The sequence below is a fragment of the Acomys russatus genome, chromosome 6 (assembly GCF_903995435.1).
Source record: "Acomys russatus chromosome 6, mAcoRus1.1, whole genome shotgun sequence".
In the NCBI taxonomy this organism is placed as follows: domain Eukaryota; kingdom Metazoa; phylum Chordata; class Mammalia; order Rodentia; family Muridae; genus Acomys; species Acomys russatus.
In genome coordinates this window covers 52,991,468-53,114,097 of record NC_067142.1, presented here as the reverse complement: position 1 = coordinate 53,114,097, position 122,630 = coordinate 52,991,468, and the positions used below count along the sequence as shown (strand labels likewise).

The 122,630-nt window shown below is 44.6% G+C and overlaps 3 protein-coding genes across 8 annotated transcripts; 1 reads left to right on the top strand and 2 right to left on the bottom strand.

The window, feature by feature from the left end:
• Positions 1-6,850: 6,850 nt before the first annotated feature.
• Tor3a (torsin family 3 member A) lies at positions 6,851-23,819 on the top strand. The gene is made up of 6 exons (XM_051147635.1): positions 6,851-7,380; positions 7,827-7,940; positions 8,860-9,125; positions 11,091-11,269; positions 22,374-22,498; positions 22,970-23,819. Exons 1-6 carry the CDS (start codon positions 7,122-7,124, stop codon positions 23,218-23,220), a joined length of 1,194 nt encoding a protein of 397 aa, XP_051003592.1. The 5' UTR covers positions 6,851-7,121; the 3' UTR covers positions 23,221-23,819.
• A 10,777-nt stretch (positions 23,820-34,596) lies between these two features.
• On the bottom strand, positions 34,597-120,557 carry Abl2 (ABL proto-oncogene 2, non-receptor tyrosine kinase). 6 transcript variants are annotated; one of them, XM_051147631.1, is made up of 13 exons: positions 120,165-120,321; positions 58,866-58,928; positions 57,316-57,486; positions 51,378-51,673; positions 46,962-47,234; positions 45,599-45,683; positions 44,869-45,046; positions 44,261-44,445; positions 43,088-43,240; positions 40,981-41,070; positions 37,480-37,653; positions 36,929-37,162; positions 34,597-36,619 (listed from the first exon to the last, which is right to left on the bottom strand). In XM_051147631.1, the coding sequence occupies exons 1-13, from the start codon at positions 120,319-120,321 to the stop codon at positions 35,445-35,447; spliced, it is 3,234 nt and encodes a 1,077-aa protein (XP_051003588.1). In that variant the 3' UTR covers positions 34,597-35,444. The 6 variants fall into 6 exon arrangements, with proteins under 6 accessions (XP_051003588.1, XP_051003589.1, XP_051003590.1 ...); XM_051147632.1 differs by lacking the exon at positions 120,165-120,321 and adding an exon at positions 63,703-64,051; XM_051147633.1 differs by lacking the exon at positions 120,165-120,321 and adding an exon at positions 120,366-120,557 and having other exon boundaries at positions 34,597-37,162.
• Positions 70,311-70,760, bottom strand: LOC127190562 (40S ribosomal protein S15a). The gene has a single exon (XM_051147634.1). The coding sequence runs from the start codon at positions 70,733-70,735 to the stop codon at positions 70,343-70,345; it is 393 nt and encodes a 130-aa protein (XP_051003591.1). The 5' UTR covers positions 70,736-70,760; the 3' UTR covers positions 70,311-70,342.
• Positions 120,558-122,630: the final 2,073 nt, after the last annotated feature.

Here is a 122,630-nt window from a genome sequence, read left to right as displayed (position 1 = left end):
TAGAAGAGTGAAAGATTTTAACCATCTAAGCCTTGAAACAGAGGAGATTATCACAAAGAGCCTTAATATTTTGGTTCTTATCAAATCCAGATTCTATCATGTCTGGTTTGGAGTTCTGAGCCCATAGCGTAGTAGAATTCTTCCATTTCCATGTCTGTATTCTGGCAGGGTAACTTACATGGAAAGAGCTGCGTTAAACTACAGGGCTAGGGAACGTGTCTAGGACAGTGTCGGCACTCAGAGCTGTGTGTCCCCTCTGCATCTTGTCCAGTTCAAGACTAGCCTTTCAGCATTGTGCTCGACATTTAATGCCAGCCATGGAGCCTGGCTGGAGGCAACTACCTTCTGAGTTTATACCCCAGGTTCCTCACATTGAAACCTAGTAGCCTATAACCACTTTTAAGTGGCTTGAAATTAGGAAGGTTTGCACATGACGTGTACATTTTGAGGTAGATTAAGAATAGGCTGTGTTTTTGGGTTTTTGTTTTAATTTGGGGTATTGAACTTAAGAAAACAAATATTAGCACAAAAGGAGGTATTGAGTATACGGCCAAGGAAAGTCACAGTTGGACGCGAGGCTAGTGTGGTTGGCACTTGTGAAAGTGGGAGCCAGTGGAGCAGACTGCAGTGGCCATCCCCTCGGTGCTGACTAAGCTGTGGACAGGCATTCTGTCAGACACCTCGATACCTTGGTGACGTGAATAGAAGCTGTTTCCAGACAAGCAGCCTCATTTGCAATGTTGAAGACACAAGATTCTTCTAGGGAAAAGAACAGACAGAAAGCTGCTTTTTAAAAATGTGTCATCTTCAGAGCAGTTACAGAAGAGTCATTTCACGCTTCATTTTCACACTCATGGCATTAGGAGGTACTCGGGTCCACAGTGGACAAAGTTAGAGTTGAGCCAATAGAGTCAGCTGTGACATGGCAACTAGAATATAGTTGTGTTCTAAGTTGGGATTGGATTAAGCTAGGAAAGGTGTATTTGGGTGGATCCTGGCGTGGTGCAGGGGTGAGGGCAGCTGTAAGCTCAAGCCCCAAATTTATAGACACGAAGTTCTGTTGAGGAAACAAAAATAGATAATATTTGGAAAGTATTGTAACTCTGGCATCTTTGGGGTCATTTATGCACTGGGGGCATTTGACCAGCTCTAAGTTACCTTTGTCAGCTGGACATCCACACAGATGGATGCATTTACTACAAACCCAAGAAGCTAGAACCCACTGCTGTGCCCTCATTTCCTCCCACTTCCTAAATACATGTATTCTGAAGTCGAAATGGGGAGATCTTGGTATAGGATTTTATTCTCAAACTGTTCCTTAATCTAAGGCTGCATTGTGCTTTGGGGAGGGCTATAGGTAATCCCCTTTTAAAATAGTAGGCTTTGATTTGCTGAAGATGTTGGTTTTTTTTTTTTAAGATATGCTCCCTGTTTGCACTCAGGGTAAAAGTGTCAGACTAAATTTTAAGAAGAAAATAGAGGAATTCAGGTATACTCATCACAGGTTATTTAGCCAAGTGAATCCTGACAGTTTCAGTTTTTCCCAGTGCTGGAGACAGCATTGCCATCCAAAGAAGTTCATGTTTCCCTGAAGACATTCACACTGGCTTTCGGACCCCTTCCTTCAGCCTCCCTTCTTCCTCCCTGCGTCGCTTTGGTTATCTTGTGATCATAAACAGCTGCTGTTGGCAAGCTCTCTCAGCAGTCATGTGATCTGGGTTTCAGGGTAGGCTGGTGGAGGTGTTTGGGTTAGTGTGCCATGTCTGTATGCCGAGGATAATGGTCCTAATTTGACACAGGAAATACACTGAGAAAGGACTAGTAAAGGTTAGGATGTTCACCAAGCATTTGCTAAGCCAGGTGACTTGACTGAAGTGCACTCCATGGGGGAGGCTGGCCTTTCTCCCCTCATTTCTCTAGTCTGGGTGTTGAATGGAGGCTGGGTATTGTCTGAAACAAGTTTTTAGGACCTAAGGTGATCCTTACAAACTCTTGGGGGAAGCTGGGAATAACTTACTGGGAAGCTAATTTATTTGTCTAAAGGGTAGTGTAGGCATCACTACCCTCTTGTTTGGTCTGTCTAGGATTTCCTCTTGGCGCTCTTGTGTCGACAGAGGTTGTCCTCGGTAAGACATCAAACACATTTCTAATGTGTTCTATGGGTTTCAATGCTGAAAAATAAAGATTTTAATATATATTATTGTATTATGTTTTCCTAATAATCTTTTTTTCTCTCCCTGGTGCTTCCTACTCCTTTTTCCTACCTGCTGATTTAAAGGGACAGACATTAATTACATCCTTTGCCTCTACTCCTTAGGGATTGCTTCTAGTAGGCGACAAGTCTTTGAAAGGCCCACATCATTGTAGCTGTACCAGAATTATATATATGCATTGTCATAGGACTAGTCTTCAGAGCCTCCTTAACAACTGAACTTTATTATGAACTTATTAAACAAAGGTATCTTTCTTACAACCCGACTATCCTATCAGGAGGGAAAAAAGATTAAGGAGAACACAAATGAAGCCTTCTGGGTATCAGTTTCACGAGGCAAATCCTTTGGCATAATTCTCCGGGTTTCTCCTCTACCTGACAGGAAAAGTCTGCACACTCCTCGCCCGAACTCCAGCCTCTTCTCTGCTGCTCCCTGCACTGTGGTCAGCAAGCTCTGATCTCTCTTACTCCGATCCCCCAAAGTCCTCTTCCTCAAGAGGACGTGGCAGCACAGTACACTGTAGGCAGGAAGAAAGGGCTGTTTTCCCTGATTAGAATTCTTATGGTACCCAGAATGTTCATTTTGCAAATGGAAGCCCAGTATCTAAATCCTCAGCCAGACAGGCACAGTTGAGATTGCCTCTTGGTTTGCACATAGCTGTGCCAGCTCTTGACCAGAGCACACGGAGGCCAAGTTCTGGCATTTGTTTCTCCCCAGCTCACCACATACAGATTGTTCTAGTTTTCTGTTGCTGTGATAAAACACCATAACCACGGCAAGTTATAGAAGAAAAAGGTTATTTGGGTTTACAGTTCAAGTGGATAAAGGTCCGTGATGGTGGCTGGACCAGAAGCCGTGGTCTTCCACCTTCAGCCACAAGCATGAAGCGGGGCAAACTTGAAATGTCAAGTTTTGGGGTGTTGTTTGTTTGTTTGTTTTGGGGGGGGCCAGGTTCCAGACAGGGTTTCTCTGTGTAGCTGGTCAGGACTCACTTTGTAGACCAGGCTGGCCTTGAAGTCAAAGCATCTGCCTGCTTCTGCCTTCCTGAGTGCTGGGATTACAGGTATGTGCCACTGCACCGGGCTTAGTCTTGAAACTCTTTAATACCTTCCTCCAGTCAGTTCCTCCCACAAGGCCCTACCTCCTAAACCTCTCAGACTTCTGGGGGCCAAGCTTCAGATGCCTGAGACTGAGGGACATTTCTCAGTCAAATGATTATTGGGGTTTGAGAATCCAAAACAAGTCAAGCAGGCACAAGAATCCAGCAAAGCAAGATCTCTACTTGAATTGGGCAGCAAAAACTGACCAGCAGAGCAGGGCGTGGTGCCACACACCTGTAATCCCAGAACTCGGGAGGCAAAGGCAGGTGGATCTCTGAATTCGAGGCCAGCCTGGTCTACATAGTGAGGGCATCCTGTTACCTGACTGTGTTCTCTCTTGAAAGAACAGTCGCAGACCATGGGGATTCCACAGGTGCTGTTGGCCACTGAAGTTGAACCTTTTTAACAGGTGGGGTAGGAAACTTTCATCCTCATGTTTTCAGAGTTTATGAAGTTTGTTTATGGAGATAAGACACTTGAGTTGTTCCCGAGAGATTGCTTTCAAGGAAAATGGTTCTGGCTAACTTTGGTGGGATTAGGAAGATGTCTTTTGAAAAGTGAGGTCTCATCCAGATAAATTCAGTAAGGTACTGAGTACCCATTTTCTCTTACGTTGTTTTTAACAAAATCTCAATTTTACCAATAAAGACTTGGAAGCCAGACGCTGGGGTGAAAGCCTGCTAGTTGAGTGAGGCAGGGAAAACACCCAGCTGACCTTCCTCCTCAGCCGTCACAGAAGAAACGCCCTTTCTCCCATACCACCTCAAACACCCTTCAAATAGTGTCCCTTCCACTTCCTGGGCATCTCTGCCCATCCTCCTCCCTTCTTACTCTCTGTGGTTTTTTTCTTAATAATCCTATGTTCACTTCCTGTCAGCTGGTTCCTCGCTCCACCTTTTGACCTATGGTTGACTTTATTTAATCCTGTTTACAATTTTCAAGCAGAAAACCCTTGGATTAAAGACATGAGCTAGGGCTGAGCCACATCACAACTAGAAACAGGGGTTTCTAGTAAATAACGCAATCTTGGAGTTCACAGTGTGATCAGATACTCTGCAACACTCTTAACATGTACCTGTCACATACATGTGCTGACTCACATGGGATCCCACACTTCACTTTCTGCATTTATGACACACCCTCAGGCAAGGCCAAAGCCTCGGATCTCCTCTAATATGGCTGAGCACTCACAGCTCCCTGAAGTTCCCACAGTAGCCTCTAGATGTCCCCATCACCCATGAGCCCTTCTGGCCTTTACTAGCTAGTGGCCACTTGTCCCAACCCCTGGTCTAAACACTGATGTGTGATTTCTTGTTTCAATGTGGGACTGACTTCTTGGTGAACCGCCTACCTCCAAGTTTTGTTTTGAAAATGCCTTGGAATCAGTCTAAGGATTTCCCAGCTATTTTTATCTGCAGTGAAATGCTAATTCAAACTCAAGCACCTCAGAGATTGCTAGCGCTGCCCAAAACTTGCACAGGTGAACCTTAAAATTTGGGTTGTTTGACAAAATTGCTTTTAATTTTTTGTTTTGTTTTGTTTTTCATTTTGGTTGAAGTTAGCACTTAAGCAGGCACTCTGTCAGAACACTAGCCCTCATTTACAACATGCTTATGAGTAAACACTAGTAACTAAAGCCACCCTAGCTCCTTCCAGAACGCTATTTTACACATTCCATATACGTCCACATATGTGGAAGAAATGTGACGGCCCCAGGTGAAAGTAATTTTGGGGCCTTTGCTCTGTTGAGACACTACTGACGTGTGGGCCCAGGGATTGAGGACAGGACCCGGGACTCGAGCTGGGCTATTGTATAGCAAATTGACATCAATGGAAGGAGGGAACCAGAGGAGAGATCAGGGGTTCTAGCCGGAAGAGGAGGAGGAGGCAGGCGGAGAGAGGGAGAAGGCTGCAGGGTCGGACAGTGAGCGGTGCGGATTGCTTCTATGTGGTAGAGGATCCACGGGCATGCCTAGAGACGTCAAGGGATTTGTCCCACAGAACTGACACCTGGAAGGATTATTCTCATTCTCCTTAACCTCCATACCCTCCTGTTCAGGATAGTCGGGTTGTAAGGAAGATACCTTTGTTTAATATATTCATAATAAAATCTAATTTTGGTTTTGGTTTTTTGAGACAGGGTTTCCTCTGTGTAGCCTTGGCTGTCCTGGACTCACTTTGTAGACCAGGCTGGCCTCGAACACACAGAGATCTATCTGCCTCTGCCTCCTGAGTGCTGGGATTAAAGGTGTGTGTGTGACCACACCCGGCCCATAAAGCCTAATTATTAAGGAACCAGAGTCAATATGCATACTTGCTACATGAGGGAATAACACTAACCATATACTGAGCATGAAACATGCAATTGACTCTTCTCCACAGGTTCCCTAGGACATGGGTTGGGGGGGCCGTCAAAGTGTAGAACAGTCAGGTGTCACCCAGTCTGATAATCTCTATGGCCAGTTGGTGGTGGCACATACCCTTGAATCCTAGCACTCAGGAAGCAGAGGCAGATCTCTGCATTCGAGGCCAGCCTGGTCTACAGAGCAAGTTTCAGGATATCCAGGGCAACACAGAGGAACTCTGTCTCCAAAAACAAAACAAAACAAAAACCTGAGACATAATCAGTATGTTGGATTGTTGTGCGTGCTCAGATACTTATTGAATGAGTTAGTGGTTTCAAATAAGCATAAAGGTGTGCATCAGTCTCCTGACAGATACTGTAGCAAATACCAGAGAGAATTACCAAGGAAATGGTTTGTTTGGTTTATAAGCTTAAAGGTTTCACTTTACTACTTCCAGGTCTCTGGAGAAGGGAGAGCAGAGCACACCGTGTCAGGAGCAATTAGAACAAAACTGCTTTCCTGCAATTCTCTTTCAGGAACATGTCCTCTCCTCTGCAATACCCCCACACACACATGCACACACACTAGGGCTCACCTCTGACTAATTACATCATCTTTTCCATGATGCCAAGCTGGGACCAAGCCTGGGTTCTTTGGTGCTTTCTAAACATAGACAGGGTCTCACTATGTAGATGTAGCTGGCTAGAACTCAGTATATTAACCAGGCTGGCCTTGATCTCGTAGAGCCTCTGCCTCCTGGGTGCTGGCATTAAAAGCCTACATCGACATGCGCGTCTGATCAGCTTGGTAAACCTAGTTATGAGTGAGTGGGCAATTACTTAGCCTAACTTATATAATTCTCTCATGATACAATTTCCCCTTAACTCGGGGGTTTCCGGAACTCAAATACCTCCCCAACCCGACTTCTCCTTGTTTCTGGCGGACTGGCACCCGTGAAAGCCTACTTGTTGCTGTTTGATGCTGTTTCGTTTCCCTCTCCAGAGGACTAGGGGCGCCCCTGGCTGCCCAGCTCTCCACTACTCTTATTCTTTGGGCTGCTTCTCCACCCAGGTGACTCTCCTGCCAGCAAAAAGCTCCCTGCTTGACTGGCTGATTTCATCACCTTCCTCATTGGCAGAAAGCTGACCTACGAGGGCAGGACACCAAAGGGAGTGTACAGCTGTATGGTCGGCAGTGGCCATTTTAGAGCCCGCTGACACCTTCCTTGAGGCCACAGGCATGCCCCAGAATAGGCTGCGTCCCGAGGGGTGGGCAGGGACTCAAATCGATTTCCCGCAGTCTGGGACACCAGCTTGAGTTTCGGTTCTGAGAACAGCCGCTGGCCCGGCCTCCTTAAGGGCGGGCTGGTCACCACAGTGACGCCAATCCTGGGCCGCGCCGGCTCCCGGGTGCAGTGGGTCCTGGGTCCGGGACTCTTAGACGCGGAAGCGCTCAAGCTGGTCATGCTTCGTGGTGCGCTCTGGCTGCTGCTGCTGCTGCCCTTACGCACCCCGGGCGTGCAGGGTCACCGCGATGCCACAAGCCGGGGGCAGGAGGCTGATGAGCAGGAGGCAGATGAGCAGGCCACTTGGCCTGGCATCCAACGCCTGAAGGAGCAGCTGAGGACAGCCGGGGTCCTCTCTAAACGGTACTGGGCGCTCTTGAGCTGCGCCGTGTGGCCCGATCACTGTGAGGACCAGGAGAGCCCCGTGCCACCCCTGGGTAAGAGCGGCCCCGCTGCCGACCCCTTGCTCACCCTTCAGCTTCACTTTTCCCGTTCACGTGTCGCATACCTCGGCTCAGGGGGCTCGGCCACTGCACCCCCACCTCGAGCATCTCCGGGTGCTGCCCCTGGTGCAATAAGAGATCTGGCTCCTCTGCTCCCCCGCCCCACCCCCACCTGCCCGATTCCTCTAGACATTCACGGCTCCCCATTCTTGCCTGCCTCATTGGTGGCTTAGGGAAAGTCCTTTGTAGACGCACTTGGCGACTGTCCCCAGCCCCAGATACATTCACTTTCTGTGGCTCAAGGAGGCAGCGCATGAGCAGCCACCGGAGTCTGGCTGGGAGTTGGGACCTGAATTCTGGTTTGGGCGCTGTCACTGAGAAACCTCAGGGTTGTCTCCTCTCGCATCACTATCTTGTCATCTTATAGCATCTCTTTGCAGGCTGGAGCCTTCCTTTGTGGGGCCGGCGGTCGCTGGATATGTTCACTGCGTGGCTCTGCCGCTTTCAGGACTGCTGCCCTGGCGGGGATTGCAGGATCTCCAACAACTTGACAGGTCGGAACTTGCATAGTTTCCAGGATCCAGGTGTCTGGGGGAAGAGCTTGGCGGTTGTGGAGAAACTTACCCCTCCTCCAATAAGAGGGAAGTCGGGTCTGCAATTATTTGAGGATCTTTCTGACAAACCTGAACTCTATGCTTTCCAGAAAGGGCACGCCAACAATAGGAACGACAAGACGCCAACATTGATGGTGTCCTTAGCGGGTATTACAGTCTATCTGTCATGTAGGAACACGTACTCAGGTACTTGCTAGGTGGGTGACGTGCTAGGCGAGTACGCCGTCCCCAGGCCTCCGGGTTTTTTGTTTTCTTTTGTCTTGAAGATAAACCTTTAGTCCCAGCACTTTAGTCCCAGGCAGAGGCAGGAGGATCCATGTGAGGTGGCGAACTCCTGAACCAGGGATGGGAGCACCTTGAAATGTGGCATGGTCCCTCCACACTAGCCTGCCCACCCAGTATCCAGAAAGGGTCATTCTCCTAGAATTCAATCTTGATTTCTTTTTTTAAAGATGATACTACTACTACTACTACTACTACTACTACTACTACTACTATTATTATTATTATTATTATTATTATTATTATTATTATTATTCTGTGCTTTCCCTGCATGTACACTTGCAGGCCAGAAGAGGGCATCAGATCACATTATAGGTGGTTATGAGCCACCATATGGTTGCTGGGAATTGAACTCAGGACCTCTGAAAGAGCAGCCAGTGCTCTTAACCTCTGAGCCATCTCTCCAGCCTCCTTGATTTCTTAAATTCTTCAGAATGACTGTTGCCTATCATCTGCTGTAAGGTCTGCATTCTTTGCTTCTTGTTCTGAGGTCAGATCAAATGATAGAAATCCTAAGGTGGGGGGGGGCACACACGCGCCCCGATGCCTCTCACTGTGACCTCTTTCCTTTTTCTAGGCTTAGAATCGGACCTGCATGTGCGGCTGCACGGCCAGCATCTCGCTAGCAAGCTGGTCTTAAGAGCAGTTAGGGACTACTTAGAGATTCCCCAAGTAGGCAAGGCCCTGGCTCTGTCATTCCACGGCTGGTCTGGCACAGGCAAGAACTTTGTGGCACGGATGCTGGCGGACAACCTCTATCGGGACGGAATGAGGAGTGACTGTGTCAGGGTGTTTATCTCCACGTTCCATTTCCCACACCCCAAGTATGTGGATGCATACAAGGTGAGGCTGCAGCGCTGGGGGAGTCCTGCTGGTTTGGCAGGGGGTAGGCCCCGCTGAAGGAGGTACTGACACCACAGCGGGGAGGCTGCAGAGCAGCCTAGCACAGGATGGGGGCAGGCAGCTGCAGGGACAGAAGCTGTGACAGACAGCCATCCTCTGCTATTGTGGGGCCTGTGGTTCAATAATAAAGATGTGCACGGAGATAGCTATATGGTTTTTATTTTTCGAGACATGGTTTTTCTGTGCTGCAGCCTTGGCTGTCCTGGACTCCCTTTGTAGATCAGGCTGGCCTCGAACTCACAGAGCTCCACCTGCCTCTGCTTCCCGTTGTGCTGGGATTAAAGGTGTGTGCCACCACCACGCCCAGTTTTCTATCTTGGTTTTCAAGACAGTGTTTCTCTGTGTAGCCCTGGCTGTCCTAGAACTCACTCTATAGACCAGGCTGGCCTCGAACTCACAGAGATCTGCTTGCCTTTGCCTCCTGAGTGTTGAGATTAAAGGCGTGCGCCGCCACCTCCTGGCTCTGAGGGTTTCTTAAATAATGGTTTGATCCTTCTGCACCAGCCTCCGGAGTCACAGGCATGCACTATGCTCAGTTTTTAAATATGCGGTGCTAGAAATTGCACTGAAGGCCTCCAACGTGCTAGGCAAGCAGTCTGCTGCTTAGCTGTACTGGCAGCCATTTTAAAAATGCATAGCTCCGCATATATCACATGTGACTCCCCGGTTCTTCCCACTGTGCTTGTTACAAGCAAGCAAGCCTACAGATAGAACACTTCTGCTGTTCAGAGGGTCTTCTCATGTACACATGTAGTAAAATTAGCCTGAAAATGAGAAGCACACAGCCGTGACCACACCCATGTGGAAAGTGTGTAAACTGGGAAGATTACTTCAGCCTTCAGGGCAGAGCTTGTCTGAGTCACCTGGTGGTTTCACTATGGCTGTGCAGTAAGGGCTGGGTGTCCTGAGCCTCTGCTGTGCTGTGCTTGTGTCAGGCAGTCAACAGCTCAGCTTTCCCAGGCCTTGACTGCAGCGACACCACTTGAAGATGCCAGCTTCCCCACTAGAATACCAACATGTACACACTCTCTCACACACACACATGCCTTGGGTGTGGAAGGGATGAAGACACCAAGGAGGCCGAGATGGACAGGTAGTGTAGGCTTGCAGAGCTGCCTCTGAGAAGCAGCCGTGCCCAGCTCTGAGGCCCGTGGTGGCGCACATCTTTAATCCCAGCACTCAGGAGGCAGAGGCAGGTGGGTCACTGTGAGTTCGAGGCCAGCTTGGTTTACAAAGAGAGTCCAGGACAGCCAAGGCTACATAGAGAAACTCTGTCTCTAAAAACCAGAGGGAGGGGGAGGAAAGTGGGGATGGGGGAGAGAGAGAGAGAAAGAGAAAGGGCACAAAGCTTATGTTCGGTGGAGGGTTCACTGACTTCTTGTGGCAGGGCACCCCACATGGCATCCCATAAGTTACATATAGCCTGGACACCAAGATAGAGCAGGCTGGCTCTCTTGAGATCGTGGCCCAGTCTGGGTGGCCAGTGGGCTCTCTGCTTCAGAAAGGCCAAGGGAGGGTGGCTGGCAGCCTCTGGGCCCTGGAGCCTATCTGCTATCTCCTGGGTTCCTGAGCCCAACTCCTCTGCCCCCTGGGGAGGGGGAGGGGGCCCTTAGTTCCAGGATGGGACTTATTAAGTCCTGGAGAAGGCACCTGGCTGGTGCTTGTTTGCTGGGCAGAGGGGCTTCTCTCATTCACCCAGCGGGTCTTTCTCCCAGGTGGGGATGCTGAGCGCAGGTACAGGAGAATCACCTGGGCAGCTTGGCAGTGTGGTAGGGCGCAAGCCCGAGGCTTGGATTCGGTGGTTGTGGTGGGTGGAGCGCGGCCTTAGGCGCTCCACTGCACCTGGGCTGAGGAAACAGGAGGCTGCTCTCCTTCGAGGTCTGCAGCTCCCTTTGCCCTGTGCAGGAGGAGTTGCTGAGGCAGATGCAGGAGACGCAGTGGCGCTGCCACCAGAGCATGTTCATCTTCGACGAAGCCGAGAAGCTGCACCCGGGGCTGCTGGAGCTGCTTGGACCGCACCTGGAACCGAGGGCCCCCCAGACACAAGGCGCTGAGCCGCCCAGAACCATCTTCCTCTTTCTCAGGTGAGGCGTGAGCAGGAGGCCTGGGAGGACAGTACTGACTGGCAGCCGAGGCCTCCCGAAGGCAAAGCCCTCAGCTTGGCAGGGGATGCTGAGCCCCCCTCTCCGATTCTCCCTCATCACTTCCCACAGACTCTGGCAGGAACTAGAAAGGAGGAGCTGCCTAGGAGGCCTTTGCAAAGACCATCTGAAGCTTCTTGGCGCGGGGGGGGGGGGGGGGGAGGGCTTTGTTTGTTTTTGGAGACAGGGTTTCTCTGTGTAGCCCTGGCTGTCCTTGACTCGCTTTGTAGACCAGGCTGGCCTCGAACTTAAAGAGACGCACAGGCCTTTCCCTGCCTCCCAAGGACTGGGATTACAAGCATGCACCATGGCCCCCGGCAAGAGGGTTGCCTCTTTTTAGGTTTGCCTATAGTGTGTTTTGATCGTATTCACACACATCCCAACCTAGTTACTGGATCCATTCCTCGCCTTCCAACTCATCCGACTTTGTTTCCTTTTTTAAAAAAACCTATCATGTCCAGTTTGTAATGCCCAAGTGTTCTTGGGCACGTGGTCTCCCATTGCGGTTGACTTACCCAGGGCTACACGAAGGAAAATGGGACTTCCCCCCTCTCCCAGTAGCTAATAACTGCCGATAGCTCCTTAGCTAGGGTGGGACTTGGTGCCCAGCTCCCTCCCCCTTACCCCCTCCCCTGTTGAGATTTAGTTTATTTGGGGGCGCGCACAGATCTTGAGCATGCTGTCACAACTGCTGTGACTTCATATGCGCAGCTGCCCTGCTATGTGCAGAAGACACTGTTTTCCTCGTCGTCATCCGTGCTCTTCCACTCTTCTGTCTTCCTCTTCCCAAATGGTTCCTGAGCCCTGGGAGGAGACAGTGAGATATTTCTGTTCCTTCTGAGGCTGGGCGTTCTCCTCCGGCCACCTTGGCTAGTGTGGATCTCTGTGTTAATTAACCATCTACTGAAAATAGAAGCTCCTCTGATGACGGTTGGGAGACACAGTCACTGTGGGTGTCGTGATAAGTCATTAGGAGTCCGGTTAATACTGTGGCCCATTAGCAGAATAATAAGTGGCAATTCTCTTGTAGACCCTAGTCGTAGGTGCTTGGCCCAGTAATGGTACAGGTTGTTGTTTGTTGTTTGTTTGTTTGTCTTCGAGACCTGGTTTCTCTTGTATTCCTGGCTGTCCTGGACTCGCTTTGTAGACCAGGCTGGCCTCCAACTCACAGAGATCTGCCTGCCTCTGCCTCCTGAGTGCTGGGGTTAAAGGCGTGCGCCACCACTGCCTGGCTTGTTTTTAAATTTTTATTTACTATATATACAATGTTCTGCCTGTATGTGCGCCTGCCCACCGGAAGAGGGCACCAGATCTCATTATAGATGGTTGTGAGCCACTCTGTTATTGCTGGGTATTGAACTCGGGACCTCCGAAAGAGCAACCAGTGCCCCAAGTTTTTGTGTTTTCGTATGACATTTAAGATTCATTTTCTAATTTTTGTGAAGAACTGCGTTGAAATTTAAATGGGGGTTGTGTTAAATCGGTAGATTGCTTTTGGTAGGGTGGTCATTGTCACAGTAATAATCCTACTAATCTATAAACATGGGAGGTTTTTTCATCTTCTGTCTTTTTTTTAAGCCTCTCAATTTTGTTTTGTTTTGTTTTTTTTTGGTTGTTGTTGTTTTTTGTTGTTGTTTTTTGTTTTTGTTTTTGTTTTTTGAGACAGGGTTTCTCTTGTAGTCATGGCTGTCCTAGACTCACTTTGTAGACTAGGCTGGCATTGATCTCATAGAGATCCACCGGCCTCTGCCTCCCAAGTGCTGGGATTAAAGGTGTGCGCCACCACGCCCGGCCCTCTCAGAGTTTTTGCTGTACAGGTCTTTCACTTTCTCAGATTTATTGCAGGGTATTTTTTGAGGCCTTTGTGAATGCGGTTATTTCCTTGATCTCTATCTTGGTGTGTTTGGCACTTGTATATAGGAAGGCTACTCTGTTTGTTTCTTTGTTTTTTATCTTACTACTTTGCAGACCATATCGGCTGCTGTATTCCTTCCAGTGGCGTCTTAGAGTCTTTTAGGTGTAGAATCACATCATTGCCAGTAAAGATGCTCTGCTTTCTCCTGGTCCCCTTCATTTGTCTTACCCCCTCACTAAGGCTTCAAGCATCATGTGGAACAGGAGGGCGCAGAGTGGGCATTCTTGTCCTGTTCCTGATTTTTGTGTAAAATTCAGTGGGTTTTTTTTTTCTTTCTTTCTTTCTTTGGTGTCTATGTGCACGCACAAAACAATTTTATCAATTTCTCTTTTACTGCTTTCAAACTTTAAAAAAATATATTTATTTATTTATTTATTATATATACAGTGCCCTGTCTGCTTGTATACCTGAAGGCCAGAAGAGGGCATCAGATCACACAATAGATGGTTGTGAGCCACCATGTGGTTTCTGGGAATTGAACTTAGGGCCTCTGGAAGAGCAGTCAGTGCTCTTAACCTCTGAGGCATCTCTCCAGCCCTTAAGCTTTTAATGTTATTTCTGTACTTAACTTTCTTTAAACTCTGTCGCCTGGGAACTGGCTGCTTCAGCATAGGCGATGGGTCTTGGAGTCTCGGTCATTCTGTGGCTCTGGGAAGATGCAGTGGCCCAAGCAGCCGCAGCAGGGCCTCTTCAGGCCAGCGCTTTGGGATGGCGGTCTGCTTCGGGCCACAGAATGGATACTTCTCTTGGTCCACCTTCTGCCCAGCCACCTCCTCCACTTCTTTTCCACCTGGCTTCCGCTCTCATTGGTGGAGGCGGAGGGAGGTGGGGGCTGGACAGTTACTATAAGCTCTGAGTCTCTGCTTCTGCAGTTCCAGCGGCAGAGTGCTCATCAGCCTGCCCAAGTCTCATGTCTTGGAGCTTCTCTAGGGCCCTAACCTTGGATCTCATGCCTCATGCTGGTATGCCAATTGTTGAAACAAATGGTTTTTTTTTTTTCTATGCCCGCTCTAGCTCCCAAATAATGAAGCAGAAACCTATTATGTTTATTAAGAAGCTTTAGAGCCTATGAATGGGAAGCCGATGTGCAGTTGGGACTTCTGTTCCCAGTCTGGGGGGGGGGGGGCGGGTCCCAGGTAGAGAGAGAAGGAGAAGGTCAAGGGCTGTGAGGTGTTGTCATGGGGACAAAGATGGAGCAGGTACAGGCCGGGGAGAGACTACATGACAAGTAGCATGGTGCACGTGGCTGGGAAGCAGCCAGGCGAGGATAGATGAGTTAGGGTAGGTCACTATCTGCCGCTGCAGTGCTCGAGAGCCTATTAATAACTGCAATAGGTCTTCGTCTCACTTGGGAGCTAGAGTGGGCCTAGAAAAAGCCTTTTCAGTTCAACAGTATGCCCTTAGACCCAATAGCCATCTCTTTCCTTAGATAAGGGAGGTTTTTTTTCCTCAATATTTATTGTTTTTTAAATTGTGAATATGTGCTTTCCTGTGGATATGTGCGTGTGAGTTTAGTGCCTGCCACAGCCAGAGGTGTCAGATCCCCTGGAGCTGGAATCAGAGGAAGCTGTGAGGCCCCTGATGTGGGTCCTGGGAACTGAACTCAGCTACTCTCTAAGGGTAGCAAGCACTTTTAACCACAGGGCGTCTTCCTAGCCCCGGGGAAGTTTTTCCCCTCCTCTAAATTTTTGTTGAAAATATTTTCTATGCCTTAACCTAGGCCTCCCTCCTTCTCCTCCTGTGCCTGTTACTTGCAGATTTGATCTTTTTTAAAATATTTATTTATTATGTATACAGTGCTCTGCCTGCATGTACACCTGCAGGCCAGACGAGGTGGCCTGCATCAGATCACATTATAGATGATTGTGAGCACCATGTGGTTGCTGGGAATTGAACTCAGGACCTCTGGAGGAACAGTCAGTGCCCTTAACCTCCGAGCCATCTTTCCAGCCCAGATTTGATCTTTCTTTAGAGTCCCCAAGTTCCTGCACCTTCTTTTCTTTGGGTTGTCTTGGATTTGACATTTTCTTTGAGTGGATGATTGATTCTTTAAATAGGCACCTTGTCCTGATTTTTTTTGTTTGTTTTTGAGATGTGCCTTCGTCACATCATTGTTGGTGGTGGCTCTGGGTGTGGGACACTTATCTGCTTTGTTGAGGGGGTGTTTGAAGCTCTGTTTTCTGTAACCCAGCTTGTCAGGTATTTAACCAGCTGAGGCTTAGGTTGGAGTCTTGGGGCAATGCAGTGTGGAGGTTCCAATGGGGTGTCAGAAGTAGCCCCAGCTCAGCCTGAGCCAAGTGAGGTTTATAAGGCCAGAAGCAGGCCTCTTGTTGAGTTAGAAGATCCTCACAGCCAGTCTTCCTGACTTTTCCTTAAGCAACAGGTACTGGCGGAGTTGGTGATGCAAATGTAGAATCTATACTGAAGGTGAGGTGGGATGCGGTGGAAGACAGTCACAAGATGTGTGGTCCCTGGGCAGATCGTAGAGGTGGGTAGAGCTCTCACTGTGGGTCTAGTGCCCTTGCCTGGAGAGGGGCAGTCCCTGGGTCATCAGGATGAGTGGGGTTGGCAGGGCTGGATAGAGTTAGCATCAGGTCACAGTCCCCGCATAGAGATGGGGTGGAGTGGGGGTTACTAACAAGAGCCCGAGAGCACCAGGCATGGTGTGCATGCCTGTAATCCCAGCACTCAGGAGGCAGAGGCAGATGGATCTTTGTGAGTTCGAGGCCAGCCTGGTCTACATAGTGAGTCCAGGACAGCCAGTGCCACACAGAAAAACCCTGTCTCGAAAAGCCAAAAAAGAGTCTGAGAGCACTGGTTTTCAAGTCAGCTATTTGTTCCAAAATCAAGTAGAAAAACAGTAAGTTGCTCAGGATTTCTGCTCTGGAAGGACAGCCTCTTCTCTGAAGGCCAGCTCTCTCACAGTGGAGTGTGTGAGTCTGCTGAGTGGGAGCAGCCCTTTCCAGCATCTATGTGTTTTTGTTCCAGGTACCCAGATCCCCAAAATGGCTTTGTGGAGAAGAAATTTGTCCAGTACGAATGCTTCTCCAAAGCCTCTGGCAGACTTGGAAACCTGTTGCTTACTCCCTGGCCACAAAGCCAGTCTCCCTCCACAGGCTAGTACTGCTCACAGGTGGGGGTGAGCTTTTCTAGGCTTCAGGGTACCCTGGGGAGGTAGGAGCAACTGTTCTCCAGCTGAACTGTGGAAGGCAGGTTTGAACTTAGGGTGGTTCCCTATGACAAAATGGGGCAGATTTGAGCCTCTTGGGTTTCTGCCATCGGAAGGCAAGGACGGAGTAGACTTAGGATCTCAGGGGGCGCTTAAGAGAAAAGAGACGTTTGTTAACATATCTAGAATGCCAGGGTGAGGGCCGATCCCAGCTCCCACTGTGTTTACCCCTTCTGAGGCAGCAGGGCCTCAGCTGTCCATGGCATCCTCACATGCAGAGGCGGCTGAGCGGTCCTCTAAGGCATGGACTCTCCTACCCAGCTGCTTCACAACTTGGCAAAGTCTCAGGTGTTGCAATTGCCCAGTGTGACCCAGTGACCCTCTTATCTCAAGGCAAGCATTTTGGTCACTGACCAGCTGGCAGTAGTCCTGCCCTTTCCCCTAGAGACCTGACCTCAGTGGACTGACTGAGGCCACGTCACTGCACACTAGTTCACACAGGTGAAGGAGGCACCGCCTGAGGGCAGTCAAGCTTGCCTTCCATGGAGTTCTCTTACCCAGAGGCTCTTACATAGACAGGGCAGTGGTCTTTCACCAAGGAGAGGCTGTGAGCCAGTCTGCCACAGCCTTTCTCCAGTCATGTAGGACCATAGCCACTTGTCCTGAGGTGCACAGAAAGTAGCCACCTCCAACCCCTCCCCAAGCTTCCCTGGTGTTGGAGACTCAAGTCTCTGGAATTGATTTCTATAATGAACATCAGCTTCCCTTTGTGGTAAGGATTCATGCATGTGGGGGTGTGATGTGTGGTGTGTGTTTGTGCATGTACACGCACGCTACCCTGTGTGGAGGTCAACATTAGGTGTCCTGTATCAATATCTTTCTTGTTCATTTTTTTCTTCTTTTTTAAGATAGAGTCTCTCTGTAGAGCCCCAGCTGGCCTAGAACTTGCTATGGGGCAGGCCTGTAATTCAAAGAGATCCATGTACCTCTCTCACCTGAGGTAATTAAAGGTGTGTGCTACCACACTTGGTTCCACTTTGTTTTTTGAGACAGGGTATTTCACCAAATATCTCTCTCTCTCTCTGTCTCTCTGTCTCTCTCTCTCTCTCTCTCTCTCTCTCTCTCTCTCTCTCTCTCTAAGATCCATTTATTTATTCCTTATAAGTATTCTGCCCACATGGCAGAAGAGGGCACCAGATCTCATTGTAAATGGCTGTGAGCCACTACGTGGTTGCTGGGAATTGAACTCAGGACCTTTGGAGGAACAGCCAGTGCTCTTAACCTCTGAGTCATTTCTCCAGCCCCCGTCTCACTGAATCTTGAGAGACTGGCTGGCCATCCAGTTCCCAGAGCTGAAGTTATAAGTGTGCACAGTCGTGCCCAGCTCTTCACACGGTTGCTAAGGACCTGAACTCGGGCCTCCATGCTCAGGCAGAAGTGCTTTGTCCACTAAACCATTCCCAGCCCCAACACAGCCAATTTAATCTGCAGTTTGTTTGATTTTTGGGGGGATGGGGTAGGTGGGAGGCATTTTGAGACAAGGTTTCTTTGTATAGTCCTGACAGTCCTGGACTTGCTTTGTAGACCAGGCCAGCCTCAAACTCAAGAGAAATTCTCCTGCCTCTACCTCCGAAGTGCTGGGATTAAAGGCATGGACCACTGCACCTGGTTCCCTTAATTTGCAGTTTAATCCTGAAATACACCGGAGAGAGACCTGCTGTTGAAATGAGGTTTTGGTGGCTTTTCTGCCAGCTCTCTTGTGGCACCTGATGGCACACAGAGTAGGTGAAGCCCAGGAGGGCTTGCCTGCCCAACACGGACAAAAAGCCAATTTTACAGTGCTAAGATTTCACAAGAGTAAGCTGACAGACGGTAAGCTAGGAGGCAGCCAGGCCTGGCACGGGACAGAGTGCAGGACTGACTAGCTGTGATGAGTCCGCAGAAGCACCTGAGGCGATGCAGTCCCGAGCAGGAGAGGCCACGATCCTGCCCCGGTCCTTCCTGGATCTGCTGATGGCATGTCTCCCATCTCATCTAGGGTCTCATTCTTCAGGTTCGGCTCATTGGAGACTTTTGGTCCCACCTGGCTCCAGAGGATATTTTAGGTCTGGCCTAGAGTTCCGTAAGTGGGTCCTGAGGAACAGTACACAAAGTTTTCAGGAGCAGGGGCAGTACCGTTTATGGCTTGGTTTCAGAGGTGCAGTTGAAGTAATCAGAGAACCAAAGCCCATCCCTTGCCTGGCTGGAAGAATTCAGGCACTTGCTATATGGCGACACCATGACTCGTGCCTCTGACAGTAGTAGGCCCCAGAGTCACATGGCAAAACTGGAGCTGTTGACCTCACGGGCATGTGCACCTAGAAGAGGGTTGATAGTGTCTGTTTTCTTTGAGCTGTGGTCAGGGATGAACAGAAAGGACTCTGAAGAACAATTATGTGGGTGTGAGTTATCCATGAGCATAGCGTGTGGACTGCACAGTGGGTATTTGGTGCCCCGCCTCCTGAGTATCTGAGTCCAGTTTCTCATTTTACACATAAAGGAAGTGAGGCCCAAAGAGGTTCTGGATTGAGTCTAGCTTAGTTCACAGTTGGTGACAGCTTGTGATATTGGTCTTTTCAGCACGTAGTCAGCAGGGGCCTGGGGAGGGGAGGAACTCAGCGTCTAGCTACTGTAGCATGCTGGTACCAGAGTGCAGCCCTGCCGAGCTGAGGACACTGCAGTCAGTGAAGGCTTCCCGGGCTTTGTCCCATGCGAGGTACAACCTGTAATGTGGTGGGGAGATGGCACTGGTCATAGGCAACACAGGCTGTCAGTTCAGAAGCAAGCTGCATGTAGAGCTGATAAACGTGCAGAAATCATGCGGACTAGGGTCCCAGGATCACAGAGAGCAGGCAGGTAGACTTCTGGGGTGAGATGAGACAGCACTGGGATTTGTGCCGTTGGGGTTGAGTGAGTCACCTCACTGGCCTGCTGCCTAGTCCAAACGGTGGAAACCGGGCTACTGTGGCAAACCCAGATGGGGCAATCTCTGGTGGTAGGTCCAGGGTTGCCTCTGTTGATGCAATTATGTACACAGAAAGCCTCCTGACAGGCTGCCCAGCAGATGCAAAAATCAGAGAAGTGACGTAAGCAATTTCTACAGGTCTGGACAGTGTGCCTGATGGGAGCCTTGTGTTCCTCCATTAGTGCCACATGGTCCCAGAATCACATTCATATCTGACTACCTGCAGGTCACACAGAACTTGAGTGTTTCCTGCACTGAGCACGGAGTCACAATGTGTTGTAATTACATTTTTCCCCATGCCCGTTCTAGCTCCCAAATACTCAACATGGACACCTGTTACATTTATTAATAAGCTTTAAGCACCATAACTGGGCAGATGTAGTTCTATTCTAATCTGTCTATACTATCCTGGCTACTTTTCAGCCATGTGCCCCAAGCTACTTGCCATCTAGTCTTGTCCAGGCCTCTCCTGCTCCATCTTTGTCCTCATGGCCCATAGCTCCTCATGGTCTTGTCACTTTCTTCTCCTTCCTGCCTCTCTCTACCTGGGAATCCCCTCCCCCATACTGGGAATGGGAATCCCACCCTAACTCTCCTGACCAGCTGTTGGCTGTTTAGCTTCTTTATTAACCAATCAGAGATAACTGGGGAGTAATTTTTACACGACCTTGACAATACCAGGATCTGTTAGCATTCAGCTAACTGCCACTTCAGCAATTAGCAACCGTGTTCTAGGAAATAAAAAGTGGCTAATAATGGTTATTATTAAATCCTATAATTATCATGGCTCTTTTGTTTAACCTGCTATCAAGCAATAAAAAGACACAGACACCTGGTAGAATTTTAAATAAGCCTTATTTCACATGGGGCTGGGCAGATATAACCCCCTAAGCTACCTTGTTACCTCCCAGCCCCACAGCCCATGCCATCTGCCTTCATTTCCCTATCTGGGCTACTTCCCATCCATAACTCCATAATACTTGTGCTTTTCCTCTGGGCTGCTCTCTCCCACACCTCCAGTCCTCAGAGGAAGCTCCTCCCGGCCACGTGGTGCACTACCCCATGGCGGTGCCACTTCCTCCTCCCATACATGTCTCCTTATGATCCTTCTGCCTTCCAAGCCCTTGAACCTTAGCTCCGCCTCTCCCAGCTGCCCTGCCCAGATGTGTAGGCCTTTTATTTAGCCAATCAGGGATAATTTTGGAGGCAAGGTTACACAGCAACATTTGGGGTACTTAATAGTCTGCTCTTAATAAGAATCTAGAGGGGGAGGGGAGGGGCAAACAGTTAACATCTGAATACATAGTGGTTCTAGACCAACCCTCACAATTCCCCCTTTATGTCTAATTAAAAAAAGCTATATAGCCGGGCGTGGTGGCGCACACCTTTAATCCCAGCACTCGGGAGGCAGAGGCAGGCGGATCGCTGTGAGTTCGAGGCCAGCCTGGTCTACAAAGTGAGTCCAGGATGGCCAAGGCTACACAGAGAAACCCTGTCTCGAAAAACCAACAAAAAAAAAAAGCTATATATACAGTAAGAACAATTATGAAACAACTATAAAAACCATTAGGTAAGGCTTAGATGTGTAATGTCTAGTCATATGTATTTGGCTACCTTGAAGAAAATATTACCTATTCTATCTTGGTGAGTCTAAAGTTCTGTACCTAAATTATCTCTTATCAAATCTTGTATGTATCAATCTAAAACATCCTTTTAGACTTTAAACTATCTTCTTAGCTCCTAAATAACTAAGCTTAATTGTAAAACTATAACTATTTGGTCTTCAACCTCATTAGAGACTTGAGAAGAAATAAAATTATTATCTGAGTAAGTAGGAAGTGCAGGTTAGCAGCTTCCCAAATAAAATAAAATGACAGAGACAGTTTGATGCCTGGACAGTCACCCAAAATCTCTATAATGTTGGAGTATCTGGCCCTGTACATCTGATAGATATATTTGTGATGCAGGAAGCTTGTAAAATACATACATACACATAAGCAAGCTTTTCTTTTTGCTTTTTGTTTTTGTTTTGCAAGACAGGGTCTGTCTATGTTAGCCTTGGCTGTCCTGGGACTCACTCTGTAGACCAGGCTGGCCTCGAACTCTTTCCTCTGCCTCCCAAGTGCAGGGATTAAAGGTGTGTGCCACCATGCCAAGCAAGCTTCGCTTAAGGTAGCTGCGCCTTTGAAATGCATACAGCTTCTGTTACCTGCTCTTTGGCTAAGAAACTGCCTTTTATCCAGGATTTCTCAGGCTGTAAACTTAGATTCAAGGCCCACATTGGACATCATGATACTAATTAATAAAGCAACAGTTTTATTTAACCCCACTAGCTTCCAAAGTAAATGACATAGATGAAGAAATTGACACAGGAAAAAAAAAACAACAACTTGACAAGCTTAAAGAGCTGGGCAGGTATCAAACGTATAAGCTATTTAGCTACACAACCCAAATTACTTGCCAATAGGTCATCCTTTCTGGGCTAGATCTGCTCCATCAGGCCACGTCTTCTTCCTCCATCTTCCGCTCCTTTTCCACATCCTCTCCCCATGCCTCCCTACCCCAAGTCCCAGGAACCTAAAACTCCACCTACCTCTCATCAGCCAAGTCCCAGGCATCAGCTGTAAATTAGCTAGTGCAAGCTTTACAGAACAAAGACAGGTGTACATGAACTCAGTGTGCTCATCTGGGCAGCAACCAGGTCTTGGGGGCCAGTAATTAGCATTAGAATATATAGCACCAGCCCAGCCCCCAACACAATCAAATGTACAGAGATACACCTAAATACAGTGTGAATGATGGTCACCACCAGGGTTTACCTAAAAGGGCAAGGCAAGCAGTGCCTTCCTGCTCCGGCCCCTGGAGCAGCCTCCCGCCGTCCAGGAACTAGTGCTGGTGGTCAGGTAACACGCATGAAGTGAGGATGAGTCAGCTGTTAACAAGAGCTTGTTTCCTTCAGCAACCTTGGGGGCAGTGTCATCAATGAGGTGGTCCTGGGTTTGCTTATGGCTGGATGGTCCAGGGAGGAAATTACGATGCAGCACTTGGAGACTCCCCTTCAAGCTGAAATCATGGAGTCTGCAGGTAAGTGACCAATTCAGACACGTGCACAGTCCTTGCCAAGGGCCACAGCTGGAGCTGATTAGTGTGTACATCAAATGTGAGATAGTGAGGGCATCTGGACAATGGAGGACACAGGGCAATCTCAAATTGCCAACTTCTGCTGGCACAAGTACAAGAAAGCCTAAACTTTCATGAAAATGCCCTCTGAAAAGGGCCACTGGCCCAGCCCCAGAAACAACTATGGTCTCTGATGCCCATAGACTAGCAGCAAATCTCCCCAAGAGAACAGTGCAGGTGGCTCAACCCCCAGCCGGAGGTAGGATGGCTACACCTGTTTCCTGCACCAAAGCAAGCCACATCCTGGTGGTCATGCCCTGCCACACATGCTATAGCCATACTCACCGCGCTTCTCCATGTCTAGAGCTGCACAGCTTAAGTCTCTAGTTCAGTCCCAGTTCAGGCTCCATGTAACTTTTTGGGTCTTGATTTCAGACAGCAGCTTCGGCTCCAGCCGTCTCGTGAAGGAAAACCTTATTGACCTGTTTATCCCCTTCCTGCCTCTGGAGTACCGCCACGTGCGGCTGTGTGTCCGGGATGCCTTCCTGGGCCAAGACCTCCCGTACACAGAAGAAGCCCTGGATGAAATTGCTAAGATGGTGACGTACGTCCCCAAGGAGGAGCGGCTTTTTTCCTCCCAGGGCTGCAAATCTATTTCCCAGAGAATCAACCTCATCCTGCCTTGAAAGTGACTCACTGGGTTCCCTGAGCAGAAGAGAGGCCTCGGATCTGCCTGGCACACTGGTGTCAGAGCAACCACTGCTTCTAGCTGGCGTGCAGACAGCAGTCCCTAACAGGCAGTTCTTCAAACCACGTGGTGCCTTAAATATCTGCATTCTAGACATTCTAGAATGTGAGCCAAGAAGTCAGAAAGCAGGCAGAAAGTACAAGTGCCAAAGGGTCTTCAGAACGGTCCCTACCTATGGTGGCCTCACACCATAGCTCTTCCTGGAAGGTGGACTGAGTATGAGCCTGAGGCTGCTGGTGTCTTGGGCTACAGAACATGGCAGAAAGAAGACCCTCAGCCCACCAGGAGTGTACTCCAGAGATGCAGGCTTGGCTGGCTTTGGGGGTGAGGGTGCTGTTGGCTTTTGTGTGTAAGCAGATCAGCCAAAGGCTAAAGGGTAAGCCACGCCCTTTCAAAACATGCCAGAGACAGGTGTGGCACACACCTGTGATGCCAGTACCAGAGGAGAGAGCAGTCAAGAAACCTGAGCTGCCTTCGAGTTTGAGACTAACCAGCCAGGCTTGACAAACAAAAAGACACAGGTGTGTAGTTATGACATGTTCTACAGACTGATTCTCTTTTTAGGTGCCTTCCTATGAAATGTCGAATGTGTAGATTAAACTGTATTTTTCTAACTGTATTTTTCTTACTGAGACCACGTAATTGCACTCAGTACTGACGGGAACTGATAGAGACAGGGTAGGTGTGAGCCCTGGCAGGCTGGCCAAGCATGTGCTGGTGTGCCAACTGGCTTCCTGTCCACTGTGGGGCCACATCAGCCAAGGGCAGAGTTGTACCAGCTTCTTACTAAGAGGCTCCCTCAACTCCTTGCTAGCAACACAAGTTCTCCACTCCAGCTTTGACAAGGGAGGCTGTGGTTCCTGAGGCTGGTGCAGGCCTCCACTGGTCTCCATGACATCTGCGTTCTGCCCTTTTACTAGGCCAGTCCCTCCTTCACTTTTGAAGCACACAGCTCTTCCCCCCTTATTAAAGCCCTCCTCAACACTCTTACCTTTAGCTCCTGTAAAATGGACCATTTAACAGTTGGGTGTACACAAGAACTCGCCAGCCGTATTGGGTACTTTGTATTCAAACCAAGGAAGTAAAGGAGTGTAGTTTGGAAGCAGGACCTTGAATTGCAAAAGCAGCTCACAGAGTTCAAGGGTTTAGGAGCTTTGCTGCCACCGACCAGGGATGGAGATTTATCAACTCAGATTTCTTAGAAAGCCAGACCACAGTAAGCATAAAATGCACAGTGAGACTTACATTTCATGTTCCAGCCAGGTGGTGTCTTTCATCCCATATTCAGGAGGACAGAGCAGCTAGGACAGACTGGACTGACGTAGTCAGAAGCAAGTGAACGGCAACAAGAAAAGCACGGAGACTGCCCCTGTGCATCAGCCAGACACGCTCTTCTCCCTCTCAGGACAGGCGAGGTTGAGGTGCTGAACAGGTCTAACCTGATCTAACAGGAGTGATCCTAGAAATACCTCGTGGTCACAAGGGCATAAAAGTAGAAAAGCAGAGGAGGAGCTTCAGAAACTTACCTACTCCACAACAACCAACAGGTCAGTGGAGAGCTTAAGATAAAAACAATCTCAATTTTCTTGAGATTTATTTAGTTTCCTCATAACACCTATGAGGAGAGCAGTCTGAGAAACGACGCCGTGACATACATCTCAGGGTAGCACTGTGCCCTCAAGAACTAGGAAAACACTAAGCTCAAAATTAGTGTAACAATTTTGGCAAGAGGCTGTCAAGCTTTAAAAAACCTGGGCTAGGGGCTGGAGGATGGCTCAGAGGTTAAAGAGCACTGACTGCTCTTCCAGAGGTCCTGAGTTCAATTCCCAGCAACCACATGGTGGCTCACAACCATCTACAGTGTGATCTGATACCTTCTTCTGGACTGCAGCTGTACATACAGGCAGAGCACTGTACACATAATAATAAATAAATCTATTAAAAAAAAAACCTGGGCTAGCTGGGCATGGTGGTGCACACTTTTAATCCCAGCACTCAGGAGGCAGAGGCAGGAGGATTTCTGTGAGTTCAAGGCCAGCCTAGTCTACAAAGTGAGTCCAGGACAGCCAGGGCTGTTACACAGAGAAACCCTGTCTCAAAAAACAAAAATGAAAACAAAACCAAAAAAAAAAAAAAAAAAAAAAAAACCACCTGGAAACCTGGGCTGTCTAGTGAGTTTGAGACTGGCTGGGGCTATACAGCAAGACCTTGTCTTAATGTTTCTTGCCTTTTTGAGACAATGTCTCCTATAACCAAAAATGTTCTTGAATTCAGTACGTACTCCCTAAATGACTGACTGTTTTGCCTTCATCTTCCAAGTGCTGTAAGTACAGGCATGTGCCAGTACACCTGGACTTATTTGCTGCTGGGCGCAGACCCAGGGCTCCTTGCATGCTGGGCAAGCGCTCTACTGACCCTCAGTCCCAAGACCCTGTTTTTAAATAAAGATGTTGGATTGCACACTAAAGACAAAAACAAGGTTCAGTGAGAGGGTTGATAGTTCTTCTTTTTTTTTTGTAAGATAAACATGACCTATACTAGCTAAGAAAAAGAGAAGCAGTGAGTGGGAGAAGACACAAATAACAGAAAAGGAGATATTACTACTGGTATCACAAAAACATGAAGGATTCAAAAAACCCATTGTGATTAGACACCAACAAGCTAAGTCTTGAGGAAATAGACAGCCTGAACAGACTTTCAACAATTATTATATGACAATAATTAGGAAAAGTCATACACACACACACACACACACACACACACACATATACACAAAAAAGCTCAGGACCTGATGGCTTCATGCTGAAATCTACTTTAAAAATTTTTTTTTTATTTTATGTACATTGGTGTTTTGCCTGCATGTATTTCTGTGTGAGGGTGTCAGATCTTGGAGTTACAGACAGTTGAGAGCTGCCACGTGGTTGATGGGAATTGAACCCAGGTCCTTTGGAAGAGCAGTCTGTGCTCCTAACCACTGGGCCAGCTCTCCAGCCCCCACCCCCCCGAAATCTTTTTAAAAAGCTAAAGTCTGAGATGGACATGGTGGCTTATGCCTTTTAGACCAGAGGAAGTCAGATTTCTCTAAGTTCAAGGCCAGTCTGGTCTACATAGCGAGTTCCAGGACAGCCAGGACTACACAGAGAAACCCTGTCTTTATAGTAAGTAAGTAAACAAACATAGTTAAAACCTGGGTGTAGTGAAACACATTAGTAATCCCTGCACTAAGGAGGCTGAGAAAAAGGTTTAGAAGTTAAAGGTTGGTTTCATTAGACAAACAAGCACTAAATACTAGGTCTATTGAAACTGCCCCCCAAATTGAAGAGGAATACTTCCAAACTCAATCCATGAGGCATTACCCTGACAGCAAAACCAGACAAAGATATAAAATAAATTAAGTCCAACAAAACCAATGATAACCCTCCACCCCAAACCCAAAAACCTATAGCCGATATCCCTGATGAATACAGATACAAAACATACAACCAAACCGGCTGTCGTTCAACATCTGTAATTCATTATATACCATCTATCACATTAGCAAAATGAAAGGTAAAAAACAGGTCAATAGATGCAGAAAAACCACTTTACAAAACTCATGATTAAACAAAACAAAACAAAACAAAACAAAACTTACTTGGCAGGTGGTGGTGACATATGCCTTTAATCCCAGCATTCAGGAGGAAGAGGCAGGCAGATCTCTTGAGTTCAAGGCCAGCCTGGTCTAGAGTGAGTTTCAGGACAGCCAGGGCTACACAGTGAAGCCCTGTCTTGAAAAACCAGAAATAAATAAGTAAATAAACCCAACAAATCAAGTATACAAACAATGTGCCACATGCCTTTAATCCCAGCAGAGGCAGGCAGATTTCTTTGAGTTCTAGGCCAACCTGCTCTATAAGACCCAGGACAGCCAGGGCTGTTATACAGAGAAACTGTCGGAAAAACAAAACAAAACAAAAAACTCAACAACAGCTGGTATGAATGATGAACACATCTGTTAATTCTAGCACTTAGGAAGTGTGGGCAGGATAACTAAAATCAATACTATTTCTTTTCTTTTTTTTTTTTTTTTTTTTTCGGTTTTTCGAGACAGGGTTTCTCTGTGTAGCTTTGGCCATCCTGGACTCACTTTGTAGACCAGGCTGACCTCGAACTCACAGCGATCCGCCTGCCTCTGCCTCCCGAGTGCTGGGATTAAAGGCGTGCGCCACCACGCCCGGCTACTATTTCTATATACTAAGAGCCAACTCTCTGAAAAGGAAACCAAGAAGACAGTCCTATTTATAATAATAAACATAACCAAGGATATAAAATGGCTATACACTGAAAACTAAAAGTACACAATGATAAAAAACACCAAAGACACAATCATGTTTATGACCTAGAAGATTCAACAGTGTAAAGTTCCATACTATCAATGAAATGCCTATAACGACATTTCTTACACAAACAGAAAAATGATCCCCAAATTCATATGAAACTGCAAGATCCTTAAGTAGCCAAAGGAATCTTGAACAAAAAGAATACAGTTGTACTATATTACTTGACTTGAAAGTTATTACAAAGCTGTAGAGCCAAACCAACTTACACACATTAAAATTAGACTTTCAAAAGGACTGCTTTAAATAGGCTATAATGTATAATATCCTAGTGTACACCAAATTTGAGGAATATTGAAAAAATAAACACAAACCTCACTGCAGGAAGTGAAGAGAACAGAATGTCAGCCAGCCATCTGCACTGATGTTCAGGGCAGTGCTCTGCATGGTATGCATGCGGTGGAGCCAGCCTGAGATTCTACCAGCAGATGACAGGGACCAGGGTCCGGGAGAGGTACATATGCACAATGGGTGACATTATGCTACTTCAGATGACCCAGGCAGAGAAAGACATATTGCATGACCCCACTTGTGTGGAATGTTAAAAAACTGATCTCATGGAGGCGCAGGAGTGTACCAATGCTTGGGTTGGCGCTGGGGGACAAAGGAGGGACAATGGCAAAAACATCAGTGGCTACCGTGATGAAGCCACAGCCAGGTGAGAGAACTCAGTCAGATGTTTTACTGCACTGGGTGACGACAGTGGCAAATGATATTACTGAGTATTTCAAAAGAGCTAATGAGTAAGATTCTGAACATTCCCACCACAAAGAAACCAGTCACGGATAGTCTAAACACTATTCTCAATGAATGTGCACAAGTGAGCCATAAAGATACTCGGACCTAGGACTGTGGTTCAGGTGTTAAGAGAGCTGGCTTACCATGGATGAAGGCCCTGGGTTCGAATGCCAGCACCCATATAAACAGAATGTGGCCGTACACAAGAACCCCAGCAGGGGGATCCTAAGTTCAAGGTCATCTTTGGTTGCATGGCAAGTTTGGGGCTACTTTGGGAAGGAAAAATGAGACCCTGTCTCAAAAACATGGGGGAAAAAAGTAATTTTGAGTAAGATGGCTACTCTTTGAGGGTCTATACTTACTACTTTAATACCTGTTTCAAGGCGCTCTAACAGCCTGTTTGCAGCTGTGCTCAGGATGGATTTTCAGAGAATTAAATGTCTCTGTGTAGCCCTTTCCCATTAGACACACACTCACACATTACCTACCTGTTATCTGCCAGCCCAGGCTCAAGAAGGTGCCGTATGTGCAACACTCATCACAGAATAAGGATTTGTAGCACAGCGCACACTCCAGAGAGAATGTGTCAGAAGGTGCTTACCAATCCTCTGTTGCATGCCTATAAAGATCTGTTTAGCTCCCTGTCAACTCAGTCCTGGGAGAAATACTCCAACTCAAGCTCACTTTGCCGATAAAATATTTCAACCTTTATTTAAAACAAAACACAACTTGCAAACCTTGTAAGACACAGCAGGAAGCAGTCCCTGCCAGGGCATCATTTATTTACATCAAGTTTAACACTGTTAGCAGTTCACAGTCAGACAACAGAGTGAGAGAATTAAATTAGAAAAACAATTGAAAATATATTACAATAACAATTAAGAACAAATACTTGACAACAGTGGTAGTGTGACCCATGACTTGACGTTTTTAGTTAAATCCCATATGGTCTCACTGGGCACTGTGTCCCTTTAGCAATGCACACAGTGCCTACTGTGGGTGTCACCCTCTGTGCACCACCTACGCCTGCAGTGTAACCTTTGGTATAAACATTAGAGTTTTAAAGAGACTGAATTAACAAGTTTTAGAACAAAGTTCTGTCAACCATCACAAACTGTTCAAATTTATTTTTACCAAGCAAGCACAAAGTTGCTGTTTCTCCACTGATAGTCACTACAGAATCAGATTGCAAAGGAGAAGTGCAGGGTCTACAAAGAAGGGGTTTGTGTGTGCCGTGTGCTCAGGGCTGCGCGCTCCCCAGGCCACGCGTCTGCCCTCAGAGAGGGGTGATAAGGAGCTGCAGGAAGTACCTCACCTTCTCGTTGGTTGTGAATACTCATTTTCTCAGGGTCTCAGGAGACACTTCTCATGGTGAAGTTCAAGTGCTACCCTGGAGGCTGGCCGTGGAGATGCTGATGTGGCCATTCACAGTGCACAGCATGGGTCTTAGCAACACCCACACAGCGTGGGAACTAATGGCCCTGGAGCACTGCAGCCCTCGGCAGTAGCCCGACTCAATAGTGAACTTGTTATTTTGTAACTGCTGAAAACTAGAAACTTATGTATATGAAAATTTTAAGTTCCACTTGCCCTAAATTGTATGGTCACTAAAAACAAGCTGTTAAGTCCTATTCAGAGGCTCACAAACAAGCCTAAGCAAGCTCCACTCACGGAATATTTCGTTTTCCTTTCACTACCTGTCAGCATTTGACAAGCCCTCTGCCATGAGCTAGGGGTTAAGGTCCGTGCTCTAACCCTGAGTCCTTAAGATGATGGCAGATTTGCAGCCACCCATTCAGTGTGCCACCCACCTGTCCTCTCTGGCTACCAGGGTTCTGCTACTGTGTTCAGGCATTCAGCACCAGGGAAATAATATTATTAGGTGGGGGAGGGGGTAAACAGTCTCAGATTTACAGGTATACATGGAGTAAAGGAAGTGTGGGGGGGGGGGGCACAGGTCCAGAAGGGGCCTCCTTCCCTCAGCTCATCACACAGGGCTTGAGAGAGGTGCAGCAGCAATCTGCCAGTTTGCATTTCGTGAAAACTATCTTTGAAGGTACAAACCTCTAAGAATGACGTCTGGCAGCCTCTAATCAAGATAAACTGCCCAGACTATATCCAAGGTCCTCTGGGGACACCCAGGGAGCTAGTCCAAAAGGAAAGTTATTATCAAAATGGAACAGGAACAAGTGGCATACAAAGCAGCAGCCTTATAAAGACAATTAGAGCCAAGATCAGCTGCCAGTGCTCTCGAGCACTGCGAGCCGAGCCAGCCTCCTCAGTAGCAGGACCACAGGCGACAGCAGTGAAGTTGGGCCGCTGGGCTGTGCTGACCCGTGCAGGTGACAGGAACCACCACTCCAAGCATTACTGACCGCTACGCTGGAAAACTAAAACTCGATGCACAAGACTCTGGAGTAGGCCAAGTTTTAGAAGCATCCCAAGGCCTCCCGTCTCTGCGTCAGAGCCAATGGCAGCACAGGAGCCATGGGAACCCTTGGGCTGCCTCTGTAAGTCTGTGCACTGGGTCCCTTGGAGCTGCCTTACTCTAGGATTCTGCATGCCTACAAAACCCAAACAGAAACAAACAATTCCAAAGAACTGGGCTACCGGCTTGATGAAGCTAAGGTAACTGACAGGAAATATAAAAAGTACTGGCCATAGCAGATGCTGAGGGCATAACGGTGGATCCCAGACCCAGATGGAGCATGCAAGATGATGAAATAGATCAGTAAGTACAGAAATAAAGACAACTCTCAACCCGATACCAACTCCCCTGAAGATACAGCCTAATGACGACAATGATATCCCTAGCAAAGGTAGAAAAATGACTATGGAGAGGTCAGAACAGAATGAAGCTGCATGTAAGCCACCGCCACGTGACTTACTTGACTATGTGATAGCCTAACAGATAATCTAAGCCCAGCTACTGACAGGAAATGAGTCTGCTCCCACCACAGCAAGGATACCAGGAGCTGAGCATGTGCTGGACCACTGCTCCAGAGAAAGAAGGCCTTCATTTTCCAGTCAAGGCCTGGAAGAGCTGCTGAGCTCCAAAGGGAGTAACAACTACCCTCACCCCCCGCCCCCAAGTCTCACTCTGTGGCCCAGGCTGGTCTGGCCTTAGCATCTTTACTGCTGGGATCACGTGCCGTCACTTGACTACTTCTTAAAGATGAGAATTAAACCAAAAAAACTGGTCCCCAATTTTCTGAAGAGCTGCAGCTCAGAACGGTTAGCAACCATTTGCAGAATCTTCACATATTCATTTAGCAGTTTCAAATACACGTCTGCACCAGACTACAGGGGTGATGCTCCAGCTGCTGGTCCAGGCCAGCTCATCCTCTATAGACATTCAGAACACAACTGTTCAGCTGGATTGCATTTGATTTCTCAAGGTGCCTTCACACACACTATCTCAGTCATTAAAATGACACTAGTTTCTAAACAAAAAGGAATGTAGGATTAGGTTTTTCGTTTTTTGTCTTTAAACTACTGAGGCTGGTACTCTTCAAGTGCAGATTCTGTGGCTGAGGTCTAGAAGAATGATGTTCGCCTCATAACTAAAGGCTTGCCTGGCCACACTGCTCCAAGGCCCTCCTGGGCAGGGCCTGCCTGAGCCTGTGCTCTCTAAGTGTGCAGCACCATGCAGAAGGATTGTCTAGCTGAGCATCTCACAAGGCAGCAAGTGTGGAGAGATGCCACAATGTCAGGACTCCTGAGTTCTAGCCGCAGCTCTACCACTGACGCCCCATGACTAGCGACAGCCATGCTCTCCAGCCCCTCTAGAGGACTACTGTGTGCTCCTGGGTTAACACCCATCATGTGCTCACTGTGCACCTTATACAGACGCCATCTTGAAAATGTATATACAGTTTTGTTTGTTTTTTGTTGGGTTTTGTTTTGTTTTTTTGCTTGCATGTGCACCTGCACACCAGAAGCAGGCCCTGGATCATATCATAGATGGTTGTGAGCCACCATGCAGTTGCTGGGAATTGAACTCAGGACCTTTGGAAGAGCAGGTAGTGCTCTTAACCTCTGAGCCATCTCTCCAGCCCCCCAAATCAGTTTCTTACATGACAATCACACAGCTTGGCATAGCGTGTTCAATTCAGTTAAACTCACTGCAAAACACATCTTTTATGAAGGGCCAATTTTAAGGTCTCTCTCTGAATGTCATTGTGGGAATCACCTAAAAATGTGAAATATAATTGTACCCAAAGCTTTAAAAAAAAAAAAAAAAAGCTTCCTGTAAAGCATAATTAGGATATATTCAATATAGAGCACTGCATGTTTAAGTGGGAAGCCCAACTGAAATCACAAGACTCGCATATGAAAGCAATCAAGCTGTGGCAATCCAGAGATGTGCACAGATTCAACAGCTTGAGGAACGGCCAGACACCCCTGAACAGCAGCTTTCTCTCTTGCCATCTGCTTTGTTTTTAGGCAATATATTACATTTTTTAGTTTGCAAAAAGCAGTTTTTTCTGCTTTAGACGCAAACTTTTTAATTTGCTGATATTTTTTCTTTTTTCTAAGCTGGTCCCTTGCTGGTAGATACAAGACAACCCTAAATAATTCTTTCATAGCAAGTTAACAGTGCCTCCATGGCCTGAGGCCTCAATCCCTGACAACTCCACAGTTCCTGATCATGTGGAGAGAGTGTGCCACAACAGTCAACGCTACTCCTGACAGTGCTGAGAGAAAAATCAGTTCAACTCAGGGATGTGGTGAGGACAGGATGTAGTGAGCAGGACAGGACTCGTGAGAATGGCCTTGACTTGGCACTTCAGACTGAGGAGAGCAGAGCTGAGACACTCAGCCATGCTTCTCCAAGCCTGTTTTTACAACTCTGAAGGGAAACCGACAACAAGCAAACAGAACAAGACCCAATCCTGAAAACGACACCCATCCCCTAAGACATCCCACAAGGGACACACTAAAAGCAGCATTGACAATGGCCTCACACTTTAGCTTTCCCCTTATTACCTGTACAGAGCTAAGTGCTTAATAAATTCAAGTTTATGGGTGCATCCAATGTCGGAGAGAGGTGAGGAAGGTGGGAGAATTCTCTTGCAGCGACTGCAGGGGCATTAGCCTGTGGAGCACACTAACCCTGCTGGGGCTGTCTCCTCCATCCTCAGCCTCCTCTTACCATGAGCCTTCTCTGGAGCAGCAGGGATATGCATCCACATTTCTTTTCTTTCTAATGAAAACTAAATGTCTTCCTTGGTTAGGGATGCTAAATGCAACTTAAAATAGTTTCCCCTTAGGATTCTGTAAGCACAGCAGTTCTAAAGTTTCTTATTTGTGATTCAGCAAAGAGAATGAAAAGTGACCCAACGTAATAACACTAAGTAAAGAGTTTTCCAGAGAGGCTCTCAAAGGGAGCTGTATATCAGCCTGCAAAACACTCTTGAGAACGTGGGCTATTACCTTCAATTAATAGATCAAAAGATGGGGCAGCGACTCGACTTGACAGCCGATCAATGACAGTCAGGAAGAAAACGCTGCTCAGTGCTGAATTTCCATCTTCCCACAGTAATACTCCATTGGAAGAAGAAAAATTACAACATTTTTGTTTGGGGTTCTCTTTAAAGAACAAAAGGTGCTCACAAAATTAAACATATAAAAAATAAAATAAAATCAATAACCATAATTAGGCCCAACACCAAAACCATCAATAATATGTAACCTACTAATGTTCTGTTCCATGTTTCTCCATTTGCCCCCATAACTGTAAGTAGGGGAGGGCAATGCCCATTCTTCAAGGGCAAAACCTATTTGCAGGTTAAACTCTTAAGTTTCTGGGTCTAATTGGTGCTCCCTGAAAATAACCTCCTTCTATTATGCACTCTTAAATAGAGATGAAAGGACGAAATAAATAAAGTATATACCCAACACACACTCCACGTGCAACAAGGGGTTGGGGATATGTGAGCAAAGAAAGGACCATGAGAATGAAACTCTGGAGGCAAGCCCTTAGTGAAAGCGATGCCCCCTACTGTCCACCCAGAGAAGTTTGAGGTATTAAGGAGGGGAAAGGTACAAATAGCCATGTGTATTAAGCAAGCTCCTCTCAGGTCTCTGGGCCAGGCAGTTTCAAAAAGATACTGTATCTGCTTGGTATTTTAATTAACAAAAGGACACATATAGCTGCTCAAGTGGCCATTATGTCAGTGTTCAGGGACCCGGAAGGTTTCTCCTATGAGGACCTGTAAGGGACCACTCTTTTCAACATCACTGCTGGGTAATGCCCTGAACGCTGCCAGAAATAAAGTAAGACAGCCTGCCCAGCAAGGGGCAGAGAAGAGCCACAAGGCGGCCCCCATGCCCATGGTTTACAGACAGCCACCCACTAGCAGCAAGTGGACACTGCACGCTAGGAAGTAGTATGCTAGAAGAGTGGGAGAATTGACTCCATGGAGTTTTGGAGGTGTCAATCGGACTGAACTTCCCTTGCATTCTATACTCCTTGCACCAGCACCCCTGGAAAACAGGACAAAAGCAGACGGAAGGGGCTATGTTTCCCAGGAGTAGGCTAGCCATCTAATTTGCAGTTCTTGCTACAGCAGCAATGACCCATGGAAGCAAGACCAACAGCCTCGAGTATAACATCTGCTATGTCCCTCACTTTGCTTTCTTCTGTTCCCCAAATTTGCGGGACAAACTCAAACACAACCAACCCTAGGACCTGCCAGGTGAAGGCCCATTTTGTGACACAGAACTGTGGACTGCCACAGGCCGTTCCAAATAGGAAGGGCTGTGCTTTCTTATGATGTACACATGATGCTCCCTTACTCCCAGTGCAGTTTCCAACTCTGTCCACACTGCCCTGATGTACCAAATTGACTTCTTATCTACTTCTGTGACTTCCTTTTTGCCATTTTGAGATGAACCTGTAAACGTGAGAGCTCAGGGATTTGAGGTACTTCACACAAACACACTCAAGTATCAGTCTTTCACTTTTGAAAACAAGAACACAGGAAAACGAGTCCCTTTCCCTCTCCCCTCAGAATGTGTGCATTTTCCCACTAGGCTGACATGGCTACCTCTGCACCACATCGCTAATTTCCTGTACACATGACAATAAGTTATTAAGGACAGGGTTTGTCCCAGGCACACCAGCAGATGTGGAAGACACCTGCAGCTCCTGTAGGCTAAGTTCCAGTTTGCTCACAGCCTCTCGGAAGGCAAATTTGTTGCGAGTCTGAGGGATGCAGTCCACATACCCTGAGCAGTAGTCGAGCAGCTGGTGCCCAGTGTCTACCAGTTGGCTATTGGGCACAGGTTCCGTGATCGCACTGGACAGTAGGTCGGCACACTCCAGCAGGGCCTCTTTGCTGATTTTGTCAGCTGACATTTTCTCAGCTGCCTGTTTGGTTTTTCTCAGGGCCACCTTAGTACCTGCTGTGCCATTGGCCATTTTGGCCGGCGAGATGGAAGATGTGGGCAAAGGCACTTGGGGTGGAGGCATCACTGGCCTCCCAGGTTTCCCACTGCTGGGCACTGGCCCTGGAGCTGCCTTTTTTCCTCCCTCCTGGGCTTCTGCGGTGTGCTGTCCTGCAGCCGGGGCAGCCGGCTCCTCCTCGGGGTCTGAGCACGTGGACGGATGCTGCAGTAGTCTCATCACTGGTGGTGGGGGTGGGGCACACTTTGGTTTTACACGGCGGGGTCGGTCCTTGTCTCCAGAGGATGTGACCTGATGCTCAGATAAGAGCTTGAATTTGTTCCCCTGAGAGTCTGTGCCAATGAGCTGCACATCAGCTGGAGTGTGTTTCAGAGTGGGTGAGATAAGGACTGGCACTTTGTGGTTGTGAGTGGTTGGGAGGACAGCTACAGCCTTGGCTGGAGAAGACCAGCCTGGCTGCTCTCCATCCTCTGGGACTCCAGCGACTCCAAGTCGCGTCCCACCATTCCTTTCCTTGCCTTTGGGGGCAGCTGCCACCCCAGCCACCCCTACCCCTGGAGAGTCACTCTCTGTGGTGGCCGGATCAGGGCCTCTCAGGGGAAGAGCTGTGGCTCCTCTGGGCAATAGTTTGGCTTTTGGTCTCTCCCTGGCTGGAGCAGCACCTTCCTCAGACTTTTTTGGAAGCATGTCATTAGCCCTGTCCACATTCTCTTCTGGTTGAGAAGAGGTGGACACTGTCCTTTCCAGCTGGAGCTTGGCCCTCTGGCAGTTCCTGGGAAGGGTCATTGCCATCCTATCCTGCTCTGGAAGCCCTGAGGACATGGAAGATGTAGAGTTTGACCTCGGAAAAGGCTTGGAAGCGTCATCACTGGCTGTGGGTTTACCTGCTCGCAAGCCCAGTGTCTTTTTGATTAAGCGTGGTGTAAAGAAGCCTGTGATCCCAGACCACCCACCCCCAGCAGTGCCACTGCCCCCACCCCCACCACTGTCGTCATTACAGAGGCTCCTCTGGGCAAAGCTCCCCCCATAGCACTTGGCTGGCACCAGATTCGACTCTTGCTGGCCGGGAGCGAAAGAGAACCCATCAGCATGCTGAAGAGAAGCAACAGATGAGAAGTTACCCGTGAGTTCGTATTTCTTGTGGGGCTGATTTTCCATTTCTCGAAAGGAGCTGCTGCGTTTAGGGGGCGTGGGGGCATTTCTCTTCTTCATGAAGGAGCTGAAGAAGCCTCCCTTCCTATCCCTGGTGAAGCATGTCTCTTTGGCGTCTTCTAAGAGGCTGCTGGGGGACTTATCCCTTTGCTTTCGAGGCAGAGCTGGGGACCCGCTGGAAGCTGGTGCACTTCTAATGAACCCTGTTGAGAAACGGCCAATTAGTAACAGGAAAGACAAGAGGCAAGCCAGTTAGCATTGCTAAATTAGAAAGCTCTGTCTGCATTTATTAAATGTCAGATTCAGTAACAGTGTTCCAACTGTGTCATATATGGACATTTGTGGTGACACTTGTTGGTCCCTTCTCTAGAATACAGATGCACTGTGTCCTCTACCCTGAAGCAAGGGGTTGAGAACACAGAGCTGGCGGCAGCTGTGTGGGGATGGCAGTGTGGGGCTAAGGCCTACAAGCACCACAGCCTGCTTCTTCAGGGGTGCCTTGCGCTCTGACCCCTCCTACCTGGGGCTGAGCTGGAGGCCAGACTCTCGCAGGCATCAAGACCGCCATCTACGTTCTCTTTGTTCTCCCCCTGCTTCTTCAGGGTCCGTGTCTTGGAAGGAAGTAGAGGTAATCGAGGCAGGTGTGGGACCACAGATGAGGAGGAGGCAGCTCTCCCGAGCTCCTCGGCTACCTCTGTAAGAAAGATGAAGGCTGGTGAAAAAGACAACTTTAAGACAGAGCAAGGCATACAACTGAAAAATGGAAAATGGAGAGCAGAATACTGAAGGACACAGAACTGCCTGCCATAGTCCCAGCTGCTCAGAGGCTGAGGCTGGGGTGGTCCCTTCAGCCCCAAAAACGACACTAGCCTGAGCAAAACTGCAAGATGTCATCTTGAAAACAACAAAAATAGATTATACAAAACAAACAAGCAAACAAATTCATAACACACACACACACACACACACACACACACACACACAGGAAGTCAGAGTATAAAATCTTCAGTGTGCATAAGCATTCATACATGTGCATGCCAAGTGTCTTCCCCAGTTGAGAAAGGCTCCCTCACCAGCCTAGAGTTCGCTGTTTCAGCTAGACCCACTGGCCAGTGGGCAGAGTGAGTTTCCTGTTTCCATCTCCCACAGGTGTGTGCTGCTGTGTGGCCAGCTTTGCACGTGGGTGCTGGGGGTCTAATTCAGGGCCTCTGGCCTGAAAGCCAGACACATCACTAACTGAACTACCTTCCAGACCCGGCTATACTCGTACGAACTACCTCTTTTATTCAATGTTATCCCTACAGTTTTGCATGGTATTGCATGTGGCAGGATCTCTTTCTCATAGCCACAAAGTCTTCTCATGCATGAGACTAGCAAAATTCATCCACCGTCCTCTTGATGGTTAGGCTGGATGTTTCCCGTTTAGACACTGGGAATATACTGCTAGGAGTTTCTCGGTTCACAAGTCCCTGTGCATCTAACTGGGTCCTGGGGCGCACACTGATCTTCATCAGGTTCTGACCAACAGCAGCCATGACGCCTGGCTCCACATTACCAGGGGTGCCTGCTCTGGTTACTTACTCCGCATGCTGGCAAACCTGGAGGCTGTTACTCTACAGCGCATGGACTTTCAGCTTCACTCACTCTGGTGGGCATGTCATGGACTCTTGCGGTTTAATTTGTACTTTCTGCTGCCAAGTGATGTTCTTCATGGCTTCACAGACATGTGAATAACCTCACTCACTAATACTACTCAGGTGCTGAATAGAGGGGATGCATGTCTACCTATAGAAATTTCTATTTTTAGGTTACAGTTTTCACTAAAAAAAGAGAGTAATATAAATTTATTTCACTTCATGCAAGTGAAACAAATCAGTACTTGCTCACTCACTTGCACACTCTCTCTCTCTCTCTCTCTCTCTCTCTCTCTCACACACACACACACACACACACACACACACACACATACACACACAGAGACACCCCAACTAACTAACTACAACAGGCAGAAAACAAAAACAAAAACAAAAAAATCCCTGCATCTTTTGAGCTAGGGATGTCACTCAGGTGTTGAAGTGCTTGCCTAACATTCATGAGACCTTGGGTTCAAGTCCAAGTAACAAAATTAAAACTCAAAACAACAACAACCAACCAAAACCTGATTATCAAAATAATATTCATTCTATTGGTCACCCTTGGCTGATTTAACTTAGTCATGAGCTTTGTGGGTTTTTTTGAGACAGGGTTTCTCTGTGTAGCCCTGGATGTCCTGGAATTCACTCTGTAGACCAGGCTGGCCTCGAACTCACAGAGATCTGCCTGCCTCTACCTCCCGAGTGCTGGGATTAAAGATGTGCACCACCTTGGCAAGCTTTGCAGTTTTTGCTGAGGCAAAAATATACTTTATTCTTTATTCCTAAACAGAAATAAAACAATCAATTACATTGTATAATCTTGTTACCACTCAATAAAATAAAAATTTCCCCCAGACAGGGTTTCTCTGTGTAGCCCTGGCTGTCCCAGACTTACTTTGTAGACCAGGCTGGCCTCAAACTCACAGCAATCCACCTGCCTCTGCCTCCAGAGTGCTGGGATTAAAGGCGTGCGCCACCACGCCTGGCTTACCACTCAGTAAACTTTAATTATACTTAATTTGGTGTGTGTGATATGACAACTTGAGAAAAGGATGAGAATATTTTTATTGAAATGTCAATATTGTACTTCTGTTTCCTCTTTCCTCTTATCTCATGTGACTAATCACTAAAGCAAGACAAAATTCAACTCCCAATTTCTTCTAACCTTTTAAAACTTTAAATAAGACGAACTCTACTCACTTATGAAAGGAAGGTAAACTATGTACAATACTTCAGAACTGTATCATAGTATCTAATAGGCAGATGAAACTAAGAATTCCATATTCTTAGCCATCCAAGGACAGGCTCTCGCTCTTGATCACAAAAAGGCAGGGTATTAACTTTGTTAGTCTCATAATGTAGCACAGGATAGCCTGGAACTTGAGCTCTTGGTGCTTCAGCCTCCTGACTGCTGAGGAAACTGGTGTGCCTCCATACCCTGCTCATTGTTTGAGCCTGTCAGGAACACTACATATGAAAGCAAGCAACTTCTTGCCTGTGCCCATATACTTCCTGTATATATCCATTACTTCCTGCATGTGCCCATATATTTCCTGCACATGTCCATATACCCATTTCTTGAGTAAGAACAGGTTTATCCCTATTGCTGGTCTAATATACTTAAAGATATAATTTAAGTATTCCGTTATATGTTTATATAATCAAAAGTCTGCTTAAGTTGTTCCTACTTTTTTCATATTATAAAGCTATACTCAGATGCCATATCTGTCTAGATAAATCTTAATTATACTGTATATATTTCTAGAAATGGAATTTCATGATAATGGTTTTGTTTTTTGTCTTGGTCTTGCCTAAGATGTGGTCTAGAGGTAGAATATATATATTTTTTAAAGATTTATTTTTAAGTACACACACACACACACACACACACACACACTTCTGATACCATCTCCCCAACCCCTAGAATATTTTCATACTTTTAATCTTTTTTTATATTATGTTATTTAAGAACTACTAGTTACTATTTTCTTTGTAGAGACTGAGTAAATTTCAAATCAAAATGTAATTTCAGTATAAAATATAAAATAGAAAAATTCAGAACTAAAAAGGTATAAAAAAGCAGTAACATGGTCCGGCGTGGTGGTGCACGCCTTTAATCCCAGCACTCAGGAGGCAGAGGCAAGTGGATCTCTGTGAGTTCAAGGCCAGCTGGTCTACAGAGTCCAGGTTAGCCAGGACTATTACACAGAGAAACCCTGCCTCAAAAAACAAAACAGAGCAAAACAAAAAGCAGTAACACAAGAATAAGAAAGGCCAAAGGTCAACTCATTATCTTTAAGTAGTCAGAAACTGTAGGTAAGCGATCTCAGTTTTGAAATTACATCAGCACCCTGCCACCCGTCATCAACCCCTGCCCTAGGACTCACCTTCAGAGATGCTGGAGTCATGGAACATCGTTTCAAAAGCCTGGTGGGTTTCAGCAAAAGAGGGCCTGTCGGCAGGACTCCACTTCCAGCCTGCAGAGAAGAGAACTTAAAGCCTGCTTGGCAGACTGATCCAGTGGCACACCACACAATGGGTCCAGCTCCACGGCGTGCGCCTATCAGTTACTGCACGTGCACGTCAACTGTGGGGTGAGTGCCTGCCTCACAGACCCTGCCTTGGAGGTGTGAGTGCTGGTCCTTGGTGTTGGTCCTATTTAGTCTTGGTCCCATTCCCACTACCACAAAAATAAGGAAAAGGTGGGGAGAAAGTTTAAAAAATGGCAAGTTTTACTCTATTAGCAAAGTAACGAAGGGGCTGGTAAGATGTCTCAGTGGGTAAAAGTGATCGACACCAAGCCTGACACCCAAGTTCAATCCCTGGGTATCACATGGTGGAATGAGAAAACTTACATACAAATTCTCTCTTGATGTCCACTGCAGCACGCCCACAGACACACAGACACACACACACCCATGATCCACAAACAAACGTAATTTTAAAATGAATTGGCTGGGCTACTGGTAGCACACGCCTTTAATCCCAACAGTCAGGAGGCAGAGACTGGAAGATACTATGAGTTCAAGGCCAGTTTGCTGGACACTGTGTAACAGGCCAGCTGGGGCTTCATGATGAGACCCTGTCTCCTTTCCACTGCCCCCACAAATGCCCAAGTGCCTAAAAATTCAGTGTATTAATTTAGAAGTTTAGCCGGGCATGGTGGTGCACACCTTTAATCCCAGCACTCACGAGGCAGAGGCAGGTGGATTGCTGTGAGTTCAAGGCCAGCCTGGTCTACAAAGCAAGTCCAGGACAGCCAAGACTACACAGAGAAACACTGTCTCGAAAAACCAAAAAAATAAAGAAATAATAAAAAATTAAAAAATAGGAGGGGGGTAGCATGAGACACACATGCTCAATAAGAATATAACACAGTAATGTGTGAGCACAAGTATACTTTCATTTACTACTCACCTTACTATGTTTGTATCTTTAAGCACTCTGATGCTTTCATTCTCATTCGTAAGAGATCACTTTTTGATTTTTCTGTGTGTAGTAAATAAATGCATGGAGTGTATACTTAGATGCCCACATGTAAAGCATGTAGGAGCCAGGGGAAACTTTCTACCGTTCTATTGCCTTGACATAGGTCTCTTACTGAACCAGAAGCTTGCCACTTAGCTAAGTATGGTGGTGGGCCAGTGAGCTCCTGGGATGTTTTGAGAGCCCTGATGCTGAGGTCACAGACATGTGCAGCTGAGATGGACTTTTTATGTGGTTAATGGGGATTTGAACTCAGATTTTGATGCCTGCAGAGCAAGTGTTCTTACCCACTAAGCCATCTCCTAGCTCAACAGAGGTTACTTTAATAATCACAGTCTTCAATAACCATTCATATCTAGCTCAAAGCAGCCATCATTCAAACATACTATGCAAACTCAACACCTTACTGTCTTAAAAAAATTTCAAGACAGGGTTTTTCTGTATAGCCTTGGCTGTCCTGGACTCAACTTTGTAGACCAGGCTGGCCTCAAACTCACAACAATCCACCTGCCTCTGCCTCCCTGAGTGCTGGGATTAAAGGCGTATGCCACCACACCCGGCAAAGTGCTTTTAAATTTTATTTACTTATTATTTTATATACATGAGTGTTCTGTCTTCATGAATACCAGAAGAGGGCATCAGATCCCAGTATAGATAGTTGTGAGCCACCACGTGGTTGCTGGGAATTGAACTCAGGACCTCTGGAAAAACAGCCAGTGCTCTTATCCCTGAGCCATCTCTCTAGCCCCTCTTATTGTCTTATAAAATATACAAATGTTTTTGAGAAATTGGCACTATATTTGAGCCACAACCAACAACTATTCTCAGGATTCCAGTAAAATTCAATGGTCCATCAAACACTATGCCAGCTGGCCAATCAGTGACAAGCTCTATAGCTGTTAATGACACTGGATCCAGTATGACACGGTGGAGAGCAGAATGGTGCCAATTTATTAACCATCCTGTTGCTGGTTCTTTTTCAAAGCTCATATATGCAAAAACACTTACATGCTCTCATGAGTTCATACACTTTAGGGGGGCATCCCTCAGGCTGTTCCATTCGATATCCTTTTTCCAGTAGGTCATAGACTTGAGATAGGTCAATACCTGGATATGGTGACATTCCATATGTAGCAATTTCCCACAACAGTACTCCAAAAGCTGTGGAAAGGGATTTAAAAAAAAAATATTTCTATTGGGCCCAAGTCCAAATTTCTAAATTGATCTGGTCTATTGAGTCTCTCTAGTTAATATCTATTTCTCAGGCAGTAGAAATTAGGTCCAAGACAAGGACAAATTCTGAATGAAACATCATCAGACCTTATTTACATAGCGTGTTCACTATGACGAATGAAACTCTGGAGATTAGGTCTGAAATGGACTCTCCTTCAAGGCATGGGCTTCCCCTCCACACTCCCACTAGTAAAGAGGGCTCTGAAATAGTCCAGGCTAGCCTAGGACTTACTATATAGCCCAGGATGGCCTCTACACCTTGTGTTCCTATTCCTTCAGTCTCCAGAGTGCTCAGATCAGAGGCCGGCACCACCATGCCGAGGTCTTTAGTTGTTCACAGAGTCTCGTCATATTGTCCAGGCAGGTCTCAAGCTTACGGGCTCAAAGCATCTGAGCACGCGAGCATCCAGCATGCGGGAACTACAGGCACCCACTACCATACCCCAGTGGTAGGTAGCACTAACAGCCTCTTCCTTGTTGCTACACGTCACCTGTGCTGGGGACTGACCCAGCGTCCTGTACTCACTACACAAGTACCCCACCACTAAACTGTACGCTATCCCTACATGGCTCAAGTTGGCCTTCAACTTACTAAAGAGCCCATGCTGGCCTCAATCCAAACTCCTAAGCCTCCTACTTCAGTCTCCTGAGTAAGTTTCACAGGTATATCCACACTCTTTCCCACCTGTTTCCACTATCCCCTCAACTTACTTTTTCAAAAATTTGAGCCCCATAAAAATGCTGAAAAACTAAAGGAATTACTTAGGCATGGTGGCACGTGCCTGTGGTTCTAGCATTCAGGAGGCCGAGGATGAAGAACTGCCCCAAGTTTTGCCCTAGACTCTGTAGTGAACACCAGGCCAGCCACAGCTAATGTTTTAAAAAATTATTTAAGACCATGTACAAAGAAAAGAAAACAATCCATGAGAGAAATTATGTCAGCCTTACCCCAAACGTCAGATTTAATTGAGAAGGTATTGTAGGCCAGACTCTCGGGCGCGGTCCACTTAATAGGGAACTTGGCTCCAGCATGAGCAGTGTAGGTATCTCCAGTCATCAGCCTACTGAGACCGAAGTCAGCCACCTTTACCACGTGGTTCTCACCCACCAGGCAGTTCCGGGCCGCAAGATCTCTACGAGAAAGAGACCACTGCGTTACTCCAGCTGATGTGGAGGAAGATGGGCGTGAATGCTCCTGCATCTCTGTGCCGCAGGCACAGTAGGTTAGGGAATGCTAATCAAGCCTGTAGTGCTTTATGACAACCACCCACAACGAGGCAGAATACAGATACTGGCAAAATGAATCCCTCTTTTAAAGTGCAATGGGGTAGCAATAGGGCCCTTCCTAAAGGCTTTAAAACACTTTCCTAAGACAAAAGGTAACTTTCAAAATGTGGCCACTAGGTGGAGCAAAGGACCTGGCAAAACAGCTTCCAGGCTGGTGACTTTGACAGAAAGATTCTCTCTCTGTGAAAAGTTCTGGCAAGTGTTCCCTTCCCCTTCAGGTCAAGAAAGACAGTGTGTGGCTAGTGAGAGCCACAGCCAGGCTCACACACCTGTGGATGAAATTCTTCTTCTCCAAATACTCCATTGCAGAAGAGATCTGAGTGGCCATGTAGAGCAGCACAACTGCAGTCACCTCCTCGCGGCTGCACTCCCGGAGATAGTCAAGCAGGTTCCCGTATGGCATGTACTCAGTCACAATGTAAAATGGCGGCTCCAGGGTACATACACCTGACCAAGAACAATTGGACAATCTTCACCACATTCTATGAAATAAATACAACAAAAACTTAAAAACAGGTTGTTGGTAAGGGTGCCTGTTTCCACCATCCTGTTCTCTGAAGCCTCAGTGAACTTTTTCAGCATGCCTGTGAAGTAGAAACAGTTTCTTGTACTAACCTGACAAGGGGCAAGGCCAACATTTCTACAGTTTTGTATGTGCCCACATTCCCCTTCAACTGTGTGCGACCCACATAGATTGAAAGTAACAACACTTAGGCTTATGGTGAAGTGGACCTTCTGACTCTAAAACTGTTTTCACAGGCAAGGATTTCACTGATATATGTTTGCGTGTATGCACGTGTGCGTAGCACTAAGCCTCACTAGGACGTGATGCTTACTAGGCAAGTGCTCTATCACTGGGGTGATTACTGTAGCTGACTACATCTAGCATCCCACCACGGCGCTAAAACAACACAGAACAGTCCGCAAAACCACGACCTGTAGAGAACAAGGGCCTGGGACAGGAGCACGGCCTAGGAAATGTATGGTTTGGCTTCTTACCTAACAGCTGTACTAAGTTAGGATGCTTGATTTCCTTCATCACTGCAGCTTCTTTGAGGAACTCTTCTACCTCCATGGTATCTTCCTGTGAAAGGTAGAAGGTAAGACAAAAAGGAGGTCAAACCTGCCTCTTATTCACTTAAGTCAACTCAAAAGCCTGCTTCAGCTATAAAAGTGAAAGGAGGATGGAGAGGCTGCACGGAAGTTTCGAGCACCAGATGCTTGTAGAGAGGACCTAGGTTTGGCCCCCAGCACCCACATGGCAGCTTACAACCCCTGTACTTACAGGACTCTGATGCCCTCCTCTGGCTTAGTTGTAGCAAAAACACTCACATACATGTAATAAAAATAATTTTTAAAAAAGTAAACAATCATCATTTGAGTATTTTAGCATATTTCCTTAAAAAACTTGCCTACAATCTATTATGCTCTATAGAAGAATAACTAAGAATAACAGAGTGGATGGAAATTCAGTTTTCTGGTAGTTTTGTTTGATCTTCCAATTAAAGAACAAAGCACATTACAAGTGGTGGCGACAAACCCTTTAATCCCAGCACTCAGGGAGGAAGAGGCAGGTGGATCTTGGAGTTTGAGGCCAGCCTGATCGACAAATAGAGTTCCAGGATAGCTAAGGCTACACAGAGAAACACTGTCTTGACTGCCCCTTGCCCACAAAACAACAAAGTACATTTACAAAGCTTCGCTGTGTCCATCACATTCAGAACACACTCAGTAACCCGGGCTGATGACTACCCATGAGGAGAGCTCATAAGAATGCCACACACTCTGTGTGGCAGCTCTGTTATTTATACCAAGAGGCTTAAGAAAGAGACAGTAAGATCAGGAAGAGCACTTGTGTGAACTTAAAAACAAGAGGCGATCTAGTTGGGCGTGGCAGCGGCACCTGGAAGTCTAGCACTTGGAGGCTGAAGCAGGAGGATTATGACTTGAAGGCTAACCTTGACATCTTAGTGAGACCCTGTCCTTTCTACCTTAACTAAAAAGGGTGTCTCTGCAAGGAGGAACAGGGGGAGGAGCAGGAGGGCAGAGACCAAAATAGGGAGCTCATGATTCGTAGACTGTGCATGAAGAATTCTGTTTTCAGCACAACTATAATTTACTTCTCCGCTGAGCTCTGTATCAACAGCCTCCAGAGACAAGCCTCTCCCACATGTGGGTTGCACTGCAGTGAATAATCTGGCGCTGCTCTGTCAGCAACAGTACTAAGTTAATCACCACAATTTGCTGAAGTGCTTGGCACCCATGGGTGGAAAATGTTCCAAAGTTGAAGAAGGGCACGCCGATCTTTCCGAGTGATTCAGTGCACACAGGGACGCCTGGAGATTAACTCTCAGTAACCCACCTTCAGGGTTTTCACAGCAACTGTGAGGCTGTATTTCTTCCAGACGCCAACATAAACCTCTCCATACTGACCGCCCCCAAGTTTGTGCTTCATGGTAATATCTGTTCGTTCCATTTCCCATTTGTCATGGATAGGAGACACGCCATAGACGGTTGGCTTGTTACACTTGGGAGCTGGGTAGTGCAGTGTGGTCACTAGCCCGTCGGCGACAGTAGAGTGGTGGTGAACAAGCTCTGCCAAGGTGCTAAAGCGGCTCTCTGCAGTCACGCACACCTGGTGAGGAGAAGCAAAAACGTGAGGAAAGAGTTACTGTATTTTTAAAAGATTAATTAATTAATTAATTAATTTATTATGTATGCCGTGTTCTGCCTGCATGTACACCTACATGCCAGAAGAGGGCACCAGATCTCATTATAGATGGTTGTGAGCCAACATGTGGTTGCTGGGAATTGAACTCAGGACTTTTGGAAGAGCAGCCAGTGCTCTTCCCTGAGCCATCTCTCCAGCCCAGAAAAATTATTTTTAAAAGCATACATTTCACTGGCATGGAGGCTTGAAGACACAAGAATGTATGTTTTTGGAGCAGGGTCTTAACTATGTAGCCCTAGTTGTCCTTGAACTCGGAGATCCACCTGCCTCTGCCTCCAGAGAGCTCAAATTACAGGTGTGCACCACCATGCCTGGCCTGTTCTGGGTGTTTGTTTGTTTGTTTGTTTTGAGACAGAGTCTCCATTACGCAGCCCTAGCTGGCCCTGAACTCAGAAGCTTCTCCACCTTCAAGGCACAGGACTACAGGTGTACACTGTTGCTGCTAGGATCCCAGGAAATGGTCGTAAGTAAGTGGTAATGCTCAGGACAAAGGATATGGCCTCATCTAATGTTAATCATCTTCCTACTCTTTCTAAACTGGCCTCGAAGGAGATGTTGAACAGCTGCAGGTACATCAAGCACCTAGTCCTCAGAACATCTTTAAGTGGCAAGACTGCAGAATGTGTAAACCAGGACATTTGGAAGACTCTGGAGGAAGAACACCAGGACTTCCAGGTCAGCCTGGGCTAAAGCCAGACCCTGACACAAACAAACAGACTGTGCAACCGAAACCTGAGAGAAGGAATTAAACAGGCACTCGGGCTCTGCCTCCTAAGCTAATGCGTAGGCCCTCACAATCTATGCAGAACATAAACTGACAGACACTAATTTATATATTGGGAGGTTAGTATGAGTGTAACTTTTATTTAATATCACATAATTAATTATAAATTTTATTTATTTTTACAACACCCTTTTTAAATGTCTAGGCCATTAAAACAGAGACATAATTGGATTTCAGAGTTATTAACAAGATGCTTGCTAATTTGTGATAATTAGAAAGAAGTGTTATATAAGATAGCAGTCTTTGGCTTTATCTTCTAAGGGAGTATGACTTAATTACTGACTGGTTAATTTACCCGGAGTCCCTCTATATAACCCAGTCTGGTCTCAAACTTACAATTTTCTTGCCTCAGATTCATGAGTACTATGATTGTAAGGCATGCGCCACTGTGCTCGGGCTACTGCTTAAATAAACAATAAGCAACTGTTTAAAACAAACAAATGAAGTCATTTTATTATATATAAAAATTACATAATTTGTAAGTAGAGAACCTGGTCTTTTGCAAAATCAACTCCCCCCGTAAACAGCACCCACACCAAGAACCACAGCATCACTCGCACCCAGAACCCTCACCAGCTGCTTAATGCCACAAAGGTTTCCACTTCCAGCATGCGGGGCTAGTTCTGTCAAAACTGCATGTACAGGAAACCATACAGCATGTGTTGTCTAGTGTCTGCTTTCTGTCAGTTCTCTTTATTAATCTATAATTCACATGCTATAAATTGAGTATTTTAAAGTATACAGATCAGTAGCTTTCAGTACATTTACAAGGCCCACTAATCAACCAGCACTATTTAATTCCAGTGCAATGCTTTTATCATTCTCAACAGAAAACCCACAGCTGTCAGCAATCACTCCTACGCTCCTCTCCATACAACTTTCTGACAAATACTAATCTGTCAATCAACTTTATGTGTATGAGACTCATCTATAGGTGAGGCCAGAAAAACTCTCTGTATAGGGATGGAAAACAGGTATCTTAGCTTTGAGGCTATAGAGAGGGCTTCTGTAGCAACTACTCAGGTCTGCTTAGAAATAGAAAGTAGCTTCAAATGCTAAGAAACAAATAGACATGGTGATATGGGCAGCGAGTAGGCCACAGCTTCCTATGGACTTTTGTGTAGAACATTGTGTTCATTTCTGTGTCTGCAGGAGATTCTATTTTAACAATATACCATAACTTATTAGTCAATTACTCTGCACGGGACTACCAAAACACTGCTGCTGTGCATCAATGTTCTTGAGTAAGCCTGGCACATATGCGTGCACATTCCTGTTGCGTGTGTGTTAGGGACTAGGTGTAAGGTGCCCCAAGCCCCATGCTGAAGAGCTGGTCTTCAGCTGGAGGCTTCAATCGGTAAGCATCTTCTCTCTGTTCCCTTTCTGGTAGCTATGAAGTGAGCAAGCAGCTGTGTTCGACCATGTGCCCACCGTGATGTTCCGTCTGACCACAGCCTGAAAGCTGCAGAGTCACTGGCAGTAGACTGAAGTCTTTGAAACCATGAGTTAAAATGAGTGTTTGGCCAGGCGTGGTGGTGCATGCCTTTAATCCCACCACTCGGAAGGCAGAGGCAGGTGGATCGCCGTGAGTTCGAGGCCAGTCTGGTCTACAAAGCGAGTCCAGGACAGCCAAGGCTACACAGAAAAACCCTATCTCAAAAAACAAACAAACAAACAAAAACAAACAAACAAATTAATTAATTAATTAAAAAAAAGATGTTTGACTGTTTCTCTCTAAGACAAACAATAGCAAAACAACCAACAACTGCCGGGTCTCTTCTCACATAACAAACTCTGGTCCCATTCACTTGGGCCACAGACAACACATTATGCTTGTACAACCATACAAAAAGAGAAAGAAAACTAGTAATATATTTCCTACTCTGTAATAGCTATTATACTTTACAAAAATTGTGTCACTTAGTCCTTACAGTAATCCTACAAAACGGAATTTAGTAACAGACAAGGAGGAGACTGAAATCATAATTTAGTGGTTAAGAGTCCAATTCTCCTGAAGAGACTAGAGTTGAGTCTCCAGCACCTATACAAGGAAGTTCACAATTCCAATTCCAGGGGAATCTGAGGCCTTTTTCTGGCTTGTGTGGGTACTGCACCCACATGCACAAACCCACATTCTATATACATTGTTAATAAAAATGAAAAGTAAATGAAAATAATAGTACACGACAAATATCATAACCACAGCCCTCTGAAGACAGGCAGGATGGCTGCTACAAGCTCACATTCAGCATGATCTATATGACAAGTTCCAGCCCACACAGGGATATGCAGAGACCCTAAATCTGTCTAAATCACCACCACCACCGCCGCTGCCGCCCCTATGCCACCACCACCACCAAGCCACCACCAGGCAAACTGAGACTTAGGTAAAGTCTCAAGAGTTAATAAACACAGTACAAAGCACAGCAGTTGTGCCTGCTCTGAGGCCCATGTTTCCCTCCTAGTGTGTACATCATACAGAGGGACGAAAGGGGGCTCAACTTAATGGACCACTCAATGAAACAACTGTCCTTAGTTTGGGCCTTAATATTTGTTTCATTTTTGTTTTAAAATTTAATTACTACTATTGTTTTATGTGTGTGGATGTTTGTGCACCACATATATACCTGGTGCCCATGAAGGCCAAAAGAGGGTATTGGACCTCCGAGAACTGGGGTTGCAGATGGTTATGAGTCACCATGTGGGTGCTATAAATCAACCCCAGGTCCTCTGCAAGAGAAGTCAGTGCTCTCAACAACCGAGCCATCGCTCCAGCCCTACACAGTTCCCATCTAACATTTCAGAGGGAGCTTCCCAACATACATGCGTCTAAGTGGCTGGGGGAATCCACTTAGAATAACTTACACTAGTGACAACCCCCAGTCTCCGAACTCTGCTACTCTGTGACCGTTCTCCTGGAGGCCCATCTCCTTACCAAAGGCTTAGGGCTGACTTGTAACGTCTACCTCTATGTCCTTGGTGAGCTGCTGTATGTGCTGATGATTAAACAGCTAGCCTGTATACATCTCTCATTCCTCAACTTCAAATATGGTTTAGCCTTAATTATCTCTAATGTTTAACTTGTATTATTGAGTTGTTTTGAAAAAGGCAAGCTCTAACATGCTAGAAACCCCAGATTCACAAAGTTAGATAATACTTTATTTTTACATCAGACTAAGAATGATTTTCTACTTTATTCCTGTCCAGTACATTTCCACTGAGCAGCCAGTCCCCACGTACAGGCGGTTGCTGACAGGTCTTACCTTGCTGTCTGTGGTGGTATTGATCCTGTAGTGATACACACGACCCTCATACCTGAGTGAGATGGACAGCTGCCCAGGGCTGCTCTCACTCTCTCGTACCAGGAAACTGCCATTGATAAGGCTGCTGAGGAGATACTCTGCTGCACTGCGGGACACGGGCCCATGGTACCAGGAATGCTTCTCCAGGCTGTTCACTGGAGTGATGTAGTTGCTAGGCACCCAGCCCTGTCCATTCTTGGAGCGAACTTCACTCCACTCGCCATTCTGGTTGTAACCAAGGACTCGTAGCTTTTCACCTAGCCATGAAGATATCACAAAATGAAAGAAAAAAAATGTTAAGACTCTTTCAGACTCAAGCAGTATAGCATCAACCTTGTGTGTGTGTTCCAGAAAAAGGTGTTGGATCCCCTGGAACTGGAGTAACAGGCAGTTTGAATTACCCAATACGGGCACTGGGAACCTAACTCCAGTCTTCTGAAAGAGCAGTAAGTGCTCTTAGCCACTGAGCCATCCACCTAGCCCACCTGCCTACCCTTCCTTTGTGGGAGTCTCATGTAGCCTAGACTGGCTAGCCTCAGACTCATGACTTCTTCAGTCTCCCGAATGCTGGATCAAAGACATGTTCTAACACTGGGATAGTACTCACTCCTCAAAAGAAAAGTACAATGTATTTTCACTTAAAATAGATATGACAAGCCGGGCGTGGTGGTGCCCGGCTTTAATCCCAGCACACGGGAGGCAGAGGCAGGTGGATCGCTGTGAATTCGAGGCCAACAAAGAGAGCCCAGGACAGCCAAGGCTGACACAGAGAGACCCTGTCTCGAAAAAACCAAAAAAAAAAAAAAAAAAAAAAAAAAAAAAAAAGAAAAAGAAACCCCCCCCAAAAAAAAAAAAAAGACATACATGACATACATACATACATACATACATACCATTCAGTGTTAATGAACAAGACTTGTGAAATACAAAGTTACTTAGATTTTGAGATGATACCAAGGCAACAAAGCTGTCAATGTAAGCAAACACCTCCCACCTCCAAAACTCCCAAGCTCCAACACAAGGAGTTTTCAGGAAGAGAACTCTTGAGAGGAGGCAGCGGGAGGGGCTGGTGAGGACTCTCAAAGCTCAAGTGTTTCCAGGACTCAAGGTTTAAACGTTCCATTTTCTCAGTTTCTTCCTATTTCCCATAAAGAATGAATCACTCTTTTCCATTCCTCTAAAATTAGTCTGCTGAAACAGAAAAGAGCACTAACATTGGGACCCCAAATCCCAACCACTTGGTGAGTCTTTCTATCAGCTTCAATCTGTCTCTTTTTTTCTGAGACAGAGTTTCTCTTGGCTGTCCTGGACTTGCTTTGTAGACCAGGCTGGCCTTGAACTCAGAGCTCCGCCTGCCTCTGCTAGGATTACAGGCATGTGCCACTGCACCCTCTCCAGCTTCAATCTCTTGACATTGTTATTAAAACTGGAAACATCTGGTGTAGACTTCAATATACACTTTGCCCCATACTTGGAGCACAGACAGTGACATAGAACAGTAACCTAAATGTCCATCTATGGACTCTGTAGTACTGGAGGCTCCTCTTTCCAAGAGGTACGAGCTTTTCTAGAGAGTTCCCAGCTGCTATCAGAGCTGGAGAGCAGAGGGGAGCCGCCTGTAGTATAGGGCTCAGGAGACACCAGGCCAAGGCTGGCGAAGAAGACTCAGACTTGTCATGGTAGCCATCTACCTTTCTCCTGTGGCCTACAGAAATGGTTATGAAAAGATGGCTTTCTATTAGCCACTATCATTTCACCCGAGACACCTAAACATGAGAGAAAGTACCCAGAGGCCCATGCAGGAGCTTACATGCTATGCATACACAGTCAGACGTGAGTATCTGATACTGTGGTGGATAGCCACAAATGTGTGTATAGTAGGTAACTATGTGTACAGAAGAAAGGAACTTGCTAGGAAACTAAAGGTGTGCACGAGGGTAGGAGTTTATGCACAGGCATGTGTGCACACGCATCCACACTGCTGCTCCCTTACACACTAAAACCAAACTGCTCAACACAGGTCATCATAATCAGGAGAGAGCCAAAACCTCTTGAGTTTTGTGCTTTGTGCTTTTTCCCCTTTCTTCTTCTTTCTCCCCCTCCCCTTAAATAGACTCTTCTCTGGAGGTTTTGACTACTATGAAAATGGACAGGGACGCAGACACTGCACATGTCAGCACAGGACGGAGTTTCACTCTGGCCAACAATGTTTCTGCTTCAGTATCTCAAAATGCGGGGATCGCAGATGTTCAACACAAAACTTTAAAAAAAAAACTATCTTATGTGTACAAGTATTCTGCCTGTGTGTAGCTGTGTATACCGTGTATGTACGATGTGTACTAGCGTTCTGCCTGTGTGTAGCTGTGTATACCGTGTATGTACGATGTGTACAAGCGTTCTGCCTGTGTGTAGCTGTGTATACCGTGTATGTACGATGTGTACAAGCGTTCTGCCTGTGTGTAGCTGTGTATACCGTGTATGTACGATGTGTACAAGCGTTCTGCCTGTGTGTAGCTGTGTATACCATGTATGTACGATGTGTACAAGCGTTCTGCCTGTGTGTAGCTGTGTATACCGTGTATGTACGATGTGTACAAGCGTTCTGCCTGTGTGTAGCTGTGTATACCGTGTATGTACGATGTGTACAAGCGTTCTGCCTGTGTGTAGCTGTGTATACCGTGTATGTACGTATGTGTACAAGCGTTCTGCCTGTGTGTAGCTGTGTATACCGTGTATGTACGATGTGTACAAGCGTTCTGCCTGTGTGTAGCTGTGTATACCGTGTATGTACGTATGTGTACAAGCGTTCTGCCTGTGTGTAGCTGTGTATACCGTGTATGTACGATGTGTACAAGCGTTCTGCCTGTGTGTAGCTGTGTATACCGTGTATGTACGTATGTGGTGCCTGAGGAAGCTAGAGGAGTGGATGAGATGGAGTGGGCCACCACTGGTTGCTGAAAATTGAACCAGCATCCTTTGTGGGAACAGCACATGCTCTTAACCACTGAGGAATCTCTCCAGCCCCAAAACTTTTCTTTATTTAACTCAAGCAAACTATCACCTTCAAAAAAGTAACTAAGTATTATTATTATCATCATCATATTTTTTTTTTTGAGACAGGGTTTCTCCGTGTAGCCTTGGCTGTCCTTGAACTCACAGAGATCCACCTGCCTCTGCCTCCTGAGTGCTGGGATTAAAGGTGTGCGCCACCACTGCCTGGCTAAGTGTTATTTTTTTTAAAGGTTTTTTTTCCTCTTAAAAATATGGAAAGAGTCCCAGCACTCGGGAGGCAGAGGCAGGTGGATCGCTGTGAGTTCAAGGCCAGCCTGGCCTACAAAGTCAGACCAGGACAGCCAAGGTTACACAGAGAAACCCTGTCTTGAAAAACAAAACATAACAAAAAACGCAAAAAAGAAAAGAAAAGAAAGAGGAGCTGGAGAGATGGCTCAGAGGTTAAGAGTACTGCCTGTTCTTCCAAAGGTCCGGAGTTCAATTCCCAGCAACCACATGGTGGCTCACAACCATCTATAATGAGATCTGGTGCCCTTTTCTGGCCTGCAGGTATACATGCAGGCAGAACATTGTATACATAATAAATAAATAATTAAATAAATATTTTTAAAAATATGAATAGAAAGGCATGATATCAAGCACCTCTAATTCTAATACTTGGGATATAAAGACAGGAACATTAGGTGTTCAAGGCCAGCCAGTTTCATATCAAGATCAAGCCTAGCTTACATGAGACCCTGCCCCATTAGCATTAACAACAATAACAACAACAAAGCTTTAGCATGACATCTTTATATTAATAAAAACCATGAAAAACCTGGTTTTTAGAGGAACCATTGTCAACCATGATATAAAGGCTGGAAGCTCCAGGTCCCTGAGCAGCACACTAATAGCTACTGTAACTAATTAGTAAGACTTGGTCAATGTTTCCCAGGTGAGTGGACTATCTTGGAAAATAGTGCTGAGGAAATTTTACCTAGCCAATAATGTTCGTCAAACACCCTCCACTGAATTATCATTATAGGTACCCAGAAGACACAGCCATGTAAAGAGCTACCACACAACAGAACATGGCTGAGAAGTCCTTTGCTTTAGCTTCAAACTCCACATAAAAACTGTTGTTCCGTGCACACCCATGCCCTCCACCCCATGCCCTCCACATGCATTCTTATCCTGACACTGGCACCAATAAACAGAACCCTCCTGGCTGAGCAGAGGAGAGCCTGCATGTCCCTTTCCCTGTGTCTCTGGTGTACACACTCACCCTCTCTGAACAAACATACCTGTACCCCAGTCTGAGAAACTCGGTTTGGGGGCTGGAGAGAACACTGGCTGCTGTTCCAGAGGACTTGGGCTAGGTTTCTAGCACCCATGGTGGCTCACAACCATCTCTAACTCTAGTTCCATGAGATACAGCCGTTCTTGTGATCTTCACGGGGCACCAACCATATGTACAGTACACATGTATCAAGACAGGCAAAAGGCTCATACACATTGACTAAGTGAAAAAAATAGGTTTAAAGAATTTCAGTTTTAAGGAATTCTGCTCTTAGTAAATTTGAAAGCACTTAAAAATGGATGTACTAGGGCTAGGTTTGTAGTTCTTTGGTAGAGTACTTGCTTAGTTTACATGGGGTTCCAAAGTTTGATCCCCAGCACTGGAAAGAAAATGGATATTTGTTTAAAAAAAAAAAAAAATCATATAGAAACATTTACACCCAGTCAGGGAAGATCAGCTGACTTGCCATGGCATCATCATCTCCACTAAACAAATAATCACTTGTAATCATTTCATTAGTTAAGTATCTTGGAATACATTTTCTCATAGTAGAAGGCTTTACAGGTTCAAAAAACAAACAAACGTGCTCGCTTCGGCAGCACATATACTAAAAAAAAAAAAAAAAATTGGAACGATACAAAAAACAAACAAACAAAACAAAGCAGTGCAGGCAGACTAACCCAACCCAGAACACGAGTACAGTGAGAATGTCCCCAGTCTTATTCTTTCTCATACAAGTCCCACTATTTCATTGCTGTTCAAGAAATTGGTGATTTTTTTATCGGATCATGTTCTTAGTGTTTTCTAGAGACCACTGAAAATAATCTTATTTTCTCCCCTGCCTCTTTTTTGTTTTCTGAGACAGGGTTTCTCTGTGTAGCCCTGGCTGTGCTGGACTTGATTTGTAGACTAGGCTGGCTTCGAGCTTACTGAGTGCTGGGATTACAGGTGTGCTCACTGTGTCTGGCTTCTTACTCTCTTAAAGATTTTACAGCAGGACAGACCCTTCCTAACTGTTCCTTTCACTGGCCCATAGAAACAAGCTGGCTGTCTAGCCCAGTGCAACTGAGAGTTGGACAACAACAAAGTAAGAACCATGTATCTGATCTAAGCACTGACTACTCTCTCTCTCTACAGAAAGTCTTGCTCCAAACAGTGACAATGTTGCTAAACTAAACAGCAGTGCACTTACCTGAGAGGGGGTTGGCTTACACTTTGGGTATGAGCTCCTAGTCTCACTATGGACTGCTAACAGTCCTCAGAGGGGCAGCCAGCCCACATGCAGTGCCTCTGGGTGGCAGGAGGGTTCTGCACTGCACACTGTTTTAGTCACATTCAATGTAAACAGATGCTGCTGGCCGTGATTTAGAGTACATAATCTAACAATATGGACTTTTTCCTCAGGTGTTTTAAGTCATTTTATTCTTAATAGATCCTGGAAATAGAGCTGACTGTTTTTAAGGCATCAGTTCGGAAGCACATAAAAGAGAACAAAACAAACGTGCCCTGGCACCAATCACCTGGTCAACATCAGTGGCTCAGCCAGCACAGGCTTTTCATTTCCTTGCCACCAAGAAAGCTGTAAGGCAGAATTGAAAGAAGTCTCACCTTTAGTGATACTGAGTGTGTTGTCACCACTTGCCACAAAGTCATAAAGTGCAACAAAGAGGTTAGGGTCGCTCTCAGTGGCTCCCAGCAAGTTCTCCTTGGAGCTCCACCTGATGGCTTCATTCAGTGCCTGAGACTCAGCATCGCAGCCGTAAGGGCGGTGCAGCACTTCTGCAAGACACAACAAAGGAACGGAGGCCGGTGAGTCAAGCCAGTGCAAGGGCAGCGTGTGAAGTGTTGCTCATACTGGGAACTGTCAGTTACAAATAAGCCAGGAGTTAGCTCCAGGTCACCCTCCACTGACCAGTGAATTCAAGGCAGGCCTGCTCTAAATCAGACCTAAACGAAGAGCGAAGGTGCAGTCCTCTAAAACTGAGAAACAACACTTACAAAAAAGTGCTAACTAGCTTTATAAAGCATGCGTGCTGCTTTGCTGTACTAATGACTTGCAGCTTTTTGAAGGTGGGTTGAGTCAGGATCTCAAATAGCCCAGGCTCAAAGATGCTATGAAGTGGAGGGTGGCCTTGCACTTCTAATCCTTCTGCCATCTACACTTCAAGTACTAGGATTACAGGAGTCTTCTTCACACCCAGCTAGTGTGGTAATGGCCTGAAATATGGATGTTAAGTTAAGAAAACCTTTTAAGCTAGGTAGGTGCTTGTATATGCCTTCACATAAAACAAACAAGGGGGAAGTAAGTTTCTCAAGAAGTATCATATAAATCAAGATCCTCTATTTACAAATAACAAACACAGACACAATGCTTCTATCAAGATAAATCCTGACACTCTGTGCTGAACAAAGCGAGGCATTACTGAGCCGGGCATGGCAGCTCACACCTGTAACCCACCACTCAGGAGGCTGAGGCCAGGAATTTGGGGCCAGCCTAGACTACTACACTTTGAGATAAGTGAGACCTTCCTTATCTCAAAAACAGTAAAGAAAGAAAAAGAAATACATTTTAATTTAGCACAAAATACTGTTAGCATCCAAAATATCTTTTTATGTTATAATAGTTTACAACTGTTCACTTCTTTAATTTTTTAAAAACTCAAATCTTCTTTCCTGGGCAGTAGATTTTTGTAAACTATTAGTAACTTAATCAAGGTTCTAGCAAATGCCACCATGTACTCCTGAGTTTCAAGTATGCACACCAGCTAAAGCCTTCTAAGATTTGTTTCTTCCCCAAGACTTTATAGTTTCTGAATCTAACCCTGTACTACATTTGTTTAAAATTACCTGATTCTCATACCCTAGTTTGGTTACACAAAACAAATAAACAAACAAACAAACAAAAAGAAACCCCACTGTTCTTTCAATAGCAACTTCCTTGGTGCAAGGGACTGTGTTCCGTGGCTGTTTGCCAAGGCAGATGGCCCATCTACGTCAGGTAACATCTCTCTTCTGTCTCTTTCCCAGTTTATTAAACATTCATTTAGCCATATTTGAAAGGGGAAACAGCTTTGCATCTGTGGTTCCATTTTGTTTCAAGTCATTCCCTCTTCTCCATCTCCATCAAAGCCTTTGTTCAGATCCCCAACAGATCTCACCTGGACTACTGCCTCCAGTCTTGTCTCCCTCAAATCCATCCTCCACACAGCTGGCAAAACGATCTATTTAAGACAAAAATTGGACCACATCACTCTTAAGCCCCTTTAAGAGTTCATCATCAAACTCCTGTCTCCACATTCCTGGCTTCCGATCTTCTTCTCTGCGTCACCGCTCCCCACACCACGCCCCCCTCATCTGGGCCGCTGTTCCTGCAGCCCATTACACTTCCATTGTAATGGCTTTTCCCACTCTTCTTCTGTGTGCATGTGCACAGTAGGTATACATCTTTGTGTGTGGAGGACAGAGGACAATCTTGTTGTTATTTGTTAGGAGCCACCCACCTTTTTTTTAAAATAGGTGTCTAACTGGCTGAGGACTCAAGTAGGTTAGTGGGCGGCCTCCCAACAGTGGAATTACAAGTGTCACTATGCCCAGCTTTTCAAAACATGGGTTCTGCAGGTCAAACTCAGGTCTTCATGCTTGAAGGCAAGTACTTCACTGAAAGAGCCATTTCCCCAGCCCCCCTTCCTACTTTTGTCTTGACTAACTGACTCCTCACTTTTCAGCACTGTGAATTTGCAGTCTCCCCGAGAAACCACACAGGCATTTCCTCTGTGTGCTCTTGAAAGAGTAGTGCATTAATCCCTCCTCTCTAGATTTCTTTCCCAACCTCAAAATGTATTTAAGGATAACAATCACTTTCCCCCAAAGGTTCCATAATCTGAACTCAATAACTGTTAGTTGCATGATAGCCAACTTACACAAAAATGCAAGCGATGGGACAACGAAACGTATCTTCATCTTAAAATACACTAACCAGATGAGTGTGGTGCTGCACACTTTTAATCTCAGCACTGGGGAGGCAGAGCAGGCAGATCTGTGAGCTGCAGGTTTCTGGCTATTCAGGAGTCTAACGAGTACATAGTGAGAAACCCATCCCTCCACCCATCCCAGTCTCAAACAAACAAACAAAAAAACACCAAACCAAACTACCCATTAACTAACATTTAGAACTTGGTTTTCTGTAGTGTTCAGAAGATGCTGAAACCAATGTAAACCCAACAAAGACGAAAGTAGCATATGTGTGTGTGTGTGTCTACCAAATTTTGTGAAACCCAGCATCTTCAAAGTTAAGATCCACAGAGCTAATATGAGCAAACACACAAGTGGTACTTTGCATGGATTCTAAACACAAAGGCCAGAAATCACCAGTAACACTGCTGGAATTTACTGAGCAAAGCTGCTCTCCAGTGCATACCTCACTTCCGGCCTGCACCTCGTGCCAGAACTCTCCATCTCATTCAATGGTAATTCTATCTTTTCAGGTGCTATGGCCACAACCTTTGTAACCATTCATGACTGCATTCTCACTCTCAGAAAGGAAAACATCTATCGGAGCAGAGAAAAGGGGCTGGGGAGTAGCAGTAAAGGCGCCTCTGCAGAGCTTGACAACCTTGGTTCCATCCTTCCATCCCCAGAGCCCGCAAGGCAGAAGAACCTACTGTTGCCAACTGTCCTTAGACCTCACATGTGAATGCACACACATATATGAATTACCATAAACATTTTTTACAGGATTTCTCTATGAAGCCTAGCTGGTCTTTAACTCAGAGATCCGAATGCCTCTGCCTTCAAGAGCTGGGATTGAAGGCATGCACCCACTGCCACCACCATCACCATCACCACTAACTTACAAAAACTTTTAAAACATGCCAAGTCTATCAATTTCTCACTCATGGTTTTTCACTTCTATCAACACTCTTTCACTAAGCTACTGATTTCTATGTCTATGTGTGTTCCTTTTAAAGCTTAAAAAAAAAAAAGTCCTATTTTGTAACTCTGTTTAAAATTCTTGATCGGTTCCAATTTTAGAGTAAAAATCAAATCCTTAAAGAGCATTTCAGGTCCCTCACAGTTTAATTTGCCGAATTTATCATCACCATCACCATGATGATCATCATCTTTTCTTCATTTTCTTCCTCTTCTTCCTCCTCCTCTTCTTTTTTAAGACAGGGTCTCACTATGTAGCCCTGGATGGTCTTGAACTCTCAGAGGCCCACCTCCGTCTCCTTTTCCCACTCCTGGATTAGAGGTGTACAACATCACACTCAGATTTTCTTTCTCTCCTTGTCTCTCTTTCTTAAAGATTTAAAAAAACAAAACTGTGTGTATGTGTTATTTGTATGTCTGCATTCGTGTATGGGTGACCACGGAGGTGAGAGGAGGGCGTCAGATCCGCTGGAGCTGAAGTTAAAGGCTGTAGCCACCTGGCACTGGGTCTGAACAACAGTCCTTAGCTAGAGTAGGGTGTGCTCTTAAACACTGAGCCCCCTCCAACCTTAGTGTACTTTCTCCCCCAGCCTTGCTTCACGCTGACCACTACCTTCCTACTACTGCTTAAACAGGACAGGTATACACCCTGCCTTTTCCCCAGTGGCCTTTTCTTCGGCCTAAAATATTGTCCCAATTACATTTCACTCAAATGTAACCCTCTGAGGATGACATTTTCTGATGATCCTATTCTAAAGTGAATTACCCCTAACAACATCTCCCAGGTTTCCTTTCCTGATTTAGTTCCCAGTGTGTTCCACAAAACATATCACACAATTGGCTTACATATTATATCTATGCACCTGTGCTACCTAACTCTCCTGGGTGCAATGTTTTATGAGGACAGGAATTCTCTTATTTGTTCACTGAATAGTGAACAGTAGCCGGTACACTGCGGCTAATGCACCACCACCGAGCTTATGCGTGAGAGGCATGGTGGCCCACAGCTGTAACACTAGTATTGCCAAGGCTAAGGAAGCAGGGTCTTAAGTCCCACATCACATAAGTTTGCACAACACAGGAAGACCCCATGTCCAAACCAACCAAGCAATACACAGCAAAAGGCAGCTCACAAACTCACAGCAGGTGCTACTGGCAGAGAGCAGCAAACCTTCTGAAGCCCTGTGCAGCTCAGTTTACACTGGACGCTCCTTTAAATGTGATGAACAAAATTTCTGCATTGCCGACTGCCAATGCACAGGGAAATATCTGCTCTGCAGAGGAACTCCAGGACCAAAGGAGGGCTATTAAAGGTAAGCTATTACCTTCAAACCCATATTGTTTGACAAAAGAGAAAAGAATGGAGTTCACAGAACAATTTTGTGTAAAATTTAAAGCTACAGGAAGTTGCGGGAGATTAAATATAATCAACACACACAAAAATGTTTTTAACTTTTTAAAATTTTTAATAAATTTAATAAAAGCCAACCAATGGTGCACAGCTCTTAAATGAAGTAATAAAGTGCAGGGTAAATGCAACGCCTAAGGAAAAAGGCCTAGAAGAGCCCAGGCCAAGCAGACAGCCTTTCTGTTCCCAGGCGCCCTTCTAGTCTCCGGCTGTTACAGATCTCCCTTCTTCCCTTCCTTCCTTCTTCCCACTCACTCTTTTGTTCTTGTAGAACAAGTTCCTGTCTAATCTGTCTGCACAGGATGTCCACAGAAAAAACCATCCTACCCACTAGCAAACAAAATAAAAATATCTTCTTCCTGATGCCAAGACTAAGCACAGAGTTAAGGGACCTTAGCAGGAAGGCTGGGGAGCAGTGAGTTAAAGAAATGAGAGCAAACGAAAGAACAGAGTAGAAGGGAAGGAAACTCCCGGTCTGCGCCTTGTGCTACTAGTTAAGACAGGCGAGACCCGTGAGTCAGACGTGCTGCGCCCACTCCCATGTCAGTGTGTGGGCTAGAATTTTAATTTCTGAACAATGAAAGTTGGTTAATTTAGATAGCAACTTAACTAATTCTTTCAGTTAACCTACTGCTAGAGAGGCGGACTGTGGAAAGAAGGCCCCAAACTCTACTTACATGTGAAAAGGTCTTAGGGAACAGAAATATTTTGACAACCAAAAAAGAAGAATTTGTTATCTTTCTATTGATACACTTGTTGGACAAAACACACACACCAGCAACATACTTAAAATCTAGAATAATGAAACAGAAACAAATTCAAATTTGTAGGGAATTTGGATATTTAATGTTTAGCTTATAAAACACATTTTCAATATTTATTCAGTCAGGGTTTTTTAAAAAAATCATTTTCATTATAAATTTGTCAGGCAGTAATTATTTCCTCAAAGTGTTTTCATTATTTTATATGATTTAAGATTATCCTATGTATATAATAATTTTCATACCTCTTTTAAAAATTATTTTAGCTGGATATATTATTTGTAGTTTTTAATTTAGCTTAATTTTTTCAATCAAGACATTTCATCTAACAACATTTTACATATTATTCATATTCTTCCATTCATTAAGTATTTATTAAAATCTAGTAAGCCGGGTGTGGTAGTGCACACCTGTAATCCCAGCACTCGGGAGGCAGAGGCAGAAGCAGGCAGATCTCTGTGAGTTCGAGGCCAGCCTGGTCCACAAAGTAGACAGCCAGGACTACAAGAGAAATCCTGTCTTGGAAAAAAAAAAGTCCAGGAGGCTGGATATGGTGGTACACACCTTTACTCTCAGTTCTCAGGAGGCAGAGACCTGTGTTTGAGGCCAGCCTGGTCTACATCAACAAGCTGCCCACTCTGTCTCAAACAAAACAAGGCTGAGCATGGCAGCACACATCTCAACAGTGCTGGGGGAAGTAGGCATCTCTCCCTCAGTTCCAGGACAGCCAAGCTCACATTGTGAGATCTTGCCCCCTAAAACCCAAAAAAGCAAACAAACAAGCCATATAAACCTCCCCAACCACAAATGCAGGTAGCAGGAACAGATTAAGCCATATTTCATTACTGTGTTCTCTACATCCAATCCCACCGGCCTCGTCTTCATCTCTAAACGTACCTGTCACGTGGGCCACAGGCAACTCTGAGGCATCCCTGCTTGGGCAGGAGAGCAAAGGGTCCTGGTCTCTGCAGTAACTGGTGAGTGGCAGCTGAACAGGCCCCAGGACCATGCCTTTGGCCAAGCAGCTTGAAAGGTAAACTGTTCTAATGAGGAAGCCTTAAAACTTCTCTCAGGCGGGAATATCCACGTGGGGCATTACTCAAGTACTCAGTGGCCAGAAGGAACAAAGGACAAGTTCAACCCACAGAGGCGGAGACCTGAGTAAGGGTGGAGGTACTCCAAAGCTCAGGGCTGGGGGTGGGGGTGGTACAACGGCTATTTCAGTCACACAACAGTAACCGTTCAATAATCAGCTACTATTAGTAGGTATAGAAAGTTCCAGTTCCAAGAAGACAATGAGGTGAGATTACTCAGCGTTTCCTTGGAGAAAAACTGTTTACATTTCAACACCAAACACTATGAAAAGACAGGAAACGCCTAACAAGACTCATCTTTTACATCACTCCAGTTAGCTCAAGAAACCACAAATCCAAAGTCAAACAAATAGTTAGAGCATGACTCACAAGCACAGGCAGAAGCAGACAGCAGCTAACTGCCTTTCTAAGGAACAGCCTGTGTGGCTCAATGCAAGACACAAGCAGGGCACACAGTGCTGAAAATGGAACGTTGACATGTAGAAAGGCAAAAGCCTAATTTTAAGGATAGAGGGAACAGTTACATAAAAGTTAAGCCTTTAACAATCAGAATGATAGCAAGGCATAGTGGCGCACGCCTTTAATCCCAGCACTCGGGAGGCAGAGGCAGGCAGAGTGCCCTGAGTTCGAGGCCAGCCTGGTGTATAGCGTGAGTCCAGGACAGCCAAGGCTACACAGAGAAACCCTGCCTTGAAAAACAAAAAGCAAACCCCAAACAGAACAGTATATTATATGATAGACTACGTATGAGCAGAACAAACAAAAAGAGTCAGAATGATTTATGAAACATAAACTAGTAAAGTAAGTAATGAATAACTAAACAGTTCAGCCTACAAAATAATTCAGAGAACATGGTAGCACACATCTGTAACAGAGAGTGGCTAGGTGAAGGCAGGAGGATTGCAAGTTCAAAGCCAGCCTGTGCTACAGATCATATCTCAAAAACCTTCAACCACAGCACCAATCATATTAATAACAACACAAGACAGAACTTGTAACTGTACAGCTGGGAAGACCCACTGCATAGACTATTAACTACCTACTATGTACCATTTATTTAGGGCAATAAAAGTAGCACAGAAAAGTTACAAGAAAGTGGAACCTAAATACCTGCATTAAAATAAAATAAAAATAAAAATTGTGGGGCTGGGCATGGTGGTGCATACTTTTAATTCCAGCATTCAGGAAGCAGAGGCAGGTGGATCACTGTGAGTTTGAGGCCAGCCTGGTCTACAAAGCAATCCACGACAGCCAAGGCTAACAAGAGAGACGCTGTCTCGAAAAAATAAGTAAATAAGAAATAAAAATTGTAACTAACATTGCAAGAGAAAGACTGACTTTGATGTATGTAATCAATAACATTTTAAAAACCAAAACCTATGTTTTCATTGAAACTAACTTTTATAAACCTACTGTACCCACATCATGGGAAAACAAGAATTAAGTGACTAAAGGCTACTTCAATAATGTCTCAGAAGTTCAAATACCAGGTGGGATCTCTCTTTAGGAGGGCTATAAAACTGTTCTGACAGCATATCTCCATAACCCATGTTCTGCTCATACGTAGTCTATCATATAATATACTGTTCTGTGTGGGGTTTGTCTTTTGTTTTTCGAGACAAGGTTTCTCTGTGTAGCCTTGGCTGTCCTAGATTCACTTTGTAGACCAGGTTGGCCTCGAACTCACAGCGATCCACCTGCCTCTGTCTCCCAAGTGCTGGGATCAGAGGCGAGTGCCACCATGCCCAGACAATATACTGTTCAATCAGTAAATCTACTCAAGCCATCTATAATTTTATAGTGTGGCCTGGCACTATAGAAGAAGTAAATGCATAAACAAATGTGGTTATGTATATATAGTGGAATACTATTCAAGCATAAAAGGAATAAAATTTGATATATGCCAAAACACAAAGGGGCAAATATTTCATAATTCTATTTATATAAAGTACATTGACTTTTTATATAAATGGAATAAACTTAAATGTTATAGAAAGATAACTTTTAACATATGAATCAACAACAGTTTAAAAACCAAAACCTATGTTTTCAATGAAACTAACTGTATAACTTTGTAACTTTACAAAGCTACTACTGTATCTTTATCATGAGAAAACAAGAAGTGGCACAAAAATGTGAATAAACTTAATCTTACAGTGAAAATGGCTATAAAGGCAAATTTTATGTTATTCACATTTAATGATTGAGCTTCAATGATCATTTACTGTCTTAAAACCAAGAAATTTTAACAATGAGTACTAATTCTAAAATATCAGATCCATTATCATTATGAATAACATTTTCATTAAAAATTACTTTTTTCAAAAAAGAATAGCATTGTCATTGTTCACCAATGTTTTAAGCAACACTCTAAAGCAAGGAATGGCCAGGTATGGTGACACATGCCTTTAGCCTTTTATCCCAGAACTTGGAAGGCAGGAGCTGTGAATTTTTGTGAGTTGGAGGTCAATTTGGTCTACAAAGATAGTTCCAGGACAGCTAGGGGCTATTACAGAGAAGCCCTGCCTTGAGAAGCCAAAACAAAGAACAAACAAAACAAAAAGAACAAAAACAGAAAGTGACAACCCGGACCAGGAGTAAAAGAATCTTAGCAGGCATCCTTGGGGGTGGGGGGAAGGAGATCCTCAGAGGCAAAGCCACTGACGCAGAAAGGGCAGAAGAGCCTGGTGTACAGAGAATGAAGTGTGTGGCCACTGCTGAGGTCCCTGAGGCTGCCAGAGTAAAAGCGCTTGAGGATTTGGAACTCTATTCCATTACAAAAGGAAATCCGGTGGACTGCCCTAAGCAGGGAGTCCTAAGGCTTGACTTCCACAAGAGGAAGGAGGCTTGGGAAGAGGGGCTGATTATACAGAGAGGAAATGAGAAACTGCTGGGACTCACCAGTAGGGTCATGTTGGCTTGCAGTGCAGTGACAGCAGTGTAGACAAAGAAAGAGCAGATGTATTAAAAGACGTGGTTCACAGATGGAAGCCACAGGGCTCAAGACTGCTTAGATATATAGCAGAAGGAGAAAACAAAAGTTTTAAGCTTGAGAGCGTGGGTAAGTGCCATGCATACTCAGAAGCAAGTTTGATGAATAAGTAAATTTAGAAAGTAGAAAGCAACACTTTGAAGCATAAATCTAAAGCTCAGTTCCCAGAACCCACATGGGGGCTAAAAACCAATCTATAACTCCAGTTCCAGCAGAGTTCAAAGCCCCATTCTGGACCCGAGTGGGCACTGTATTCAAGTGATGCACGGACATACATGGAAGCAAAACATCCTTACACATAAAAAAGTTTTTTTAAAAAAATCCTTCAAAAATAATGGTAAAAAAGACACATCATCAGCCAGAAGCCAATGCCAGAAGGCAGGCTCTAGAAGAATTATTAAAGGAAGATATTTAGGTGGAATGGGAAATGTGGAATTCTGGAACACCGAGTCTGAAAATCTAGAGTCTGGAGAGATGGCTCAGTGGTAAATAAAGTAGGTTTATCGCCTGTAATTTCAGTATCCAATGCCCTTTTGTCCTTGAAGGCACCGCATACATGTACACAAACTCACAGATTCACCAACACTGGCTGTCTGAATGAGAATGTCCCCCAAATATTGAGATAGTTAGGGAGTAGAACTATCTGAGAAGGATTAGAAGGCTGAGGAGGGGTGGCCTTGTTGGAGGAGGTGTGTCACTGGGGTGGACTTGTGGGCCAGGTTGTAAAACTTCTAGTGACTGATGCAACATCATGACTGCCTGCTGCCACACTCTCCATCCTGATGATAATGGACTAATCCTTTGAAACTCTGAGCAAGGCCCAAATTAAGATGTTTTGTAAGAGTTGCCATGGTCATGGTGTCTCTTCAGAGTAATAGAACATCCATGTACTTTTGTTAAAGTTTAGAAATATAAAATTGAAGGGCTAGGAAAGCTGAAGATTTAGCTCGTTGAGAACACTCACTAGTAAGCTCTAGGCCCACGCTCAGTGACAGGCAAAGACGCAACTGAAGCCATGCACATCTACACAAAACCTTTCACATAATGGATCCCAGCATCATCCCTAAGAATAAAAAGTGAAGCTACCCAACCTCCAGGTCAGTTCCTGTATGCACACTTAAGACTTATTAAGTAGGGGCTGGAGAGATGGGTCAACAGTTAAGAGCACTGTCTGCTCTTCCAGAGGTCCTGAGTTCAATTCCCAGCAACCACATGGTGGCTCATAACCACCTATAATGTGATCTGATGCCCTCTTCTGGTATGCAGGTGTACATTCAGATACCTGCAGATAGAGATTTCATATAAATAAAATAAATCTATAAAAAAGACTTATTAAGTAATAAAGAACAAAATACATGATATGATAAACAACCATTGATAGCATTACACCATGGGGAAAAAGGTCAAAATTTAACGCGTGTTATACGCTTCCATTTAGATCACAGGGGTTTGCCTAAGACCATCGAAACACTAGGAAGGTGGAGAACCAGTGACCAGGAGTCTCTTACCGATCTTTCTGCTTACCAGGGCCTACTTCCTCACGGTAAAGTTTGATGTTAAAATGTGACAGATTTTCAGCACAACTTTACACATATTTATGACTCCATGAAGTTAATTATCATTTGCTTTCCTGTGTTGTACACTGCTGTACATTCAAGAGTCTAGCTATCTGAATAGGAGGTCTGAAAACAGGAGAGAAGTCAGTGAATTTTCTGTCTTTTTGTTTTTACAGCAGTCACAGTTTTCCAACCACCAACACAGTCTTATCTTAAGACTTAAAAAAAAGAAAAGAAAAGAAAAAAACCCTCTCCAAATAAGGAGCCTTGTGTAGACATCAGCACCCACTCCATGCTCCTCTACTGTAGCTCAAAGCTCCCACTAATACGCTTTCTGTTCTGTGGACTGCCTGTTCCAAATGTTTCGTCTAAAGCAGTGGCTCTCATCTTCCTACACTGTGAGCCTTTCACACAGCCCTTCATGCTGTGGGGACCCCCAACCATAGAATTATTTTCAACGCTACTTCATAACTGTAATTTAGTTACTGTTAGGAATCATACTGTAAATCTCTGATATGCGACCCCATGGGAGTCACGATGCACAGGTCGGGAACCACTGCTCAAGGTAGATTCCTGTGCTTTCCACTCAAGTCTCTTGATTGTCTCCAAAGAACTGTTCCGCGGACATGGGGATGTTGGTGTTCCTGTGGTGGGAACCAACCAGCTTCCCTTTCTTTGTTTGCATTAATTTAATAATCTCCCCTAGCCCAAACCAGCCAGTTCTGAGGGAGAATGGGTGTTCACCCCACCCGCTTAAAAATTTTGGTTCTACCACTGTGTGTTGTGTGTGTGTGTGCGTGTGTGTGTTGTGCAATGTGGATGGTGTGTGTGTATGTGTGTATGTGTGTATGTGTGATCTGTGGGGCTGGAGGAGAGGGGTATGTGTTTTCAATAAATCTTCACTGAGTGGGCAAACCTTGCTTTTCCTGTTTTTTTATTATGTAAAACAGATAAAAAGTGGTCCTTCGACCTTAGATGATCTCACCATGCCCTCATCACTTGAAATCTCAGCCCTGGGAGCAAAGACTAGAGGATCACTGGGCTGGCACAGTGACCTCACAGGGGACAGTGGTGCCAGCACAGGCAGCCATGGGCACCTTATTGGCCAGCAGCATGTCCCTAATCTCAGTGAGGTCCTCCTTGGTGAAACAAAGCCCGCAATCCCCCAGATGTGAGGCAGCAGCTTCCCCAGAGCGGGGTTGTTTTCCAGGTGGCCCCTGATTGGCCTTGCGCATCATGGTGTCCTTGCCCATAAGCACCACCGCCTTCCCTCACAGGGACATGCAGATCTGCTGCATCTGTTTGGAGCCCACATTGTCTGCTCCCACAATAAAACATTTTGGGTAATCATCGAAAAGTTCAATGATCTTAAGGAAGTAGTTGGACTTCCAGGTCACCCTGTCTTCCCTGGGCATCACGGCGGGTGCATCAGGGATTGCCACGCAGGGTTTAAAGATGATGTCACTTTAATGAAGACCCCTGGAGAGAGCCTCCTGAGTCCAAGTTTTACCACTTACCGTATCTTTATGACCTTCATCAAGTTCGCATCACTGTCCTTTCCATTACAATATTTAGCAACCCTGCCCTCTACCCAATGAAGGCCAATAGCTCCCTTTCTCAGATGTGAAATCAAAACTATCTCCAGAGAGTCTCTAGCATACTCTGGAGGGCCAACTGCTCTCTGATTTAATCTCTGCTGTACTCCTGCAGGAGGCAGGGCTTTGGCAAAAGGTGTAACTGAGTAGCACTCAGACCCAATCACTCACACTTTGAAGCCAGTGCAAATGAAGATTCACACAACAGCTTTTTACGAGGGGGATGCATTCTTACATTTCTTTTTATCCCTCTTTTTTTTTTTTTTGTCCGCGGAGGCTTTTTATTTATGTGTTACATCTCTAGAAAAAGAATCCCAGGATTTTCCCTCCTGTGTGTTTTCGTCTTGCTTCTTCATGGTCCATGATGCCGGCTGAGGTTGTCAGTACAATGAAGCCAAACTGACGGGACGGGAGCAGATTGTTCTGCCATTTTTCTAGGTCCTTAAGTTGCACATCAAATCTAGGGCTGATCACGCCACACTTGTTCAGCCTGCCTGTGAGGTTCACAACAATTTTCCCAGCTCTGTGGTCATCAATAATCTCAAATTCACCGATGTAGCCATGCTTCATCATCACAGTCAGGAAGCGGACGATGACTTTGGAGCACGGCCTGATGAGCACCTGCCGTTTGCCTCTCTTCTCGGCGTTATTGATGCTCTTGAGAGCATCTGCCAGGACGTTCATGCGCACCATGGTGACGGCGCGGAAAGATGGCGGAAAGAGCTCTTTATCCCTCTTAAGTAGATTTTTATAACTTGTAATTTGAAAGCTGAACTAGTGTTCTAATATAGTTTATAAAAATGTTCAAGATCAACAGATGGTCCAAAAAGGATATTCTGGTTAATACTGGTTGGCACCAAACTATTACAATCTTCTTCACCAATGAGAAGGATTCTGTAGGGTAGGTTCCCTGATTTCAATGCACAGCATAACCATCTGGGGACCTAGCAGAAAATGAGTATTACCACATCTCACTTTGCATTTCCAACTCGTGGCCTAGAGCAGGACGAAAAGGTTTCAGTAACACATTTCTAGTACAGCTCCAGGGTGGTCTCAAACTTTCAAATCAATGCCTAGAATGTAATGGGTTATAAAGTCATCAATAGACACTGAAGACCTGGCTCACAGGTTAAGAGCATGAACTTCTCTTGCAGAGGACAGAGTTTCAGTTCCCAGCACCATGTTAAGTGGCTCACAAGCACTTGTAACTCCAGCTCCAGGGGATCTGACACCTCCTCAGGCACCTGCACTCAAATGCACACAACCCAAACTAAAATAAGTCACAGACACAGAGCCTGCCTGCTGCCAGCTTGGGCAGGCAATAGACACAGAGAGGCTCACTTGCTGCCACACTTTGCATCACGAACAGAAGTGGTCACCCAGAGGCCTGCCGTAGCCTGCCAGCAGCAGGACCCACTACAATGTGCAAGTGGACAGATGGAAGAGAAAGTGAGGTGGAACAGTTTGAGCCTTGTGAAGGGAGATGGAACTAGAGATTCAACTAGAGATTCAAGGGAAGAGACAAATAGCCTATAGTGAGTAGGTGGCCCCACCACCTGAAGCCATGATGAAGTCTCAGCCCATGCTGCCTCTGAGGGCCATGTCTGGGTCAGTGGCTATGTAGCAGCAAGGGTCCATGTTGATGCTCTGGCTCATATTACTACTATGGGATAATATGGCATTAGACCATGGGGAGTGGGCAGCTGCCAGGGACTACATGGACATCTAGGGGCTGTGTAGAATTGGCCTCAGCCCCAACCTTTAAGCAGCACTCGGAGTGCAAGCTCTGTGTCTCACCCAAAAAGCACAGTACAATTTGCCTGGTGGCAGGAGCATGGATGAACTGGCCCCAAGCACAAAAGCATGGAGTGCTGGCCCCCATGAGGTGGCATAAGTGATGCCCAACTGCCCCTCCCCCCCACCACCACCATTGATACCTGGAATAGCTGGCCCTGAGGTCATGAAAGCAGGAGAGCTATCCCTGTCCCCCACTGTCAGGGCAACACAGTGGAGCTGGCCCTGACGGTAAATGCACAGGTGAGCCAGCCCAAAGGGTATGAGAGCATGAGAGCTGGCCCAGCTCCTCACCAGCTACAGCACTAGGGAGAGTGGGGCCTGCACCTTGACCGGCAGCACAGTGGAGCTGGCTCTGGAGGCATGGGTGCCAAGTGAGCGGGCCTTAAAGGCAAGAAAGCAGGAGAGCCTGTCGATGGCAGCATTGGGTGGCTTAGCTAGAACAGTGCGGGAGAGCTTACCCTGGTGGTGCAGATAAGGGAGCTAATGGACTGGCCAACTCAGCTACCATACAGGCCCAGATCCAGGGTTTTGAGTTGGCTCACCCCACAAATTTATATCATCTGTGAATTACTGGAGCATGTGAAAGGTCCAGTCCTTGTTGCATGATATTTGTTCACACTGTGAACTCTGAAATTGTATACTGAGAAAACTTTTTTCTAGTTGTGATGTGGCTCAGCCTTAGTATAAACCTTTAATCCAAGAGCTTTCTGTAAATAAGATTAAATAAAGTTGACCCTAGGTCAAGAAGCAGAACAGCAACCAGATGACAAGAAGTAAACATAGGAAAAAAACAGAGTGAGAGGATGTCCATAGGACAGATAAAGAGACACAAAGAAAGTAGAAAGGAGGGACATTCTGTCAAAAGGCTTTTTAAAACAGCATGGAAAAAGAGCCTTTTTCTGTCTGGAACATTGACTGAGTAGGACGGTCAGCTTCTCTAAGCTAGGAAGCTTTCACACCAATATCTAGCTCCTAAGTCTTTATTGGAAAATTGAAAATTTGGGATTTTGTTTAAAAACAACACTGTGGACAAGCAGAACATAGAAGTCAATTGCTGAGTTTTGCCAAGACAAGGTAGGTAGTGCTTCATAATTCCTGCTTCACAGAAAAGTCTGTCATGTACTAGGCGCAAAGGCCAAAGATAACACCTCAACACTGCAGAGAAAACTTGGGCTACTGTCCAGGTAGCCAGCTGTCTCTATCATTTCTATAATTTTGGAAGCTGCTTGCTCTGGACTTCCTGCAAACTCAGGTAATATTTATTCTTTCTCAAGTTGCTGATGGGGTTGAAGACTAGATAGTTATAGTCTCACAATTAAGCGTAAGTTTTTTAGGATTTAAGAAAAATGTTTTTAGAAGATTTTTAGGTTGGTAAATGCAAGCTATAATAGAAAGTGATTTGGGCAAAGAACTATGAACGTATTAGGATAGGATAAATAGTAGAATACTTCCTCCTAAGTTGCCAAATACAAATGAACTGGACGTTGTGAATGTAATACTCTTGCATGACAGCCTTTCACAACTGCATAAATGTTTCATAACTGTTCTATCACATATAGTTTATTATTTTAAGAGCCTTTTATTGAACTAACAGGGGAAATATAGAGAGAATCTATTGTGTGCTGTATGGAAGCATCGCCTGTCAATAAAAAGCTGATGGCCTATTAGCTGAGGCAGGAAATAGGATGTGGAAGTTCCTGTGGGTGGGGGGAGGAGGAGGACTCTGAGGAAGACGGGTGCATGAAAACTAAGAAGTGATCGACCACGTGGCCCACATAGAATAGAGTAAAGGGGAAAGGGATGTTTGGGTTGGTCAGGAACAAGCCAAAGGCTATGGCCTAGGCATTTATTCATAAATAATCCAGTCCCAGAGTCATGTGCTTGGAGGTCTGTCCTGAACTCATGCTCCCTGCAATTAGCCTAAGGGTCAATGCTGTGTCAGTGCCAGCCCATTCCTGATGGAGAAGCTGCTCCAGCCTGTCTCACTGCCAATAAAGCTTGAAACACACACACACACACACACACACACACACACACACACACACACACACACACGAATAACCAATGGTTGCCAGGGGTTACAGACAGGAAATGTGATTACAAAGGATTATTACATGATGACTGGCTCAAAGGAGATTCCAATTCCCCAAAATTTTAACAATGACATCTTGTTGGGTCAGAATGATTGTATTACTTGTGGGACGACATGAACTTGCAAATGTTAAAACTCATAGAACTTGCCAGGTATTGTAGTGCATTCCTGAAATCCTAGTACTGGGAAGTCTGATGCAGGAGATTTGAGAGTTTAAAGCTAGAAAAGGCTATATAATGAGACCTTTCTCAAAAAACTAAATAAGCAAATAAATTCATAGAATTATACACAGGCTTCTACACCAAATTTTTTTAAATGTTACAGTTGTTGAATGGTTTTCATGCCAGTTCCACGAAAACTCAAAATACTGTAACCAGCACATCACAAAACACAAATTTTATAATATCTACAGACAAAAATGTACAACCTAACCTGGAGTTTCAAACTTTTTTTTTACATAAATAGCTTCTGCTCATAATTGCAGTAAAGGTTTAGTAAGGGCCTTTCTAAACACAAGAAATACGTGGAATTCAGCATTCCAAGTTCTTTTCATCTTAGCAGAAGTACATCACTGCCTTGTGGTCAGGGCAAGGGCAATGAACTATCTAAGGGATGACAGGAATGTGCCAATCCTCCTTCCCCCACGGAATTCCCAAGTCCACACAGCTAGCACCTGGTACAGTGACTTCAATGCAAGCTTGGAGCTGACATTCCTTGGGGGGGACTCACAATAAAACTACATCATTCCTAAAGATCTATAATGCAATCCTTTGTAACCTAAGCAGTCAGCTGTTTCACTGAAACTATGGAAGCATGCAACAACTGTGCCTGCTTTCTCTCTCTGTCTCTGTCTCTCTCTGTCCCTCTGTCTCTGTCTGTCTGTCTGTCTGTCTGTCTCTCTCTCTCACACACACACACACACACACACACACACACACACACACACACACACACACACACAGCTTTTGTACATAGAATGCACATGTCTCCACAGATATAAAAACCAAGTCAATCCAGTGTCTTAGTTTCTTTTCCTGTTGTTGTGATAAAATACCATGATATGGGGGCTGGAGAGATGCCTCAGAGGTTAAGAGCATTGGCTGCTCTCCAAAGGTCCTGAGTTCAATTCCCAGCAACCACATGGTGGCTCACTCTCATGTATAGTTAGATCTGATACCTTCTTCTGGCATGTGGGTGCACATGCAGATAGAGCATTAATATACATTTTTAAAAGATATTTTAAAAATACCCTAACATATATAAGTTAAGGGAGAAAGGGCTTGTTCTGGCTCACAGTTCCGTGCTCAGTCCATCATAAGGAAAACCACAGTGACAGGAGCTCAGGGAGCTGGTCCCTCCCATCACATCCATAATTATGGAATAGAGAACAATGCATGAAAGTATCTTTACTGGAACTCAGCATACTTTCTCCACCCAGGGGTCTCCTGACAATACTAACTGACATGCTAACTTGAATAGTGGAAATCTCACAAAGCCCACCCCTAGGTAAAAACAAAACAAAGCAAAACAAACAAACAAACAAAAAACTATAGGTGACCAGTGGATGCTGAGAAGAGGAGAATCTGTTTTCTCCAAGGAGGAATCCCTTCAAGGCTACCCAGTCTCAAGCAGTCAGCTCTAAACACATGTGCATAAGAGCAACACTAAATGGACTTAGTGGGGTATATGCACATATATATGTGTGTATCTATGTAATAATAACAACTAAGAGGAGGAGGTTATGAATTTGAGAGGGAGTGGAGGAACATGAAAGAGCTCCTTTCAGGAAGGAGGTAGTAATGGTGTAACTACATTACTCATGTACAAATCCCCAACAAATTAAAAAAGATTGATCTCACATCAACTACAAATACAATCTCTTACAGGCATTCACAGAATCTAACTTTAACGCAGACGTCCCTCAGAGGTATGCCAGAAGCTTGCCTTTTCTAGGCATCAAGTTGATAATATTAACCATCACATAGTGATGTGCCAAAAATGCGGACCTATCAAAAATTTTAGTCTACTGATTATTAAAATACTTATTAAGTATCTACTTTTGTTACATACATGAGATACATGAGTAAACTAGAAAGATGTGATCTGTGCACAGGTGCGTCCCACGCACTAGCAGGTAAGGTTTCAAACAACCATCTAAAAGTGGTTGTTAGAAGTGTTCTTTGGAGAGTTGAACACCCCTTTCACAGGGGTCACATACCAGATATCCTGCGTATCAGATATTTACACTTACTTACAATAGAAAAATTATAGTTATAATGTAGCAACAAAAACAATTTTATAGATGGGGGTCACCACAACACGAGGCTCTGTACTAAAGGGTTGCAGCATTAAGAAGGTTGGGAACTGCTGACTTAAGTAAAGTAAATGAAGCATGGCAGCATGCAGCCAGACATGGTGCTGGGAAGCCGAGAGTTCTACATCTGGATCCTCAGGCAGCAGAAATGATACCACACTAGGCCTAGCTTGAGCACACATGAGACCTCAGAGCCTGCCCCACAGTGACGTACTCCCTCCATATCTGAATGCATACCGCCATGCTTCCCACTATGATAATAACTGACTAAACCAATTAAATGTTTTCCATGGTGTCTCTTCATAGCAATAAACCCTAAATAAGACACAGTTCAAATTAATTTTCTATGGCCCCGATTCCATGACTTCAGTTTAGATTCTATTAATTCATTGTGGAGGAATGCTGAGTGAATGTATCAACCGTCAATAAAGCGCTGTTTAGCCAAGCAGCTGGGCAGAAGGACAGGAAGTGGGCGGCGGGGCTTCCTGGAGGAGAAGAAAAAGTTTGACGGGGAAGGGGGGGGGTGACGTTGGAGGAGGACGGTGGGGACTTGACGAGGACCGGCCCAGGGGTCATAGTGGCAAGTGCTTCGAATAAATGTATGTTGTAAGGTTTAGAGTAGTTTGTTTAGTTTACAAGTAGATTAGAATCAGTTCAGACTCTGCCCAGCGAAGTACTGGCCACTTTAAAGTACGTTTCGGTCTCCCTGTGTCAGTTATTTGCTTTGTAGGCCAAACGATACAAAATACTGTAACAATTCACCATCTTTTTTGTTTTGTTTTGGAGGCATGGTTCCTCTGTGTAGCTTTGGCTGTCTCTGAACTCACTCTGTAGACCAGGCTGACCTCCAACTTACAGAGATCCACCTGTCTCCACCTCCCAAGTGCTGGGATTAAAGGTGTACACCACCACCAGCGGCCATCCTCTGAGTTTTTGATGGTCTGCTGACTGTCCTCTCAGCTTCTGGTCTTATCTAACACCAACGGGATATGCATAAATAGCCTGAACTGACTGACTGACTGACTGGCTGACTGACTGACTACCTACCTTCCTTCCTTCCTTCCTCCCTTCCTACCTATAGACACAAGCTTCCTCCAACAAAGCCCCACCTACTCCAACAAGGCCCCACCTCCCATTAGTGCCACAGGGAATGAGGCTAAAATAGCCATCCTCATTCAAACCAGCACTGTAGTATACAACTTGTGCGTATATGCCACGTTTTCTTTACCCACATGTGGCTGACAGATGCCTAGGCTGCCCCATAGGCTGGCTATGGTGAGCAATGTTTTTAGCCAGTCTGTCTTTCTCGAAACCCTTGGTATACCACACCACTAAGAAAAGCACAAAACAGCAGTAGTAAGACCTGAGAATTATCAGAAGAACAAGGGGAAATCAAACATACTTCAAGAAGTAATCTGGAACAGTCCTTGTTAGGAACATCATCTTACTACCACCCACCTCTACAGAAGAAATCTGATAGCAATAGTAATAATCAATAGTCCAAACAGTCAATACACCAAATAGTAAATACCTTTCTCTAAAAAACTGCAAACCTCCAAGTGTCAAATCTGAGAATAGCCACGAATTAAATGGGCAGTAGGAAGTTAAATAATTTGTATTGGCATTATTTTTTTCAATTTAATTGTTTTTGAGAAGTTAATCTGCTCTGGACTAAAGTTTTGACTGAGTGGTGATCAGTCATCCCTGTAACTAATGATCACAGATGCATCATGTCACTGACACGGTCACCGCCTCTCAATAGTGCACTGCATGTTCACATCCTACTTACAGCAAGTTGGTACTACACCCCCAGTAGTATGCTTTCCACAAAGAGAAACCCTGTCTCAAGAACAAAACAAAACAATCCAACGCTGATGTTCACTGTCACAGGTGCTCCTTATTAATTATTGTAATAGTTCTCAAGAGCCAGGCATGGTGGCAAACATCTGCAATCCTAGCACCGAGGAGTCTGAGGCACGAGGACCGTGGATTCAAGACCATCCTGAATAGACAACATGACAAGATCCTGTTCAAAAAACAATCCCAAGAGAAAAAAAAAAAAAAAAAAAAAAAAAAAAAAAAAAAAAACAGGAATGGCCAAATCTAGTCTATACTAATAAACAAACACCTTTAACCCACTAAAACGAATTGAAGAATTAATATCCAAAATAATATAGCTGGAAATTATCTGTACAAAATAATTAAAACACACATAAAACCAAATACTGAAAATTAATATTTTCAAACAGAAAGATTACAATTAAAAGATGATAGAAGGACCTGAAATGATGGTACACGCCTTTAATGGCAGCAGAGACTGGTGTACCTATGAGTTAGAGGCCCCTGCTCTAGGCATCACATTCCAGACCAGCCAGGGCAACATAAAACAGACAAACAAGAAAATGGAAGAAGCCGTTGGGCATGGTAGTGCACTGCACACCTTAAATCCCAGCACCTGGGAGGCAGAAGCAGGTGGATCTCTCTAAGTTCAAGACCAGCCTGGTCTACAAAGCTAGTCTAGGACAGCCAAGGCTACACAGAGAAATCTTGTCTCTGAAAAATAAAACAACAACAAAGGAAAAGGAAAGCCATAGGGACTAGAGAAAGAGCTCAGCAGTTAAGAGCATTGGCTGCTCTTCCAGAGGAAGAAGTTTAATAACCAGCACCCATATGTGGATCGCTGTGAGTTCAGGGCCAGCCCGGTCTACAAAGGGAGTCCAGGACAGCCAAGGCTACACAAAGAAACCCTAGCTTGGAAAAACAAACAAAAATATTCCCTCTTTGGTATACCCATCACTTGGGTTTTAGTTAATTCCAGATGGAATCAAGTTGACAACCAAGAATAGCTGTCACACCTAGCTTAAGGAAATTCAAGTAGTTTAGTTTATTTAGGAACAAAATTCTGCTTCTGATGCACAGACCTTAGGAGGGAATGAATCAACAGAAAAAAACATTTTTTAAAAATCAGGGTTTGATATATGGTAGGCCAGCCTGAATTTACCGTGTAGATGAGGGCAACCCGGAACTTGTAAGCCTCCTCAGTGCTGGGATTACAGCCATGCCCACCACACCTCATTTATGTTGTGCTGGGCCCGAGGCACACTTGAGGTGAGCACTCTGCTAACTGATCCACGTTCCCATATGTGTTGGAGAAAAAGTCCCTATTTCTGGTGAGCAAGCAAAGAATACAAATACTGTGAGCTGAGTATGGTGGAGGTAAAGGCAGGAGAAACACATTAAATTCAACTTCAAAGTCATCCTTGGTTATATAGCAAGTTTGAGGCCAGCCTGAGCTATATAACGTCCTGTCTCAAAAAAGAAAATGAAAAAGTAACGTTCTTGCCTTGTCTGGTGCCCTGAGTTCAATCACTGGAACCCATACAAACGTGGAAAGCCTAGTCTACAGTTGTCCTCTGACCTCCACACTTACACCATGGAACACATGCGCACTCACATACACCTCCCACAAATAAATAAAACCGTTTAAAGAAAATCACTAAACAAAGCAAAAACCACTATAACCACACAAATAAACATTACTGGTAGAGCCCTGAGCCTTGGTTACAAGCCCGGTTGCTATACAAAACATCCTGATTATTTCAAAGACGCACTGAGATCTAACCCAACCCTGAGGCTTCTGCCAAAATGGCACAAGTCAAGCTCCAAGAATAGTCCTGAAGACCCAACTACAAGCATTCTGGGAGAGACTGTAAAAAGTACCCTACTCTAGGACTGAAGAAATCACAATGGTAGTCAGGTATTGCTACCATTTTCCACTATCTGCACAGAGATCCCAATAAACACTCAGTAAAGAAATGTGGGACTTAACAGCAACTGCTTGACTTCATTTAACCGTTAATCCATTTAATTCCTGGGAGTAGGGTGGGCAGCTACTGGTCACTTCTTTGCAAATCTCAGGCAGGTAGTATAGAGAAAATCAAAAGTATGGGAAGGAACTTTTAAGTTTTTTGCGCGCGCGCGCTGCGCGCGCGCGTGTGTGTTTCCAAGTGTAGGTTAAAGGATGACTTGCAAGAGTCAGCTCTCTTTTTCAACCATGTGGATCCTGGGGAATGAATACAGGTTGTTAAGCTTGGTGGCAAATACCTGCTTAGCCATCTTGCTGGCTTCTAAGCCATTTTTTGAGGTTCTGATTTTTAAAATGGGCTGGGATTTTTTAAATGCCTTGGGCTGAAGAGATGGCTCAGCAGTTAAGAGCACTGACTGCTCTTCCAGAGGTCCTGAGTTCAATTCCCAGTAACCACATGGTGGCTCACAACCTTCTGTACTTCTGTAATCAAATATGATTACCTCTTCTGGTATGCATGAAAACAGAGCACTCAAATAAATATATTAAATCTTTTTTTTTTTTTTAAATGGAGGCCTTTCCCCGTAACAAAGTGAGGAAGGTTATATATTAACAGAGTATGCTAGCAGTTAAACAGTGGCTTTTGAGTCATGCATTTTATAAGAACTGGTCACAGTCTTCTCAGTCATCAGTAACCAAGGGGAAAATAGCTACTAAAAATGGTATTCCTGAGTAGATACAGGTACCCTGCAGTAAAGCCGCTTTCTCATTCAGGGTCCGTATTATGGACCCGTGACTCAGGGAGTCTACTCATTACAAGTACAGTATGTTCTGCATGTACTTGCTCCCAACAAATATACTTACTAATGTATCTGTAGAGATATTACATACAGAATAATATACAAATTTCAGAACAAAAGGTTCAAGTTCCAACGTGTCAAAAATCTCACTGACATTACAACTGCATCAAGGCATACACTCATTTTAGCTGTTAAATCTTTTTTAAAACTTTAAAAAAAATATTTATTTCTATGAGTGTTCTATTTGCATGTATGACAGAAGGCATCAAATCCCACTACAGATGCTCATGAGCCACCTTGTGCTTGCTGGGAATTGAACTCAGGACCATTGGAAGAACAGGCAGTGCTCTAAACTGCTGAGCCATCTCTCCAGCCCTTAGCTGTTAATCTTATATCCTACTTTGACTGCCCCCTCCTTTATGAGAACTATTCACTTAGGTTTGAAATTTAAAATCATCCTTGATTCCTTTGCCTTAAAGTCTCACTAAGTACCCACACCTAATGCCTTTAAGCATCACAAGCAGGACTGCAGACCAGGTTGTGCTGTTCTTTGCCTCTACCTCAGAATGTTAAGAGTACAGAATCCCAATTCTCTAAAACTTCTTACAAATACCAAGCATTTATTATGTTATTTTATATATTACTCTTGTTGCTAGCAAGACTTTTGGATGTAAATTGTACAAAGAGTAAATTTCTGAACAGATTATGACTTTTAGAGCCCTAAAATACACATTTATAAATTGTGTGATATTTCAACACAAATGTACTTAAAAAGTCTTTTATTTTAAAAAAGACTGTAAAGATTCAAATAAAACAAGAATTAGTACTCAAAAGATTTGAAAGGGCTTTTATTGATAAGCATATAACATTTCTGTGCTGTTATATAATTAACTTACTCTTCAAGACAAGATAAAGAAAGGGAGACTAGATATGGTGGTTTATGCTTGTAATTCCTGTACCTGGGAGGTAAGAAACAGGATCAGAAGTTCAAGGCTAGTCTGGAATACATAAGAAGTTGTCTTAAAACAGCAGCAATGCCAGGAACTGTGCCACATGCCTGTAATCCCAGCACTCTGGGAGGCAGAGGCAGGTGGATCTCTGTGAGTTCAAGGCCAGTCTGGTCTACAAAGTGAGTCCAGGATAGCCAGGGCTCTGTTACAGAGAAACCTGTCTCAAAAGCCAAAACAAATAAACAAACAAAAAATGGGGCATGTCAGCTCAAGCCTTTAATCTCAGCCAAAAGGAGCCAAAGGCAGGCGGACCTTTGTGAGTTCAAGGACAGCCAGGACTACACAGGAAAGCCCTGTCTTTAAAAAAAAAAAAAAAGAAGAAGAAGAGTTGCTATGGTCATAGTGTCTCTTCACAGTCATAAAACTAAGAAAATTGCACACATAAAATTAGTAAGATGAAAAAAACTGTATATATACTTTACAACAGTTTTTTAAAACTTTAAAAACTGAATCTAAAAAAGCCAATCAGCTGGTATAGTGGTATAAGCCTTTAATCCCAAGGCAGAGGCAAATGAATCCCCAGGAGTTTAAGGCCAGCCTGATCTACAGAGCCAGTTCCAAGGCTACACAAAGAGGAGGGGAAAAAAAAAAAAATTAACCAAATAAACAAAAGATTAAAAAAAAATTTAAGCCAATCTTCCATATGCAAAACACTGGCATGGAAGAGTTGGCCTAAAGAACCAAGCAAAAGAGGAATCAGGCTTTGGGGGTTTGGTTGTTTGGTTTCTGTTTTGTTTGTTTGACAGAGCTTCTCTGTGTAGTCCTGACTGTCCTGAAACTGGCTTTATAGACCAGGCCGACTTGAACTCAGAGATCTGTGTGCCCTTGCCTCCTGAGCCCCAGGATTAAAAGTGAGTGCTACTGCATCCAGGTTAATTCTAATTTGTTAATTTAACATGTTTAGCTAAATAAATACATTTGAATTTCCAACCAATTATTTGCATATTAAACTTTCTTCCTTCCCCTCCACTCAAACCTAGGGTCCATACAATGTTCAGCTAACACTCTACCATTAGGTTAAATCCTTGACTTACTATAAAAAAATGTTCAAGCCAAAAGGGGTAAAAAAAGAAACCAAGACATTTTTAATATACTTATAAGTTATTTGACTACTGTTTTACAAAATCGCTCTCACAATTTGGAAAACACATAGGAAACATAAAACTGTATGGCAAAATTATTTAAGATTTATCACTTTCAAAAGGAAGAACATCTTTAAAACACTTTCTGTGGTAACAACTTATCAAGTCATTAATTCTAAGGAAAACACTGCACCAACTGACGTTAGGACACAAAAGAAAAGCTATATTAATGAGAGAGGGGAAATTGGGAAAACAACTGCACTTACACACTTACATCTAAGCAGGAGTATAATTCAGTGAGTCACCAGTTTAAAATGTTCAGAACTCAGCTATACTTATCTAGAAGGGTCTGGCTTACATAATTCAGTACAATTATTTAGAGTGCACAGATAACTCCTCCACATGAAGGTGAAGGCTGTAATTCTAAGCTTCCTATCTCAAATCCCAGTCCTGTAATAAGCAACCACATTACACTAATTATGACTGTTACAATAACTACTCATTGGGATTATTTATAACTGATTATTTCACAAATCAGGTATCTAAGCAATTTTCACCTTGAAAGGGCGAGGAACGGCTAGCTCTGAGGTAAAGCACTGCCTAGTGTGTCAACGCTCAGCTTAGTCTGTAGCACAACAGAAAAGAGCCAATGGAATAAACTTTAATACCCAGGAATAACACCACAAATTATAAATACTAGAAACAGGATTTATTTTTATTTTTATTTATTTATTTTATTAATGCAAAGCACTTGTTTCTCAATATGGCTCAGTGAGTAAAACAACCTGCCACCAAGACTCAACCTCAGGACCCACATGGTAGAACAAGAGAACCAACGGGCTCAAGCTGCTCTGACCTCCACACACCCTCTGTGACGTGCAAACACACACATACATTCACATGAAACAAATATACGGTGGGGTAGAGCCAGGCGAGACTAAGGTAACAATGAGCCGTGGTCTTCATTGCTCAAGAACCTCATATACCGGAGCCAGAAAGATGGTCCAGCAGGTAAAGACACTTGTAGCCAAGCTCTTTAACCTGAGTTTGACCTCTGGGGCCCACATGGTGTATGTATGGAGAGACCCAACTCCCATAAGTTACCCTCTAACCTTCATTCATGCACTGTGCCTTCTTGGTGCGTGTACACATACACACACACACATACACAATGAATATAGTTTAAAACTTTTTAAAAATAATGTCAGGAGGCTGGAGAAAAGGCTCAGTGGTTATAAGCACTTACTGCTCCTGCAGAGGAGCAAGGTACAGTTCTGAGCACCCACAAGACAGCTCACAGCTGCCTCAAACTCCAGCTACAGGGGACTCAGCACCCTCTTCTGACCTCCACGGGCTCTTGCACATATGTGTGTGTACATACAAAAACACAAAATAAAAAAAAATTTAAAAGTATCTCACATACTAATAGGAGAATCAGCCATTATAAAATAAAGACATAACCATATGTTTTGGGGACCATAGAGCAAGAATGTCTACTAGTTAAACTAGATGTGGTAGCCCATGCCTATAATCCCAGCACTTTAAAGATTTATTTATTATGTATACAATGTTGTGTTCACATGTACACCTGCACAACAGAAGAGGGCATCAGATCTCATTATAGATGGTTGTGAGCCACCATGTGGTTGCTGGGAATTGAACTCAGGACCTTGGGAAGAACAGCCAGTGCTTTTAACCTCTGAGCCACCTCTCCTGCCCCCTAACCCCAGCACTACTTTAGAAATGGAGGCAGAAGAATCAGGAATTCATGGGCAGCATCAACTAGGTAGCAAGCTGGAGGTCAGCCTGGACTATATGAGATGCTGTCACAAAACATAAACCAAAATATAAATAAGAAACAGTGTATCTACTAGTACAGACAAAAGCAAAGGCCTCTTGCAAGAACTCTTAGAGCCAGGAGAGCTCAACTGGTCAGATGCTTGATGTGTAAGCATGAGGACCTGAGTGAGAACCTCAAGTACACGTGAAAGGCAGGCAGTGCAGCAGCCCACCCTGCAGCTCCTGCACCTGAGAAGCGAAGGCAGAAGGATGCCTGGGGCGCGCCAGCCAGTCAGGCTAGCTCAACCACAGAGTTCAGTGAGAAAACTTGACTCAAATAAGGTAGATAAACAGGGAGAAAGACCCCACACCACCCTCAAACTCTGGCTCCACATGCATTCTTACACTTGCATCAACTCTGTCTCTCTCTCTCTCTGTCTCTCTCTCTTTCTCTCCTTCCCTCCCTCCCTTCTCTCTCTCTCAGCTTGAGTCCATGAAAGCTGACCCACCACACACTCACCTTGGAGGAGCTGTCAGGAAGGCTGGAGGGAGGAAAGTGTGGGCTGCTGCGCTCGATGCTTCTACTACAGCAGGCACTACACGGGAGCAGCATCTCAGTCTACCCTCTCTCTCCCCTCTTGCTCCATCACAGGACTACTCCAGGAGAGAGCTGCAAGGTTTCAGACTAGGAGCAGGTGGGAGACAAGGGACCAGAGCAAAGGGAGCTTAAGGATCACTTCCAGGGTGGGGCATTGTTTCAGGGGATATAGCAATACCTAAGATAAACCAGAGCCTACTAAAACATCTGATAAGGTGGCAACTTGTATATCACATACATTTTACCATACTTTGAAATAACTATATTTTAAAAGAAAAATTTTTAATTTTATATAGAATTTAACAAATTTAATATAAATAAAAATTATCTGAAACTTAGGAATACTACTTTTATATTTCAGCAAACATTAAAGATGATGTTGGTTCACATCATATTTAACAATCTCCTTATTCTTTTTTCAAATTTACAGGACTCTTCAAAGTCTTCTCTCTACCACAACAACAAAAAGTAAAAAAATACAATTAAAAAGCATGGTTTTGTCTCACGAGGGAATGGGGGCAGGGAAGTCACGTATCAAGTAGACAACACAATACCTAACTATCTTTGCAACTTGTAATGATGCAAACTGCCACCACAAAGAATACACATGCATTTGACAGAAGTGTTCTAACCACACAGCTGCCTGCCCAAGCACACTGCTGAAAGACTGTAACATTCCCACACGGTCTGTCTTCCACCAGCCTAAAAGGGAGTTTAAAGAAAATGGACACATTTTCTGATATGATAGATACTGATTTACATTCAGAATTTTAGACTCACCAAGAGAGAAAGGATGCTTTCATCAAGGTTGCCAAATACGAATAGCCAAAACACTATCAATGTAACATTTATATAATTCCTGATTGTTTTGTCATTCTTCTTGCTGTATGTAGTTTATTGTATATATGTGTAATAATATAAATGCGTGTGTAAAAATTAATTAATTAAAAATAAAGAAAATGGTCATATTTAAGCCTTTGGTGTGGTATGCGTATTCACAAGAAGGTCAAGCTAGATCAACGCTCCCAAAGCCTCATCACCCTCGGAATCCTCAAGAAGATGGGCTGACAAATGGGCTCAGCAGGTAAAGGCGCCTGCTGCCAAGTCTGATGGCCTGCCTTCAAATCCTAGAACCCACAGAGCAGAAGAAGAGAATCAATTCCCCAATTTGTCTTCTAAGCTACACACAGACACACACAGACACATACAGACACGCATGCTTTTTTTTTTTTTTTTAAAGAATCTTGAAGAAAAAAATAATTTTAATCCGGATCATTCCTGATCACATTTCAATCTCAGGCTTGGGTTATAATCAGTGCAATCATGTACAAAGACCTGGGTTCAGTCCCTCAGTGTGTGTGTGTGAGAGTGTGTGTGTCTGTGTGGGGGAGGGGGGGCTGTCCTGATTTGAGATTACAATCCAGGTACAAAACTAGAGAAATTATTCTATTTTGGTAAAGGAGTGCTGACAATCAGATCAATGAATTCTGAGCCCTGGAAAAATCCCCTAACTTCTTCAGCCTCCATCCACAAAATACACAAAAGAACAATTCTTCTGCCATCTGTCTCCAGACCACAATGCAATTGCCACCAAGACAGGAGCTGTGAAAACATCATTACTTAATCCCAGCATCAATATGGTTCTGATAGATGCTTAACAAGTGCTGAGTAAATAAACTTAAAATGTCTGACTCCAAGGTCAGGCGTGGTGGCGCACGCCTTTAATCCCAGCACTCGGAGACAGAGGCAGGAGGATCACTCTGTGAGTTCGAGGCCAGCCTGGTCTACAAAGCGAGTCGAGGACAGCCAAGGCTACACAGAGAGACTCTGTCTGGGGGATTCAGAACGGGGGCAGAGAGTCATGTTCCATTTAACCTGCCTCTTAGGGAAAAGGAAGAAGTGACAGGGAGATTAAATGAATATTTCTGCAATCTTCAATTAGTAATGTGTTAACTTTTCAAAACTAAATAAAATTTAAAATTTTAACATTAATAACAACGCCTGAATGAAGTGAATTCTCTAGTTCATCCTTCACTGTCAAGGTACAGGACATGTAATGGGGATGCAGCTCGCTGTCTCCAGTACAAGGCCCCAGGTAGCTCCTTATCGAGGGGGAAATCAAACAGTTCAAAGACGGACAGCACTAGTGACAAAAACATTACTATTTCTTACTCTGAGGTGTTTTAATACTATCCTCAACAAATCTCAAAAGCACAGGAAGAATCTAAAATGTTCCCCTTACTCTCTAACTAGCACCTACACCGTCACTAGGAAGTTACATTCATTAGCTCATCCACAGAGCTTAAACATGTCTGCTGGTTATAAAGCCTGATGACAAGGGCACAGAGCTGTGGCACTGGGCCACGCTGAGTACCCTTCCTTCATCAGCTCGCCTCTGGCACTGTGGCCCTGCGCCCTCAGTCCCACGTGGCTGTCCTCCACTTCTAACGCTAGCACACTAGGGCTCCTACAACACCTTCCTTTGGGGTTTTTGCTCAGGGAATCCTTTTTTTTTTTAAATACAGAATATCACTGGAATAGCAATCAACAGAGGAAAGATGAGAGAAGGAGCCAGGCGTGGTGGCGCACGCCTTTAATCCCAGCACTCGGGAGGCAGAGGCAGGCGGATCGCTGTGAGTTCCAGGTCAGCCTGGTCTACAAAGTGAGACCAGGACAGCTAAGGCTACACAGAGAAAACCTGTCTCGAAAAACCAAAAAAAAAAAAAAAAAAAAAAGACATAAACCCCAAGCCCTGCAGGAGCTGCTGTCTCTACACACTCAGCTACCAGAAATCTGCAGGAACCCAATCCTCTTGGGTCACTGATAAATAAATAGCTACTGACCATAAACCCATCTTTTATCTCTTCTTCCCTTCCCAAAACTTGGAGTAGGGCTCAAAGCAAAACAAGCACTTATAAAAAGCTGAACTGTTATTAGAAATTACACTGCCAAAGGAAAGAGCAAAGAATATCCCAGTATATATGCCAGTCTATGCAGACTGTAAAGTTACAGGTCTGGTAATTAACAAGATGGGATGAGAAAGGAATTGAGAAAGGAAAACACGTAGAGTCCACGTCTCTTTATGTGTTTCTACAGACACTCGGCTCTCTTGGGAACAGTGCTTCTCTCAACTGACATGAAGCACAAGGCAGAAGTCACTACAGAAAAGGAGACCCCAAATGATGATAGGTAAAATCTTGAGCTGGGAGCAGTGGCACCCGCTTTTAATTCCAGCACTCAGGAGGCAAAGACAGATGGATCTCTGTGAGTTCAAGGCCAGCCTGGTGGACAAACCAAGTCTAGGACAGCCAAGGCTACGCAGAGGAACTCTGTCTTGGAAAAAAAAGAAAAAGAACATTATAAAATCATAATCTAAAAAGCAAGTACTGATTCTGCTAGCTTCAAGAAAAAAAGACTATGGGACAATGAGACTTAGGACTTAATGTTCTTTTCTTTGTTCCTTCCTTCCTGTCTGTCTTCCTTCCTTCCTTCTTTCTTTCCTTTCTTTCTCTCATGTATGTGTGGGGAGTTACTGAGTACCAGAAGGAGCAACAGGCTGTGCCATAACAAAAGTACTGCCTAAAGCCTTATATTCAAATTCAGATGTTATATACCTGCCCATTTCTTCAAAATTACATTAATATGATAATAACTATAGTATAACAATCTTATTCTCCCTGTATAAAAGTATTCTATATATACATATTCTCTTATCATTTAATCTGTGTTGTTCCAATTTTAGTCGAAGACTGCCACTAATCTACATTCAGTTCAGATGTTTTAATTAACTTTACATCCCAACTGCAATTTCCCCTCTCTCCTTTCCTCCCAGTCCTTCTCTGCTTTCCCCCTACCCCATCCACTCCTCCCTTTCTCTTCATAAAAGGCAAGGCCTCTCGTGGACATTAATCAGGCCTGGCATATCAAGTTTCAGTAAGACTAGACACATCTTCTCCACTGAGGTTAGATGAGGCAGCACATTAGGGAGGGGAAGGGCCCCAAAAGCAGGCAACAGAGTCAGAGACAGCCCCTGATCCTGCTGTTAGGAGTTCCACGTGAAAACCAAGCTACAAACTGTTACACATGTGAAGAGGGCCTAGGTCAGTGCCATGCAGGCTCCCTGGTTGGCAGGTCAGTCTCTGCGAGCCCCTATGAGGCCAGGTTAGTTGACTCTGTAGGGTATTTGTTTTTTGTTTTTGTTTTTGTGGAGTCCTTGACCCCTCTGGCTCTTACAATCCTTCCTCCCCATCTTCTGCAGGAGTTCCCAAATTCTGTCTAATGTTTGGCTATGGTCTCTGCACCTGTTCCCATCAGTTGCTGGGTGGAGCCTCTCTGATGATGGTTATGCTAGGCTCCTGTCTGCAAGTACAGCACAATATCATGAACAGTGTCAAGGGCAGGGTCCTCTCATGGCATGGGCCTCAAATTGAACCAGTCATTGGTTGCCCATTCCCTCAATTTCTGATTTTTAAAGGCTCATTAAAAAGTAGGATATTTGGGGATGGAGATATGGTTCAGCGGTTAAGAGCACTGTCTGCTTTTCCAGAGGTCCTGAGTTCAATTCCCAGCAGCCACACGGTGGCTCACAACCATCTACAGTTAGATGTGATGCCCTCTTCTGGCCTGCAGGTTTCATGCAGATAGAGCACCTATATACATAAAGTAAAGTAAGTAAATACTTTTAAAAGTAAGGTATCCTCGTTTTAAAAGGCTAAGGTGTAGCTTAGTGGTAGAACACCTGCCTGCATATGTAAAGATTGAGTTCAATTCTCAGGACTGCAGAAAGGAAAGGTTGAATTAGGTGTAGTCCCAAGTACCAGGAGGTCTGAGGCAAGAGGACAGCTTAAGCCACAATATTTAGTGACTAGCCTGTGCAACATAGCAAGGCTTGTCTTTTGAAAGGGGTGTCTAATAAGTAAAATTTGATTGAACAAAATATTTTCTGAAACGTTAAGTTTGGTAACCTTTTCCTTTTGGGTGGGAGGATCAAAAACATGAAGTCTGTTTCAAATGGGAAGTTACAGAGCCTAACAGGCTGCGTTAATTATAAGGAACATACTGGGATCTGGGTGGGACTTGAGTGTGTACTCCAGTTGTTCATGTTTTTAAATTTAATCTCCATCATGAAGTCAGAAATTCAATCTGTGATGTTTACAGTTGAGTTCTTTAGGAAGTGGTTGGGATTAAACAGGAAATGGGGCTTCCATGAATGAATCCTGGTGCCCTGTAGGAAGGTGCAGAAACCAGGAAGCAGATGGGGGGGGGGGGGACGACGGACGGACACACACACACACACACACACACACACACACACACATATTCTTGAAAATTTGCTGTATTAAGTATGGAACTCAGTTCAAGGCCATCCTCAGCTTATTCCTAAATTCAAGGCCAACTTGGACTACAAGACATGCTGGAGAAGTGGGGAGGCAGAAAAGGATCAAGAACACTCTCTTGTGCTCTGCTTTATGTTTTTCTTTAAATCACACTTTTCTATAAATCACATTGCATTGTATTTTCTTATGTAACTAGAAAGATTTGGAGACAATAACAAACCGTTAAAACCTTTGGCTAGTTGTTCATGTTTGTTTTAGTACCAGGGTCTCATAGCCCAAGCTAGGCCTCCACTTAAGATCCTCCTGCTTCTGGCTCCCTTGGAGTCTCAGTGCTGAGACCACAAGCACACACCACCTGTTAATACTCCTGAAAGTAACATGAGCATCCTTCCAGTTATCTGTCTCTATAGCCAAAAACAAATTGTCTTCTCAGTGTTTAGAAGAACACATATAATGTTAAAAAGAAATGATAACTCTAACCAAATACCAGCTTTCCTGATTTTCCACAGAGAGGGAAAAAAAAAAAAAAAAAAAACCATGTTCTGTACCAAAGAAGAAAACTATAACTTTTCCCCAAGTGATCAAAGAAGTCAGTTTGAGGTAGCACCATCAGAAGAAGTGGCCAATGAAATTTTATATTTTATATTTTTGGTTGTGAGCCTAGCTTTCAATGGCTGAGCCATCTCTCCAACCCGAATTTTTACATTTTAAGACAAAGCAGGTCCAGCAAGATGGCTCAGTGAACAAGGGGGCTTGCTGCCGTGCCTGAGGATGCAAGCACACTCTGCACTGGACTCCGCGTGGGCGGAGAGAACATGCTCCTGCAGGCTGCTCTGACCTCTTCACATACATCAGACCAGTAAGTGCAAAATAAAATTGCAGCAAATTCTTACAAAAGACGTACAGTGCTGTCAAAATTAATAGGCCAAACCATCCCTAAAAGTCTACTTTCTTCCAAATGAATGAGATAATGTCAATTACACTAGAAGGAAGGTCATCTTTAAGCTGTAGTGGTAACTGGGTATTCTGCCTAGATATTGGAGTAGCCCCTAGTGGCCTGGTGAGGAACAGTTTTTAATTTAATAAAACTGACAATAAATTCACTTACTAAAACCCTCCTTTTTCACAAAGTGAAAGCAGTATTCACACTGGTCTTTGTAAATGTCATAATTTTGAGGACAATGAAATTCTTACAAAACAGAAACCTATTTGTTTTTCCTAAAGCACTATTTCTAATATAATCTCTTCAAAGGATTTTTGGGGGGGTTCTCTATGTAGCCTTAGCTGTCCTAGAACTCACTTGTACACCAGGCTGGCCTTGACTCAGAGATCCACCTGTCTCTGCCTCCAGAGTGCTAGGATTAAAGGGGTGCACCACCACCGCCATGCCAAAGGACTTTTATATAAAAATAAAATTTGAAAGTAAAGTCAATTTACTTTAATATTTTCCTAGTAATACAATTTAAACAAAGGAATTTATTATGAAAGTTAAAATACCTCATTGATCTAAGAGTCAACAACCTTATTATGAATATTAGGCAGGATACTTTTCAAAAACAACAGTTGACAAAACTACTCACTCAGGGGAATAGAATTTATTTGTTTACATATCGCAGTATTTCTGTTAGTGCAGAATAAGAAGAAATAACTGAAAAACAATTGTGTTTGTTTTTACTGAGACAAAGTTTCCCTATGTTGCCTCAAATTGACAAAGATTCTCCTCACTCTACCACCTCTTCAACCCTGGGACTGCAAGCCTGCACCAACCACCCTGACCATGAGCGAAAACAAGGCATTGGTAACAATTTTATTGGAAAGAAAAAAATGCCTACTTGTGATAGCTTTGGCAGTCAGCTTGACTACATCCCGACTTAACTAAATCCCCAAGCAGCTGAGCACACCTGTGAGGGTTTTGGTTTTGGTTTTCTCTCGACTGGATTGTTTTGAGGTGGGAAGGCCCATCCTAACTCTAGGACACACCTTCCTGTGGCAGCCAATATAAAGGACTTGGAAGAAAGAAGCTCTCACTGGCAGGCACACAGGACCTGCTGCTGAGGCACTCCTTCACTGGCATTAGCACCTAGTTCTTTGGGATTCCATGTATACTGAAGACCAGCTGAGACACCCAGCCTCCTGGACTGAACAACTTCTGGATTCTTGGACTTCCCATCGGAAGACAGCCATTGTTTGAGTAGCTAGACCTCAACCTGTAAGCCACTCTAATAAATCTGCTTTATATACATATTCATTCTATCGGTTCTGATTCTCTAGAAAACCCTAACTAATCCACTACTTCCTGTTTTTTTTACAAATAAGCAATGTGCTGACCATGCAGAACCAAGCTTTCCTCCGAGGAAAGGAATGTCGCCTTTCACCATCCAAGTGCTGCTGCTTTTGTCTACAGCACTTCCACCCATTTCCTGTGGCCTAACTTAGCTCTTGCCTTCAAATCTCACCTAAAATCACCAATCTCCCAAAGTAAAATTCCTATATTATTGTCTCTCATATAGCCATGTGGCCTCGCTTCTTGACTTATTTATATAATGACTGTCACGGGCTACTCTAAATGGCTCCACTATGTTCCATGTTATTATAGAGATTTTTAAAAAAAGCCATTTGGTCTAGAATAATGACAGATACCACATTATTAACATTAGCTCCATCAAATCTACCAGATTATAAAATGTGCTTCCCTGCCCCCCCCTCTATGTACACACACACACACACACACACACATATATTTATTTATTTATTTATTTATTTATTTATTTATTTATTTATTTATTTATTTTGGTTTTTTGAGACAGGGTTTCTCTGTGTAGCCTTGGCTGTCCTGGACTCGCTTTGTAGACCAGGCTGGCTTCAAACTCACAGTGATCTGCCTGCCTCTGGCTCCCAAGTGCTGGAATTAAAGACATGTGCCACCATGCCCCGCCAGGCCAAATTTTTTAAATTAGACTTTTCTTTAAAGAACTATCTTAGCAGAGTATGGTTGGATACACCTATCACCCCAGCACTTGAGAAGCAGAAAGAAAATTCAAGTTCCAGGTCATCTTGGCTACTCAGTAAGTATGAAACCACACTGGGCTGCTTAAGATTTTATCTCTAAAAAGAAAAAAGGTTGTTTGTGCTTTCCCCCGGTACTGGTCATTAAACCTGTGGTCTCATACACACCAGACAAGCAAGCACTCTACCACAGAACTACATCTCCTCAGCCAAACTCTCTGATATTTCTTTCAAAAAGGGAAGGTTAATTCCCTTGCTGGGTAGAATTAGAAACTTGTTCCTAACACACAGAGTACAATGGGAATAAAGCTGTGTGTCTCAGTAACTAGCCCATAAAAGGCTGTGTGGTAGTCTATTATCTCTGGGGAAAGCTGCCATTAATGTGAGGACACTCCAGAAGTCTGTGGAACAAACCTGAGGCTTCCCAATGCTGAAGACTTGTGTGAGACACCTTAGAATAGATGCTGTAGTCCCAGACAAACCTTCAGACGACTGAAGACAGCAGGCAGTTTAACAGCCAAAACAGCCACACTAAGTTGCTCTCATATTTCTGACACTCAGAGAATTTGTAAGATAATAAATGTTGGTTGTTTTAAAGGCAGATACATTTGGGGTAATTGGATATTCAGGGACAAATATAATTAATACATTGCATCTGGCCAAGACTACACAGAGAAACTCAGGGTTTTTTTTTGGGGGGGGGGGGAGGGATTGCATTTAATGCTTGAAGAAAGAGGAAGAATGATGGTGAAGCAAACAAAAGGACACCAGCATCCAGGTCCAACAACTCAAGGACAAAGAGCAAACAGCTTGATCCAAAACCAGGCAAAGCACTTGTAAATTTCCCCCCCAGAAAGGCATGCAAACTGTCAACATCATTAGTCATCAGAAAAGCACACCAAAGCCATACTGAGACACCGCTCATAGGCACGAGGCGCGGTTGCTGTTGTTTAAGTATAAGCATAGGAAGACTATGTGGAGAAATTAAGTCTCTATATGCTTACTGTTGGAGGTACGGTGGCCTGAACAGGACATGGCCCCCACGGGCACTTGTGTTTGAACACTTGGTCCCCAGCTGGTGGCTGCGGAAAGTTGTGCCATTGGAGTGGTCTCTGAAGCATTCATAGCCTCACTTCCATTTTCTGTTTCATGCTGGTGGCTAAGAATGTGACATCCCAGCTTCCTGCTCCTGCCACCTGCTGCCAGGTCTCCCTGCCATGAGGGACTCTAATCCCCCTGGAACTGGAAGCCAAAATAAACTCTTTCTTCCGTAAGTCATGTTGGTCATGGTGCTTTATTAGTGTGTCAGTTTCCGTTCTCTTGTGCTAAAACAGTCTGACCTAAAGCACTTTGAGGAGAAAAAGCTCTATTCCGGCTTACAGTTTATACCAGTTACTTTTCTGTTGCTGGGATAAACACCATGACCAGGCCAATTTACATATGGAAAGATTTCCTTGGGCTACAGGTCCAATGGGACATGACACCATCATGGCAGGGAGTCAGGCAGCAGGCATGGTAGAACTCACATCTTGAGCCACAAGAACTCTTTCAACTCTTAAAACCATCCAGTGACATACTTCCTCCAACAAGGCTGTACCGGCTAAGCTTTGCCAAACAGCACCACCACCTGGGGACCAAAGGTTCAGACATCTGAATCAATGGGGCACATTCCCTTCCATACCAGCACACAGTGGGAATGTAAAATGGTGTAGTCACCACAGAAAACACCATGGTGGTTCTTTAAACAGAGAATTACCATATGATCCAACAATTTCACAGCTGGATATAAGCCAAGTAAACTGAAAGGTACTTAGAGGCATCTGCAGTTGGGTATAGTGGTGCACACCTCTAAACCCAGTGCTTAGGAGACGCAGACAGGAGGATAAGGAGCTCAGGGTCATTCTCAGCTACATAGAGTTCAAGCCTAACTGGGAAGAAGAGGCCGTCTCAGGGAAAAGAGACAAAAAGAGGTATTTGTACCTCACATACATAAGAGCATTATTTACATGAAACTCAAAAGGTGAAATCAACTCAAGTGGTCCATAGACAGAAGGCTGGGCAAACCGAATGTGATACCTGCTTATAATGAAGTACCATTCAGCCTTAAATATAAGATCTCTGTAGGGCCGGTGGGATGCTCAGCAGGTAAAGGTGACTGCCAGCAAACCTAACAACCCAAGTTCAACCCGTGGGTCTTACAGGGTGGAAGGAGAGAACCAACTCTTCCAGGCTGTCCTCTTACCTCCACATGTGTGCCATGTATAAGTGGGCATCTACACATACACATATACACAGAATAAATAAAACATAGCAAGAAAAATCTGAAAAGACACCTGGTGAATAGTCAAATTCATAGAGACAGAAAGAAAAATAGTGGTTGCTAGGGGCTTGAGAGATGGGGAAATGAGGTAATGTTTAATAGATTCAAGCTTGGTCTGGGAAGATAAAGAGGTCTGGAGAAGCTGGGCATGTCGGCTCACACCTTCAATCCCAGCACTTGGGAGGCAGAGGCAGGCGGATCAATACAGAAAGCTGGACACACAGGGCTCCACAGAAAAACCCTGTCTCCAAAAAACAAAACAAAAAAGAGTTCCAGAGAGCCAGGCGTGGTGGTGCACATCTTTAATCCCAGCACTCAGGCAGGCAGAGGTAGGAGAATTGATTTGAGTTCAAGGCCTGCCTGGTCTACAAAGCGAGTCCAGGACAGCCAAGGCTACACAGAGAGACCCTGTCTCAAAAACAAAAAACAGAAAACAAAACAAAAAAAAAGAGTTCTGAAAAGAAATGGTAGTGTCATCCAATCAAAATATACTCAAAGTCAATGATCTGTGTACTTAAAAGTTGTTAAATATACATTTTATGTGATTTGTACAATACTTTACAACAACAAAATGAAAGAGTTTTTTTTTTTTAAGTAAAAAAAAACGTCAAGAAATGAAAAATAGGGCTGGAGAGATGGCTCAGAGGTTAAGAGCACTGTCTGTTCTTCCAAAGGTCCTGAGTTCAATTCCCAGCAACCACATGGTGGGTCACAGCCATCTATAATTCGATGTGGGCCCTCTTCTGGTAGGTAGGCAGAGTACTGTATGAATAATAAAAAAATAATAAATCTTTAAAAAAAAATAGTAACTGAAATGGGAGGTTCAATAGATTAAACTGTAGATCAGGCCAGTAAAAGAAACTTTGAAGAAATAAAACATTGCATGGCAGTACAAAATACATACACACAAACTGAAGAGAAGTTAAGTGACACAGGACAAAAGAAAAAGTCCAAGATATGCTAAGATAACAGGAGGAGAAAACAGTTGTAGGGGACGGGCTACATGGCCAGTGTTCAGCCATCTTGTCAGAGCCTAGGTTCCTATTTCTCCAGCCGTTTGCCATTCACCAGAAACCAGCTGACCTTGTCGTAGGTCAGCAGTTAGACACCTGTTGTGGTTTATTGGGGGGCTGGTCATTCTAGACCCCCGAGCTACTCCTTTTCCGGTAAGACTACTGATAAAACCAGATTAAAGGCCAGCTGCCTGCGAGCATCAGTTCCGGGAACTTTTTCCCGACTAACCAGGTCTTTCACAATTTCCCTTTCTCTCTGGAATTTCTCCCTCTTCTGTGATTATAGTAGCTGTTAAGGTAGACACCTGCTGGAGCATTCCAGAATTAGGTATTCATAGCAACCTTTGCTTACGCAAATACCCATGCCTCTGTGCCTATATAAACTGTGAATTTTTTCAATAAACAGGGTTTGATCAGAATGCAGACTTGCCCCCTTCTTCGTGTCTAGTGTTCTGTCCCTATACAGGAAAATTCTCCTCCCGAGCGTTAGTCGAACCCCGGTGGGCCAGGGCAAATAGCAAAATGAGAAGACAATATTTGAGGATATAATTGCTCAGACTTTTCTAATACTGCTGTTGTTTCAGAAAGCACAAAGAATAGCAGGACAAATAATAAAAAAGCTAGCTAAACTGCAGTGAAAATGCAAGACACCAGAAACAAAGAGACTTATAAAGCCTCCAGATGGAAATGACAGCTGTCTTCAAGAAGTCAATTACTTTCTCAGTAGCAACAATAGGATCCAGGAGATAGTAAAACTAAATGTATTTCAAAGCTAGCCAACTAAGCCCACTAGAGTTCTGAGGGTCTCCCTGGGATGGTGGTCCTGCCTGCAAGCCCAGCACGCTGTAGAGACCGAGGGAGAGAGAATCACTTGAGCTTGGGAGCACAAGAGCAGACTGGGCAATGTGACAAGCAGCCTTCTTAAAACATTCCCACAGCGCTGCAGGGCGGTAAGACCACTACTTGCTGCTCTTGCAGCAGACAGGCAACCCACAGCTGCCTCTAATTCCAGCACAAGGGATCCAACACCCTCTTCTGGTTTCTGTGAGCACCTACATACACATGTACCTACTGCACAGAATCCTATCCACCCACCCACTAAACTCTTCACGTTCTGTGCTGCAGATCAAACCAAGGATGTTATACATGCTAGGCCTTCCAGCTCTATAGTGAAGTCTTTGTTTTTGAAACAAGGTCTCACTATGTAGTCCAGGCTGGCATAGAACTCCCTTAAGTTAGACCAGGCTGGCCACAAAGTCATAAAGCTCACCTGCCCCTGCCTCCCAAGTACTACAATTGAAGTTGTGCACTTCTATGCCCAGCTTACTATAGTAAAGTATTTTTTTAAAGATTTATTTATTATTTATACAGTGTTCTGCTTGCATGTACCTCTGCAGGCCAGAAGAGGGCACCAGATGTCATTATAGATGGTTGTGAGCCACCATGTGGTCTGTGGGAATTGAACTCAGGACCTTTGGAAGAGCAGACAGTGTTCTTAACCTCTGAGCCATCTCTTCAGCCCGTAAAATCTTTTTTTTTTTTTTTTAAATAACTTTTTAAAAGAATTGCAAAGAACACTTTTTTTTTAAAGATTTGTTTGTTTGTTTATTATGTATAGTATTCTTCTGCAAATACACCTGTACACCAGAAGAGGGCACCAGATCTCATTATAGATGGCTGTGAGCCACCATGTGGTTGAGGGGAATTGAACTCAGGACCTCTGGAAGAGCAGCCAGTACTCTTAAACTCTGAGCCATCTCTCCAGCCCCTTAATAACTTACTTTTAATTTTATATGCATTGGTGTTTTGCCTGCATGTATATCTGTATGAGAGTGCTGGAACTGGAACTCTCTTGAACTGGAGTTACAGACAGTTGTGAACTGCCATGTAGATGCTGGGACTTGAACCCAGGTCCTCTGGAAGAGCAGCCATCTTAACCACTGAGCTATTTCTCCAGACCTACAGCAAAGTCTTAACTGGATATACTACATCTAAATCACCAGGGAGAAGAATTTTCATCTAGAATGTACCTGCTTGGTTCAATACATATTTATTCATTCATTTTAGGTGAGTTTAATACATTCTAATTAAGGAAGGAAGAAAAAAGGCTGAGAATGAATATAAAACAAAATACCAACAACTAGAGTCTGGGCTGTTCTTACAAGCTTTCTATACTCTTCAGTAGTCACTGAAGTTTGTTAACACACATGTATCAACCCATGTCCAGCACATTCATAACTCAGTACCTTCTACATTTTAGTGCTCTGAGTCACTTAGAGGCTCCCACTTCTCCTTCTACAGCTTCGTGTTTCTATGAATTACAGAACCTTAGCAAAACACCAAGAGACTCAGAATCCATAAGGCAGGTATGCTAGCTCAGTCTAGTAACCCAATACTCAGGAAGCTGAAGCAGGAGAATTGTCTGAGTCTGAAGCTAGCTTGTTTTACAAGGCTAGCTTGTAGGTTTTTTGTTTGTTTTGTTTTGTTAATTTATGTGTGGAGACAAGGTCTCACTATGTAGCTTTGGCTATCCTGAACTCACTATATAGATCAGGCTAGCCTCGAACTCACAGAGATCTACCTGACTCTGTCTCTCAAGCCTAGCTTCCACGTGAGCTCTAATGAAGCCTAGCCAATGCAGGACCTTATCTCAAAAAGAAAAAGGCAAATACTGACCCTTTATAAAAGGAATTTCATATCCACAAATCAAAGGGAGTATTTGTGGGGTGTGCTCTGTTTTTGTCCCCACATCCCACTGTGGACCCCGAACTTACTTTTAGCTTTACTTTACCTACTACCATATTTGGTGACAAGGAGAAACAAGTGGCAACTATTCGTTGGGTACTTGCATATAGAGGCTTTATAGAATCAGGGTAAGTTCCAGTTATAACTATGCAGCCACTGCTGTATCAGAGTCCCCACGGCACCTCTGGTTTCCTGACTCAGGCAGACTTGGTGAACTCAGACACACTGTGTCACACTGTGACTTATTAGCATCGCGTCTGACCAGGCAGGTGGAGGGCTAGAAAGCACAATGAACAGCGGTTCCAGGCATACTAACAGTCCACAAGAAAGCAGGCACTCTTCCAAAAGCAGCCCCACCACCGCTGAGGGCGCAGCTAGTGGAGAGGCAGTTGCTCAAATGCTGCCTCCAAGACAAGCTCTCTACATCTACTTGGAGGGGTAACATAAAAGCCTCTGCCTCCTCTCATTCAAAATTTCAGATTCTGAAAAAGAATGGAGCTGTCCAGTATCAACCACTTTGTACGGTTTAGCAGACTGAGTTACTCTTTTCAGACCTGAGAAAGGAGGGAAGCTTCCAAAGACCCAAGCTCCCAGAGAGCAAAGTGCCAACCTCCCAAGCAGCTCTTTCTAAAGCTGTATATCTCAAGTCTATTATGTGACCCTTTTTTTTTGTGTGTGTGTGTGTGTGTGTCTAACTGAGGTGTTCCCTCATTTTACCTCCATTTAAACTACAATTTCCTTTACTGAGATTTTCATAATTTATCTATTTATGCTCAATTTTAAAATTTACAAACTGCAAATGCACTAGATACACTATGAAATTATAATAATCTCCATCTATAATGAAGTAGGAAATCTTTAATAATTTAAGATGGTAAAAATTTAATCTTCACTCATTAGGAGACATCATTTGATTTAGTAAATATCATCTACATCAAAAAAGTAAAGATAACCTACTGTACTTCTTAAAGAGAAAAGGTGTGCTATATCTCCAGATTTCTACTTCTTGCTGGTTGACATGTACATTGGCAAATTATGGACTAACACTGTGGGAGTGCTATTCCTTCATAAATCACCACCTAAGAACTAGACAGGAAGCCCACGCTTCCTTCTTGAAAGAAATTAAATTCATGACATTTTCAAGGACTAGAAATTAAACTCATGACTTTCTTTTTTTGGGGGGGGGTTGTTTTGTTTTGGTTTTTTTGTTTTTCAAGATAGGGTTTCTCTGTGTAGCCTTGGCTGTCCTGGACTCACTTTGTAAATCAGGCTGGCCTTGAACTCACAGAGATCCGCTTGCCTCTGCCTCCCTGAGTGCTGGGATTAAAGGCGTGCGCCACCATGCCCAGCTTTTTGTTTGTTTGTTTGTTTTGTTTTGTTTTGTTTTTCAAGACAGGGTTTCTCTGTTACACAGAGCCCTGGGTGTCCTGGTCTCTCTTAGTAGACCAGGCTGGCCTCGAACTCAGAGAACTGCCTGCCTCTACCTCCCAAGTGCTGGGATTAAAGGTGTGCGCCACCACGCTTGGCAAACTCATAACATTTTAAGGAATAGAACATTACCTTGCAGTATTCCTCCACATGTTTTCAATAGTTAACAATGTCTTACTTAGACTATGTTCTGTTCAAAGGGTCACATAAGAAAACTAGTATCAGCCGGGTACAATGGCACACACCTGTAATCCCAGCACTCAGGGAGGCAGAGGCCGGTGGATCTCTGTGAGTTCAAGGCCAGCCTGGTGTACAGAGCAAGTCCAGGACAGCCAAGGCTCTGTGTAACAGAGAAACCCTATCTTGACCCCCCCAAAGAAAGAAAGAAAGAAAGAAAGAAAGAAAGAAAGAAAGAAAGAAAACTAACATCACATGGATACTTCATTTAAGTAAGATCAGACCATGGAAGATGTCTTAGAAGTTAAGAACATTTGAGGGCCTGAGTTCAGCTCCCAGCATTAGGCTGGACAGCTTACAATTGCTCGTAAGTCCCACTCCTGAGAACTGACACGTTCTCCTGGCCTCTAAGGGCACACATACACAAAATCTAAAAGAGGGGACAGAACTAAACTATCAGATCTGGGTATGAAGTTCATAATCCCAGCACTTGGGAAGTGACGTAGGAGGCTCTCCACAAGTTCCAGGCCAACCTGGGTAACAGCTCCAGGTCAGACATGGTGGCACCTACTTACAACGCCGGCACTTGGGAAATGGAGGCAGAACCATCAGGACTTCAGGGTCATCTTTGGTTATGCAGCAAGTTCAAGATCAAAGCCAGCCTGGGTCTCAATAGTAATAATAATAGTAATAATAACAACAACGGGGGACAACTAGACTAGGCTTTGGCTATTTTATCAGTCAGGCAACTCTGACCCCCATTCGTCAGTCACTGAAGCGCACCCTGGGAGTGGCTGCTGAAATGGTCACTACTTTGCTTCTGTCATCACTGCTGCTGCTGTGTTCTGTTCCTCAATAAACTGCTGAGCAGGACCTAATGACCTAAGAGGACAGAAATAAGCGTTTTTGCTGATGGTGGTTTTTGTTCATTTGTTTGTTTATTTGTTTGTTTGAGACAGAGTTTCTCTGTGTAACAACCCTGGCTGTCCTGGAACCCTCTTTGTAGACCAGGCTGGGCTCGAACTCACAGAGATCCACCTGCCTTTGCCTCTCAAGTGCTGGGATTAAAGACATGTGCTACCACCGCCCGGCAATAACAAGCATTTTTTAAATAAAAGTATTAGCATTAGTAGTGTGGGGAATATAAACTTGGGGTGGGCTCTATGAAGAGATCAAGCCTGTCACCCCAACAGTCTGAGCCTGAAACAGGAGAATAGGCTCAGATACAAGGCCTACAGTGCAATGCTCTGTCACAAAACAGGTCACAAATGTTTTTTCCCTCACTTCAGATCTCTAGCTTACCTGGGCATGGTGGTACATGCCTTAATCCCAGCACTTGGGAGGCAGAGGCAGGTGGATCTCTTTGAGTTCAAGGCCAGCCTGGCCTACAAAGTGAATCCAGGATAGCCAAGACTACACAAAAGAAACCCGGTCTCAAAAAACCAAGAAAAAGTAAAATACCTTTTGCAGGCTACAGATACAGCTCAGTAGTAGAGAGTTTACAACGACTGGTAAGAGCCCCAGCAAGGAGAGGTTCTCTTCCACTACCTGCTACTGGAAAAAAAAAAAAAAAATCTAGTAATATAGTCCAGAATTAAAAAGTATTACTTTCACTATTCCACTCTCATCACCCACTCAGGAACCTAAAAAATAATGATAGCATGGGCTTCATCTATAGCTGCCTGGACTAAAAGGGATCCCCTCTGAACCCAATTAGCACCCGAACAGCACTCAGATCTTCCAGAGTTTCAGATCGGAGCCTACTAGACAGAAGCATGTTTTCTCCCTAAGGGCAGGAGTTATTGTTATGTACAAGGGTGACCCAAGTATTTCCAAGTCAGCAGACCAAACAATGGCAGGCTTTTTAGCTTTGCACTAAGTATTTTCAGCTACCTACCCATGAACTGAACAAAACTGTACCTTCCCTATACCTTTGACGTTATTATTATTTTAGCGTCTACTAATTTAAAGATATTTCATTATGACACTTTCACATTTATACACACTGTACTTCAATCACGAGTACACACACACACACACACAAACACACACAGACACAAACATGCACATTTTGACATTGAAGCCAGATTATTTTGTTTTTGCAAATGAAATCGAAGAGGAAGTGATGTATTGTCCCTTATGGTTTCAGAGTTTCTAGTAATTTCTCACGCTGCCTCTATAATGGTGACACCCAGGTTTCTAGAATAAAGATTATCAGCTTGAATCTCTAGATGGCAGAGAAAAAAATAGGCATAATGGGCATAATTCACCTCCCACACAATGCCTGTTCACTGGCCCATGGCGGACAATCATGTGAGTCCTGAACTTCTGGCAGGTCAGTCTACCAGTGAGAGAGGAGAGGCAGATTATGAGCACTAACTCATGACCTATACTATTCTTCCTTTTTTTTTTTTAAAAGATTTATTTATTTATTATTATTCAGGGTTCTGCCTCCATGTATACCTGCACACTAGAAGAGGACATCAGATCACATTATAGAAGGTTATGAGCCACCATGTGGTTGCTGGGAATTGAACTCAGGACCTTTGGAAGAGCAGGCGACGCCCCTAACCACTGAGCCATCTCTCCAGTCCCCATTCTATTCTTATTGGAACATCTGCTTATAATGGTAACATATAAAAATAAGTAAGAACAGACAGTAATAGTCTCAAACCCAAGAGGAAGGAATACATGCTAGCTCTGCTGAAGAAGCAGGAACGTGTTAGCTTACACAGCACTAGCTGCAGTACGACTTGAGCGTTTTATATAAAGTAACTCATTTGAAGTGCAAGGCAACAGCACGGATTAGATGTCGTGGGCACCTAGCAGCACATCAGCGGCACTTACAAGGATGCGTAGCTAAGAAACGCTAGGGATGAAGAGTCGAGGGCAGGCAACTCAGCTCTCCTAGACCCTAACAGTCACGCTGTGCTGCACATTGCAGAAGTACAGTAACTAAAGCACTGTGATCCTGCTGCACAATTAAACAGGCAGATCAATGTAACAAGAACGGAAAGACTAGACTAGACTCAGAAGCACACAGAATGGTGTACAGGGTATGCATGCTTACTATGAAATACTCCACAAAAATGCTCCTAAATACAAAATGACCCAAATTGCCAAACAAGCAAACAAACAAACAAAGTTTCAGACTTTGGACCATTTCAGAATTCTAGATTATGGATCTTCAACCTGAAGAACCTATGCAAAGCCTAAAAACTCCCAAATCTGATACATCTATCTAGCAGCAAGCATCTCAGATAAGGATACTCACTGTATTCACAACATGATAATAAAAAGTATTCAGTTGTGATTGTACTGAAATACCTGTACCCTTTCTGTCAGGAAATCCTATTCCATAAAGCTAATTCAGAGCTGCAGTAGGTGTCTAAAGTGACATATTCCACATTTTCCATTGTAGCACTATACACAACCTAATTATAAAATTCACACATACAGTGAAATGACATATAGTATTAAAAAACTAAAAAGGCTTAGGAGATGGCTCAAGCCTTGTTCTGAGAATCTCCTGTCTTGATGTTGTATAAACCCTGCTCCCCAACTGTCCTCTTGTATGGCAATAAAGCAGCTTACAGCCAGTCGCTGAGCAGGGGAGGAAATAGGGCTGGACTTCCTGCCAGCCAGGTAAGGAGGAATCAGAAGAGGAAGTAGAGGATTGAGCTGGGGGATTCAGCCAGAGGCGGAGGTGCAGGAGAGACGAAGAAGATTCAGCTGGAGCAAAGAAAGAACTAAAAAGCAAGGGGATTTTGGCAAAGATGGAGTTGGAATAACAGAGGGCTAAGAATAGACTTAAACTGCTCAAGAATGTATTGTAAAGCTTTAAAAACAGATATAAAAGAGTCTCAATTATTTGTGTGATAGCCAAGTTAAGAACTAAACTAAGAAAAGCATAGTTTTATAAAAATACATTAAGAAAGCAGCCAAGTGCGGTGACCCACACAACTGAGCAGCTGAAGTAGGAGGATCAGCGTGAGCCTGAGGCATGGTAAGAGACCCTGTCTCCGGAAAGAAAAAGCCAGAGAGTGGCTCAGCAGCTCATGGCGCTTGCTGCCCCTACTCTGGCAACCTAAGTCACAGTTACCTTTAGTCTGAGGAAGTGAATCCATGGGACTGGCCTCTGGGCATGTCATGAGGCATCTTCTTAATTACTAATTTACCAAAGAGGCTCCAGCCCAGGATGGGTGGAACCATCCCTAAGCAGGTGGGTCTGTACTGTATAAAAAGGGAGCTGAATATGAGACTTCTTACAAGCAAACCAGAACAGCACTCCTCCATGGTCCCTGTTACACCTCCTACCTCAAGTTTTTGTCCTGGCTTCCCCTGACATGGACAATGACCTGTAAACCAAACATCCTTTCCCTCCCCCAAGTTGTTTTGGTTAGTGTTTCATCGTAACAGAAAGAAAACTAGAACATCGCATAAAGGTAGAAGACAACCAACTCCACACATGTATTGGACACACACATCATGCGTACAATATTAATAAATTGCTAAGTTCTATATTTACTGATGTGGAAGAATCAACCAACACCAGTTAAGGGTGGTGGGTAGGGAACAAGTCAAAAAACAGTATATATTATTCAACTGGTCTAAAGTGGGGGAAGAAGAGGGCACAACACAAGTGAGGTGATGCAAGAGAAAGGCACTCGCCACCAAGCTTGATGACCAGTGTTTGATCTCCAGAATCTACTTAGGAGAGAATCTGCTCCCTCAAATCATCCATACTCTAACCTGCACACATACCAGCCCGGCACACATGTGCCCACACATTTACATATATCTACTAACACAACAGGTATCTAAATACAAAGGTTTTACAAATTAATAAGGCAGAGGGGGCCAGTGGCTACATATATGCATATATAGATATGCATGTGTATAAATATAACGTACCTCCAGACACACAAGAAACTACTGATGCATGCTGCCACACTCACAGAGCTGGGAGAAGAGTCAGGGAGACTGCTACACCTGCTGAATTCAGATAACTGAAAGCACTGACCCTTCAACAGATAAATCACTACAGCTTACAAGAAAGACCAGCCATTCTGCAGCAGGGATAATTGCCAAAAGAATATCCTAAGAGTTATACTAAAAAAGAGCCAAGTAGTCATTATACACTACAGACAAGCCAAAACTGAGAAGGCCAGCTGGAGAGAAAGTACACCAGACAGATAGATGCACAGAGCAAAGGAGACACCAAAACCCTGCAGCCTACAATGGGAAAAGCAGGTACGCCTCGACTTCTCATAGCATGCCAGCTCCAGGGTTTCCACCAGTCCCCGCGGTAGTGACTCCTGCCCACCACGTGCCATCATTCTGAGCACACCACCTAAAACGTTTCTTCCCAGCACCTCCATACTTAGCTCCGCTAGCTCTCCATTTCTTTCTAGCCTAGCTACATGAGAAAAGTATTTTTAGGATCATTTTAAAATATGCTTTGTCCCTTTTGAGACAGGGTTGGGGAGGAGGCAGGGTCTCCTGTAACCAAGGATGGCCAGGAATTCACTATGTATCAAAGGATAACAAACCTTAAACTGCTCTACCTCCCAAGTGCTGTACCCAGGTTCTCTGTAAAAGAGGAATAACTGACTACCTAAGTGAAGTGCTGAACAAACACAGCCTATCAGAAAGTTAGTTTGTGGGGCTGGAGAGATGGCTCAGAGGTTAAGAGCACTGGCTGCTCTTCCAGAGGACCCAGGTTCAGTTCCCAGCACCCATGTGGCAGCTCACAACCATCTGTAACTCCAGTTCCAAGGGATTTGACAGCCTCACACCTACGCACATAAAATAAAATTAAATAATTTTTAAAAGAAAATTGGTTTGTAATAAGACTAAAGCTATATATATATATATATATTTATTTATTTATATGTATTTATTTATTATGGTTAGGCATACATCCAGAAACACTGGAATTTGAAGCCAAGGCACAGAATATACCTAAATATGATACCTTATGTTAATATCTCAAAATCATCTTAGCCTTAACATTTTCAGACTGTTTTTAGAAATGCATTTGGAGCTATCTGACAGTGCTTCAACAAAACCAAACAAAAACAACAGAGAGCCGATGGTAGTGGTGCAGGCCTTTAATCCCAGCACTAAGGGAGGCAGAGGCAGGCAGACCTCTGTGAGTTCAAAGTCAGCCTGGTCTACAAAAAGAGTTCCAGGACAGCCAAGGCAACACAGAGAAACCTTGCCATGAAACAAACAAACAAAACAAACAGAGGAGAAACTGGGAAACTAGGACTATATATAATTCAGGTAGAACACTTGCCTAGTATATGAAAGGTCCCATTTCTATACACACCCAAATAAAATAAATGTAATTTTTCAAAAGTTTTAAGTACTAACACCATCACCTTCTGAGTACTTACCATGCACCATGCATTCCGGGAATTTTACACATAACAGTAATTTAATTCTCACATCAACTCTGTCAGGTAGATACTTCCAACACTATTATTTTATTGATGAGGAAAAATAGACAAAGAAAAAATAACTTGCCTACAAACATATGACTTCTAAGGTCTCATAAGATTCTAAACTTGTTTATATTTAAGCAAAATCATTAATTTATTTGAGGACCTTAAACTCACAAAGTCTAACAGAAAGTCTGTGCTATTAATAACATGCATTACAAACAGTTTCAGCCAGCTGTGGTGGTGCATACCTTTAATACTAGCACTTGGGAGGCAGAGACAGGTGGATCTCTGTGAGTTCGAGACCAGCCCAGGACAACCAGGGCTACACAGTGAGACTCTAAGTCTAAAAATAAACAGTTTAAAGCTCTATGCTGTAATTGCAAGGATTCACAAAGAAAACACAAAAGCCTCAAGAATAAAGTATAAACACAGGCCTCTAATCCCAACACTTGGGAGGCAGGAGAATTAGGAATTCAGGCCAGCTGTGGGTATACAGATGATGCCCTGTTTCAAAGAAACAAAGGCGCCAGGGAGATCATTCAGCCAATCAAGTGCTTGCCAAGCATGAAGACCCGAGTTCTGACTCCAGCATCCACGTGACATGTCAGAGCATGTCATACACCTGTAATGGAGCACTGGGAGGCAGAAACAGAAGGACCCCTGGGATATGCTGTCCAGCAAGTCTAGTCAACTCTATGAGCTCCAGGGTTAGTGAGAGACGCCATCTCAAAAATAATGTGGAGGAATTGGGGGCTTAGCCCAGTGGTAGAACACTTACTTGGCTAGCGAGCATACATATGTATGCACACACACACATACCAAAAACTAGACAAATGCATGCAAAAGCAAACAACAATGAAAAGAATCTTAAGTTTAAAAAAAAAAAAATGTTCCTAAAGTTAGGAACGTTACTTTGCTCAGCGTGCCACCATCACCCCCTCCCTCACTGGGCACTGGATGTGAGGATTCACACGGACTAGGCAAGAGCTCTCTACCTTCAGCCCAGGCCAGTCTCAGCATCCATGCTGCTTGGAGACTCACCCTGTAGCCCAGACAGGATTTAAACTTTGGTTTCTTCTGCTTAAGCCTCCAGAACAGAGGGGATTACAGGTCTGTATCACCTATTTTTATTTCAAACTGTTTTTTAAAAATATATTTCCTGATAGTAATGATCTACACTTTTAGTAAGTCTAAAAACAAGAGAGGGTTACAGCACAATTTCTACACACTAGTATCAAATGAACTAACCCACTGTATTTGTTAACTGTTAATAAAAGATACACTACAGCTCCCCGCTTCTGTATTATGCTTTTGAAACATAAGGGAAAAGTGGGTACAACAGACTACTGAAAAATAAAAAAAAAATTAAGATCAGGTTGCTGGGGGCTGGGACTGCAGCTCAGCTGGTGGAGTAGCTGCAGACGCTAAGAGCCCGGTGTCTCCACCTACCACAGCCCATGCAGCTGCACAAACTGGTGAGGAGGACCAGAAGTTCAAGGTCACTCTCAGCTGCATGCTGAGTTCTAGGCTGGCCTGGGCTATAGGAAGAGTCTATCTAAAGGGTGGGGGTGTGGGAACACGCCAATGGCAGGAAGCAATCTAAGGAAGACATCCTTGTGTGTAGAACCAGAGGATGTACGGGTCTGTCTTTTGTTACACAGACTTCAGTCAAGAACACAGTGGAGTGAGGGTGCGTGCACTTCCTTCCTCCACACAGGCTCTGGGGCAGCGTCAACTTCTTCAACTCGCCAAGCGTCATCTGCCTGTTAGCAAACCAACTTCACTGAAATCACTATTTTTCAGGTGTCTTCCCATTCTAAATCTTTACACCTCTACCTAAGAACCAAAATCACAAATTTCTCCTTAAAAACTACCAATTACCTTCATATATATACTTGCTCTCAAGAAAAAGAAAAGCAAACCAGGGCTGGAGAGATGGCCCAGAGGTTAAAAGAACTAACTGTCTGTTCTTCCTAAGGTCCTGAGTTCAATTCCCAGCAACCACATGGTGGCTAGCAACCATCTATAATGACACCTGGTGCCCTCTTCTGGTCTGCAGGCATACATGCAGGCAGAATACTGTATAAATAATAAAAATGTTAAAAAGAAAGAAAAGAAGAGAAAACCAGAGGGAAATTTGGAGAAATCCAGAAATTCAAAGAAATGACGCAAGTGACAAGCTCTGTAACTCTAGTAAAAGTTTTTGTTGTTGTTGTTGTTTTTGGTTTTGTTTTGGTTTGGTTTGGTTTGGTTTTGGTTTTTTGAGACAGGGTCTCTCTGTGTAGCCTTGGCTGTCCTGGACTCACTTTGTAGACCAGGCTGGCCTCGAACTCACAGCAATCCGCCTGCCTCTGCCTCCCAAGTGCTAGGATTAAAGGCGTGCGCCACCACGCCCGGCTTGGTTTTTGTTTTGTTTTTTTTGGTTTTTGTTTTTGTTTTGTTTTGTTTTTTGTTTTTTGAGACAGGGTTTTTCTGTGTAGCCTTGGCTATCCTGGACTCGCTTTGTAGACCAGGCTGGCCTCAAACTCACAGTGATCCGCCTGCCTCTGCCTCCCAAGTGCTGGGATTACAGGTGTGCACCACTGCACTGCCCAGCCAAAGATTTTAAAAAATACTTATTATTTTATATATATAGTTGTCTACATGTATACCTGAAGGCCAGAAGAGGGCATCATATCACATTATAGATGGTTGTGAGCCACCACGTGGTTGCTGGGACCTTTGGAAGAGCTGTCGGTGCTCTTAACCTCTGAGTCATCTCTCCAGCCCCTAGTCAAAGATTTTAAGTAATAAAAAGGCATATTAGGGCTGGTGAGATGGCTTAGGAGGTAAAGGCACTTGCTGCCAAGTCTTACAACTGGGTTCAGTACCTGAAATAAAAGAACTATTGTCCTCTGGTCTCCACACATGCATCGTGGTACTTACGATGCCCTCAAATCAATGAATCAGTGTAGTAAAAGTAATAAGTGTGGGCTGACTACTGGTCTCCCAAACACTTTTAAAAGATATGGTGGCATGAGCCAGGCGTGGTGGCGCACGCCTGTAATCCCAGCACTCTCAGAGGCAGAGGCAGGCCGATCGCTGTGAGTTCAAGGCCAGCCTGGTCTACAAAGCAAGTCCAGGACAGCCAAGGCTACACAGGGAGACCCTGTCTCAAAACACCAAAAAAAAAAAAAACCAAAGAAAGAAAGATGTGGTGGCAGAACTTGGGAGGCAGAGGCAGGCTGATCACAGTGAGTTCCAGGGCAGCCTGGTCTACAAAGCATATCCAGGACAGCTATATCTACACAGAGAAACCCTGTGTCTGGGGGCAAGGTGGGGAGGGTAAATACCTTTAATCCTAGAACTTGGGAGGCAAAGGCAGACAAATCTCTGAGTTCATGGCCAACCTAGTCTACAGAGAGAAGTCCAAGCAGGGCCACACAGAGAAACTTGCCCTAAAAATAAACCAACAAACAAACAAACAAATAAATAACATAATAAATATATGAATAATGTTTAAAAAGTAATGCCTAGACACATTTTGGATGTCGCAATAGGAAGCAGAGCACTACTGGCAATAACTTAGTAGAGAAAAGGAGGCTACATCCTGTAATACAAATTTAGCCCCCAATACAATTTATCATTTAGCTCAAAATATTACAGAAGCTAAAAACCTTTAACAGCTTCTGTGATCATAGTGACAGTCCTGGAACAGCACTGTGACCAAGAAGTGAACATTCATTATATGGACTGCACAACTCATCAGAGCAGAAGGGTAAACAATAGCAAGAGTAACATGAACTCAACTAGAAAGGAGAATAAAATGAGCAAACAAAAGCCAAACAAGAAACAGAAAATAAATACTGGCTGAGTTTTTAGCAGCCGTCCACTTCCTGTTTCTGGACAGGCCTTGCTGCATTCCTGCCCTTGAGTCTCTACATGGCCAGTGAGCTATCTATGGACTGCATGAGCTGACCTCTGTTTCTTATACCTACAGCACCCTGCCAACGCACACCACCCAGAGAAACTGCTGAAGCAGAGAAGCACCAACTCTGCAGAGCAGGAAGGGCTGAGTGCAAGCAAAGCAACAAAGAATTTGATGAAATCTGCTAACTCAACAGCTATTTCTCAAGACGTCAATGTAAACTAATCTATAATATAAAGATATAAGAAAAGACAAAAACTATGGAAAATAGAGAAATAATCAAAATATTTCAAGCTTGAAAGACATCGAACTCCAAAAATGATACCTGTAAAGATTTCTCCTTAAAACAAACGTCCCTCTAGTGCAGTGGTGCACGTCTGTAATCCCGGCACTCAGGAGGCAGAGACATGTGGATCTCTGTTAGTCCAAGGCCAGCCTGGTATACAAAACAAATACAGGATAGCCAAGGCTATCTTGAAAACACAAAACAAAACCTATAATAGCATTAGAATTTTTGTAAATAACAGTGCTAATTATAAAGCATAATAAAAAAATTAATGAAACAAAATGATAGATTAAATTTCATAAAGTTTTACTTGAAGACTTAAAAAGCTAAACATGGCTGCTCACTCTGGAAGCCACAGTAAAAAGGCTGGCTAGAGTTCGAGGCCACCCTGGACTACATAAGAGCTCCAGGCCAGCTAGGGCTACTGTGTGAGGCTGTTTCAAATAAACAAATAAATACAGTAAAACACACCTGAGCTAAAAATCAGGCAATTAAGGCGGGGTAGCATATTAAGATAAAGGCAGATTTGAAGTACTTTTTTAAACCCACCAACAACTACAAAGAACACCCAGGTTGCCAGGCAGTGGTGGCACACAGCTTTCATCCCAGCACTCCGGAGGCAGAGGCAGGCAGATCACTGTGAGTTCGAGGCCAGCCTGGTCTACAAAGTGCGTTCAGGACAGCCAAGGCTACACAGAGAAAGCCTATCTTTAAAAAAACAAAAACAAAAACAAAAAACAAAAACAGAACACCCAGGTTTGTTCAAAGCACTGTCACTGACTATAAACTATGTACTATAATATGACAGATATCATGTATCACTATTGTTAAATACCAAACCCAGGACAAATGGCTGAGGTGCCTGTTTAACATATCAAAGTGGACCTGGCCTCCCGGTTCTCCCAGCATCCCTCAGTCCCTACCTGTTACAGGGTATGGCTGGCATACCCCCACACTCACCCAGAACTCTCCATCCTAGGGTCTGAGTTGCCCTTCCCCCAGAGGCTCTTCCCGATTAATCCAGACATTCTGGTTACCTGCCCTTTTTGTACCTCTGGCCTCCTGGCCACTGCACCTGGCTCCTTCTCTTCCCTCTTCCTCCTACCCTTCTCCCCACATAGCCCAGCTCAGGCTCATGGCTGGACTCTCTCACATGTCTCTGCCTCTGGCTATGCTCTCCTACATCTCTTAATAAACTTTCTCCTCTACTGTACCTAGAAGCAATCTTGTCCTTTCCTTTCTATTTCTTTTCTTCTATTAACTATTTGCATAATGAAGATGTATATGCAAAAAATGTCAGGGTAAAAACCATTTGCCGGGCGTGGTGGCACAATCCTTTAATCCCAGCACTCAGGAGACAGAGGCTAGCAGATCTCTGTGAGTTTGAAGCCAGCCTGGTCTACAAAGGGAGTTCAGGACAGCCAAGGCTACACAAAGAAACCCTGTCTCGAAAAAACAAAAAACAAAAAAAAACCACATTTGTTTATATGCTAAACAAAACATTAATTAAAGGGGGTTAGATAGTTGTCTACTGTGTGTCCACAGATCTGGGCTGGAGAGATAGTTCAGTAGTTAAAAGCACCAGTTGCTCTTCCAGAGGAATCAGTTCAATTACCAGCACCCAAATGGTGGCTCACGCCTGTCTGTCACTACAGTGCCCCCTTCTGGCCACTGCAGGCACTGCACACATGTAGTGCACAGACAGGCAGTCAAAATACCCATATACATAAAACTAATGTTTCTTAAAATAAACCTTAAACTTCTTTTTTTAAAGACAAGGTCTCTTGCTGGGCAGTGGTGGCACACACCCTTAATCCTAGCACTCGGGAGACAGAGGCAGGCAGATCGCTGTGAGTTCAAGGCCAGCTTGGTCTACATGGTGAGTCCAGGACGGTCAAGGCTACACAGAGAAACCCTGTCTCGAAAAACCAAAAAAACAAAACAAAACAAACAAACGAACAAGACAGGGTCTCTGTACATAGCCCTGGCACCTGGAGCTCACCATGACGCCCTACTTGGCCTGTCCCTTCCTAAGCGGGGACTAGGGCGTGTGCCACCATGCCCAGCTACTCACTGATCACTGCATCAACTCCTCCGTGGTGCATTTGTGTTCTACATTTAGTTATCTTTGTGCATTAATGCACTCTTCAAATCAATGGAAGAACTACTACAACACAAAGTCTCAGGCATCAACCTTTTTAAAATAAAGAACAGATGGGTATTCTAAACAATATTTGTTAGTTTTCAAAGAATATTTTCTCCATAATTATCTGGAACCACAAAATACTAAGTGGCAATTTTGGGTTTTATCTCAGTAGTGTTTTATATTTTTTATTAGTTTTTTTATAATTAGCATAGAGGGCATAGAGGAAAGAGTAGATTACAAAAATATAAGTATACACTATCTATTAAGCTACAGAGCATACCTTTGACCTTGACCACAGCCACTGAAAGACTTCTGGGCCTCTAGGACAGCAGACCAGGGAACACAAATGGTCTGAGCCTGCTGAGTACTGTTACACTGATCAACACTTAACACTGGCAGGAGAAGCCAGAGACTCACCTCACACTCACACAATGAACCGCGAGCCCAGTGTAGCTGTTTCCTTAAGGAATCCAGACTAAATCTGGGAGACTGCTATATTAAATGTGTATTCATCCATGCTTTTATTTGGTTGGAAATTTGACTGAAAGCAATACAGAAACAATGTTCCAATTTGTATGATAGCCTCAGAGTATACATGCAACCCAAAAAGGCAGTGATTAATAACAAAAAGATTGTTGCACAAAACATCTCACTTTCACAAGCAAAAGACTTTAACATTTGAAAATACGAGATGTGAAGACTGGTGGTACGGCTAGAGAAACAGCTAGGTGCTCAGGGGCAGACGCTGCTCCTGAAGAATACCTGAGTTTGGCTTCCACCAGATGACCCATAGTACCTGCAGCTCCAGCTCAGGGGAGCCAAAGCCTCTGGTCTCTACAGACACCTGCACTAACGTGCACACAACCACACACGGACGCACACATAATTTAAAATGATACGAATCAATCTTTTTGCTGGGTATGGTGGTGCTTTCCCTTAATTCCAGCACTCAGAGGGACAAGGGGATCTCTTAGCTGGAGGCAAAGGCCAGGGTAGTATCCCCTAACCTCTGAAATGAAGATGTTCATTAATAGCTATCTCAGCAGCAAGTTTTTGGAAAGCATTTGTCTAAATTATACCTAAAAATTCTCTTAAGAGTCATTAACATGTATAATTAGTAAATATAGTCTAGACATAACACAGAAAGAGAGAAAATGCTCTGGGCTAGCACTCTGCAGCTAAAAATCTCCTGCAGCACAGGCCTGGAAATAAAATGGTTCTTAGAACGTTCATGGTGTAGTAATAAACTAGAGAGAACACTTTAGGCAGTTAATACAAACTCTACAAGGTCGCTGCAGTACTACACCTATATATTCTGTTATGAGATGATGCCTCTCCTCCATGTATTTATGTTTATTTTCAAGACAAAAATCCTATCAGATGACCTTCCATATGCGGATATCTTGATGTCAAGGAAAAAAACAGCTACCTACAGTTCAGTTTGTTCTTGTCTTCTTTTTCAATGTGTCCGTGTGTCCGTGTGTGTGTGTGTGTGTGTGTTACAGGCATGTGTAGGAGGGTGAGTTCACTCACAAGGGGCCAGGTGGAGGCCAGACACTGACATGAGGATGTCTTTCTCAATCTTTCTCCACCTTATTTGAGAATTCAAAAGTCTAGAGCCGTTCCTAATATGCTCTCTCTGCCTGATGGCTGTGGATAGAAAAGTGAGCTCTCAGCTGTCCCTTCTGTTCAGGAGCTCTGAATCATCTACCCAGTGTCACCCATGACTAATAGAGGGCCTGGGTAGTACGGATTTTATATTCACGACTTTCAATCCTCCTGTCTCAGCCACCTGAGTGCTGGAATTACAGGCATATTCCACTGTGCCTAGATAGATAGATAGATAGATACATACATGCATACATACATACATACATACTTTTCTGGCCTACGTGGTAAATTTCTTGCCAGCTTGTGGTATTGAGTAAGGAACAACAAAAGTTTAATTATCATAACAATTAGTGACCATTGCCAGACATGATAGTTCTACAAGTCCAGCACTTTAGAGGTGGAGGTACACTAGAAAGTTCAAAACAGCCTACAAGCCCCACATGGGGGCGTACATCTGTAATCTCAACATTTGGGAAGTGGAGACAGGAGAACAGGTAATTCAAGGCCATCCTCGGTTATCAAGTTCCAGGCCAACCTGGGCTACAGATTCTGTCTGAAATAAACAATACCAGCCGAAGCTACACAGAGACCATTTCAATGAACAAAAATGTAGTAACTGGATGCTACAGCAGATCACAGTATCTTCCTGAAGTATCACTTCACTCTAGGGGTGTGCTCGCTGCAGCAAATCATACTATCTTCCTGGAATGTCACTTCAGTTTGGGGTGTCCACAACTTACCCTGTAAAGACTTAAAAATGCCCCACAGATACAAAAGTGAAAACTCCAATGATTTAAAATAGTGAGCTTAAGGAAAAATTATTATTCAAAACCTTATAATTTGTGGTTAAATTTTAATATGATTTTCAGAAAGTAGATAAGGAAGCAATGCTGACTCGAAATCTTTTAACTGTTAAAAGGTATGCCAGATACTAAACGCAGAGTAAGCAACTAGGCAAGCACTAGGGAGGCTAAGGCAGGAAGAGTTTATCTCAAAACAAACAACAAAAAGGACAAGTATGCACTCAACCCTAGGTGACTAGCCCAAAACATCAGCTCACCAACAAAGCTCAACTAAAAACTGACAAGCCATATAGCACCTCATTCTTTCATACCAAAAAACGGACTGCTAGTTCATTCATTCTAGTTACATTTCTAAAAACATTCTGGCAAAGTGAGTTATTGTACCTACTTACTGATATTATAAACAGTTTTTTAAAATGCCACTCTTGGCTAAAGGGAAAAAAACATGGGCTCATATAAACTTTTCTAAGATATATATAGGATCAAACTTACATTAAAACCTGTATGTAGAACTAGTCAGACAGTTCAGCAAGCAAAAGCAATTGCTGTGCAAGCCTTGATGACGTGAGTTCAACTCCAAGAACCCACGACAGAAAGGAGAGAACTGCCAAAAACTGCTCTCTGACTTCCATGCACTCCTGCATTCAAATGCACATGCATACACACTGCTCATACAAATATACAGACAATAATAATAATTTTTAAAATTTAAATCTACAAGTAAACAAGTACCTGGTACCTGTCACACTTTATTTTTAGTGTGCGTGTGCATGCATAAGTAAGTGTGTGTGTGTGTGTGTGTGTGTGTGTGTTCGTTCCAGTTCTTTGAGACAAGGCCTTGCCACACAGCCCTATACCCCAAGCTAACCTCAGCAGTCCATCTGTCGCAGCTTCCCAGGGCTCAGAGAGTGATATATGCTAGTTCCATAACCTAGAGTGACAAATTTGTTCTTGCTATGTAGACCAGGCTGGCCTCATACTCACAGAGCAGCTAAGCCTCAGGTGTGTGTTTGTCTGTTTTTAAAAACACTACAGGGGGTTAAAGGCAGGGCTTTTGATGTGCTAAGCAAGTGCCTGACCACTGAACAAGTTCCCTAACCCTTAGCAGCATCCACTTTTCTCTCCTTAAGCACAAGCAAATGTCTTCACATCACTAACCCCAGCCTCCCGAGGCAGGCCAGGCTACTCTTCATGGGTTACTATTGTTAGAAGCATGTAAGTTCTGAATTAAATAGGTACATTAATTAAATCAAAAAGTTCTTCCTTGTGCTAGCTACATCGGCTCAGTGGTAAGAACGTATCTAGCTTGTAGAAGGCCCTCAGTTTAACTCCCAGGACCACCCTCCACCAAAACTCAAAGGATACTTACTTTACCTTTATTTCTTCTAGTATGTATTAATTCTTTTCGTTCTAGTCTTTGGCTATCATTTTCACATCCTATCCATCAGCTTTTAGTTTTTAACCTTGCCAATAAAATAATTATTATCCCAGTTATCCAGGTTCAAAACCTTGAATGTTAACTTTGATACGCTGTTTTGTTTTGTTTTGTTTTTCAAGACAGGGATTCTCTGTGTAGCCTTAGGTATTCTGGGATTTGTAGACCAGGCTGGCCTCGAACTCAGTGATAAACCTGTCTCTGCCTCCCTCAGTGCTGTCATCCTCATTTTTAATAATAAGAATAACATTGATGAAAACAGGAAAGACCAAGCTATCCTTGAACTCAAAGAGATCCATCTGCCTCTGCCTCCCAGGTCCTGATATTAAAGTTGTGCACTATCATACTTAGCCCACCCTGAACTCATAAAATGTGCAAGGGTGCTCTTAACTACTGCTCTTTCTCAGGACCTGGGTTCAATTACCAGCACCCATATGGCAGCTCACAATTGTCTAGTTCCAGGAGGAGACTTGATGACTGCCTTCTTGCCTCGATGGCATCAGGTATATATACATACATACACGCAGCAAAACACCCATATGCACAAAAATTCATTTTAGTTGTTTTTAAAAAGAATTTTTTTTTAAATGGAAACAGCTCCACTTATTCAGAAGTCCAAATGCAAAGCTGGCCACACTTCACCCAATAGCTAACCCATCTCTGGGATCATCTCTGTACATGCTACCAGCCATCATCATTTCCTTTGAAACCCCTTTCTCCTGACGAGTTTACAGTCTCCTGCCCTTCCCCCAAGCTATGTGGGGTGGTACACTGTTTACCCTTTACTTTGCTTTTATATGTATTATCAGTGAAACTCTAGTTTGCCACCTCTCACGCAATTTCTACTAGCCAGTCCTTTCGATGAAAGCCACATCTATCTCACCAGCCCCTCAGGTCTTAGGCTATCTTATGGGTCTTCCACCTCTTGTCTCGATTCTGCCCTCCTCTAGAACAGCACTCTCAAAAATGGTGAACACCACTACAGAAGAACAAAAGAATCCACTTGGCTTCGGGGGAAGAAATTAATACTCATTCATCCATTCTTTCTTTCTTTCTTTAACTGCTGCTGGAGCTTGAACTCAGGCCTCAGTTATGCTATGTGCACTCTGTCGCTGATTCACCGCACTCTATACTTAATTTTTCCCACTGCACCCTTTCTTATACTCTTTTTCTGTTTGTTAATTACATTACTAGAACAGTAGCTCATGTGCATCATTAATAAAGGCACACAAATTAACAAAGCATATGCTCAAAATTTGCATTTATCAAGAGTTTAGGCACCTGCCTCCAAGTCTTCAGTATCTGGAACCCACATGGGTAAGGAAAGAAGTGATTTCCCCAAGTTGTCTTCCGACCTCTGCATATATGTGTGCACACATACAAAATAAGTGTAATTTTCAAGTTTAAAAATAGCTCTTCTGAAAAATATGTGACCGACTACGAGGAGCACCTATGCACACACACATGCGGCTCAAAGAAAAACTGATATCCATATCCACACGGAAGCCCTATCCATGCCCACCTATCTACAGCTCTGCCGGCCATCTCAGAATCCTGTGAATCCTACTCAGCTTCGCAGAACAGAGTGGTCCGTCAAAGCTCTTCATTTTTAGTTTGGAGAAAATTCACTGTTGAAAGTAAAGAGATACTAAAAGGGGTCCACAGTTCACCATTCTGACACTGCTCACTGCCTGATTAATAAAACACCGAATATTCCACGATCTCTTAAGATTCAGTACCTATTTCCCGGTTCCTCGGGGCACGACTCGTTCCCGTCGTTAATAACCGGTTTATCCTCCCACCTCCTGAACCTGACTGAGCTCCTACCTGCCTTCATCCTTCTGTCCCTAGGGATAACATCCTCTGTTCCACAGTCGCTCCGTCCTGTCCCAGGACAGCAGACGGTCCAGCCAGGGTCCCCAAGACCCCCGTTGCCCCCCTTCTCTCCGCCGCCGCCCCCAGACGCTGCCAGCCAGGCTGGAAGAGCTGAGCCGGGCGGGGGGAGGGGTGTGCCTCGCCTCCCGTGACTGGCCCAGATGGCAGCCGATTCCGCCCCCACTCGCGGGCACCCCTCCAGCCCTCGCCCCCCGGGGGACTGCCCGTCCGCCTCGCACCTCGCCCCGACCCCACCCCACCCCCGGCCTCCCTCACACCCACCCTCCGTCGGCTCCGGACACACTCACCGTGCTGGGTGAAGACATTGAAGCCGGTGTCTGCGGTACGCCCCGCCGGGTCCCGCCTGCGGCCCGAGGGCCTGGCTGCGCTGCTGCCCCGGATCCCGCGCGGCTGCGGCTGCTGGAGCCCCGGCGCCTCCCCGACGCGGCCCACCTGCTGCCCCATCCCGCCGCTCGCGTACTCCCGCGCCCCCGCCGACCCCTGCTCACATTCCTCCTCAGCTCCGGCCTCGGAGCTCCTGGAGCCGTTCCAGCCTCTCCGGCCCAAGCCCAGGCCCCCCCGGGCCGAGTCACCGGCGGCTCCGCACGCGGACTTCCTCACAGCAGCGGCCGCGCTGCTTCCCAGCGACTCACAGACTCTCCTTCTCCCTCCCTCTCCGGCGGCTCCGCGCCCCAGCCGCCGCCGCCATCTTTAAACCACCGAGCTCCGGGCGAGCGTGGGACAGAGCGTCTCCCGCCCCCCTCTCGCCCAAGCACCTCCGCTACTCGGAGGGCGGAGCTCCATATGGCCCCGCCCCCTGCCGCGCCCCGCTGGGTGGAGACCCGGGCCCACCGGTCCACGGAAGCTTTTGGGGGTGAAGGGGAGTCTCCCCGGGGGTGGGGTGTCCCTCGAGTGCTTCACCGCACCCGGCCTCCGGGTCTGAACCTGCCGGTGCCGACGTTCACCCCCGTTCGGCTCCTCACACTACCTCAGGTGGGGCAGTGTGGGCGCCCAGCCTTTCCTGTCCCACCTCCACCTGTCAAGTCAGAGGAGGCTGAGAACCCACCACGTGCACAGCTCTACTGCAAACAGCTGAGGCTCCTGAATCCCCGGGGTCGCTGCCATTCAGTTGAGGAGCCCTTTGCACACACTTAGCAGCAGGCCTAGAGTGAGGTTTGACATGGTACAAAATTAACGGGGACATGTGTGCGGGCTTAACTTCATTTTAATTTGGGCAAATATTTCCCAAGTTGCATTTGTTTAGATTGTGTGCGCTTTGCAGTCTTACTGGTGTAGCCCAACTCCGCAGGCTACCATGGATTTCTCTTGAACTCGTCTGTCATCTACCTAACCGCATGTGTTTCTGTTTGCTTTGAAAACGCCTGACAGTAAAGCTAATCTTCCCACAGACATGTTTTCCTCATCGTGCACGAGGTCAGGCCCTCCTTTGTTGACAAGGAAAAGAAATCACGTTGACTTTGTTTCTGAGTCAGAACTTACTCATCTTTAGCTTCTGATGTCTAAATAAAGACACGTGCGGAAGAGAAGTGATTTTTGTAGACGTACACCGTGTGTGCCATCGTCTCGACATCCTACCCCGCTACGTGCTCTTTCATCTTAATGTTCAGCCAGTTGGTTTTGTTTGTTTTGTTTTGGTGGGTTTGTTTTGTTTTGTTTTGTTTTTTCTCCTGAAAGACTTGGTGATGCTTATTTCCTGCTATTCCTTTGACTTCCTTGTTAGTTTTATTCTTAAAAGGATCAGTTCCTGGACATTGCTCTTGAAATTTTGCTTTCCAATGAGGACCGGAGCCATTGCCTGGAGTGAAGAAAACAACCACAGGGAAGAGAGGAGTTGGCAAAACCGATATACTTCTCCCCTGGTACGCATCTTTTGTAGAAGTATGCTAGATCACAAGTAAGTGTGGGTGAGACTCAAAATCAGTGCCTTGATTCCAGGCAAGTGGTCTACCCAACCTCCAGCTGGTTTTGATATCGACACTCGCTATTATAAGAGCCTTGGGGGCTGGCGAAAGATGGGTTAGTGTCAAAAGTACGTGTACTTCAAGCCTGACCTCCTGAACTTGGAGCCCTAGAACTCACACCAAAACCTACTAGTCAAAGTGAAAAGCCAGGTGTGCTAGCCCAAGCTCTGTGATCCCAGCTGATCCACCAGAAGGTGAGAGGCAGAGACGGGAGGGTCTCTAGAAGCTCACACGCCAGCAGGCCTGGCTCACATGTGCAGTGGCTAAGGGACCCTAAAAAAGGTGCAAAGGTGAGAACTAACAGTGAAAGTTGTCCTGTGACCAGCACAATTGCACACACACACACACACACACACACACACACACACATGTACGTGGCACATGGATGCATGCACACTAAGAAACTATTAAACTATTCCATTGTTAGATAGGCATGATGGCACATGCCTTTAATCTCAGCACATAGGCAGGTATATCTTTGTGAGTTCAAGGCCACCTTGTCTACAAAGGAAGTCCAGGACAGCCAGGGCTATGACAGAGAGAAACCCTATCTCAACAAAGAAACAAAAAATTCCATTGCCACCCAGGGTGCGGCCAGATACAACTGAATTTAGCTCCAATAGGAAAAGAAACACTACACTTTAGCACTGGATAGAATGTGAATTTTCACTTATATAGAAGTTTTCCTGTGTTTAAACACTTTTTCCCCCTGGGAGTCATGTTGTACCTCTGACATTCTAACAGTCCAGAGGCAGAAGGATCACAGGTTCAAGGCTACACTAACAACATCAT

Coding starts and splice junctions, on each gene's coding strand:
- Tor3a (XM_051147635.1), top strand. CDS start 7,122: ATGCTTCGTGGTGCGCTCTGGCTGCTGCTGCTGCTGCCCTTACGCACC. Junction 7,941..8,859: donor GATCTCCAACAACTTGACAG/GTCGGAACTTGC, acceptor TCCTTTTTCTAG/GCTTAGAATCGGACCTGCAT. Junction 22,499..22,969: donor TGAAATCATGGAGTCTGCAG/GTAAGTGACCAA, acceptor TCTTGATTTCAG/ACAGCAGCTTCGGCTCCAGC.
- LOC127190562 (XM_051147634.1), bottom strand. CDS start 70,735: ATGGTGCGCATGAACGTCCTGGCAGATGCTCTCAAGAGCATCAATAAC.
- Abl2 (XM_051147627.1), bottom strand. CDS start 120,321: ATGGGGCAGCAGGTGGGCCGCGTCGGGGAGGCGCCGGGGCTCCAGCAG. Junction 45,684..46,961: donor TTGCTGTGAAAACCCTGAAG/GTGGGTTACTGA, acceptor TACCTTTCACAG/GAAGATACCATGGAGGTAGA. Junction 43,241..44,260: donor AATTAAATCTGACGTTTGGG/GTAAGGCTGACA, acceptor CCCTTTCCACAG/CTTTTGGAGTACTGTTGTGG.